Source organism: Arvicola amphibius, chromosome 4 (assembly GCF_903992535.2).
Source record: "Arvicola amphibius chromosome 4, mArvAmp1.2, whole genome shotgun sequence".
Classification (NCBI taxonomy): domain Eukaryota; kingdom Metazoa; phylum Chordata; class Mammalia; order Rodentia; family Cricetidae; genus Arvicola; species Arvicola amphibius.
The window spans coordinates 96,923,362-97,061,720 of NC_052050.1; the positions used below are offsets into that span (position 1 = coordinate 96,923,362).

General features: G+C 45.6%; 1 protein-coding gene across 2 annotated transcripts; it reads right to left on the bottom strand.

Moving 5' to 3' along the window:
* Positions 1 to 16,209: 16,209 nt before the first annotated feature.
* Positions 16,210 to 73,466, bottom strand: Usp7 (ubiquitin specific peptidase 7). 2 transcript variants are annotated; one of them, XM_038326091.1, is made up of 31 exons: positions 73,327 to 73,466; positions 49,708 to 49,812; positions 44,803 to 45,001; positions 42,983 to 43,121; positions 41,842 to 41,930; positions 40,629 to 40,737; positions 39,327 to 39,457; positions 38,753 to 38,807; positions 37,789 to 37,869; positions 37,605 to 37,695; positions 33,347 to 33,429; positions 31,386 to 31,495; positions 29,533 to 29,689; positions 28,672 to 28,816; positions 28,195 to 28,325; positions 27,862 to 27,996; positions 27,326 to 27,427; positions 27,026 to 27,131; positions 26,232 to 26,324; positions 26,080 to 26,147; positions 25,117 to 25,217; positions 24,029 to 24,182; positions 23,380 to 23,447; positions 22,854 to 22,962; positions 22,684 to 22,761; positions 21,902 to 22,002; positions 20,418 to 20,517; positions 19,047 to 19,166; positions 18,851 to 18,922; positions 18,645 to 18,735; positions 16,210 to 18,324 (listed from the first exon to the last, which is right to left on the bottom strand). In XM_038326091.1, the coding sequence occupies exons 1-31, from the start codon at positions 73,409 to 73,411 to the stop codon at positions 18,218 to 18,220; spliced, it is 3,315 nt and encodes a 1,104-aa protein (XP_038182019.1). In that variant the 5' UTR covers positions 73,412 to 73,466; the 3' UTR covers positions 16,210 to 18,217. The 2 variants fall into 2 exon arrangements, with proteins under 2 accessions (XP_038182019.1, XP_038182020.1); XM_038326092.2 differs by lacking the exon at positions 73,327 to 73,466 and adding an exon at positions 48,818 to 48,992 and having other exon boundaries at positions 49,708 to 49,806.
* Positions 73,467 to 138,359: the final 64,893 nt, after the last annotated feature.

Consider the following 138,359-nt stretch of genomic DNA (forward strand, 5'->3'; position numbering starts at 1 on the left):
AAGAAATGTCACGCTTGTGTATAGTGGTGTTCACTCACTGGTGAAGACAGATGAAGTGACATCTTGGAAGGACAATGCATGGGAGGGGGTGTTATTACATGCTGCAAATTAAGCTAGAGAGATACGGAACACATATGTTCCCTGAGGGAGACAGACAGACAGACGGACGGACGGATGGGCAGATAGATAGATATGTGGAGACTCAAACCGGGAATCTCAGCGCTTGAGAAGTTGAGGTTGGAGGCTCAAGATTAGTTCAAGTCCAGCCTTGGCTACAAAGTGAGTTCCAAATCAGCCTATGCTAGAATGAGTCCTGCTTCAAAAATATATATATATATATATATATATATATATATATATATATATATATATATATTATAATATATATCACAATACATATTATAATATATACATACATATATATCAAACAAATTTATTATATATATATAATAAAATGGAAGTTTACTATTGGGGAGAAAGGGAACAACAGGAGGATAAATAAGAGGAGACACTGGGAGGGGGGATATGGTTTAAGTACATTATATATATCATGTATTGGCCATTAGTTTGTACAGTTAACATCTGTTAATAAAAGCAAGGGCTAAGGAGATGGCTCAATGGTTAAAGCACTTGCCATGTAAGCATCAAGAAGACCAGTGTTCAAAGCCCCAGAACCCTCATCCAGTAACCCCCAGGCCCAGACTGGGAGAGGTAAGGAATCATAGCAGAAGCCAGCCCCATGTCATGAACTGGGTTTCAGCCTGCTAAGCCTCGGGGGAGAGCCGTGCTCATGCCTGGCTAGGCTCTTTGGGCCTCCTCGTTTGTTTTGTTCTCATTTATTTGTTTTATTTATTTGGTGGTTCCAAGAATGGCCCTCACAGGATCAGGTTTAAATACTTGGTCCTCAGGAGGTAGAACTGTTTAGGAAGGATTGGAAGGTGCAGGCTTATTGGAGGAGATGGATTACTGGAGGCGGGCTTTGAGGTTTCAAAAGCCCACACCATTAGTCATCTCTCTGCCTTGTGCTGTGGATCAAGATGTGAGCTCTCAACTACGATAATAGTGCCAGCCGGCCTGCCATGCTCCTCACCATGGTGGTCATCGACTCTAACCTTCTGTAACCGTGAGCCCCAAATTAAATGTTTTCTTTAAGAAGTTGCTTTGGGGACTGGAGAGATAGCTCAGTGGTTAAGAGCACTGACTGCTCTTCCAAAGGACCCAGGTTCAATTCCAAGCACCTACATGGCAGCTCACAACTATCTGTAACTCCAGTTTCAGGAGATCCAGACGCACATGCAGTCCCAGGAGATCCAGACACACATGCATGCAAAACACCAATGCACACAAAATTTTAAAAAAGAAAAAATTAGAGAGAGAGAGAGAGAGGGAGGGAGGGAGAGAGAGAGAGAGAGAGAGAGAGAGAGAGAGAGAGAGAGAGAGAGAGAGAGAGAGAAAACTCTGGGAGTTCCAAGTCAACTGATCGGGTATACAGAGTGAGTTCCAGGACAGACAGAGAAACTTGTCAAAAAAAAAAAAAGTGGCTTTGGTCAAGGTATTTTGTCATGGCAATAGAAAATATCTACGATACCATGTAAATACCAAGGTGGCATGACAGGCTGCCTGTAATTCCGGCACTCAGGAGCTAGAGGCTGGACTACCCTCACTAGTGGGTTATTGGTCCAGCTGAGAGACCTGGCATCAATGACTAAAACCCAGAGGGATTGGGGAAGACTCCCAGTGCCAGCCGTGGGTCTCAACAGGAAAATATGCACTTGCAGGTAAGCACACACATGCGAAAAGGCACACACACAGTATGAACACATGCACGTGACAACGTATCAGCCAAAAGCAAATATGAGGTCATCGCATTTTCATACCACTCCTGGCAGGAGCTATTACCAGGCCACTTTTCAGGCTCAGAAATGAAGATGCTCATCAGGGCTCCCTCAGCTGGGAGTGGCACAGCCCAGACTTTAACCACCTTTTCCCTCTAGGCCAGGCCTTGTTTGGGGAGAGAAAAGGTTAAAACAACAGGAACGAAGCATGTGGCTCACTAGTACTTAGCTAGAATGCTTGATCCATATGGCCCCTGTAGTCTCAGCACTTAGGGGGTAGATGCATCACGAGTTCAAGGTCATCCTCAGCTGCAAAGCAGGCTTGAGGCCAGCATGAACCAAAACCCGTCGAAAACCAAAACAATAAACCGCTTGAAGTCTGGGCCCTCAAGAGGAGGCCCAAAGAGCCTAGCCAGTCCTGTGCACGGCTCTCTCTTGAGGCTCTGTGTTCTGAGTGCCTAGCAAGGTGAGATCCAGTTCATGATGCTAGGCTGACTCCCTCTTGTGACTTCTTTACTTCTCTGGGGGTTTCTGGATGAGGGAAATTACCATCAAGACAATTGGGAGCCCTAGGTTGACTCGTGGCACATTGGTGCTTCCCCCTGGTGGTGAGGGGTAGAATTGTTAGGGCACTTCATCTTGTCTCCGTTCTTCTGTTCATACTTAAGACTTTCCAGTTCATACTCAGCTCATGAGACCCACAACTATGTTAGCGGGCATGAGGTCCTCAAAATCCTTGTGCTAAGGATGTGGCTCAGTCGGTAGAGAGCGGGCATAGCACTTATGAAGCCCTGGGTTAGATCCCCAGCACTGCGCACAACCGAGAGTGGTGGCACTCTCAGCACTTGGACCGGTGAAAAAGTTCAAGAGCAGGCGGTGGTGGCGCACGCCTTTAATCCCATCACTCGGGAGGTAGAGGCAGAAGGATCTCTGTGAGCTCGAGGCCAGCCTGGTCTACAAAAGTGAGTTCTAGGACAACCAGGGCTGTTACACAGAGAAACTCTGTCTCAAAAAACCAAAAAAAAAAAAAAAAAAAAAAAAAAAAAAAAAAAAAAAAAAAAAAAAAAAAAAAAAACTTTCACTTTGGAACTGGAGAGATGGCTTAGTGGTTAAGAGGAGCACTGGCTGCTCTTCCAGAGGACCTGAGTATGAGATCTGGTGTCCTCCTCTGGCCTGCAAGCATAAATAGGCAGATACTGTATACATAATAAATGAATAAATCTTTAAAAAATAGTACAAGGGCATCCTTGTCTACACAGTGAGTTTGAGGCCAGCCTGGGATAGATGAGACCCCATGGTGTCAAAAACAAGATCCTTAGAGAGGGCAGCCCCTAATTCTATTCCAAGATTCCAGTGGACACCAGCACCCTAGACCTTGGATAGCGACATCCAGGTGATTCCAGGTAGAATGGAGTGCTCTGTGATGAGGGGGCACACATATCATTCATTCATTCATTCATTCACATTCAACAATCTGCCAGTCATCCTCCACCCACTAGGTTTACATGTCCGAGTTAACAAGAGCGGAAACTAAACAGTCTCCCTGAATGTTTTTTCCCAAGACCTCACTAAAGAAAGTTTGGAGTGGCTTAACCTGGAACAGCACTCCATTTTGACCCAATTAATTATGCTATGGAGTCAAAAATGTAATTCAGCACTCAAAAGCTGAAACAGGAGTATTGCCACAAATTTGAGGGAGGCCTCACCTCCACAGCAAGACTTGATCTAAAATAAAACAAAACAAATGAAAAAGTAATATAAAATTGGCATCCTGCTTGCTCCACTTGCTGCTGCTTCTGCTGTTAGGAACTGGTTTGGTTTTCTCATTTATTTGTTTAAATTTTTAAACTTTTATTATCATAAAATACTCAAAGGCTTAGGGATGATGGCATAGCTCAGAGGGCTTGCCTGGTGTGGTGGTTGGTGTTCTCCGTGTGACAAGATCTACTTGCCTGGCGTGGTGGTTGGTGTTCTCCATGTGACAAGATCTAGAATCATCCAGTAGAAAGGTCTCTGAGCACTCCTGTGGGAAATATCTGGATTACCTTGATTGGGGTGGACAGACCTGCCCACAGTGGGTGGAATCATTTCCTGGCAGGATCCTGGACTGTAGACATAAAGAGTTAATCATCACCAGGGTGGTGGCATACACCTTTAAACCCAGCCCTCAAGAGGCAGAGGTAGGCGGATCTCTGTGAGTTTGAAGCCAGTCTGGTCCAAGACAGTCTCCAAAGCCACAGAGAAATCCTATCTCGAAAAACAAAAAACAAAACAAACAAAAAAGTTGATAATATCATTCTGCTTCTCATTGCAGATTCGATGCAGTCAGTTGCTTCTAGCAACCTTGACTTCTCCACCGTGGGGGACTGTCCCTTGTGGTGAACTGTCCCTTGAGCTAAAAAGAACCCTTTCTCCTTTAAGTTGCTTTTGTCTGTCTGTTTGTTACCACAGCAACAAAAATGAAACTAAGACACCTATGTGCACAAGACCCTGGGCTCCATTCTCAGGACCAAGCCAGCCATGGTGGTGGTGGTGCACAACCACGGTCCCAGCACTCCAGAGGTGGAGGCAGGAAGGTCAAGAGTTCAAAGTCATCTTCAAGGATAACAAGCTAGAGTCCTGTCTGACAGCACGAACTTCAAACGACCATTACTCTGTACATTAAATTTAATTTCAAATATTCAGCTGTACAGATACGGAAATAAATGTTCTCTGGGCAGCTCGTGTGCCTACCAACTCATTTCCACCTTCACCGACATCTTGCTGTACAGCTGTCTCCATGACCACCCCTCCCTCCCCATCTTTGGATGCTTAAGTCCCTAATAGCAAAAGATGGCCAACAAGGGTCAGCTATCCATGCTGGAGATGTGGCTCAGTAGGTCGAGTGCTTGCCTAGAATTACTGGGGAGAGGCTGGAGAGATGGCTCAGTGGTTAAGAGCACTGCCTGCTCTTCAAAAGGTCCTGAGTTCAATTCCCAGCAACCATATGGTGGTTTACAACCATCTGTAATGAGATCTAGCGCCCTCTTCTGGATTGCAGATATGCATGCATGCAGAACACTTTATATACAATAAATAAATAAATCTTTAAAAAAATTAATTACTGGGGAGAAGGGTTTTCCAGCTCTAATTCTGCACTTGGGAACTGAACTGGAGCAGGAAGATTGAGTTCCCGGCCAGCTTAGGCTACATAACAAGTTCAAGGCCCTGTCCCACAAAGAAAACCCATCAAGGCTGCTAATATTATATCCTACAGATGCTAGGTGAGGGCAGAGGTCTAGAGAGGCAGGCATGCCGTGGGTCCCTGGAGCTAAGTCAGCAGGAGAGGGTGACTGAACTCAGAAAAGGCACAAGCAGGTTTGCATGTATGTATGTGTGCACACTGTGACTATAAATTTCTTATTTTTGTTTTTTTGAGAGAGGGTCTCCTGTAGCCTATACTGGCCTTGAACTCACTATGCAGTTGGAGATGACCTGGGCCCTTGATTCCCCTGCCTCCACCTCTCTGGCTGGTTTATAGGTATATGCCGCCACATACAGCTTAAACGGTGCTGGGGATTAGACCCTGGCCTTTGTGCCTGGCAACTGGCAAGCGCTCTACAAACTGAGCCACTTTTCTAACCCTGTTTGTTTTTTTGTTTTGTTTTTTGTTTTGTTTTGTTTAGTTTGATTTGGTTTGGTTTTTGTTGTTTGTTTGTTTGTTTGTTTTAAGTTTTTCAAACCAGGGTTTCTCTGTAGTTTTAGAGCCTGTCCTGAAACTAGCTCTTGTAGACCAGGCTGGCCTCGAACTCACAGAGATCTGCCTGCCCCTGCCTCCCGAGTGCTGGGATTAAAGGTGTGCGCCACCACTGCTCGGCTGTTGTTGTTGGTTTGAAATAGAATTTTTTTTTCTATGTAGCCCAGGCTGGCCTGAAGCCCACTACATAGACTCAGCCCCACTTGGCCTTGAATTCAGATTTACAGCAAACTCCTGTCTCTACCTCTCAAACACTGGGCTTATAGGTATAGGTATGTATTGGTGACAATACATGGCTTCTCCCCCTTTTCCTTTTCTTTCTTCCTTTCCTCTTTCTTCTTTCTTTCTTTCTTTCTTTCTTTCTTTCTTTCTTTCTTTCTTTCTCTCTTTCTTTTTGTGACAAGGACTCAATACGTACCCCCAGAATGCCTTTGAGTTTTCTAACCTCTGCCTCGGCCTCCTAAGTGCTGGTTTCACAGGCCAGTGATACTAGGCCTGGTTCCATACTTACCTACATTCTAGTCAAAAGAACCTGATGGCGCTGGATGCTCCTATCAGTACTCAGGGTCTTAGCTGGTCTCCTGGCCCAGCTCACAAAGCTTCAACCTGCTGGAGGGAGTTAGGAAGAGTCCTTCAAGCTGAGCCATGAGCAGGCACCCCTCCTGCGGGAAGTAGAGACAAGAGCCCTTGGTCTATGCGTTAAAGACATCACAATCGCTGTGCAGGCAGCTGTAAGAGGCCTTGTCTCCCCAGTGAGGCCAAGGGACTTCTGGATCCAAGAGCCTGTCCATTCAGAACAGAACCTGGAACCCAGGAAACTGCTTGAGGGGTGTGCTTCTAAAACAGAGGATGGCGCCAAAACGGGACCGGGATCGGGACCGGGACCGGGACCGGGACCGGGATCGGGACCGGGATCGGGACCGAGATCGGGACCGGGACCGCGGCCGTGGTGAGGGACGGCCCTCAGGAGGTAGGATGCTTGGGAAGCCAGACGGGAGAGGGGGTACAAGTTGGTCTGGGGGCTGATCGGGTCTCCTCCCTAAGTCTCACTGGCCCCTACTACCCGGGTGACCTGGTAGGTTGCTGAATTAGGCCTCTAACCCCCCCCCCCCCTCCATCACACAGAATCTGCCAAGTGATACTGATGGTGCCCACATCAATACAGCCTCTGGGTGGCACCGCACACAGGCCAGGGCAGGGGCCAGCATGTGGAGCTGCCCACATGCTGAGGTGGCCTGGGAAGGTGTCTGACCCCTTTGAACACTTTTCTCATTGGAATTCCTGCCAACTCCATGTAAATGGTCAAGAGGAGCCAGGGTGTAGTGGCAACTGCCTTTAAATCCAGCACTCAGGAGGCAGAGGCAGGTGGATCTCCAGTCTACATACTGAGTTCCAAGACTTCATAGAGAGACCCTATCCCACATAAAACAAAATAAAATAAGGATCTGATTTATTCGGCTAGGCACTGGCACAGCTTGAAATAGTTTGACTTTGGTTTCTTCTCTGGAAGAAAAAAAAAAATAAAGAAAGAAAAGACAAGAAAAAAAACCCTGAAAACTACCCCAGACAGCTTCTTAGCCAACACAGCTCAGACACCTCTTGTCCCCAGAGTGGAGGTCGTAGGACCATGGTTAGCGGCTACCTGTTCTCTGCTTAGTGTCTGAGAGGAGACAATAAAGAAAGCTGAGAGAAGAGGCTACGGAAGGAGGCTGGGGTGGGGTGGGGAGCTCTGAGTGGAGAGACCCCAGAGAGCCACCTCTAGCTACTAGCTCCTTTCCTGGAAGAGGCCAGGCCCTTGGCGATCAAGCCCCAGTCCCTAGCAGGCACCTACAAGGTTGTGTATGACAGTTTAATGAGGACCTTACTGCCCATCCACATTAAGACCATGGTGGCTCACTCTGGGTGAGAGAGCTTACACCAGTAATCTCAACATTTGGGGACAAAACAAAATGAAACAAATAAAAAAACAATTAAAACTGGAAAGCTGGAGATGCCACTCAGTTGGCAGAGCGTGCCTGCTTAGCATCCAGGAAGCCCTTGGTTTGACCTTCAGTACTGCAGAAACTCCACGCGGAGGCGCAGGCCTGTGATAGGTACAGGCAGAAAGGTCAGATGTTCCCAGTGAGCCTAGGAGACACACACCTCATCTCAACTTCCTCCCTGCCACAGAAAGCATTGGAGCCTCGGATGGAACTCACATAAACTGGCTTCAGAGCCTGTGCTGAGGTTAGGTCCCTGTGTCTGACCAGAAACCTACCTCGTACTTACTTACCGAGTGACCTTTCTGAACCTGCAAGATCCGAATGATGCTTCGTTGGCGAATTGGTGAACGGGGACGTGGTGAAAGGTGTTCCCTGTTTGGCACACAGTGTGACCCTAAGCCGTGTCACACTTGAGATCTCTATGGACAAGGAGGGTAGAAGTGGAGTTAGAAGGGTCTGAGTTCAAACCCTGGCCCCTCCACCTTCTGTCTGTATATCTGTGGGCAACTCTGCTCCTGGCAGCAGGTCTTGCCACTGTGGTGGCCCCCTGGTGGCACATCTGAGCCCTGGGCCCTGGCTTCTCTTTTTCAGAATCTCGGCGTCCTAAGGAATCACCTCCTTCTTACTCTCAAGGCGGAGACACACAGGAGTTATCCCAGGCATACCCTGTGTATGCCCAAGTTCCACAAGCGAACCAGTCCAGTAAGTCTCTGTCTCTCCTCCTCATATCAGGCTCTGGCTACCAGAAGGCTGCTTACTAAGGCCAGTGCATACAGCACCTTCTCGGGTGAGCCCTCCTCCCACAGCCCAAGAGCTGAAGTTCCAAGGCTGCCTGGGCCTCACACTGCCCACATGGGGTTGGTGCAGTGGCAAGGGCTTCTGGGGCATCTTTTCTACTGTGCATTTCTTTTCTTTTGTTTGGTTTGTCGAGACAAGGTTTCTCTGTGTAGCTTTGGAGCCTGTCCTGGAACTAGCTCTGTAGATCAGGCCTGCCTCTGCCTCCCAAGTGCTGGGTTTAAAGGGGTGCACCACCACCACCACCCAGCTTACTGTGGAATTCTTGGGGATGGAGCTGACATACAGGAGATGAAATGAATACCGGCAAGCGTAAGCGCTTAGTGCGCAGATGAGGAGGATGTAGAGTCCCTAAACTGAACCAGGGCTTTGAAATTCTAAACCAGTGTCCCGAGGAATTCCCAGGCACTCAAGATTGACAGGTTAGACTGTGTAGGTCAGTCTCACCTTGCTATAACAAACCTGAGGCCATCCAAACCTGACCCCAGACGCCCCCTTCAGATCCCCAAAGCACACAGCATGTTTCTATTGCTGTCTGCACTTGTCTTACTGTCTTGTTATTATGGCGCTGGTGAAGGGGACACACTAGGCAAGCATGCTATCACTGGGGTTATATACCCAGTTCCTTCCAGAATTCTGTTTACATTTTTTTAGATTTATTTTACATGTATGAGTGTTCTGCCTGCATGTCTGTCTATACTATACGCATGCCTGGTGCACAAGAGCTAGGGAGGGGTTGGAGAGAGATGACTTAGCAGTTAAGAGGCTGCTCTTCCAGGGGACCTGGGTTCAATGCCCAGCACCCACATGGCAGATCTCATATGTCTGTAACTCCAGTTCCAGGGGTTCTGACACGCTCACACAGACATGCATGCAAGCAAAACACCAATGAACATTAAAAAAAAAAAACAGGAGCTGGCAAGCTGTGCCAAATGAGGCAGGAAAGGTGAGGTGTATGTGTGTGTGCTTATGTGCATGTATGTTCATTCTTCTCTTTCATGCACCAGCTTTAAGGGTGTTTTAACCACAGGGCCTGGAAATGAGCTAATGCAAGGAGTGAAAGACAGTGGGCTGGTCGAGTCCGACAGGCTGTGCTAGGAACTCCCCAAGCGGAAGGGGCCACGGTTCCTAGGCCCCGTCCTTACTTTGGCTGGCTGGTTTTAATTAGGACAGATCATATGGCCGACGGGCAGGTATGTGGTGGCTTTGGGTGCATAGACGAGCACGGGAAAGAAGAGTCATGACAGAAGAGGGTGCTGGAGACAGGAGGAAGAAGGTCTGATCTGACCCATCCCTCCCCAGACATGTTCACTGCCATGCCGAGGGTGACAACTTCCATGCCAATGCAGACCGTATGTCCCTACTGTGGGAAACACGTCATCACGGTGACAACCCCTGTCCCAGGCATCCTCACCTGGCTGCTATGCGGTGGCCTCTTTATATTTGGGTGAGTAGTAGGGAGGGGTGGGACTGAGATGCAGGCGGAGACAGCTAGAGTAACAGAACTTTGAACAGAGGGAGGCCCCAGACTGCGCTTGGAGAAGATGGCCCTCTGACTCCCAAGCAGAGGATGGGGATGGGGATGGGCAATGCCTGCCTACTAGGCAAGTGGCCAGACAGGCTGGCATCACCACTACTGTCAGGAAAGAGAAGGCACAGTATGGCTCTCAGCCCTGCTCTGCAGAACCACCCCCAAAGAACTGAAGCCCACCCAGAGGTGTGAGAAGGGCGCAGGGCAGCTCAGGGACCTCTGCTCAGGGGTGATGAGGGTGCATGGCAGCTCAGGGACCTCTGCTCAGGTGAGCACACTGCTTCTGAGGCTGCAGGGGCTTCCTGGGCTGCTGCTTCCTCCCCTTCTTTGTGAAGAGCCTTATGGACGTCAGTCACTCCTGTCCCGTGTGCCAGCAGGAACTTTTCCACCACCATCGCCTGAAACTTGCACTATAAACAGCAATGAAACATCAGTGTGTATGTGTGCCCCTGCACACTCATCCGTGTGTATACTCATCAGTGTGTATGTGTGCCCCTGCATGCTCAGCCAGTGGTGTGTATGTGTGCCCCTGCACACTCATCCAGCGAGTGGTGGGGGCGAGGGGAAACATCCTCCACCCTCCTCTGTTCTGTCCATGGGTGATGGATGCACCCGTGCATGCCTGGGTCCCAGCATGTGCTGGTTGATATCTTCCTAGGGAAGAGTGGAGGGCATATCCACCCATCTCCAGGTTCAGCCTCCTCTGACTACAGATGCCACACTCCACCAAGCCCTCTCTTTCCAGGCCCTTCCCATCACGTCCAGCTTCTACCTCTTTGGGAAAACCTGTTACCACACCCTCACCTACATAACCCCAACCCAATGCAGGTTCACACCTGCTCTCTCTTTCCCCAGGAACCAGTGTGGTCCATCCCTTAGTGCCATATCAAGAGAGCATTGTCCGCTCTTCCCTATCTGCTGTGGGTCTCTGTAGTCTGGATCCTCTGTGCCCCATGGGCAGCAGAGGTCCTCTGGCCACCTTCCAGAAATTTTCTTCAGTTTGCTTTGTCCTCAGTTTCATTCAAGGCTCCTTACCCCATCTCTCTAGGCCTCTGTCCTCCCCTCTGGTATCCCACAACCTTCTGCCCTAGATGCCTGAGGCATCCAGCAAAACCAGCATCTTGGGCTGGGGAGATGGCCCCATAATGAAAAGAATTTGCCTCACAAATATAAGCACCAGAGTTTAGGATGGGCAAGATGGTTCACCTGTAATTCCAGCCTCAGAAGTGACAGACAGAGGACTCCCAGAACAAGCTGGCTAGTGAGACCAGCCTTATTAGAAGGCTCTGGGTTTGAGAGACCCTGCCTAAATGATGTGGGAGTCCCCTCTGTGTGTTGTGATTATCATTAATGAATAAAAAAAACTGCCGGGTGGTGGTGGCGCACGCCTTTAATCCCAGCACTCGGGAGGCAGAGGCAGGCGGATCTCTGAGTTCAAGGCCAGCCTGGTCTACAAGAGCTAGTTCCAGGACAGGCTCTAGAAACAACAGGGAAACCCTGTCTCGAAAAACCAAAAAAAAAAAAAAAAAAAAAAAAACCAAAACCAAAAACAAAAAAAAACTGCCTTGGCCTGTTGATAGGGCAGAATTTAGGTAGGCAGGGAGGACTGGACTGAATGCTGAGAGAAAGAAGGGCAGAGTCGGAGAGATGCCATGGAGCCGCCAAAGTCAGACATGCCGAACCTTTCCTGGTGTACAGATTAATAGCAATGGGTTAAATTAACACGAGAGTTAGCCAATAAGAAGCTAGAGCTAATGGGCCAAGCAGTGATTTAATTAATACAGTTTCTGTGTGATTATTTTGGTTCTGGGTGGCCGGGACAAACAAGCGGGCCTTCCTCCTACACCTGAATAAGTCAGGTAGGTTTGAGATGATCACTCGCACCAGCCTTGTGCATACATGTGCATGTGCATACATGTGCATGACCACTCACACAGGTGCACCCACATATTATAATTGCACATACAAAAACGGGGGTGGGGACCCACAGTAGGTCTTAGGAGAGACTCCTCTCCTGTGTTTGTGGGGGAGGTACATGGGGAGGGCATGGCCACCTCCTCTCTCCCAGACACCTCAGAGGCAGCCCTTGTTCTCTGTCCTTTCCACTCACTCAAAATCTGTTCCCCTCCTCATCTCCTACTTGGCTCTGGGTCCTACTGCTCCTTCCATTCCTCACCAGCCAGCAGCCCAGGGCTAACAGAGCAAAGTAATTAACACGGATAAGAACTCACCACTTACTTGGGAGGCTGAGTCAGGAGGACTGCCAGTCTGACATAGTGAGTACCTGTCTCTTAAAAAAAAATGTTGCAATGGTGTCAACTTGACAAAATACAGAACTGTGTGGGAGGTGAGCCTTGCCATGGGGGTTACCGTTGTTATCTACTGAGGGGTGAGGGCCTGCCCTCCATGGGAGGCACCGTTCCCTGGCTGGGATCCTGGAGAAAGAGAACTGGGCTGCAGCACACATTGGTCATTCTCTGCTTCCGGATTGTGGGGTCATGTGACCAGCTCTCTCAGGCCGCTGCTGCTCCACTTCCCCACCAGAAACTGTGAGCTAAGACAAACCCGTTCTCTTCCCATCCTTCCTGTGCACAGTTCCATCGCAGCAGTGGGAAGAGAAACTGGTTTTCACCTACCCCATCCACCTGGAGTTCCCGAGGCCATCTGTGAGTTGCTTCTTGCCCTCGCTTGACTCCAGCCCTGCGCACCCTGGCACAGCCCACCGACCTGTCCTTCCAGCAGGCCTGCCTGTCTGTCTAGTCTTCATTCTCCATCCTGTCCTTTTCCCAGGCAGACTCATGAGCTTGGTCCAGTTTGACACCCTCGGGACCCTGAGGCAGGGTTATAGAAACTGGGAAGGGATGGGTCTTGGGTTGTTTCTGGAGCGGGCTCCCCAATGAGCTTTATTCCCTATAGTGCACTCCTTGCGGGGCTCAGAGTGCACAGGGGCAACGGGAAGGAAGCAGCTGTTAAAAGACCTCAAACTGCCTTGTGGATAAGACTTCTGGGCAAAACAAGGCCCACCGGGCAAGATCAGGAAGGTGGTGTAGGGCAACCCAGTACCAGAGAGTCAGTTTGTCTCTCTGCAGTCCATGCTGAGGACTGGATCAAGGGTTTCATGTCTCATCAGCAAGTGCTCTACCACTGAGCTACACCCCCAGCTCCCCTTTCACTTTGAGACAGGGATTCTTGGAATTGCCCAGGCTTTTCTTCAGCTTGCTATGTATTCTCAAGGTAGGCTGGACGTCACTATCTCCTGACTCAGCCCCTTGACTGCTGGTTTGACAGGTGTGTACCACCACACTGGAGCTCCATTTAATTTGAAAAATAAAATATTGTCCTGCCTATCATTGTTCAAATAGACATGAGGAGACTTGAGGAAGCATTTGAAGGAAAGGGGGGGGACAGGAAACAGGCACATACATAAAGGACACGGGCTGTGCTGAAGGTCCCTGTAATGTCCATGCTCACCACAAGAGGGCAGTGTTGCACCAACCGATAGCGGCAGCCGCCCAGGCCCAGGTTGTTCTGGTGACTATAAACAGATGAGGGAAGAGGTCTGTCTCCCTGTAGCCCCTGCATTAGCATGACGTGAAAAGGTGTACATGTGTGAGTAACTACACTGAGTGTAGGCTGGAGGCTTGGTGGGATGGTGGCATCTCCTGCTATTTCGGGCGGCGATTCCTGAAAGGGATACTGCTCCAGGCCAGCAGGTCTCTCTAGAGCACAGGGAGGCCCTGAACTGATGGGAGACTGGACTTCAGAAATAAACTGTATGTACCACAGCTGCAAGTCATAACTGTGTAACAGGACTGACATAGCCCACAGTACCAGTGGCTGTTTGACACATAGGCTTCTGAGACCCGGACATGGGAAGCCAAGTGAGCATGGGCTTCGGGCCTCAGGACAGAACTTGTCTTGAGAGGGAATCATCTTTACCTTGAGCTACTCAACTCCAGCCTTCTTCCTTCAGATCCCTCCCCTCCCCCACTTTGTAGGAGGTGGCAAGTGATCACAGCCTAGACCCCCCAAATCATCTCCTTCCACAAAGTGGAAGAAACCCCACTGAAAATGAAGTGTTCAGCTTCAAGTCAGTCTGTTAGGTGTCCACCACTGACTCAACACTGAGGGCTGTGCTGGTGTTCAGTGTGGCGCTGCTGAGGCCAGTGAGGACACTGTTGGAGGCTTCTGTCTTTGGCCAACCCACCCTCTGGGGCAGAGCCTGGAGATTCTCTAAGTCCAACTGCACTCAGCCTTATTGCAGAAGCAGACGGCGGGTGTGGTGTGGTCGCAGGCATGGCTCTGGTATCGGCAGTCACCAAGGATGGCTTCTGTGCCTACTCCCAGGCCACTGCTGTCAGCTCGGCCCAGAATAAGTCCACCACCCTGGGAATCTGCCGTCCAGTTAGTCTAGGGACAGTGAGCAGACACCAGGGAAGGGAGAGGTCTGGCCAGCTTTTGATATGCTCTTAGCTCTAGTCCACACCAGGGAGCTGGAAGGTTGACACTGTCCCTCAACAGAGATGAACCTCAATGCACTCTCCCAAACGACCTTAGAATGTCCAAGAGCCCAGTGTTCCTGGCTGACAGGGAAGATGGGTGAGCTAACCTCAGAAACCAAGGGGCTCCATGGAGACTCCAAAGGTATAAGCTAGGACCCTGCTACTTACCCCAACATCCAGCCAACACCACGTCTGTGACCCCCAGCAGGGACAGACTACCTCTCTCTCATACCCACAGCTTTCCCCCAGAGTTGGGGGACCCCAACTTGCAGGCCCCACTCAAAGATGAGCAGTGTACAACTACCCAAGTCCATCAACAGTAAGGCTAAAGGACGTGAAGAGACAGTCCTGACGAAGTCTGTCTACTCAGGAAACGACCTCTTCTGGGGCTGTGCTGCTCAACCCCTTGAGAACTGAGGGCCATTTCTGATGCTTCACAGCCACAGGTAGCCACAGACAAGGCCTCTACTATTCCCGGCAGCAGCGGGTTCAGGGCAGGAACAGCCTGGCAGGCCCCAGGAGGGCCCCACTCCTGGAGACAGCTCTAGTTTCTACAAAAGTACCACTTTGTCCCTGATCACCTCCTTCCCCCTTAAGAGGCTGCTAGAGCCTTTTCCTCAACCATATATGCCAGGACATCTCCCTTCTACCCAGGGTGCTGGCAAGTCCTGCAGACACCTGTGGCAAGAAAGAGCTCTACGAACCCAAACCCAACCACTTAAGAGTTGGGGTTGTGGCACTGAAGACCCACAAAGACCTGTGGCTCAAAAAAAGGCATCAACAGGGTTTTTGGTGATTGCCAACTCCAAAATCAGTGCCACAAAGCTCATCCTTGAGAAATGTCTTCACACATCTTATTCCGACGACTTCATACAGCTTGAAGGCGCTAGAGCTTCCTACACTGAGAGTGGGGGCTGGGTGCCCATACTCAGTGGACTACTGCAGCCAGGCCACTGAAGATGAGGGCCTGCATCACAAGCAGGGAGCTGACTTTGTTGGGCTGCAGGGCTCTGGGTCTGAGGGGTATCATCAGCCTCCACAGGCTCCCATCCCAGGGAGCCTTATCCCATTGTGGTACATACCAGGCTTTGTTTTACTCTTTGAGCCATCATCGTATCCCTACGCAGCCTAGACTGGTCTCACATCTGGGATCACCGCCCTCCCCATACCACCTGCAGAGACCAACCACTGCTTTGATCAATGTATCTGATCATTTTTCCTAACAAAAAAAGAGATCCTCATCTTACTCTTTGCCAGATGCACTGGTCACAAGGGCAGCTGGCTCAATGCTCTTGAAGACCTTATTAGTGTCAGAGCAGATTCCCCAAGGAGCCACAGGGAACCTGGTAACAGTTCCTTAATGCCACAAGGCTAAGAGCCAACATGCACAGATCTGCTTGCTACTGAAGACAACCCTTGTGGACAATGTACCTTCGGGGTTATGCTGTATTTTCAGATTGGGTCTCAGGTAACTCAGGCTGTCTCACAATCTGCTATACAGCCAAGAACAGCTTTGAACTCCCCATCTTCGTTTCCACTTCTTTAGTGATGGGATTCAGCTTCACGGTCCTGAGCACCACACGGCCACCATGGCTGCAAGCCCTCACCTGGGTCACACACTGGCTCCCACTGCAGGTAAGGCCTCCCCTACCTCAAAAGTCACACCACAGAACAAAGGACCCAGCATCTTCAGAGGATTAAAGGGAGCAGGCTGGAAGACAACTGTTTCATAAATTTGAAATGTCTGCTTCTTCCTTCCCCCAAATCAGGTAAATGAACTCAAGATAGATGGGAAATGAATGCGGCACACAAGAAACACTACACGAAGTTCTTTGAAAAATAGTCATTTAATATTTAAGGGGGAATAGAAATTGTGGGTACCTAAGACTGACCAGCCCCAACAAGCCCTCAAACAAGGCCGACACTGGGTGAGCAGTCCTCATTGCCTTGCCTATAACCGCCAGTAACTTCTCGTTTGTAAAAGGCCAAAGGGCACAACAGGATCAAGGCCTTCAGGGCCCCCATGATCTGCTCCCTATCCCACTGATCTGTACAACACAAGTTATTGGAAGGCACACAATTCATAGTGCAAAAGGAAATTGGAAGCCAGCGTGCAGGTGGCTCAGAACCAGGCCAGCGATACCCTCCTGTGGACAGCTCAGCCAGAGACCTCCAATCTCCGCAGTCCCAGTGAGGACTCTTGGGTTTTCCTTAGATCCTGAGGGATGAAGCCCAGGGCCTTGCATACACCAGGCAAGTACTCCACCATCAGTTACACCCCAAACTCTGGACAGGAGCTATGGAGCACAGGTTGGCTGACTGTTAGGACCAGAGGCCTGTGCCTCGATGCCTTACAAAAACTTTGTTTCTCAAGCTCAAATGTTAGAGGCCAAAACCAAACTGAAGCCAGGGGTGGTGGTTCACACCTTTGAGCCCAGCACTTGGGAGGCAGAGGCAGGTGGATCTCTGAGTTCAAGACCAGTCTGGTCTACATAGCATGTTCTAGGCCTGCAGTGCAAGACAAAAAAAACTGCCACCCAAAGGAAAAATCCAATATCTAAGAAAAATACATAGTGGTTGAACCCCTGACTCAATGCAAGGCTCCCAGGCCTGTTTCCAGGGAGAGGATACTCGTCCTCGGCTTCCACAGCACTCACTGGGTTATAATTTTTATAGAAAATTTTATTCAACATACAACATTTTCCAGCAAAAAGGCAATATACAGGAGAGTTGGTGTACACTGCTGCTACAGAAACAAACGGAAGTACTGGGGAGGGAGGGAAAAGAGGTGTGGCTTGCTGATTCTATTTGCACTCAAAACTAGACACGCAGCTGGCATTAGCTCCAACAAAAGGACGAAGAGAGGACTCAAATAAAGCTACACACAGAGTGTCCAAGTCGGCCAAGTTCACTTGCACTCACCCAACAGAAAAGACCTCCTCCCAGGGGCAAATTGTACAGGTTTCATTCATTAAATATACAATTTAATTTTCCTTTTTTTTCCTGTTTTTCTTTTATCTTTTTTACAAAGTCAACAGCTTACTAACCACTAGCGAGCATGCGCTCTTGCTAAAAGGCGCTCTCCTTTGCTGCTCATCCACTCCATCCTCACAGAAACCTAGAGTGATTCTTTCACCTGCTCAGATCATTATGTTTGCCAAGAGGCAACAGAGTAAACCTTAATTGTATGTATCTAACAATGTTCTCCATGTATAAAAAGACCCCTAGCTGTCAGGACTTAACTCAGTGTATCCACTTTGCCAATGGCTGCCGAACTGAGATGTTTATTAAAAACACCCCAAGGCAGCTGAGGAGAGGAAGCCCAGAAAGGGCCAGCAGCACACACAGTGAAGCAGAGTGCTTTGCGTAGGGTGGTTTCTCTGGTTTGCCTTTACAGATGTGCACTGATCACTCAAAGTCTAACTGAAGGAAGAGTTGGACGAGCCTACACATGGGCCTGACTAGCTCTGACTGCAGAGCTGTGCAGGACCCGGGCAGGGGCCAGGCTGTCTGCACCAACCGGACGCCTCTGCCAGGGACTCGCATCCTAGGAATCTCTTCTCCCGTGATGCTGATGGTTGCCTTGCATTGTGGTTACCATAAAATAACTCTCATTGGCATCCAAGCTTTATAAAAACACCTTCATTTTGCTCAAAAAGGGCAGTCAATAGATACAGAGAAGCCAAACTGAACAGCCTCAACAAAATAAAATTAACATCAGCAGCAAATCCTCTTGCTGGAGACTTGGGCTAGAGTGCACGTGCACCAAAGTTCTACGGCTGTTAAAAAGGGCACACACCCACGAGCTGTCCCTCGCCTTGGACACGGGAAGGAAGTCAGTTGTGGATTTTAATTGCCTTTTCAAGGTAAGTGTAGCGACTCCTCTTTGGGGCTTTGTTGAAGTGGTCGAGCCCTAGCCAAGGCCGAGGATGAGACATGTTACCTGCAAGGACAGAAAACAAACCATTAAGACCCTTGGCAACCACCAGATCCAGTCTTCACATCAGGTGGCTACTCAGTCAGCTGGAGTGCACAACACAAGCTGATGCAAATCAAATGCTAAAACAGCCCCAGGGGAACTTGAAGCAGAATCACCCACACCTCAGCCCATTGATGCACAGCAAAAGCTCTCAGCCTTGGAAATGCGGAGGCCTGAGCTGTGGGGAACTCACTCAACGCCAAGGGTGCTGCTGACTCTCAATGGCTGCACATGGTTCCAAGACCTACAGGCCAAATGAAGGCCTCTGTTGAGAAGCCTCTTACCAGGTTGTGGCTCAAAGTCCTTCAAATTCACTTCATATTCATCTTCATTGATGTACTGGTGCCGGCCCATCATGACAATTGCAAATTTAAACTGGAAAACAAAAGGTAAACTTCTCCATTATCCCTGCTGTTTTGCCAAAGAGGCTCAGCAGCCTCACTCAGCTTCAAGTGCTAGCCACTAAAGCCAGGTTCCAAAGAGCACACACCTTCTCAAACTCCTTTTCCTGGATATCCAGCAGGCTCTGAATTCGCTTCATCACTTCTCTGAAATGCTCGCCCTGGAAGACAAACAGGTGTGCTCAGGCAGAACATGCCATCACCCAGTGCACTGCTGTGTTGCCTGCCCCATCAGCTGAGATCAACAAGTACTTCAAAGGCCCAGAGTTCAGACAGGACTCTTACCTGGTGTATCCTCAGCAAAAATGGAATTCCAAAAGTCCCAAACACCTCTTTGTGGAAATGCGCCACTGTGATTAGCATCTCATTCTCCTTATCTATGTCTACCTGGTCCAAAGGTATTTCCTGGAGACACATTTTAAAACACAAAGACTTCCCTAAGTGTGGTTATTATTTAAACTCTAACCTGACTCAATGGGTAAACTCCCATTTAGATGCAGATGAACCCAGGCCTCAGGTATCCAGGTGGTGTAAGCAGGTGGCTGTATGGCGGGGGAAGGGCAGAGTGAAAGGGGCTTCTGTTAGAAGACACACTGGCAAACAAGGCCACTGTGAACATTGCAAGCTGTTCTTCTATTTAAGCTCATAAGCCTCGGGCAGTTTGTAATGTATGCTGCTGGCAGACATTCTACCAAAAGGCCACACTCAGCTAACTCAGTCAAGACAGCTCAGGTTTCTAGGAAGAAACCAAAACATTTCTAACCAGTTAGTGTAGAAACAGCAGCAGCTCTACTTCCACTATGGACCCAGAGTTTCTGCCTGGACTTGCTTTGCACCCATTATCAAGTTACACATTATCAATTGATTTGTGCGTGTATGCACACGTGCCTGCCACGGTAGGCACGTTGGGGTCAAAAGACAACCCGCAGGAGCCAGTTGTCTTTATCTACCGTGTGAGTCTAGGAGATCAAATTCAGGCCACCAAGCTGGGATGAGGGGTGGACCTTCACCAGCTGAGTCATTCTGTCTGGGCCCAAACTAATTTGTTTACTTTTATGTTTACTTTTATGTTTGTTTTACTTTTATGTTTAACTGTGTAGCTCTGATTGGCCCAGAACTTGGAATATAGATCAGTCTGGACTGTCTTTGCCTCCTGAGTACTGGAATCAAAGCTCTGAGCCAACAGTGGAGCTGGAAAGATGACTCAGTAGTTAAGAGCACTGACAGCTCTTCCAAAGGAGCTGGGTTTCATTACCAGAACCCACAGAGGTTCACAGCCACCTGTAACTCCAGCTCCAGCAGATTTAACACCACTTTTCTGGACTCTGCATGCATGAGGTACATATATGTACATGCAGGCAATAATACCAAAGGAAAAAAGTGTGTTTCACCACACCTGGCCCAAACTTATAAAGACTTCCCTCACAAGGGCACAAAAGCAGACAGCAGTACTTTGGGATGAACAGCTCTGGATAGAGGATGCTTACAATAACAAGGCAACTGTGTTCAACACCATCAAGTGCACACTGAATAGTGGCTGCATTATCTTACGCTGTGTGTATTTTTTTCATAGTGCAGCATTTTTAAAGCTGGGAATGAAATTCTCTACAGCACACAGCGGTGGCCCTGGTTCTGAGGCAGGCAGGCAGCAGCTACCTCTATTCGAAACGTCCGGCTTGTCGCGGGGGACAGACACTCCAATAGCTCATCCTCCTGATGCACACCAATGATTTTGTAGCTCACAATTTCTAGCAGCCTGAAAGAAAAATGGGGCAATGACATATTGGCACTCATGGAAAGACACAAGAAAGGGGCATGATGACATGTATGTATGCTCAGAAGAAGAAACTGAAGGAACTGAGAAGGAGTGAGCATGACCATACGCCTGGCTTAATTATGCTTTATGTATTGTACTTCTATTATTAATTTTTTATAGGAAGACTAGTCACTGAGTATAATATAAGAGGCCAGCAGGCTGAGCAGAGCACAAAGATAGGTTTCCTATCAAATCTGGTGGTCGTAAAAAAGGAAGAGCACATTGAAGGCTAGCCCAATGGCAATGTAGTGTGCTATAGAGCACTGGGTCAGATTTATACATGCCCGAGCTCTTATAAATGGAATAATCTGAGAGTTACAGATGCCTCTGAGCAGTTGGGCTTCTTTAGTGATTTATTTTTTTAAAGCCATGTGACCAGTGGAGGGGCCATCATTTAAAATCTGATCTACAGTTTGTTGTGTGTGGGGGGTGGGGTGGGGGGGGAACAAGAGGACCATCCTGGAAACATGCAGCTTTTACTAATACTTTCTGATTTAGCCAGGTTCTGCCAGGAGTGAAGGCGCACACTGGTCTACAGAGCTAATTCTAGGACAAACAGCAAAGGCTATACAGAGAAACCCTGTCTTGAAAAAACAAGTGAAATGTTTAGTGATTTAACATGACTGGTTCAATAAAGACTTTGGAAAGTAAAATAAGGAAGGAAGGAAGGAAGGAAGGAAGGAAGGAAGGAAGGAAGGAAGGAAGGAAGGAAGGAGAAAGAGAAAGAAAGAAAGCAAGCAAGAAAGAAAGCCCAAAGATAGCATTTTGGGGAACCAAAAAGCCCCAAAGTCACCTGTCTATGAGGCATCCATAAGGCAAAAAAACAGACTCATGCTCAGACTCAGAAAAGCAGAATTGGGGGGCTGGAGAGATGGCTCAGATGTTAAGACTGCTCTTCCTGAGGTCCTGCGTTCAATTCCCAGCAACCACATGGTGGCTCACAACCATCCGTAAGTAGATCTGGTGCCCTCTCTGGCGAGTAGGCATATGCAGACAGAACACTGTATATATAATAAAAATTTTTGAAAAAAAAAAAAAAAAGAAAAGCAGAATTTGGGACCTCACTTTATATCTGCAGAGGCTACACCAGAAACTTATGGGACCCCCCCCCCCCTTCACTTACGCACACGCACACTCCCCAAGCACCTTGGAACACACTGTTCCTTTGCTACCAGCACCACAGCCATTTACTGCAGTTAACAGCAGAAGGGGAGAGAGGCTTGGCCTCTCCAAACAGCAACTGCAGAAGAAAGGCTATTTGATTTCCATTCAGTTTCGGAAGAGGCTGGCTGCCCCAACCTCCTGCAGCTCCGGAGATACTTGCCTAAGTCTCCCTGATGCTTTATCACCAAGCTCCACGGCCTTTTTACATTCTTCTAACAGGTCCCGGACACAGCCATGCTTGTCTGGGTATAGTGTTATTTCCTAAGTGATGACAGAGTGTTACAAGTGCTTTAAAGTAAACAGATTTCTGCTACAACAAACCAAAGAACTCACTAGTTCAAGCTGGGAAGAGAGGTGAGCTACCACTCAAAGTCCCACCCTAGCAGCCCCAATTATGGACTCATTCATGGTAGTAGGACCACCTCCTCCAAACCGGGAAGGACTGTAGATCAGAACAGTATCTGAGAAAGCAACCCTGGGTCACCCTAAGAGCATTCCTGTTCTCAGCACAGGAATACAGAGAGCTGGTTCTCAGAAAAGGCACCAGTAACTCAGGGGTTCTAGCCTCACCAACAATACAAACAAAACAGTATTTAGGTCTCAAATCTCTCAATTCTGGTGGAGTTGGGAGGTAAAATGGCCTGGTAACCAAGCAAGTATGCTCTTCTTTGATGGACAGGCATGGGGCACAGCCTGGTTGTGAGCATATCCTGACGGGCGATGAGCTAAGCTAGGCCAAGGTTGCAGCAGCAGTGTGTGGTGGCCTGGCTCTACACCAGGGGGCCACTCCTGGCTCTCATTTCAGCTCTGCTAGCTCAGCCATGCTCTCTCACGTCCAGGCTTTAAAGGCCTCACTCCATGCCCGCACTGAAGGAGTGCTCTCATGCGCTTTAGTGCTAAAGCTGCAAGAGTAACGCCAGTGACAATCGGAGAAACACTTACCTCTTCCCTAAATTGGCTGTTTAACCATATACACTTAAAACTTCTCCTGTTCTCAAAGTCTGTGATTTTCATCTTCAGCTATTGAGAAAAAGACACGCTTGTTTAGACAGACTCCAGAGAAAACTCAAAGCTTCCCTTTATCACCTAGTCACACTGACTTGGATTCATACCTGCTGATAATAAAGTTTCTTAGGTTGTCTTGGCTTGAAGAATTGTAGAAGATCTCTTAGAGTACCTTCATAATTATGTCTAAGAGGGTTACCAGGGCCATCTCTGTAACTACAAGAAAACAGCACATAAGAAAACAATAAGCAAATTGTTTACTGGTCTACAATACACACCGAGAATAAAACACAAACAGCTGGTTGTGTACTGTCTGAAACCTTGCTTGCACCTACCTAGCCCACTTCTGTTGCCCAGACCTGAATCTCTCAGCTTGTGTGAGGACAGCATACAGCTGCACAGGACCCAAAGAAGCAGGGCGGGCCAACCATTATCAAATTTAACAGTAGAGGAGGTGGACCTTTACCACCTCAGTCATGTGGCTAAAGTATAAGTAAGGACACACGTGTATTTCAAACTAAGAAAGAAATAGATGCATGTGACCCCTACTATATAGTCAAGTGTTCCCACGATGCCTGAAACTCCGACAGCACACAAGGAAGAATTTCAGTGAGCAGAGTGAGCCTCACTTACCCTTGAGACTTGAAAAACTGCAGCAGCATGGGATCTGTGTTGAGCCTCTGTGCAACTGTCTTTGCAACCTAGGAGGCAGAGAAGAACCAGAAAGAGGTTGGCACTCTGAGGAAAGGTTGGACATGTGTTCAATAAACTCAGGGCTAGTTATTTACATTTCCACAGAATGTGATCTCCAAGGTCAACCTGAATTAAAAATTCCCCAGAAATTTATTTTACTTTGCCCATAACAAAACAGCATTCCTAAAGGTGTCCTCATGGAAGTGACCTACTTGTCTTTCCTGCTTAACTAACTGTATACAGTTATACAGTACAATGCTTACTGCTAAAAAGTAAATATAATGTGATCCGTTATATAAAAACTAGTATTTATCTCTTTAGATATATTAATCTTTACTATATTTTTTAACTCAACCAATTTTAACTTTTCAGCACTTTGAGGCTTTATGCTGTGTGGCCCAGGCTAGTCTTGAATCTGCTGTGGAGCCCAGGGAAGCGGGGAACTTGAAACCTCTGTCTGAGCCGAGTCCATACCAAGCAAGGCACTGTCTTCCTTCTTATTGAGAGCATCATACAGTTTCTTTCACAAATATATTAATGTGTCTTCTAGGAAGGATAAACAAAATGGCAAAGAGCAAATGTTCAATACCTGAAAATAATTCATCCTATTTGATAACGTAACCACAAACCCAGGGTCATTGGGGATTGTTTTATCACAGAAGATGACATCGACACGGTGGTAGAGATCTCTGAAATATTCTTTTGCAGTGGGTAATTCACTGTTATCGTTTTCAGGGTCATCCCTAGGGAGAAAAAAATGTTTGCGGACTGAATTGGGGGTAGCAAAAGGTACCGACCGCCATCTAGACACGAGCGACATCGACGGGAAGCAGTGTGACGGAAGACAGAGTGCTCTCACTGAAAGCTGGAACACGGCACAACTAAGACAAGCTGTGCCTGGAGAAGTGGCTCAGCGATTAAAAGCACTTCCAGAGGACCTGGGCTCCACCCACAACACCCATATGTGGCTTATAACAATCTGTAATTCCAGTCCCATGGGATCTTAATCCCCACTACTGGCTTCCACTGGCAGCAGACATACATTCACACACACACACACACACACACACAATCAAGAAAGGCATGTACTTATGGAGCTTTATAGTAGGCACTCAGTCCTAGCTGCTTCCCCAGTGACTGCATGACCAAACCCTCCCTACAAATAGGCTCCTTTGCAGCTCAATGCGTTCAGCCTGGGCTCTGGCTAGCATCCACACCTGCAGCTCTTGTCCGTTATCAGGTTGTTGGACATTAGTGTCCCAGGCAAACACCTGCAGGTGTGGATATAGGTAGTGAATTGCCAGAGGGGAATCTGATAAGGCCAACCTCAAGTATTTTCCTCTATAAAGGCATCCCACTTTGGTCCCTATAGACATTTGTAGGACATCAGAGAACTTGGGTTTGGGAGACAGGCTCTAACAGAGCCCTGGATAATCTCAAACTTGCTATGCAGCTCCTAGATTCTCCTGCCTCTACTTACCAAATTCTAGGATTACAGTGCTCACCACCATATCACCAAGAGAACTTTAAGGCTAATTTTCACTGCCCCTAATATCAAAACCTGTAAATAGCTACTGTCCAGGTTAAGGACCCTCGACTGCAGATCAGAGCATAGTACACATGGTTATAACACTTGATATGCATACAAAAAAGATGGAAAATATCAAAGATACATACTTCTGAAACACAATAATGTCACCATCCATCAGCTCATCAAGGGCTTTATCAAGAGATACATCGTAGTCCTGAATTCTCTCTGTTAAGTTCGGCTTAACTTCCTACAGGAAGAGACAGCAAATGGTTACATTTAAGAATGTTATGAGCAAATTTTTTGGTTGTTTATGCTTTCTCTGTATTCAAATCCATTCATCTATATGTTATGTGTTTTGATTTGAGACAGGGTCTCCTTATTTCTTTAGGTTGGCCCTGGATTCTGTGCTCATGCAACCCTCCAAACAGTCAGACTCCAAGCTCATGACCACACATCCTTATTAAAATACAAGTGGGGCCGGGCGGTGGTGGCCCACGCCTTTAATCCCAGCACTCGGGAGGCGGAGGCAGGCGGATCTCTGAGTTCAAGGCCAGCCTGGTCTACAAGAGCTAGTTCCAGGACAGGCTCTAGAAACTACAGGGAAACCCTGTCTTGAAAAACCAAAATAAATAAATAAATAAAAATAAAATAAAATACAAATGGGAAAAACAAACCTAAAAGTATCAAATGAGTACCAATCCAAAACAGGTAAAAGCGACCTATTCTTAATGTGCAACAGGTATGGTGGGATATACTTGTAATAACAGCACTTTGGGGAAGTAGAGGCAATAAGATAAGGAGGCCAAAGAAGTTATATATAAGCAAGTCTGAACCTAGCCTGGCTTACACGAGACCCTGTCTCAATAAACCACAAAAACAAAAACTGTAATTTCCAACTAACAAGGCAAGTTCTAGGACAGCCAGGGCTACAGAGAAACCCTGTCTCAACCTCCTCCCATCCCACCTCCACACACAGAGCAGAGGACCTAAATAAACTACAGACTAAGTAATAATAAATTTTCAAGGCAAGCAGAACAACCTCACCCCAAGCAGAAACAATAGAGTGTTGATTATAGAGAAATGAAGGGAAAAAAAAAAAAAGAGCAAACCTCATAGAGGATAAGGCTAGTATCCTGGATAAATCCTGCTCTGTCACACATAACTGGGAGTAAGTCACCTAGGGTGAAAAAAAATCTGTTAAATATACAGCTGTAAAGCAACTAGCAAACCCTAGTCAGAAAGAAGTGCAGGCAGGACTTACGTATTTTACAGGATATGGGTGTGTAGATATGTCCACAGTAATTCAAGCTCCGTGTTTTAGGATCATACATCTTCAAAAATAACATTACATCATCTACAAGTTGATGGACAGGCTGTTAGGATCTTAACCCCGAGTATGTCTGAGAATGCTAACAAGTAACCTTGGGGTAAGAGACTACCAATGACAATGAGAAGTCCCCTAGAAGTAACAATGACACGAGGCTTCAGGAGCTGATCCAGTGATAACAAGGGTGTGTCCCACAAATCACACCTGGGTAAACCACTACAGGAGGCAGTGAAGAAGATATCCAATGCAGTAAACTGAGACCTAGTGCTGACTAGCTGGACCAGTATTGGGGGGGGGGGGCGGGGGGCTATATCTAGCAGCTGAGTGTCCTAGTGTGCGAGGCAGCCACTTATTTAGTGGCACAGCCCTGACTAATTACTTCAGAACTCTTTCACACAGGCCGTGTGGTCCTAAGGTGAGGCATCTGATAAGTGACCCAACACATGCCTGCAACCCTGCCCTAACCTCAGACCAGAGTGATGAGCACAAGCCAGCAGCCAGGACACCACAGCATCACTGCTGTCTGCCCCCTCTTACAGGAGGATCAAGTTGAGCCAGTCTCCTGTGGCTTCCCTAGGAGCCCTCAACATGAAGGGACTGAATGAGTTAACGTGGAGGCACCAGATTTTTCTTCAAGGGAACAAAGGCTCAGACCTCTGCTGAGATGAATTGAGGACTCTAAGCCTAGCGACTGCTCTACAAGTAGCAGGCACCTCATGGGCACTTACGATCTTTATCAAACTTGGGCAATGTTGCTCCACTAGCAGCCAGCTCAGGATCAACTGTTTCCAGGAATATTGTCCAAGGGTTTTCATTATCACTCAATTCAATCATCTATTTCCAAAAGAGATGGTGATTTTAGAAGGTGGCAATGGCCTAGGTGACAGGGCGACAACTACACTCGAGCAGTGCAGAACATGTCCAGCTCTACTGGATGCAACCCACAGGGACACATGGCTGCTAACTGCAGGACAAGAGCCTCCCGCAGAGTTCCATGAGATACCCGAGGATCTACCAACAATATTTACTGTTTTATTGCCGTCAGCTTCATTATCTAACATTGCTGGTCGCTTTGTTCCATTACTCCTTGCTTGCATAGGCCATAGTCGAATTTGATCTTGTGGAAATCCCTGAAAAAAAAATTCAAAAATTTATTAAAATAAGCATGTATTTCCATCTTTATCAATTTAATGCTTTTGTGAGTAAAAGGTAAGGAAGGGGGTTTGACCCAAACTTAAACTTTTGTTCCATGGCCTGGACAATTTGTGCCTCTGGCTTCACCAGGACCACACGAGGGCTCAGTTCAGGAGCCTATTTTACCAAACCCTGGTGGTGGTAGTGGAGGAACAGTTTCTACAACCTCCTCTGAGATCTGTTACAAGGCTAGCTTTGGGGACTGAGAGAAGCAGATTCTGAGATTCAGCCTCTGTGGGCCAGGTCAGAGGAGCTCAGTTCAACATCGCCTTCATTTTCATGGAGGGCCTAGACACACTGACCACCCAAAGTAGCAAGCAGTCTCTCGTGGTATTGGTAGCCTGGAAGTGAGCAGAGGAACTATACCCACCATGGTCTGAGAGAGGCTCTGAACAAACTCTGCGAGGGACGAGTTCTTCAAAACCTTGAACACGGTGTACTTTACTTTCTCCTCATCGTACATGTCATTTCCTTGGTGGCCACAAAACTGGTCCTCTGCGACTATCTGAAGGCACACAGAGCCAAGCTTACAACCTGTGAGGCATTACCCTGAGCACACTCAAATCTCCAAAGGCCTCAACCACTTGCCTCACTGCCTACAGTGAGCCCTGCAGATAGACCATATGCCCAGAATGCTCAGAAGGGACAGCAGAGACCTACGGCATACAGTGCCCACACAGCAGTCTCCAAGCCTGAGGCTGACCTGCACTTGCATGTAGAGATGGGCTTCCTGCCGTTCCTTCCGCTTCTGGGCCTCGATCCTTTTCTCTTCTTGCAACCGTTCCACCAACTGCTGAGGGATATCATGGTCGGTGACAGCTTGTAACACTTCGCCTGCAGGACAAACAAATCTTTCACCTGGGGCTGAGTCTGCTTTCCCGCCTTATAAGAATCTCATGTTGTGTCTTCATTAATAAAATAACCTAGGAATGTGGAAAGTCTTGGGACCATGTCCACTTTGAATGCCACAATCTCACAGTAGCTTGCTTTTGGGGATAGAATGATGGAGATAGAAAGAATAAGGGGGGAGGGGTGTCTGGCCAGCAAACACTGCTAGGTGCACTGCACTTTATAGTACTGTACTGTACAAATAGAACACTGAGGCAGTGAGTGAGGGGTTCTTCGTAGAACTATACAAGTTTGCCGTAGTACAAGGATAACACAAGGCACTGGTACTCACTCAGCTTTGATTCCCTGATGTACACTAACATATAGGCATTTGTGCAGTGTCGAACAGACAGGTCATCATCGTGACCCCCATAATTGTGCTCAATAGCTTCTTCTTTAGTACACCTGGATACGACGTCATCATCAAATTTACACCACTAGAAGGAAAGCAGGAAGATTAAGAGTAGAGACACACACCTCCTACAACTCCCAGAGTGCTTCTGTCTTTCTTGTTCAGAATTTGAAACAGGCACTATGTGCTCACTGGTACTGTTTGTTAACTATTCAAATAGCCTGCTTCTGACTCTGGACCAATCCTTAGCACAGTGCCAATCCTTTGAAGAATTAAAGGCAGAGTACAATTAAATGATACATTTTAATAAATTAACTCCATAATTATGTAATAGGCTTCTGACTAAAATTATTTAATCTCCAATTCATCACTTTAAATGTTAAAGTACCTCAAAAAACAAAACAAAACAAAAAAACAACAAACCTCTATTCCAAAAACCTTTGCCACATGGCATCACACCAGGGATCCCGGAGGATGAATGTGTAAACAGGCCTAATTCAGTGAAGCCTCCCTAACCAGCCAACGAGAACCACTGTTTTCAGTATTTGTCAGTTGCATGAGACAGAGGTTCTGCGAGGTACAATTATTAACACAGAATATACCATTCACCTTTGCCTTGTTGAAAATTAGACAAGAAAACAACTTCAGTCACAAAAAAAAACCCAACCCAACCCAAACCAAACCAAACAAAAAAACCCACCAGAAAAACATTCAAAGGCTGGGAAGGAATCCAGTAATTTCATGAAGCATGAACAGAAGAGGCATGTTTTTTGAACATCAACATCCAAGGCTGACACTTACTTTGCCATCCCCTTTGGGGTTTAGGTAAACCACGTAATGTCCACCATGATTATCTCCACTGTGAACCAGGACTGCATGGAGAATATAATTTGCAGGGTCCTTGGGGTCTGTTTTTTGCAAAAATTCATCAAGTGGTAATTGTTCTGGAAACTCAAACCTATTCAAAAATATTTTAAAAAGAAACTTGATTTATATGCAAAGCATGAGATCCATTAGAACTTTATTGTAAATTCTTACAATTAACTGTCCATCTTTAATCACAAATTACGATGATTCTAAAGGCTCTTGAAAGAGCTCTTACTAGAAAAATTGTCACTTTGGAGAAAATTCGGGTAACTAACAGGCTCATATTCAAAAGCTTCACCCAGCTGTCTTAGAGCAAACTGACACTGAAGTCAGTTCTAGGGTGTGTGTAAGCCTAGGGCAACCAAGAACAAGCTAGGGAAATGTGTGTTAAAGATCCTTACCCTTCTATTATATGAACATACTGTATTTGACACAGCTCTAAATTATTGGCTTCCTAATTTGGGATTTGCTAAATCTTATCATCAATGACAAATTAACCTGTACTCAAGTCTGGAACAGCAACTCAGTTGCTAGTGCCTGCCTAGCATGTATAAGGCATTGGGTTCTATCACCAGCATGGTATAGATAAGGTATGTTGGCTAAGCTCACAAGGGTGAAGGCAAGATGATCAAAGTTTATAATTCTGGTGAGTTGATGGCCAGGCTGAATTTAAAATGTCTCAAAATTAAATACAGCCTTCAGAGACAGGAAGGAAAGCAATGCAAGGTGGAACAGAGCCCCAAGAGTGTGTGTCTCTAGTGGCCAAAGGCTGCTTAGATCCAGCCTCACTACCTTGGGACTATGGCCCTATCTGCTAAAATGTGTGATCTGGACATTCAAGAAAAATCTCACACTTTAAAACAATGGCAAGAATTCCATTAAAAAACAAAAATGAGGTGCTGGAACACAGGCAGGTAAGCACATACTCAGTTTGTGGAAATAATTCAGCTATACTCTCCCCTCAAACATGAATGACCATCATATCTGTCCTGTTCTATGTCGATGTTCAAACTAAACAGGATAAAACTGCAGACCAACTCAGATGAAGTACACAACATCACTCTCACAAAGGTTCGTGGACAAAGGCCAGGCTGACCTCACTCAAACTCACTATGCATCTAAGGATCCTGAATTTCTAATGTTGCTATCTCCATCTGCCCCATGCTGGATTATAGACATGCAACACCATGCCTGGACAAAACCCGGGGCCTTGTGTATGGTAGGCAAGTACTCTACCAATGGAACCACATTCCGACATCCTTAAATCTGTTGTCTTAAAAATATGGAAAGGAAACTGAAGTGGGGTAGACATACATCATCATCTTCAAATTCAAGCACATTCTGGAAGCTAAAACAAAACCACTAATTTAGCCGGGTGTCACATGCCTTTAATCCCAGCATTTGAGAGGCAAAGGCAAGGCAGACAGATAAAATATGAGTTTGAGGCTAGCCTGGTCTACAGAGCCAGTTCCAGGACAACCAGGGCTACAGAGAAAACCTGCCTTGAAAATACTGAAACATACATACACACACATTCAGTCAAAAAACAAAAAACACCAAAAAAGATCTACATTTGGTCAAAATCTAAGCATTAGAAAAGCTAAATACAATCTCTGTGACCAATTCAGAAAACCCTGCCCGTTGCTTTCAATGTGGCACAGTGGAGTCTGGGGTCAGGGTAGGATCACTGACAGGACAATCAACTGAAAACGAGCACCCATTAGACGACACCTCCAAGGCCCCATACATACAGCAGAGGCCACCCAAGTCCTCCCACCCTCCGTTACCTATCGTTGATCTTGATGTTTTGGTCCGTCTGAGGGTCATACATAAACCTCATCAGTTGCAGGTGTAACACTGGTGGCAAAGTTAAGAATTTCACACCTTTCTCTGCTTCCTGGAAGTTGGGAAGAAATAGTGATTTTAGTTAGTCTCACTTTGTAAACCTCAAACTTCAGTGACCTCCTACCTCTGCCTCCTTAGTTGCCACACCAGGCTTTATCCATCTTTTAGGGGTGTGTGTGTGTGTGTGTGTGTGTGTGTGTGTGTGTGTGTGTGTGTGTGTGTGTGTGTGTGTGTCAGAGTTTCACTAGGTTACTCTAGCTGCCCTGGAACTCACTACGTAGATCAGGTTGGCATGGATCTCAGAGAGTCACATGCCTCTGCCTAACAAATACTGGGACTACCCCACCACACCCAACCTTACTTGTTTCTGGCCAGGGACATAGCTCATAGTCCCACAAACCCACATCAATGAGTCCACAAAATTGTCCTCTGACCTCTAAATATGTCCCCATACACATGCCTACACATGTACATTATGTATATACACACATTAAATTAAATAAACAGTCTGAGCACTAAGGGAGCACACTGGGTAACGTCTGGTGGTAAAAGTGAGGACATCTGCATGCTTGTTTAGAGAGCCTTAAGGTCTTCTGTAATGTGTAGGTGGTTACACCCTAACCTAGATGACCAGCAGGGGTTGTTTTAAAATCCACATGCTACGTACAATATTAGCACTCAAACAATGTGGAAAATACAAAGGGACTTTAAAAAAAAAAAAAAGCCATGGAGAAGAAACTGTGGTCGTCAGAACCAGTGCAGGTCTACAGCAGGAAGGACTCCAGCCAGTCGGCCTTCTTCCCTGAGTGCTGGGGCAGAGGCTAATGCTGACAATGCTCAGCCCTGCTTCTCACCAGCAAACCTCGACTCCACCACCCGTCTTCACTTCCAAACCCTCTCCAGCTCACAGCTAGAAACCTGGAAACCCTATTTGGCAACATTCTTTGTAATATGGAAAGACTAACTAGGGCTCTCTCAAGAAAGGCCCAGGCACCTAGTCCATACCAACAAGAACAAAGAAAAGCAAAATACTGCCTCTCCACCCCTTCCCAATCAAGCGGGCACTCTGCACAATATGCTGCACAACCAGATACTAACTTCTCCTCCAAGTGGCAAAATGTCAACCACCATGCTTCTTAAGCACTTCTCAACACAACCCTTACTTTCATGTGCAGCAAAGCCTCTGACCCTGTGTCTGACCCAGCAAAGCAGTCGTAGGACCCTGAGTTACAAACTGACAGGCCTGGTAAGCATTGTGATATGCTCTGATAATAAAGTCAATGAGCTAGTGAGAGCCCAGCAATAAGCCTAAAGACAAGACCCAAGATTATCGCATGCAGCTGGCCAGCATGAGCAGCGAACAAAGCCCATCTCTCACTGCATCACGGACAGGTCACTTGTTCCATGCTCAGAGTCCCTTGGGGCCACACACTAGGAGATGCACTCCTTACTCTAAAAGCCTAAAGCTCAGAGAAGTAAAACAATAGGAGACAAACTAGGCACCCACAAATATAAAAGCTGGGTGTGGTAGTGCATGCCTTTAGTTCCAGCCGATCCACCAGGGAGACGGAGGCCTGCCTGATCTACCAAGTGAGTGCCAGGGTAGTCAGGGCTGTACAGAAGAAACTTTTATCTAGAAAAAAATGGGGGTGGGGCTAAAAATAAGAGTTCAAATGAGCAAGAAACTCATTCTGGTAAGGTCAGGGTAAGCTCTAATGAGGAACAAAAGGAGGAAATGTCAAGCCCCACAACACATTCCTATCACTCTGCTGCCTGTAAAACACTGCACCTCCTCAATCACATCCTCCCACCTGAGCAGACCGCTCAAGATAGAGCCTTTCGGCTACCAATCTCAGAAGCAGACACAGCAGTGGGGGTTGACTGAGCATAGGAGGGTGGGTACCTGCAGGCCGTGTTCCCCAGCGTCGTACTTGTTGTCACCGTCTAGTTGTTCTACAGCCACATAATCCACAAACGATTCAAATACTTTAAAAAGAAATAAAAGATAGGTCAACTATCATGATCAATAAAGCTCAAATACATAAGAGGGTCAAGCTGGGTGTAGATTATGGATATTAATGTGTTAGGGCACCCAGTAGACTTCACCATCCACTGAATACAGAGACACGGGTGATGGAGGAGTGTCTATGTGTTACTTTCATTATTAATAAAGATACTGCCTTGGCCCTTTAAGAGACAGAAAATTAGGTAGGCGGAGTAGACAGAACAGAATTGTGGGAAAAAGGAAGCAGAATTGGGGAGACGCTTCAGGCAGTCGCCATATGCAGTCGCCATGCTTCTCCTCTCTGAGATGGACGCAGGTTAAGATGTCTCCTGGTAAGGCACCCCTTGGGGTGCTATATAAATTACTAAATATGGGTTAAAGCAAGATATGAGAATCAACCAATAAGAAGGTACAGTTAACGGGCCAGGGGCCAGACAGTATTTAAAAGAATACGGTTTCCGTGTAATTATTTTGGGTAAAGCTAGCCGGGTGGCGGGACGCAGCCCCGCTCCTTCTACACAGGGGCCACTGCACCTTCAGTGATGTTCTTCAGGGCAGTGAAATGGCAGCATGAAAGGGAAACTCAAGTCCTTCATTTCAACCTTGCTGAGATACTTATTATAAAAAGCTTAAGACAGCATGGACAAGCAATGAGCCTAGAAACGGGATATAAAACTGAAGATGATGAAGACACCAAACCAGGAGGGCACAACGGACCTGCATGGGTCGGGGTGAGGTCAGCCCTGGTGCTCTGACAAGCACCTGTTCTGGTTGGATTAGACAACTACAAAAGTGACACAAATAGAAGAACAAAAATTAATTCAATTATCTCATACCACTAAACAAAGAGCACCAGGAGTAAGATAAGGACAATCAACCCGGGGAAAGGCCTTCTGTTTCAGTCAGGATGAAGTAACACAACTGGACAACAGTAAGGCCAGAAGTTACACAGGGCAACAGGTGGTGGGGGGGCAAGGATCCTGAGAGAAGGAAAGAGAAGGGGGCCATGATTAACAGTGAATGAAACGCTGCCAAGAACAGAAAAGCTAAAGGCAAAGCAATGGGAACTGCAACACCAAAGAACCAGACAGCAAGAGGCTGGAGGGAGCATAGGATGTGAACTGTCATCATAAATTCCAGCTAACAATGGGCATGGGGGAGACCACTGTACAAGGGAACAAACAAAGATCCTAACAGTGGCACAATACAAATACAAAAAATTACCAATCTAGAATCTATGTCCAGAAAAAATTCATTCAAAAATGAAATTAAAAAGTCTCATCAATGGGGCTGGAGAGATGGCTTAGAGGTTAAGAGCACTCTGACTGCTCTTCCAGAGGTCCTGAGTTCAATTCCCAGCAACCACATGGTGGCTCACAACAATCTGTACTGAGATATGGCGCCCTCCTCTGACGTGCGGGCATGCATGGAGACAGATTGTTGTATACATAATAAATAAATCTTTAAAAAAAAAAAAGTCTCATCAAGCTACACATGGTGGGGCACACTTTAATCCCAGCACTTGTGAGGTAGAGGCAGGACCAGGCCAGCCTGGTCTACACATTGAGACCCTGTCTCCAAAACTGTATCAAATGTCTAAGACGACTTTATTATCTTTTGGCAATGCTAACAAATGAACCCATTCAAAGTTAAGTGACTGGAGTAGGAACTTAATGACATCACCTTTCTGGCATGTCCAAGGCTCTGGGTCCCACCCTCACCACCACCCCCCACCCCCAAACCTAGGTGCAATGCTTAAGAGAATATCAAGAGAGTGTCAATAAGGATCTGAAAAGGAGATGGCTCTGCCAATCTTGAGGGAAACACAAACAGGAACTAAGCCTAAAGTCAATCCCACACTGGAACCGCTGAAGCAGATACTACAACAGCACAGACTAGCTTTCCACAGGCTTTAACATGAAATACACAGAATCACTTTTTATATTAGTTTTGGTTCTGTGAAAAAGCATGTACATTGATCGCTGAACTTTAAAACTTTAATAAACAATGAGTTTGAGCCTTGTCATAAATCCAAGGAAAAAACAAAAACCAAGAAACAATGGCCTGAACCTGTAGATAAGCAAAATATCTAGAAAAGAATGGTCACTAAAATGGAACACTAGGAACCGCTGCTCCTGTGAGACAGGATACACACATGATCATGACGCTGAACAAAAGTCATCAGACTGCACTAGGCTACATGGTTCCATAAACACACGCCAAACGTGGCTCGAGTTGCTAAACGGTTTCCTGTGAGTAGTGAAGGGGAGCCAGGAACTGGGCAGGCCGTGCTGGGCAGGATGGGAGGTTCTGGACAGCCCGACATAGTGTTCTGAGTTGGACAAGGTAGAAGCAGATATCCACCGAGTGTTCTGCATACTTAAGTCCCTCCCTGCATCTATCCTTTATTATAAAATATCACTGAGCTAGAGCAACAATGATAAAAGGTTTATGCACATCAAAATCCCATCAAAATCTTTCAAAGACCTCAAAAGAATGGTATTCAACTTCATATGGAAAAGCAAAAAACCCCAGGATAGCCAAAACAATCCTGTACAATAAAAGAACTTCTGGAGGAATCACAATCCCTGACTTCAAACTCTGCTACAGAGCTACAGTACTGAAAACAGCCTGTATTTGCATAAAAACAGACAGGAGGACCAATGGAACCGAATAGAAGACCCGGATAGCAATCCATACATCTTCGAACACCTGATCTTTGATAAAGAAGTAAAAAAAAATCAAATAAAAAAAAAAAAAAAGAAATCACATTTAACAAGTGGTACTGGCGTAACTGGATATTAACATGTAGAAGAATGAAAACAGACCCATTATCTATCACCATGCACAAAACTCAAGTCCAAATGGATCAAAGACCTCAACATAAAGCCAGCCACACTGAGCCTTATAGAAGAAAAAGTGAGAAGTACACTTAAATGCACTGGCACAGGGACCCACTTCCTAAATAGAACCCCAGCAGCACAGACACTGAGAGAAACAAATGGGACCTTCTGAAACCGAAAAGCTTCTGTAAAGCAAAGGACATGGTCAACAAGACAAAATGACAGCCTACAGAATGGGAAAAGATCTTCACTAACCCCACATCAGACAGAGGTCTGATCTCCAAAATTGTATACAAAGAACTCAAGAAATTAGACACCAAAAGTCACATAACCCAATAAAAAAAAATGGAGTACAGACCTAAACAGAGAACTCTCAACAGAGGAATCTACAATGGCTGAAAGACACTTAAGGAAATGTTCAACATCCTTAGTCATCATCAGAGAAATGTAAATCAAAACAACTCTGAGATTCCATCTTACACCTGTAAGAATAGCCAAAATCAAAAACACTGATGACAACTTATGCTGGAGAGGTTGGGGGTAAAGAAAACACTTCTGCATTACTGGTGGAAATACAAACTGGTACAACCTCTTTGAAAGTCAGTGTGGCGATTTCTCAGAAAATTAGGAAACAACCTTCCTCAAGACCCAGTAATACCACTTTTGGGTATATATCCAAAGGATGCTCAAACGTGCCAGAAGGACATGTGCTCAACTGTGTTCATAGCAGCTTTGTTTGTCATAGCCAGAACCTGGAGACAACCTAAATGCTCCTTGATCGAAGAATGGATAAAAAAAAATGTGGAGTACTACTACACACAATGGAGTACTACTACAGAGCAGAAAAAAATAACAGCTTGAATTTTGCAGGAAAATGGATGGAGCTAGAAAACATTTTGAGAGTCCAGCCTGGTCTACAAGAGCTAGTTCCAAGGCAGACTCCAAAGCTACAGAGAAACCCTGTCTTGAAAAAACAAACAAACAAACAAAAAACAACATTATTTTGAGTGAGGTAACCCAGACACAGAAAGACAATTATCACATGTACTCATTCATAGAGCAAAGAAAACCAGCCTACAAACAATCCCAGAGAACTTAGACAATAATGAGGACACTAAGAGAGATTTACATAGGAAGTAGAAAAAGACAAGATCTCCTGAGTAAATTGGGAGCATGGGGACCTTGGGGAAGGATAGAAGGGGAGAGGCAGGGAGGGGAGCAGAGAAAAATGTAGAGCTCAATAAATATCAATAAAAAATGGAAACAAAAAAAGCAAAAACAAAAAGTTTATGAAGTATGGAGACAAAACTTACTATTTTTCTTTCCTTTTATACTTAGCTGGATATCATAATAATCTTCTCTCCTATCAGAACGGTAATCCACTTCTTTGCACTGAATGTAAGACTGCAAAGAAACAGAAGGCAGCTTCAGCACCGGTCGTCAAAGCTCCATTTATAAATCTTTCAAGGCCATTTTTTAAAACTAATGCTCACATACCACCATTTTGCCTCTGAATAACTTTGGAATGGTGCCTTCTACACATGTGCCTTTCATCTTATTTTCCACATTATCAAGCAACTGAAAGAGAAGGTTTGGGCATTAAAAAAAAAAAACAAAGCACCATTAAACTTGACAATTTACTTGGAAATACCAAGAGTCAAAGAATTTTTAAACTATAAAAATATTACCTTTGGCATGCAGTTATCCAAAACATATAAATCTTTGTTGGTTGGATTTTGTGGCTTTTACAAAAAAAATCTACATGCAACAGTTGAGGTTAACCTCTTATACAGTCTTTGGAATGGAATGAATTAGTAGTCTGTAGTGCCTTTAGAAGCATTTTTTATATTTATTTTACCTCTGTGGAAAAACATGTAAACTGATCACTAAACTTAACTCGTTTTGGTCCACACCAAGAGTTAATGAGGTTGAGCCTGTCAACAGGATTGATTGGTTTGTCCATGGATATTTAATGAACTGATTCAATCCAGCTAGTGCTGCAAAAAAGAAAACACACCTTGCCCAGCCAATCACCTTGAACAACCATTCCACGTCTCAGTTACACGAATATGTCTTTCCTCAGTCCAGGAAGGAGAATGTACTAGTGTCTAGTGAGCTTGAGGGAGGTGGGTGCAGATTACTGACAGTAAATTCAGCTGCCTTGGCCAATGTGCTTGTCCCTTGCTTTGTGACTCCTGTGCCACTCATCTGCTCAGTTAACTAGCAAGAAACCCACTCATAGCTGTATCTGTCCAACCTTTCCCAACAAGTCACCTTCTACTGAGTAGCACGGTCCTTCCCACTGTTTAGGACTAGACCAGGCACCTGGAATCCTAGCACTCCCAGCTCTGGCCTAAGCCAATGTGAATGGTCTGATCAGCTGTGAGGCTTTTACTCATGAAGACCGCAAGCACTGTCAAATGTCCACTCTAAGACCCAACAGTTACTGCTTGGAACTTACCACTCGACAAAGCTCTTGAACGTCGTGTTGCATGAAGCTATCTAACGTTTCCCACCTTTCAAGAGAAAATGAGTTTCTATATATCAAGGGAGCCAATTAAGAAGCAATCTAGATTAGAAACTGAATTGAATCAGGCACTAGCCTCAAGTTTGGTGCTTTTTTTTAATTGATTTTTATTGAGCTCTATATTTTTCTCTGTTCTCCACCCTGCCTCTCCCCTCCCACCTTTGGTGCTTTTTTTATGTGTAAAGATTATCTTGGTGATTGATTGTCATAATTCAAAGAATTTTACCAGCAGTCAAGCAAAAAAAAAAAAGTTAACATTTTCTAAAATCTTACCTAGAAGAGGTGGTATATACAAGATAAATATACATATACACACACCCTTTGCTGAAAAGCAAAGTGGTGACATTTAAGAAAAATCTAAAACAAAGCCTACTTCCTAAAAGGGGAGACACAAATGCTGAGACAACTGTAAGCCTGCCCGAGCTGACGCGCACTTGACACGCATTACAAGCCTCCACGCTTGTCCCTCACACCGAAAGCAGAAAGGAGGTGGATTGCTGGTACACACCCGAATGACTTGGTGAGCTTCTTTGTTCCAACAGGCTTGTCGCTGTGCTGCAGCTCATAGAACACTCTCTGCAGAGCCAAGGGGACGCTTTTGGAGGAGTCATCACCCTCCGTTGGCATCATGTACACAGCCTGCAAGAAAACAGCAGTCAGCCGGGCAGTGGTGGTGCACGCCTTTAATCCCAGCAGGCAGATCTCTGTGAGTTCGAGGCCAGCCTGGTATACAAGAACTAGTTCCAGGACAGGCTTCAAAACTACAGAGATACTTTGTCTTAAAAAAAAGAAGGAAAAAAAAAAAAAACCCAACAACAACAACAACAAAAAAAACCCAGCTGCCAGCTCTATTACCATAAGGAGAAAAGTGATGTAAGGGCTCTTAGCTATGTCAAACTTTGAAAATCATCCAATTGTCTGTAGTGACAATTTAGAAAACACAAAGGAAAATGAAAAAGTCACGAATAGCTCACCAACCAGGCAAAAAAACCTCGTTCATTTTATGCCCCCCACCCCAGGACAGTACAAATTTATATTTTCCATTATTTATGAACAACAACAACAAAAAGATGATATATAGATGACACCCAAACTACCACTTCACACAAACCCATCTCAGTCACCTGCCTGGCAGAGTCCCATCCAGAAGAGCCTTTTCCCTGTAGTACTCCATACTGTCTGCATAAATTCTTCCCATCAAAAAGCACCACCCTCCATCATTAGATTCAAACTGCTCATTAGTCCATGTAAGTGTAACGTGCAGACCTACTCCTGGTAATCCCAGCTATTATGAAGCTGAGGCAGGAGGATCACAAAGGCTATAGAGTAAGTTTAAAGTCAGTCTAAGCAACTTAAGTAAGACCCTCCCCCTCCTCGGGTGAGGCCGGGTGTGGTGTCACTTTAATCCCAGCACTTTCTACACAGCCCCGGCAGGCAAAGCTCTGGCAAGCAAATCAGTTCCAGGACAGCTAGTACTATATAGAAGTCTCGCCTTCAAATAAATGGATAAGGGAGAGTGCGAGGGGGCCTGGGAATACAATTTAGATGTAGAAATATTAGTCCTAGGATCAATTCACTATTAACATTATGGTGTTTGTATTTTTAAAGCTGATGGGAGTAGTCTGCTTCAACAGCAGGTGTCCCCTGACTAGAGACTATAAAGGTAGCCTGGCAGGGCCTCCTCCCCTCCCTGTGGAGAAAGTTCAGCAGTCCAGGGAGGGGGAAGAACTCCTGCTGATTACTCTACAGGGCCTCTGACATACCTTACAGAAGAGAAGGCAGAAAGCTAGAGAGGAATAGAGTCATTTACCTTTCTTAGTTGATTTGTGAAAAACAAAGTCTGCAGCAGGCTGTTCATGTAACACGTAGCTCCCTGATTCTTTAAGCCGACATAGCCCGTATGCTTCTTTGAGTCCCACCTAAAAGATAAGTACAAGCTTGAAGGTCCACTGCACAGAACAGTTGGTTTCTAGTCAGTTAGACCCTGGCATTGAGGAGTGTCACTGCGCCATGTCATCATCTGTTTCTAGCATCCTGGTGAAGGAGCACGTTCCACACAGCATTCCTCCAGCACTACACTGTAAACGTGAGGCCTGACTTCACGTCACACATGTCTTTTCACTGACATGGCTATTTCAGCATTCGCCTGTCTGCTAACAGGACATAGCACACCTGCCATTGATAAAGATGAGCACTGACCAGACACTGAGGGTACCCTTTTACAATTATATCAAATGTGATTTCAGAGCTAGCTTATCTCACACACACATTAGAAATTCACATATATGATCATCAGCAGGACATGTTAAGGGCTGAACACCCCACCCCATCCCTGCTGCCAATTCTGGAGAAACACATATGCAGGAGGAAAACAGGAATATATATTGGAATATATATTTTGAAGTTTTAGAATGCACTTCTAAGTGCCGAGGACTTTTCCTTTCTAATAAGCTATTTTGGTGGCTACTTGGAGAAGCTGGTCTGAGTTACGCCCCAGGTATCCTGGACCCATGCGGTAATGGAGCCAGAGAAAAATCTACCGTACAAACTTCCTCTAGGCAATCTAATCTCCCTCTTCCATACTAACGAGGAACGTGAACCAACACTGTCAGTAAGGATGACATCTACAGTGCAGTCCAAGAGCCCGGCCAATGGCCCAAGTTAGAGCGTCACACGTTCCCTGATTCCCCGCGACAAGTTTTGACATCTGTACATTCTTCAAAATAAAAGAAAATCCCCATTGCAGTGGCCATTGATGTGAGGACCCGAGGCTTCTCTGCTTGTTAAGACTGTGCCCTTCCTAAGATTCCAAAACCATCTAGTCTTCCAGCTGGTTACATTCAGAAAACTCATTGGTGAGCACAAAGGAACTGCCAAACAATCTGTTAAGAGAGGATGTGAAGCAGGTAGCTAGCTATGATGTTTTGGAGGCTTACTGGCTGAGCACATCTCTTCAACATATATATACCAATATAAATTCTCACTCAATACAGTACAGCAATACCCAATAGAACAAAACTTACGCAACTCCATGGGGAGCATCCGCCTGTACGAAAACTTCAAAGGTGACTTTATCATCGTCTATAAATCCTTTCTCAGGATCAGTCACTTCCTATAAAATAAAAATATCCAACTTACATATAAGAACATATATACCTACTTTATTGAGTACTCTGCACTCAAAAAAGCACTATTTCAGAACTGAATGGAATACTTCTTTAAAGTTCCCGCACAGTTGTGCTCCAGTGTGGAAGTGGTCCATTTTGTGTTAAGCATGAACCCAGGGAGCTCTGCAGAGGTGTTCAGGGTTAAGTGCCACGGCCTGCGTGAGATACCACCCACTGGCCACCACCACTGCAGAAAGGGGCCCTACTAAGGAAGGTCTTCCCAAGAAGGTCAGGAAAACTTCAATGTGCAATTCCAAGTTCACACGTTAGTGGACAGGACAAACAGTGCAGTGCTCGACAGGTTCGTTTACTCTATCATGAGAGCCAGAGTTTGGAGCCTGGTACCACACCTCACAATTCCCATCACTCTGACAGCCTCCCCAGGCCTCTGTGGGCACCCTCACACACACACGCCCATACATTCACACAGACATAAACAGTTTTTTTCTTTAATCTTAATATCTTTAATCTTAAAAGTTAATATTTGATGCTGCCAGGTGGTGGTGGCACACACCTTTAATCCCAGTACTTGGGAGGCAGAGGCAGGCGGATGAGAGTTGAAGCCAGCCTGGGCCTACAAAGTGAGTTCCAGTACAGCCATAGCTGCCCCCACCAACCACCCACCCCCCAAAACAAAACAAAACAAAACCATCTCATGCTCAAGTGGCCAGTGAGATGACACAGTAAGGAGAAGTATTTGTCATCTAAACTTGAACTCGTGGACCTGAGTTCAATCCAAGGAACACACAGAAATTTGCCACACCATGGTATGTGTGTGCCCACTCAGTATTTGCACACACAGATAATTAAGTTTGCATATCAAACACACACAAGACAGTAAGTAAAATTTTAAAGGTTGCAACTTGAATGCCTAATGCCAGAAAGCCATATCAACTTCCAGATACCTGCTCAACTCACAAAGCAAGATTTTTGAGAAATGAAAGAACAAGACTAGCAATAACAGTTGGGACACAGACTAAAATACTCTGTCACTTACACTCCAGGCCATAAAATTAGAGAATCCCCAGTCATTCTCCTTGTGGAAGAACAAGTGACTGATTCGACGGCTGAATGATTTGTCATCGTCCCTGTAATTTATTATCTTCAACACTGCTTGTGCATGACAGGACCACGACCTATTGGAAGGGGAGGGAAGAAAATTCACCCAAGCCTTAGTTGACACATTTAACTGAGAGTCACACATTTTTAAAACATCAAAATCAGCAAACGAAAATCTACCTTGGATAGAGAAGAGGGATCTGAGGACACAGCTGCAGCGGCTAACTCAAGATTTTATTATCTGGTGACAGTGCCTCACCATGTGACTCTAGCTGGACTAGAACTCAGGGATTCTGCACCATGACGCCTGGCTTGTGATTTTATCTTTTAACATGTAAAATGTTATAACTAAGTATAAAACACAAGTTCCTAGCTTGGCAGAGGTGGTGCATGCCTTTAATCTCAGCACTTGAAAGGCAGGGACAGGTAGATCTGAGTTTGAATACAGCCTGGTCTACAAAGAACACGTTCCAAAGCTACGGGGAAACTCTGTCTCAAAAAACCAAAAATCAAAACACGAACAAGTTCCTGAACTTTTAAGTATATTTCATACAACTGTGGCTGGGCGAGGGGTAACTCAGCAGTAGTGGTTTCATGGCATATACAAAAGCCCTGTGACAGGGGACACAAGAATTAAAAAAAAAAAAAAAAAAAAGAGTTGATGAGCAAAATATGATAGCACACACACAATCTCTAGCACAGGAAGCTGAGGCAAGAGGATTACTACAAATTCAAAGGTAGCCTGGACAACAAAGCCAACAAAAGTAGATGCACCTCTGGGTTCTACCCCACAATGCACTTCTGTTCAGCAGAGCCTATGCCTGTACCTTGGGGTTCCTGCACACTTGGCCTATGGATCAGGAGAAATCAGGCCAATGGGCACGCAAGAGGGTAATACTATAACTTCCAGTTAGGCAGTCCAACCTGAGCACCAACTTACTGCCGGAGACAAGCTCAGTTGAAGGGAGAATGTACTCCATTCTCCCTTATCAATTAGGCTCCTGGTGTAAACAAAGGGACAATGTACTCCATACTCCCTACCAACCCTGTCCAGACTGTCCTGGTGTGCGTGAGTTTGACACTGACAATGCAGAATATGGGTTGAAGGGAGAGCTACAAACCTCTGAGAACAAAACAAAGAGGTCAAGTTTGAAAGACTTATAGAATATGATACCTCTCTCTCTTTCATATCAATTGAAGGACCTCCAAGATTTTTCTTTGTTTCTTAGTTACTGGAACAGGGTTTCTGCAATCCAGGCTGGCCTTGACCTGAACCTCCTGCCTCCACTTCCCAAATACAGGTATTAAAAACAATTTTTAAAAAGTTATGATCAAAACTTTCCCCCTAAAAAGGCCCAATCCATCTCTAGCGCTAACTAATTGCTGTGGCTTGTACTTTCCAAATAGGCACAGGCTATCAGGAGCAGACGGCTGTCAGGGTGACAGACACACTTAAGGCATCTATCTGCTTACAGGGAAAATGGAATGATTACTCAGTGGTTGGCAGAGTTTAAGTGGCCCCAGCCTCTCCAGGCCGCTGGGCTCTAGCACAAAGCCTAGTTTTACGTTATAGAATCAGGGCTGGCTTTAACCCAGTAGTAGGTGATTATGTAACAAGGCCCTAGGTTTCATCCCCCAGAGCAAAAGGAAAAGGGACTGCATAGAGTTACGGAGAAGCTGAAAATAAAATCGAGTAAGATGATGGAATTTGGCTTCCAGAAATCTGTGCATTTGTAGTTGCATCATTTAAACTCTTACGTGGAGTCAGATTCAGCATTGCACTGGAGAAAGAATCCTACGCTTTTTTGGTGAGGTCTGTCTGGATAAAAGCGTGGCATCACCATAATCTTCCATGGCAGATTTCGCACAAAACACGGAGGGCTAAGGACCGACTCACTCAGTCTGCTGAAGCGCTCGACAGTGAACTGAAAAGTTGCCTCGGAGCGCCAACTGGTGTCTGCAAGAAAACAGGCCATCAATCACAGAGCCAGGGCATTAAGCATAAGCGCACAAACACTGTAGTAAACTGCTCTACAATATCTCAGTCCAAGTGCTTCTGAAGCCTCTGGGGAAAATGATAGTGTCGTTTCCAATTCATGAAAAGGCTAATAAGGACAGTTTCTGCATGGCTGGACTCCTAACAGAGGAGCTCACTCACACACATCTGCCTTCCCTTGGAGAAGTTTAGGGGGTTGAACATCTACTTCAGTGTTCACTCCCAAATCTGGGCATTAAGGGGACAGAAAGAAAAAGAGGGAGGGAGGGAGGGAGGGAGGGAGGGAAGGAGGGGAGGGCTTGTATTTCTGTATATAAGCAACACTCAAGAAAAACAGGGAAGATATGAGCCTTGGACTGAGACCTGGGAGGAGGGCAGCGGAAGAGACCAGCCACTGTGCTGGGAGCACAGCACATGGAGACAGCTTTGACTTTTGTGAACATGCTGGATCCCTTATGGTAGCAATTTATGTATTAAGAAGTCAAGTTCTTCCCAACATTAGAAAAGGAATTAAAGGTTTCTGCCCTACAGTACCTCTGGTCAGGGGTTCAGTGTGTCAATCAAAAATGTATCAACTAAAATAATGGCATCATTGACGCATTACTGGCCAGAAAGTTGATGCGGCCCAGTAATGTCTGACTGTTTGCTTCCTGGGCTACAGCGAGGGAGCAGTCTTTCACAGCCCCTCTGCCAGTTGCCACTGACAAGCACCAGTGAAGCAAAACAAAAGCCACGGAAGACCAAGGGACTGCAGACTGTCTGAAGACATCACTTTCTGTGCTTGCCTCTCTGTGGAGCGAGAACAGCTCCCTGAAACCACCTCCCCCCTCCAACCAATAGAATCAGGTATTGACATCCCTGACTGCTGGGTCCCGGAGCATGACCACACTAGACTCATGAGGAGAATGTTAATGAACAGGGACACCCTGCCCCCTTATACCCCAGATTGCTGAAGGCCATCATAACAAAGCCCCACAACCCTTCCATCTCCAAACTGCAAACAAAATCAGTTTGTGGAATCATCTACTTCTAAATAGACTACCGTTGCTAGAAGTTTGCAACTACCTGGGTCTGTTCTTAAAACATGTCCATCAGTCCTCACAGAGGGTATTCTTTACAAAGGCTGTCAAGAGTCCACACTCTGCTTTCCCCACCCATTTGCACTATGCACATCCCGGCTCCCTCAGTCAGGGCAGGAGCACTAAAGCAAGAAGGGCGGCTCCAGGAAGCTGCAACGGGGTGCGGATGACTGGCCTAAGACTACTGAGTCGGGTATTCCTACACCTCCTTGAAGGGGAAGAATTCTGCCCATGACAATGCCTAAAAAAACTCAGCAGAAAGAGTTTGCCACATGCTTTAGTGGACATACAAGGTGTACCTGAGTTGCATTAATTTCCACTTTATGAGTAAGGAAACTGAGGCATAGTGACATGAAGCATGTTACAAAGTGGCAATGAATCCTCAATGTCTACCACCTATGGCAACACCAAGGACAATGATGGTCACTCTACAATAAAGCTAGCCTATTGCTGCAATTTAAACGTATAGGGTTACACTTTATAGCCAGAAAAACTGAAACATACTGTGATTTGCATTTTGTTCTTCCACCCTACACATTTAAGTAAAAACAGTGGTGAAGTTTACACTGACATGTTAGTTCTTTTGACAAGCAGCACCTGGTACTATCCATGGCCCACTTCACTAGTCTGCTTCACTGCATGCCACACCGGATTTCTGCATATACTGAAGGCACATTCTTAGAACAGGCTAAGGAAGTTGAAACTTCTTATGAATAATTTGAAGGCTGGGGTACAGTCCATTTGTAGAGCATACAGCTGACAAGGGCAAGCCTCTCGGTACTCACACCAACACACAAATGAGAATTTATACAAATGCCAAATGAAAAGCCTAAAAGAAATATGAAACCTACCTATGACACTAAAAGTCTGATTACCCATCTAAAGGGAATTTTATGAGACTGATCGACAAAGGTCTTTACCCAACAATGAATGAAGTAGTATGTGGATTCCAGATAATTTAAAAACAAAAACCCAGTCTGTGAGAGTTTAAGCATTTCGAAGTGTTTTTGTTTTTTTTGTTTTTTTTTTTTTTTGGCTTTTCATTGTTAACACAAGGGATAATCAGCATAAAGGATATAATATTGGGTCCTATATGATCATTCAAACGGAGACAGCTGGCCTGAGCCCACTGTGTCCCTTTGATAACAGCTACAGCCTTCCTTTGCTCTTCAGCACACTAGACTCCTTGATAACCCACTAGCATCAATCTTGACCCAGAAACTGGGGAGTGCCGGCTGTACTGCCTGTCCCAAAGCTCCATGCTCACTACTATCTTACTGCCCAGAGCAAATGTCAACGGATTAGACTGGGCTTCAATTCTGTAGAGAAAGCAAGACAGAACAGTTCAAGTTTTTAAAGGGACTAATTTCTCCAAAAGGTGGCTCTAAAGTGATGTTTTCTCAAACCTCTTACATATATCAGTCATTCTCAAAATGTTGTGCGTCAGTTCATCTGATGAAATGAGCTGTTCCCAGAGACCTACAATTTAATCTAAGCTCCACAGAAATCTTCAGAGCCCACACGTTTGCTCTAGAACTTCTTAGTCGTCTAAGGAAAACCATACTTAAGGGAGTAAGAATAGATAAGATGAAAAGGGACTTGGCCATCTCATCAGTCTGTTATAGCAGGACTTTAAAATGTTCTCTTCCTCACCTAAACCTGTTCTCCACAGATGTCTGAATGGCCAAGTTCCTGCCACAGTTCTTACACAGAGATTCTCTTACTAAGAAGGACTCAGCACAGGAAGTCACTCATTTGGTTACAGATTGGCCTCTTTAAACCCAGTATTCTCTAAATCACATATCCTAGTTTGATGTGCTTTTAAAAGATTTAAGTAAAGGGGTTCAAAGCCAGAGTCTGCACTAAGAAAGCCCCCTGTAGACGCCAGCTTAGGCCTGGATGGCTGAGGCATACATAATGCAGAGCTCCTCAAGGTTCTGACCCTTGCCACATGACACGTACAACTCTATCAGTATCACTTTACCTCCAGAAAAGGTCACCCTACGCTCTGCTCCAGAAGCAGAGCCCAACCCTCCTATGCCTTTGCCATGCTGTGAACAGGTTTAGGCCCTGAGCCATCCCTGAAGACAAATTCCAACTCCAAGCCAAGAGGGCTGCTCTGCTTTTTCCATCTGAGACCCCAGACTTGGGGCTTCTACTTTCTGGTCTTGGTGAAACAGCCTGGGTATTTCGTACTATGAATCCAGTACTATTTGCCCCAAAGTAAGAGAATTCTGACTCATAACCTCTTAACCATGATTTTCAACCTAGGCCACCCCAAACCCCAGGAGACACTTGGTTGTCTGTTTTGACTGCAGGTAGGAGGAAGGTAGGGTTCAGAGGGTAACTGTCCTCTTCTACTACACAGGATAACCCCATAGCCTCATCTGTGTCTCCCAGACATTCCGAGTAAGAGAGGAATTGCTTAAAACAAATTGCACTGGGAGAGCTGATGGAGAGGGCTTGCTACTGGTCTACATACAACTCAAATTGACCCCAAATGCACACCTGGCGCCTCTGCCTGGCCACCTTCCCAAATGCACTCTCTGAACCACTCCTGGCATCTATGGTGTCCAAAGTGAAATCACCAAACGCCCAATAACCAATGAGACCACACCCACACCGTTGCCCTTCATCTACAGTGGAAAGCGCACTCCACGGGGAACAAAGCAGCGGGGTGTAGCCCACGCCTCTTTACCTTCCTCAGAAATTGCCTCAGCCAGCTGCCAGGGGTAAACCGCACTGTGAGAGAACTCTCAACTGCGGCTGCAGTTTCGCATGGAGGCTGAACTTTTGGCAGGAGGTCTGAACAGCAGTCCTTCTGGTGGTGCAGCCCGTGCCTGATGGTTTCTTTCAACTGCCCCGTTACTCCCCTGGGAAGGACACAACCCTCATGAGGATTGATGGACATGCTTGTACAGAACATGGTTTCAAATTACACTGCAAGATTCCAGGGGCTGCATAAAGCAATTACTGGCTGCTCCCTTCTCAGGACTTTGACTTGCAAATGTTACATCTTTTAAGATGATATAAAGAATTCTCAAAGAAAAAAGCAATTCCCTGACATAAAATGCCCATGCATATACATACGCATATGCTTTTCCACAGGGAGGCTACAGAGAAAAGTGAGTGGAAGAAGTATAGGGCCCAGTGCTTGGCTCTCACTTCGCCTAACAGGAGTTGGGAGGTGTTCTCAATTGCAGTCGAATGATAAGACACTAAGGTGGGAATGCAGTAGAAAACCAAATCCCAATGCTGAAAAGTATCTTGCTGCAAACGAATGGGAAAGGAAAATACAATCTACCTGGCACCCTGGATGCTAACAGTGGCTGGAAACCTGTGGGGATGAGCAGATACCCATTCACTATGAACCTCTGGATTTGAACCCCCTTGCCTAGGCTGAGAAGCCACTTACCTTGAAATTTTACACAATCTTGAAACCCAAAATAAAAAAGGATCCTAATTGCCCTCAGATGTAACTTCCTGAAAACTAACTACTCTAAAGACTAAAGCACTCAAGAAAAAAAAATACAGATGGATGTGTTTCTGATAGCGCTCCACGGCTGTGAGTAAGTGAGCAGTACTTACCGTCCTCCATGTCTTCCTCTGCATTGCTGTGCCCATCACTCAGGGCTACATTCCCATTGATGACCGGGTTCTGAGTGATTCTTGGTGGGTCATCTGTATCTCCAGCTTTAAAAAAAATAAAAAATCTCATGAGTTGATCTACATAGTAAGAATAGATGTACAAGAATATATTTACATTTTTGATAATTTATAATCAATAAATTCTAATTATAATTTTAAAGTGTAAAGACTGGCCATGTCACATGATACTCTGCTCCATCTGTGATTAATGAAAGGACTATTCTGTACACATAAAATGTTTATTTGCAGTGTTTTGGATTTACCCTTATTCTGTAATGACTAATGGCTTAGATTTAAGAACCTTTACATAATTGATATGAAGTCATTTTGCAGTAAGCTTCCTACTAATTAAAGCTTAATCCTCTAGGGTAGGACTGTAGGTCTTTACAATTCTTTCCTTGCCTGCAAAATTCCTAAATCCCATACTTTACACAAAAAATAAATAAAATAAAACAAAACAAAACTTTACCCAGGAATGTAGAGATGGCTCAGAAGTCCAGAGTATTCGCTACTTTTGCAGAGAACCTGAGTTCAGTTCCCAAAACTAACATGGCAGCTCACAACTGCCTATAACTCTTAGTTCGTGGGGATACAATGTCTTTTGTAGGTACCTGTACCCACATATACACTTATAACCCTATCTATACAAACAAAATAAAACACATTTTTTTAATAAGGACCTAAACCCTACAGACTACTTTCTTCGGTTCACTAAGGAGTAGGAAAACGACAAGCTGCTTTCAGGTTTGTCATCATCTTACCTCATAAATGTTAAGACTACAGCTGGCACCACCACTGTTGGCTAACCACAGGGTTAAAGCAGCCCATGTACACCATCCCAAAACAGACTGCAGAAGCAGTTGAGGTCCACAAAGGCTGCCCCAGGTTATCCAGGAGCTTGGAATTTTCCCTAAAACACCAAATAACCCAGCAGGAAATGTACCTTACTACATGCAGGAGGCATGCTTTTCTGAACACCTAGGTAGCTGTGTACTGGACCTTCATGATCCCAAGTCTCAATGTCACTGGGATGGGCGCCCCCCCCCCCCCCCCCCCCGCAATGGTTCAGGACCACGGACAGAACTGAAGTAGGTTTTGTTTCTTTTCCTCCAATTTGGCTCTCAAACTGCAATTCTCCATTTGGAGCATGAAAACTCTCCAACTCCTGCATTAAATGATAACTCCCTGTCTCTGCATCTCAGAACTCAAAAACAAAAAAATAATAAAAAACAAGAGACAAGCATTCCCACGTATATTTAGACAAATTTAAGAGCGCCTCCAAAAAGCTCTTTCTAAAAACAAGCACTTAAAACCGGCCCTTTAATCTCTAAAATCCACAGGGGTTTATCTGGGGGTGTGAAACACTGGGAGTAAAGGAGGTCTTTTGGCTAGCTGGAGCTCACAATCACTCCTGCCTTGACCCAACTACCAGGTTACAAAGCAATGAGGTTCTGAATGACAAACAAAGGCTATGTGTGAGATACAGGGCAGGTGGTAAGATTCTTTTTCTGATTTTCAACTGAAGGCAAAAGTAATTCTGGGTAATTCAGAATTTTTCACCTACATTTATTCCCTTCATATGACAAACTACCCTTTAACTTTTATGGGGTAAACCATGACCAAGGCCTATAAGGTTTAACACCATAACTTTTCTGCATATACACAGTTTATTAAAAAAAGCCAAAACCATCTGCTTTCCATGCAAATCTCTCTGTAACTAAGCTGCAGTCGGCATGACGGCTCAGCACTGGTTAAAGTGTTTGCCACATGAGCCTCACAGTCTGAGTTCCGAGCTCCAAGATACACACAGGCAAACCCACTCAAGGTCTCCACTTCACCTGTCCTCTCAGCCCCCACAAAACAAAATGGAAATTTGGCATGGCGGTATATTCTTTTAATCTCAGCAAGTGGATCTCTGAGGTCAGCCAGAGCTATATATAATGCTGGGAGAGTTGTGTGCTGGACTGGGCAGAGTGTGTCAGTCACTTCCTTCACAAATTCTCAAGTGTGGGAGGACCTATTCCTATTAATTCTGTTCATCTGGAGCCTCAGAAGCTTTAGGGATAGTGGCCAGTCAAGTTTGGAGGTATCAGATCCTAAAGAAATTCTCTTCAATTACACCTGGCAGTATGTCTGGCGCTATTACAAATGCCTTTGAGCATGATTTGTGTTAAAATGCCAAACCATTCTCAAAACATCCTTCTAAGCAATCATTCAACATTAGTAGCTGAGAATGACAAAGGTTCTGCCTTTATTAGTTCCACTGAAATCCAAGTAAGAATCAAGTAAATTCAGACTGCAACTGTTTTGTGTTTTGCTGGGATCAAGGCTGATGTTTGTTTAGGTAAGTTGTACTAGAAAGAGTGCTTTTCCAGCAAAAGTTATGTTGATTATAAAAACTGAGTTCACAAGGTGGTGGTGGTGCACGCCTTTAATCCCAACACTGGGGAATCAAAGACAGGCAAATCTCTGAGTTCAAGGCCAGCCTGGTCTACAGAGTTAGTTACAGAATACGCTCCAAAGCTACAAAGAAATCTTGTTTCAAAAAAACAAAAAGAAGGAGCTATGGCCCCACACTCTCACATCTTCTACATTGTCGGAATAAAGTAAACCCGTGCCACCCAGCTTTTCAGCAGAGTTAACGGCAATGGTCTGACTGAGGAGAGGCATTTGTTCCACCAATAATGAAAGCAGGTGATCTACAGTTGACAGCTCTAAGAGGAAAACCAAGTAGAACCCTTCAGTTGAAACATTCTCTAGAGTTAACAGCCAAACTCTCACACCCAAATTAAGCCACCACACAGGTACTGAGCTGATGTTTGATTGCTATAAAATGTCACAAGGTCACAAGGATGAGTGCCAGAAATTCAACCATGAGAAGCTCCCAAACAACTGCCTGGGCAGCTCAAGTTTCTCAAAGGACAGAATACCAAGTTTGTAATGTTCTTCAAAATAAAAATAAAATAAAATAAAATAAAATAAATAAATAAAATAAATAAGCTCATCTGCAAAGCATTTAAACCTTAAGATGCAGTAGATTCCTAGGCCAGAGTAAGGACTGCACCAGAAGGCGTCCCTTTATTGTCAAAGGCACACTGGAAGAACTGGTTTATGGCTTCATAAAAGTGGTTTGGCTCCTGGGCTTTCTGTCCTACTGGGGGAGGGAGAAGCGTGAGAGTAGTCATTCATGTGTGTATAATGTAAAAGCCAGAAGTAGACACTGGTTCTCCTATCAGTCACTGTCCACTTTGTATTTTCTGAGACAGGGACATGACTCTCACCTATTCCACTAGCTGGCCAATGAGCCTGTAGGATCCACCTGCCCCACCTCACCCCTGCCCCAATTCATAGCCCTAAGCACTGGGATTACAGAGGTCCTCATGCTTGCTCAGCAAACAATTTACCTGCTGAGCTCTCTCCCCAGCCCCAGGTGGGAATTCTGTGTAATTTAGTTTGGCCAAACAGAACCCCAGTATTAACTTTCTGACGCATAGCCATCTCAAATAATAAAGACTCATCTAGAGCCAATAATGACAATGTGCAATGGCTGCAGTGGCTAGTTAAAAAAAAGATGTCCCTGGGGCTGCGAGTGTTGCTCAGTAATCGAGCACTAGCCTAGCATGAGCGAAGGACTAGTTCAACTCTGAGCACTCCGTCCCATCAACCTCTAAAAACCCAATCTTTAGATGCGCAGCATCTGTAGAAAATAAAGCAATCATTCTAATGTACGGATCACTCAGATAAGGGTATCAGTTTTCATTATTATGAGTATCACAGGTATGATTTTATGTGTTTGGATGAAAAGGAAAAAAAAAACTTTTTAAAACCATCACAGCTGCTTGGTCTAACCTTCCTCCTCCTCCCTGAGGACACCTGTGCTTCCTCCCATCGACCTCCATTTGTGATGTCATAACAGGACTACCCAAGAACACTTGCCAACTGCAATGGAAATTGGTAGCACTAATTTCATCACCTCAGTCTCAACCCTGGACAAGAGAGAAGAAAGCATCTCTCGCTGTAACCCCACTCCGGACTCAACTTGTGCTTACAACCTACTAATAACCACCCAATAGTATAAAGCAGAATACAGGGGCCAATTCTTGGGGTTTGGGCATATCATAGAACACCTTAGAGCTGGGCATCTTCATCCCCATCTCCAATCAGGTCCAACCCCAACTCCAAGAGTTGTTAATAATTATTATTATTATTAATTATTATTATTATAATTAATAATTATAATTATTATTAATTATTAATAATCAACAACATGGTTCCTTCTTCCTCTCAACCCACTTTAAACTCAATTCAGAATATTACTTAATACAGAGACTATATGTAAAAAAGGAGTTGGGACAGAGCTGAGTGTTAGAGCCCTTGCCTAGAACATTCATGAGGCCTATGTTCAATCTCCAGTACCACAAAAGGGAGAAGGAAGGTAGAAGGGTGGGGGGACAGAAATAAAAGAGGAAGGGAAGGGAAAAGGGAGAGAGGGTACAGATCTATTGTTCTGTGTATATATATATATATAAAATCTTAGACTGATACTAATTAAATCGACAACCCCAAATCATTTGAGGAGTAACTGAGCTATGCAGGTACTGGTCTGAAAGTCTTGAATCACCTTCTTGCCCAAGCCTGTAGTTCCCAGCCATGTCTCATGGCTCTGTAGCCCAGCAGTCGGAGGACTGGAGAGGGAAGGTTCTGTTGTCCACAGCAGAGTGAATGCATAGAATCTCCAGGAGCTGGACACCTCAACATTCTTTTTTTTTTTTAAAGCATCCCTCAAAATTCCTGTTTTTAGGACAAGAAGCCCTCAAATCTAAGGAGCAAGGCAAGGACTGATAGAAAAGTTTACCACCATGTGTCATACAGGGTATGTCTTTAGATCTCAAACAACTAAAGATTAAGGGTTAAGAGGGTTTTTAATATATAAATTTTATTAGCTTTACACTGTGTGGAACTCCAGGATATAAGCAGGTCACATCTGGCAGCAAGGCTACACCCACTGACACTGTGTTAGGATCCCCGAAACAAAGTTTCCCACAACAAGTACACAACAAGGGAGCAGGAGCTGGGTGGGAATACAAACAGCAGGGGATGTCTCAGAAGTGTGTCAAGTCCCAAGTGAATGTGTGTTGACGTGAGAGCCCTATCAAGGACGATCACAGCTTCAGGCTCATGGGAACAAATGGCAAGCCCCACACATACACACACGTAGTGAGGCTCAGATGGCAATGTGTGGTCCATGTGTGGATGTCATACATAGTCTATGCAGACAAATGTCTAAAACACCTCACTTACAGCCTGAAGATTGCTCCCTTACCAAGATTAGCTAAACCAGCCTCCTTGAGGCATTCAGCTTGCCTATATCCTGCCTCTCTGTATACAACAAACAGTATGTAACTCGCTGGGCTTCTGGGTCCGCGCGTTATCTTTCCCTCCTCCCTCACCACTCCATTCAGGCTGTCCCCAGCTGTACTGGATATGGTGGTGGGAGAGCACGTGTCTGGACTGGAGCAGGGCAGTAAAATTCACAAGCATTTCACTAGTCAAGATCATGGTGATGGCACTAGGAAGCAGAACAAACCAAACTCCAACTGAGACAGAGGCTGTGACTGAGCAGGCAAACACTAGCCTAGTATGAGCAAGGTTGAACTATTATGTCTCAGGCCTGTAAGTTCTGAGTAACAATCACCAACCTCCAGCCCTTGTTTACTGAATTTGTGGGCTGATGAAAGTCACTCCTGGACTAGTGAGGGGCGATGTCACAATTCTAATCAACAGGATAATAAGAAAAGGCTAATGAAGTGCTCTAAACAGGTATAAGTGCTTTTAAAATTGTGTACTGGGGCTCAGTTGGTAGAGTGCTTACCAAGTATACATGGAGGCCTGGGTTCCATAACAGGAATCACATAACATGGTGTTGGGTGGTGGCCGGGGGGGCGGCGGGCCGGCACAGACCAAGGAAGATGAGGGACCCTTAGGCCAGCCTGGACTATGAGATTTCCATCTCAAAAATAAACAATAGGAGAGACTATGTACTCTTCCTGGCTCTTCTTACTACAAACAGCAAAACTAGGTCCTGTTCTATCTGGTCCAGAAATAATCCCACACAATTCTCAGGATTTACGTCTACTATAGACGATGTGGTCTCGTGTCTACTCCAGAGAAAGCAGAGTCCTTTAAAACACACACACACACACACACACACACACACACACACACTTGTTATGTATGTACTCCCTTCCCCCAGTCAGGATAGACGACCCTAGGACTAGAACTACAGGAAGCTGGCTGTGACTGAAGGACACAATAGAAGCAGCAGGCAAATTCAGGTCCTCTGGAGAAGGAACAAACCTCCATCAACTCCATCCTGTATGTTGTCCTTTTACAACCACAACCCGGCACCACAATCCCTGGCAACCACAATGTTCTTCAATTTTAGGCCGGGCAAGGGAGTGCAGAACTTTAATCCCAGCACTCAGGAGGCAGAGGTAGGAGGATGACTGAGTTCAAGACCAGCCTGATGTACCTAGTGAGTTAGTTCCAGGACAGCCAGAGCTACATAGTGAGAGTTCTTTGTCGTTTCAAACAAGATTGCATAAGTGCTACATATGGTATGTAACAATGTTTTTTTTTTACTGCCACACCAGGTGAAATGGGGAGCACTGTGTGCCCATTCATCAGATCTGTGGAAGTTTTTATAAATAAAGCTTTCGATAACATTTCAGATCTACTGTTTATTTTGGGATTTTGAAAGATGAATTCTTAGAAGTCAATATTAAGTTAGCAAGGCAACCAATGCTAACTGAAAGGGATGTTCAATGCTAAGGTCAACAGCTGCTGCGGACCAGGTGCCCTCCAATAGCTACTGCAGACCAGGTGCCCTCCAATAGCAGCTGCTGGACCAGGTGCCCTCCAATAGCAGCTGTCCTCCAAGCTTTCTCAATGTTTGGTGAAATGAGCACTTTGTTTGATTGTTTTCGGTTTTTTGCGACAGGGTTTCTCTATGTATCTCTGGCTGTCCTGGAACTCACTACATAGATCAGGCTGTCCTCAAACTCAGAGATCCGCCTGCCTCTGCTTCCGAGTGCTGAGATGAAAGGCGTGCGCCACCACTGCCTAGCATGTACTTTTTCTTAAGGAAGAAACATTCTCACACCACACAGGTGAGTCACAGCTATCAGACATAGATGCAGACAAGGACTCATTCTGAGGACAAGGGTATCGGCTTTTCTGGGTTGTATGTTTATAGTATTTGTTTTGTTTTTTGGCCACTTGAAATGATACAGCGCACAGCCTGGTCGTGTGCTTTAGTCCTGTAGCACTCTAATGTTTCAATGCCAGTGAGTCTTTCTGGCTTCCAGAATCAGCTAGCCCTTTTCTAGTGGCACAACCGACCACACTGATATCTAGGACCAGAGCTAAAACCAAATGGCTTCAATAGCGACCACAGGATCAACCCTCCAGCACAAAAGTGACAAACGGCAATGGAGAACTCTGGGTTTAAAGTTATAGGACCCGGATTTAGCATATACTATCCAAATGCAAAGATCATGGGGAGATCACAAAACAGCAGCGGAGGAGTGCAAACCCTGGTGAGAATATTCCACAACAGGTGGATGGAGTAAACCACAAAAGGAACAAGAACAAGGGCGGTGCAAAAAAGCAACACAACATGGTGACGCAAAAGGCAGAAGGTTAACAGGACCACAACCATGGCAGCCTTAGTTGTCAAGCTGACAACTAAGGTGAACTCAGTCCTCTGGTGGGCAGACCACTATAGACCTGACAGAGGAACCAACAGGCGAGAATGAGTGTTTGGACTGTTGTTTATCTTAGCCATCATAGGCAAGAGGATCCCTTCCAAGCTACTAGTTCTACAAAAGTCTTGATGAAGGGCTGGAGAGTGGACTCAGAAGTTAAGAGCACTAACTGCTCTTTTTTAGGTCCTGAGTTCAATTACCAGCAACCACATGGTGGCTTACAGATATCTATTAGGAGATTTGAAGCCTTTTTCTGGCATCCAAGCCACACAGGCAGAACACTGTATACATAATAAAGATTTACTTTTTAAAAAATGTTGATGAAAATTGACTAGCTTGCTTCTCCCTCTGTCAAGGTGAATCTCTATTTGATATAGACCCCAGTCAGATGAATTCCTTTGATCATCTCACTGGCAGTAAGACTGTCTCTACTGATCTCATGAAGCTAAACTGGTCCTCCTGGGGCTTTTGCACTGGGTATGTAGCTCCAGTCAGCTGTCCGATAAAGCAGGAACCCCGCTTCAGGGGCCAGTGCCCACACAGGTTTAAAGGCAGTGGAGCCTGAGAGCTAGAAATATACCCCATTTTACAGAACAGATCTAAGGTCTAAAAGAAACCTGATTTACATTAGTTACATGAAAATGAAGCCCCAAGGAAAGACACATGCAATTTGTATTCCTTAAATAAAATTGGGGCTTTCAGTTTAGATTTATCATGTAAAAATATGTTCCCTGGAGATCCTTCCAAACTCTAGTCTAAACGCTGCAATGGAAACTGAGGTGTATAAAATACTAAGGAGCTGACTGGTGACTACATCTGCACTGCTTTCTCATTCATAAGTATTCACTTCCAAAACAAACAAACAAAAAAATCTGCTCAATTGTGGTATGTAATCAACTGCTATGGGGAAAAAAATCATAGCATGCACAGCAAACAGAGACACAGGAGCTTGACATCACCTGTGGCAAGCAGTAGTCAAAAAAACAGTTTGCAGAGAAACCTAAGCTGATCTTGCAAAGACAGGGGGATAGAATGAAGAACCAAGTTTCACCCTTGGCTCCCCACTCTGGGCGTTTTCAGTGAGTTCACAGCGCAGCACTAAAAGCACAACTAAAATATTAGCTGAAGCAAGACCCAGCTTGGGCAGCCTTTACAAACCGAATGAGGGACAGGGGCTCAGCTGACATCCAGAGCTACCTGTAGCCTAGGTCTATTGACACCTTAGAAACAGCAACCTCCTTCCTTCAGAAGCGTTTCTTCAAAGTCACTCACATAGTGGTGGTCAGAGTAAAATGGATATACATGAAACCTCCCCGAAAAGGACCTATAATCTGGATGCTCATGAGGCAGAGGCAGAAAGGTAATGATTCCAGACAATCATGAACTACACAGAGAACCCTGACTCCAACACTCCTTTAACCCCAGCACTCTATAGACAGAGGCAAGCAGGTTCTCTTTGAGTTCGAGGCCAGCCTGGTCTACAAATCACCAGGGCTTTTATATATATAAACCCATCTCAAAAAACCAAAGCAAATAAAAATAAAAAAAAAAATGTTTCAAGTTATTTGGCTAAGACTCTAACAGGAAATCTAAATTCATTTTTTTGACACTTTCATCACAGCACAGGGTGCCTGTCCCATCTTTAGCCACACAAATAGAACACCATGCCAGGTTACTCTCCTTAGAGACCCACCCAGCATCCTGTCTTTCACTTAAGGGCTGAAAATCTAGTGCCCAGAGGTACTGTGAAAATTTTACAGCAAAAGCCCGATTTTATTGTAAAATCAAAGGCTATTTTGGATAGCAACGACTGAACATACAGAGCAATGGTGAACACATCACTGGCTGTCCACAGAACACATGAATACTGGCCATTTTTTAATAGCTTACTATTTTTATTTTATATGCAAGCGTATTTTGCCTGCATGTATATCTGTGTGAGGATATTGGGTCCCGTAGAACTGAAGTTACAGTTTTGAGCTGCCTTGTGGATGTCTGAAATTGAACTCGGGTCCTCTGGAAGAGCAGCCAGTGCTCTTAACCACTGAGTCATGCCATCTCTCCATCCTGAACACTGGTCATTCTTGAGGTCAAATCACTATCACTGAGGAAAACTTAAGTGCTCACAAATAGGAAGACTCAACATGGCAAACATGGCCTCCCAAATTAGATTTAAGCAGTGAAGGACAACAGAGACTACACATTCTGTGAACAATGAATGCTGGGGCTCCTGTAATCTCAGCATGTGGGACGGAGGCAAGAGAGCAGTCATCCTTCAACAGGGAAGCTGTAGGCTGACCTATGCTATGTGAGAGGCAGAAAAAAAAAGAGCTGAAGAAAACATTCAGCAGCTAAGTGCTTGCTATGCAGGCACTAGATATCTAAGAATCTAGGCTGTCTCTAATCCCAGTTTTCACATGGGGGAGGAGACAACGTTCACTAGCGTTTCGTAGCTTTGAGCCTCCATGAAAACATGCAAGAGCAGGTTCAAGGAGATGATGCCTCAACAGAAGAGACAGGATTATATAGGCCCATATAATAGCACATAAACCCACAAAGTAATTCAAAAGTACACTTGAAAGAAAAAAAAAATCACTTTGCAACACAAACCCTGTCAAATTGGTTGGTGACGATTTCTACAGCTACAAGAAGTTGATTCTAATAGTCACATACAGAAAGCAGTAAAAACAGATAAGCAAAACTCCTTCACCCATTGCCAGGGTAACTGAGCAGCTGCAATAAGCAAGATGCATTGTTGACAAAGGGGGACCCTCTGTCTTGGAGAACATCAAGAACAGAAGGGAATCCAGATGCAGTCGGGACCACTGGACTCTGACAAAGGCTCAACAACAAAGCACAGTGATGCATACCTGTGATCCAAATAGGTAAGATTCTGTTTGCAATTAGGTGATGGACGGACAGATGGACAGAGACACTCAGCAAACAGAACTAAAAAAGAACAATCTAATGAATGATAAAGAACAAGTGTCCTGTAGGTAGGTAAAGAAGATGGCTCAGTGGGCAAAGCCCTTATACACAAAGTATAACTACCTCAGTTCAGATCCACAAAACCGTGTGATGTTAGCTAAGCTCAGGAGCCCACCTGTAATTATGGTACTCCAGAGTGATGAGAAGATACAAGTAATACCCCAGACTTCCCAGCCCAGCTTGCCTGAAGTAAGCAAGGTGGCTGGAATAGAGACCACTTCTGAGTGTGGTGCTGCACACTTTAATCCCAGCACTAGGGAGACGTGGTAGTGAATTCCAGAAGAGTCATAGGTAAACCCTGTCTGAAAAATGGGACAGGGGTGGAAACAGGACACCAACTCCCTATTATCATCTCCACATGTGCTGTGAATACACTTTTTCTTTGGACCACACAATGTTAATTTTCTAACATTTACTCATTTATTGTGTTTGGGGTGGAGGTACGGGTGGTTAGGCATGGGGGTAGAGATCAGAGAAAATCTGCAGAAATTACTCTCTCCTGGCGGCAGGTAAGATAGCTCAGGTTAAGAGCACTGACTGTTCTTCCAGAGGTTCTGAGTTCAATTCCCAGCAACTACATGGTGGCTCAGAACCACCTATGATGGGATCTGATGCCCTCTTCTGGTATGTAGGGCAAAATGCAGACAGAACACTATAAACAATAAACTTTAAAAAAAAAAAAAATATTCTCTTCTTCCACCATGTGGGTCCTGAAGATCAAACTCAGAATCTTGTTTGGTGGCTGTTATCAAGCCAGCCCCATAATAATGTTTTTTATAATTTTTTGAGGTAATGTCTTACTATATTGGCTAACATAGGCTAGCCTGGTCAAGAACTTGCTATACAGACCAAGATATTGTCGAAAGCAGAGGTTTTCAAGATTTACTTTGTATTTTATGTGTATGGGTGTTTTGCCTGAATACATGTGTGTGCACCTCATGAGTGCATGGTGGCCAGGAGGAGAAATCCCCTGGAACTGGAGTTACAGATGTTTATGAGTTGTCATGTAGGTTCTAGACCCAAACCCAGGTCTTCTAGAAGAAGAGCAAGTGTTCTTAACCACTTAACCATCTCTCTCCAGCCCCAGCAATAAGTTTTTAAAAATATAACTAGGAATTTTTCCAATGGAGTTCACTCTCAGGAGTTCTTTCTCACATTTCCTCTGTTCACTCCCCCCAATCTCTCTCTCTCTCTCTCTCTCTCTCTCTCTCTCTCTCTCTCTCTCTCTCTCTCTCAAAAACACACACACACACACACACACACACACACACAGGCAGAAGTGTAGGCCAAATCTCACAGCACAAGAGACAGAAATATTCAGATCTCTGCGAGTTCCAGATCAGCCTGATCTATATAGTGATTTGCAGGTTAGCAAAGGGCTATGAAGTGGAACTGTCTCCAAAGAAAGAAAATGACAACAGAGAAATGAGAATGCATGGTTAAATAACGGTGCAAATCCACAGATCTATTCTCTACTCAAAGAACTAAGCACCACACAGTGCGGACACGATGCTAAGAAAAACCGACAAGAAGTCAAACTCCACGGCCCCATTTACTTGGAATGTTCAGCACACTGATGGACAGAATCCAATTGATGGACACTGAGGGCTAGGTGCATTGAGCAAGTGCTGAATGCAGTGTTTTCTGGAGATGAACGACACCCTAAAATTATGCTGCTATACCGGGTTGGGCAGTGGTGGTGCACATCCTTAATCCCAGCACTCAGGAGGCAGAGCTAGGAGGATCAAATCTCTGTGAGTTCCAGGACAGCCAAGGTTACACAAGAGAAACACAGTTTTAAAAGGGAGGGGTGTTGGGGGGCCCATTCAGTAAACTGTTTGCTATGTAGGTATGAGCAACTACACGAATGGGCATTGTGGCATGTGCCTACAATCCTAAAATTGAAGACACAGAGACAGTATAATCCCTGGGGGTCCTGGCCAGCCAGTCTGGCTGGACCTGGGCTCGAGTTTAAGATTCTGCACCAAAAATGGAAGTGGGGGAAGTGTGACAGAGACACCTGATGCCTTGCTCTAAACACACACACATCCACAAACACATGTACACAGACAGAGAAGCTGGTTTTTCTGAAATACTGATCACAACACATGTCCTTCAACAAAGAATATGTCCATATACAACTACATTGATTCAGAATGGTTTCCTTTGGGGATGATTTATTTCCAATCAAAATCATATTCAAACACGTTTCTGATTACCAAAGAGTGATCAGGCCATGGAAATGGCTCACTGGCTAAAGCATCCACAAGAGAAAACTGACTTGTGAAACTTGTTCTTTGACCGCCACATGTGTCATGGTGCACACATCACACAGACAATAATGATAAAAAGTGATCTATCAGTTTTGCGCTGTGCTTGGTATCTTTTGTTATCAGTAATCAAATTCCACCTGCTTCACCACAAGGATGGCCAGGGCCAATTTGGCATGAGCTAAATATTCAAGGTATGAGGTAAGCCATACAAAGTCAGTCAGTACAAGAAAGTCTCACTGCAGTTTACCATTTTGGGGGTAATGAGGTAAGAAACCCAAGCAAAAGCCAAAGGGGCGTTTAAATGTAAGGCTATACTGACTACACATATATGGCCAATGGTGTCTTGTGCCCAGCAATGAAAGGCAAATGGTCTAAATAACAGCCCCGCATCGTCTCCTGTGTTAACTGAGGGTCGTTCTTTTACTTTCTCATTCCTGGGTTTTGTTATTTGTTTGGTACATGCGTGTGTCCATGCAGAGGTGAACATACAGATATGCACACATACAAGTGGAGGCCAGAGGTCAATATTTTCTTTTATCATTATCCATTTTATTTGTATTTTTATTCTGTATGTGCAAAGACATGAAGAGGGCAACTTTAGAGTTTGTTCTCTTCATCCTCCTTAACAAGTTTTGTGATCAATCCAAGCCAACAAAATTGGAAAGCAAGTGCCTTTTGCCTTCTGGGCTAGTCTCACTGTCCCGATTTCTTTATTTTATTTATTTATTTATTTATTTATTTATTTTTGGGATAGGATTTGAATCTCTTGCTGAACCCAGAGCTTGCCAAGAACTAATTGGCCTGGGAGTGCCTACCTATGTCTACGTCTACCTCCCCTGTACTGGGATCACAGGTGTACACACATCTACAGTGAGCTTTTCAACTGGGTACTGGGGGTGTGAACACAGATCCTCACTGCTTTGGGGACAAAAAGTGATGGAGTCCATCTCCCCAAACCCTCAGCCCCAATTTCTGTGTGATGCTTCACATGGGGAAAAAAGTACCTAATTTTCAGAGCTGTATGAGTGACTTCGCATCCTGACCTACCACTGGTAGTATCCTGACTGTCCACGACACTGTGCTCAGTAAGCCTCAGAGACCATTTTAAGTCTCCAGGCATTGTATCCACTCAACATCCATGTACTGCTGCTGAGCCAACTAAGAACTTGCTAGTCTCCTTTCTGATGAACTAACTGCCCAAACTCCTAGGTCAGAAGGAAGTGGATCTCCCTACAGTCACTGTGTGGCCGGCCCATGTTCCACATGTGTGCCTGCTTGCCTGCTTTTTCCAGCTTCCTAGAGCCACCTACACAGGGATATCTCTAAAGCTAGCAGAGTTGGTCACATTTCTTCCATCATCTACAGAAGAAGTTTTGCCACATTGACAAGCTCACTCACTGGCTCTGTGGATTAAAATAGGAACATCTTTGGGGCTAGAGAGATAGCACAACAGTTAAGAGCACTGGGACTTCTTTGAGGATGGAAACATCTTGCTTATTATGAACTCTGAGCCCTAATGAGAGACTGGGAAATATGAATGCCTCCCACCTCTAGTCACATTAGCCCTTCTTTTAGAGTCACCTGTGACATCTCTATTTCCCAAGTACCCATCCACACTCCACCAGACAATGCTGGAGTCCTCGCCCACCAAACATGCCTGGGGCGGGGGGGGGGGGGTGTCCTTCCTTCTGAGGCTATCAAAAAGAGAGAACGTGACCCAACCCAGCAGTTAGCACTGTGCCTGCCACCTATAATCACTTCCTCTACACATGTACTTTCTGTATTAATTATCTGAGGCAGTGTCTCTCTACATCCTGGAACTCACTATGAAGACCAGACAGGCCTGGAGTTCACAGATCTGCCTGCATCTGCCTCCCAAGTGCTGGGATTAAAGGCTGCACCACCATGCCCAACCCCATTTCTGTATTTTTCCCAATTTGCTCACCCAGAATAAATACTAAAGTGTAATCTTAAATTTGCTTAACTTGTTAATAAACTAAAACTTATTTCTATGACCATTTTATTTACTGGCTGCATTGTGTTCTAGACAGTATTATCCACGGTAATGGCAAATAAACAAATCTTGACCCTTCACATTCTGATACACCCTGTTCTACAAGATTCGGGAGAGAACCATTTATCCATGGAATCCCACTGCTTTCATTCATTTTGTTTTTCTGGAATACAATGTATCTTTCCCAACATTCACTGTGTGTGACTTCAATGTCATCAGAAACATCTAAGCAAGAAACCAAACTCACCAAGCTGATTGTTTTGAAACTGGGCAATGGAGCTGTGTTAATAGTGTGTTCTGTATCTGCATTCTCCATTACTTTGACACACAGGTTGCCAACAGTTGGAAATCTCTAACTTCGATCACCGTAAGGACAGTGTACATAGCTGCCAGGTGTGTGGTTAGATTCTCATTCCCTTTGTCACCATATAAAATTGCAAACTGGGCGCTGAGGTGAATGTTTGTCCCAGATAAGTACCACAGGTTCAAGGCTTGCTTGGTCTACACAGCAAGACCTGGTTTCAAAATTTAAAATGTAAATAAAGCCAAGTTTGTTTTCATCATTAGCAGCAACAAGAGGTGTAGAGCCAGCTAAAACCACTGCAATCCCCACTTTTCTATCTACAAAAGGGCATTTTCAAGGTCAGCAACTAAACTTATTTCCCTTTATTTTTTTAAGAACAAGGGAGAAACTCCACCCACCTAAGATGGCTGTGCAACTGCGTTGAGACTGGTGTGGTGGTACAACCCTGTCATCTCAGCACTGAAGGCTCAAGCGGGAGGCTACTTCTCCAGCCACTCTAACATGCTTCCCCAACATGACGCACACACAAAATAAAAATGTTAAAACACTGAATCAAGGCCAGCAAGGCAGCTCAATGGGTAAAGGCAGGTGCCACATACAAGCCTGGCATCCCAAGTTCCACCCACGTGAACATGGGAAGAGAACCAATTCCATATATTTGTTCCCTGACATCACATGGGTGCCACGGTAAGCATACACACATACTAGTTTTCGAAAATACAAAAAGCATAAATACAAGCATAGTGGCTTTAATCCCATAAGGCAGAAAGAAACAGGTGGGTCGGTCTGTCTCTGTCTCTCTCTCTCTGTGTGTGTGTGTGTGTGTGTGTGTGAGAGAGAGAGAGAGAGAGAGAGAGAGAGAGAGAGAGAGAGAGAGAGAGAGAGAGAGGAGAGAGAGAGAGAGAGGAGAGAGTTTTAGGCCCATGTGGTCCACACAGGGAAGTTTCATAGACTACAGTGAAACTATGCCTAGGTAGGCAGTGCTGGCGCACGCCTTTAAGCCCAGGCAGAGGCAGGTGGATCTCTGTGGGTTCAAGACCAGCCTGGTCTGCAGAGTTCCAGGACTGACTCCATAGCTACTGAAAAACCCTGTCTCAAAAAAACCAACCAAACAGGAAACTATGCCTAGACAGATAGGTAAGTAGGTCGATAGCAGCAGCTACACACACACGGGGGGTGGGGGGGGGAAGAGAGTGGAGGAGAGAGAGAGAGAGAGAGAGAGAGAGAGAGAGAGAGAGAGAGAGAGAGAGAGCGAGAACAATATGGACTTAGGAATTGTTTCCACTACCTCAGTTGGCTTTATGAAACAAGATTCCACTGTGAACTTTTGTGACCCAACAACTAGACTTAAGGACTTTCATAGGAGACCCCCATACTCTAGAGGGCTGCTTGCCTAAGCTGGCAAACACATGCCAAGTGCTACATATTGTTTTAAAACAGAAATTGCTGGGATCGTTTTAGGCCCATGTGGTCCACACAGGGAAGTTTCATAGACTACAGTGAAACTATGCCTAGGTAGGCAGTGCTGGCGCACGCCTTTAAGCCCAGGCAGAGGCAGGTGGATCTCTGTGGGTTCAAGACCAGCCTGGTCTGCAGAGTTCCAGGACTGACTCCATAGCTACTGAAAAACCCTGTCTCAAAAAAACCAACCAAACAGGAAACTATGCCTAGACAGATAGGTAAGTAGGTCGATAGCAGCAGCTACACACACACGGGGGGTGGGGGGGGGAAGAGAGTGGAGGAGAGAGAGAGAGAGAGAGAGAGAGAGAGAGAGAGAGAGAGAGAACGAGAACAATATGGACTTAGGAATTGTTTCCACTACCTCAGTTGGCTTTATGAAACAAGATTCCACTGTGAACTTTTGTGACCCAACAACTAGACTTAAGGACTTTCATAGGAGACCCCCATACTCTAGAGGGCTGCTTGCCTAAGCTGGCAAACACATGCCAAGTGCTACATATTGTTTTAAAACAGAAATTGCTGGGATCGATTAAGAGTCTTCAAATGTTCCCCAAAGTGATACTGATGAAACATACTTGCAACCCAGGCAGTGGCCCACAGCCAGTTTCTGGGGGCTGTAGGTTTGCTCAGCCTACAGTACCATCACTGTTTTCAGTGATGCCCACTCAACTGTTTCTGAAGGTACCATGGGAATGTGGCAGAAGGGTCAGCTCACTATCCAAACACCTGTGGCTACATCTGAGGTGTATTATTATAGGAGAAGAAAGCCACCCTATAGAATTCATTCAGTACTCAAGAAGCAATGTGCCAGTTCATCAAAAACAGACCTTCCCAACCGTCCCAGGTAAAGTATTCTGGGATTGACACCTAATATAATGCTCTGTCTTCCAGCACAGGATGTCAGGGAACCTCAGCCACTGGTATGAGATCAAAACCAAGGAAGGACCCAGGTTTTACTATCTGCAGAAGTGTCTCTCACAGAACTGTCTTGCTTCCCACAAGGATCCTCCTTGATCTTTTACTTCTCATCACCCAAAAGAATTGAGACAAGAACATCACACAGGCTGGTTCCCAGGTTTCAAAAACCAGTGAATTTGAAGCACCTGTTAATTAGACAGCATAAGCTGTTGACAAGACACCTGGGTGTCTATCAACAACTGTGACTCAGCAGTGATCTCCACCCTTGGTGCGCTGATCTAAGGATCTATTCAAACTCAGAAAAGGCCCAGCTGAGACCAAGGCACAGTTTTGGCAAGAGCTCACCTTGGCTTCAGCTACGCACTGGCCTTTGAGTACACGTACTCTTATCTCTCAAGCCAGGGCTTCTCTGAGACACCCATCCCTCTTCCCATCCCATTCGGGTAGCTGCTAGTCTTGCTGAGTGTCCATCACCTTGTTCCAGCCCCAGGGCAATGTACTGACTGTCTTAACTTAGAAACTCTGTAGTAACTCTGTAGTAAGCCTTCAGGCCCCAACCTTCTGCACACAGGTCTGCTTATCTTCAACAATTTCAACTCCCCTGACTTCGGTTAACCAAGAAATGCATCATTTCTAGAAAAATGGTAGGACTGCCCAGCCCCTGCATTGACACTTGAAAACTTTCTGCCAACTTTCTGAAGTCCAAATTAGTTCAGAACAAGTACTTTATGAAGCAGTGACATTCAACACTTGCCACTGGAAAGAAATGCCCTGTTACAACCTTGGGCTCTTCCCCTGCTTGGAGAATTAGCAGCAACATCCAGGTAAGTATTACTCTTCTAAAAACAACTGGAAACAGTAACTAAACTTAGGAGGCACTCAACAGCAGTCTTCATTAGACATTATGATGGTCTAGAAAAGCCCTGGTGGACCACACCAACAGTGGCAGGAAAAAGGCTTGTTTTTTCTCTATGTATGTTCCAATAAAAGGCTTTAAGTGGAATCAGCAGCTAGCTATCACAGCATTATTGCTTACGGCTCCAGCTCCCTCTTTCACAAGACCAGTGGCCAGCCCCCCCACTTTCTGCACTACTGTCTAGCCTGAGTTCCTTGAAAACTGTAGTTCCTGTCCATATCCCATAACCCAAAGGAATGTGAGGTCATTTTTCAAGCAAACAACACAATAGTGCACAAATGGTTAATGAAGGCAGTAACAAAAGGTCCCTGTGGCTCCTTTACAAGGATGTGACAGAGATGACCTGCAAAGCTTTTAGGAACAATGACGTCTAAATGGCTTGCTTGGTGTTATATGGGAGACCAAGTGGAAATCTCAATATGTAGCCCATGACTGCCTAAAACTTGTGGTTCTTCTGCCTCTGCCTCCTAAGTGCTAGGTAGGATTACAAGAGCCACCTGCCCAGCGCTGATTTATGTTATTGGCTACTTTCCTGGAGTATCTATGTTTTCTTCCTTCTCATAGAGCAGGGCAAACAATCCCATAGGTAGCCAGTTTTTGCAATAACAGACCAGAAAGAGAGCTCCTATAAAAGTCCCAACAAGGACCAATTTAAGATGCTCACTGGGCTGGGTGGTGTTGGTGTGCGCCTTTAATACCAGCACTCGGGAGACAAAGACAGGCAGATCTCTGTGAGTTCGAGGCCAGCCTGGTCTACTGAGTGAGTTTCATGACAGCCAGGGTCACAACACAAAAAAATTCCTGTCTTGAAAATGAAAAAAACTGATTGAAAAATCTGATAACAGTATGTGGGACCTACAAAAAACTTAAGCCTACCTCCTAAGCCTGGAGGCCTGATGACCTATCTTCCTACTGCCACCGCCACCACCCAAAACTTAATCACTAGGACTAACACAAAAGTCAATCGTGCACATCTGTAATCCCAGGAGGCAGCCACAAATGATCAGGATATTCAAACCTAGCCTGTGCTACAATTAGACCCTGACTCCTAGCAATGAAAAAGACACATAAATGGCCAAACTGCTGGAGCTTCAAAACTCCAAAACAAATGTCCCCAGACACGACATCTGCTCAGCTCCTGTCATTCTTTCAGTTTTCTCCTAATTTTTTACCATTAACTCTATATCCCTGTTATGGGCTATCAAAACCAGGAATTAACTAGTCAAGGAGTCACACTCCATAAGAATGGGACTGATCCATCCAGGGGTTCAGGAATAACACTGATTAAACTGATATTGGGTCATCAACGTCCCCCATTCTGCCAAGATATAATCACAAGCAGGCATTTCTGCATACTTTGCCTGTGGTGTTCTCACCCCCGCTGCAAAAGTCTGCCCACATAGCTACATTCAGTGCACATATGTGCCTCTAGCTTGTGCCTGTCCGTGGCATGACTGGTGACATGACTGGTTTCAGCACAACCTTGATATATATGGATGACCTTTTTCCTAGGATTCAGAAACTTGAGGCATCGATAGCTTAAGCACAAATTCTCAATAAAACCCTAATCAATTCTGCCATGGTACTTCCCAACTGTGAACTAATTCAGATGAAAGAACAGTAAAAGCAGCAAGGGAAGGATTCACGTTCTTTCCTGCTATGCTGTTATCCTTGGACTGAGGAGGAGACACTAACCAACAGGCAGGCAGGCTGAGAAGACTGGAGCACACAGGCTGAAGGGAGCAGCTCTCGACACGCAAGCCTGACTACCTGGCATCAAAGGGACAGGCTCTGGCTGCAGCCAATTTCACCTCTACTGTTAAGTTCCACCTGGAGATGGCTCAGCAGATAAGAGCTGCACTGGCAGGACCTGGGTTCAAATTCCAGCACCCACACAACAACTCACAACTGTCTCTAACTCCAGTCCCAGAGGGTCTGGCACCCTCACACAAACATACATGCAGGCAAAACACCATGTACATAAAATAAAAAGAAATGAAACTTTAAAACCTACATAAGGAAGATATCAACCTCACTGGATCAGTCCACTGGCATACCCTTCTGCAAGGAACCTTACTTTAGGTATAAAGTTGCATATCCAGTCTATGATGGTGGGCACTGTGCAAGAACTCACCTTCTTACAAACATGAAAGGCATGTTCAAGGCAAAAAAAAAAAAAAAAAGATGCCTTGAAGCTCCATCTATGCATACAGATGTGAAAGGGGCCCTCCACTACCAAAGCCCTCAGGGTCAGCTCAAGATTTGCTCCCGAGGCCGGGCAGCGGTGGCGCACGCCTTTAATCCCAGCACTCGGGAGGCAGAGGCAGGCGGATCTCTGTGAGTTCGAGACCAGCCTGGTCTACAAGAGCTAGTTCCAGGACAGGCTCCAAAGCTACAGAGAAACCCTGTCTCGAAAAAAAAAAAAAAAAAAAAAAAAAAAAAAAGATTTGCTCCCGACAAGAATCTACTGACCATTCACTCGACTCAGATTTTACATTCTGAAAACAGTACCAGTGGGGCATAACTGCCACCCCAGGGAACAGCACATTCTCCCAATAGCTAGCTACTAGGAGGCATAGGCAAATCCTCAGAAATGCTTTTGTCCCCTCAACAGGAAAAATTGTCAATCTTATATGTAAGGCACCTCTTCAGATTATGGGCCTTATTAGCCACTGCAAACTAGATAGTAAATAAACTGTCAAATAAATCCATCCCTAGTCAGATCTACTAGGTAGGGGGGCCTAGCTCCTCCCAGCACGAAACAGGACAAGCTGCTTTTCCGGCCTGTGGTTACAACACAAGTAAACTGTCCCTCATTCTCTTTCCCTATACTTTCCTCACCACTCATAATAGGACATTTTAAAAATAACCAATTCTCTAGCGGATGTGCAAGCACTGTGCAGAGGTCAGTGAAAAACAAACCTAACTCCAACAGGGTAAGGCAGGAGGACAGCAAACCAGCCCTGACCTGATAGGAGGGGAAAATAAAACAGCCAACAGAACCAGTCTCCCAGCCTCCCTTTCCACTAAAAGCACCCTGTCCCAGAGGGCAGACAGGATGATCGTCACAAAGCCTCCCTTCCCAAGCTGGTCAGAACCCTGATACCCTCCAGCTTCTGGCTCTACAGATTCCAGGCCAGGACTGGTGCAAGTCATTAACTAGCTCAGTTCCACTATTTGGGATTTTGGAAGTATTCTACTCTTCCGGATCCTAACTGACAACAGTTGGCACAGCATTCTATTTAAGGAAAGGGAAAACTAAAACAGATTGCCTAAAACACACACACACACAACCTGTGGGCACCCACACACACATACCACACACTACTAGCTTACATGATCACAGCCCTACTAAGACTGCATTTTTAGAGAATTAGAGCCTTAATGGTAGAATTGAAAGCCACAGAATCCATTAACCACTAAACTGTGTTAACTCACAAATGCAAACTTTGATAGGAAAAGAAAGCTTCATGAGAAAAATCTTGGAAGAACAAAGTCCAGACTGTAGAGTGAAAACTTGTGACAATCTTCCTTCACCCTAGTCTCTTAGCAAAGTCGCTGAAACTTTTCCACGTAGTCTGTGTCTGAAATCCGGTGTCCAGCAATGTCCAATTTTATTATCACCATTTAACAAAAACGGTTATGCCCACAATACCAGATTTTATTCCATCTGACACTATTTGAAATGGAAACAAGTGTAAATACTTTCGATGTCCATGAAACAACGTAAAAGGAATGAGTTCAATCAGCCATTGATAAGACTCACTAAAAGGGCCTTTTCCATCTTCAGCACGGTCACGCAATTGTTTAATGGACACCCACTAACCAGCATCAGGAGTCATGGGTCTGTATTCTCATCCCGAAGAATCAGCACTCCACAGAATATTGTTTTACCCTAACTTCCTTAGAAACTCCATTTATGAAACCCACCATCTCTTGCTCAAAATAAAAAAGAACAAGCCACTTAATGGTCCACTCGAGTGCCCCTCACTGGGATTCCTGCCTGCCTGACCCCTTACGGCATTAAGGCAAATAAAACTGTTGACTTTGTCCAAAGTACCAATTTTAAAAAAAAGTGCTAGCCAATGACCACAACCCAGCGTGAGGTAGGGAACTGAGACCCTTGCCTTGACTGTGCTTTACATCAAACCCTGAAGGCCAAGCTCCTCTCATCTGCAAACCGTATTACAAAATCCAGTACCAAGATAAACTCCTGCCGCTCGGGTAGACAGACGACTTAGTTACCTCCAGAGTCTGTTGGAAGCAGCCATGTGCGACGGAACTTTCACAATTGCCAGCACACACTAAGCAGGATGTGCACGGCACCACCTACAGCCAGGTACCCAAACTCCTCCACAAGCAGAGGTAACTTATAAACTCGGCGGCCCTCAGTGCGCACTCCGAGTGAGTCCAAAGGCTGAGGCCAGCTGCGCGCCTTGCAGGTGTCTCCGCAATTAAGCGAGACGCAGGGCAGCGCAGTTCAGGTTATTTGGAGACTCTCCGGGGCCGCGCTCCGAAGCAGGTGCAGGTGAACCTGGCGCACCCGCCTCCCCCCCACCCCAGAGCTCAGAGGCCGGGGAGCTGGCCCAACCAGCCAGGTTAGAGCCACACACCCCGGAAAGGGGACGGTCCCCGGGGCCCGCCTCCCGACCTGGGTGCCCGGAGCCAGCACACCTCAGTCCTAATTTACGACCCCAGCGCTTTGTGCCCAGCAGGCCGGGCGCTGCACAATGCGCTTAACTCGGGGTCCGGGCCACCCCCTGCCGAGCCGCATGACTGTGCAGCCCGGCCGGGCAAGGAGCGCCCGCCCGGCTCGGGTCGAGCGGGAGCCCGATCTGGTTAAAGATGGCGAGGCCCTCGCGTGGCTCCCGAGGCCACCCTGGCCACGATGAAAGCGCCAGCCCCGCCGCCGGCCTCACCTTCCATCTCCATGTCCTCGGGCTCACTCAGCTGCTGCTCGCCCGCTTTCTGCTGCTGCTGCTGCTGCTGCTGTTGGTGGTTCATGTCGGCCGCGGCCTGGGCCTCGCCTGCGGCCGGAGGCCCGGGCTGCGGGCCCGGCAGGCGGGCGGCTGCGAGCCGAGGCGGCGGCGGCGGCGGCGGCGGCGGGGGCGGCCTCCTCCTCCTCCTCCCGCGCGTCGTCGGCGGCGGCCCCGGGGCGGCCCGCGGCGGGCGGCGGCGGCGGCGGCGGCAGGGAGACGCGCACGTACTTGCTCGCGATTCGCCCAATCTCGGCGCCGAGGAGGGCGTGCGGCCGGCGGCCGGGGCCGGGGCGGCCTCCTCGCTCGCTGCGGCCGCCGCTGCCGCCGCCGCCGCCGCAGGGCCCGCCTCCCGCCGCCGGGGCCGGGGCTGCGGGGGCCGCGGGCCGGCCGGGGGCGGAGGGCGGCCGGGCGGGGGCCGCGGAGTCAGCCCCGCCTCGGGCCGGGCGCGGAAGACTGGAGGCCCGGCGGGCCGCGGCGAGCCTGCGGGCCCGGGTGCCGGCTGCGGCGGCGGCTGCTGAGGCTGCGCGGGCGGGCTACGGGCCGGCCGCGCTCGGGGCGCTGTGGCCTCCGCCTCCTCGGCGTCGTCGTCGGGGCTCCGGCAGCGGATGCGGCGCCCGGCGACTCGGCTCGGCTCGGCTCGCTCTCAAAATGGCGGCGGCGTGAAATGTCACATCCGCATGGGGGGCGAGAACGGGGCGAGCGAGACGAGGGCGGGCGGCGGGCGGAGCGGGAGGCGGAGCGGGAGGCGGAGCAGGGAGCGGCCCGCCCGCCGCCGCCGAGGAGCGTCCGCCCTCCGCTGCGCTGCGGCTCCGCGCGCCGCGCGGCTGGTCCGCCCAGCTGGAGCCGGGCGCCCCGGTCTCCCAGACGGCCCGAGGGAAGCGTCCCCGTGGCAACCGGGCCCGACCCAGAACCTAAGGCTCGCCACCTTTTTACCGCCCTTAGCTGGTCCCTCGTTTCTCCCTCGGGCGAATACGTGGGAAAACTTAACTTTTTTGCACCCCAAAACCAATAAGGCGAAGTCTAGTTCTTCGGATCTCGCCTACTCCATCGTTCATTTATTTCCTTGTTAGCCTCCCAGGTTTGCCACGATCGTCCACTCAGAAAGGCTTCTCTCTCCTTTTGTCATTTTGAAACCGAGTCTCGGGTACTCCAGGCTGGCCTGGAACTTGCTATTTAGTACCTGAAAATGGTCTTGAACTCCTGATCATCCTGCTTCTACCCCTAAGGCTTCAGGAGTCAAATGTTACAAAACGACCTTTTAAGTACTAGAGATCTGAAGAAGAGACAATTTGATTTATTTAAGGCTGAAGTCCCAACTGACTTGGTATTCAGGTATGGTGGCTTTTTAAAAAATAGATTTTAAAAAGAAAAATCTTGCTAGGTGTGGTGGTGTACGCCTTTAATTCCAGATCTTGAGAAACAGTGGCAGGAGAATCTCCGTGAGTTGGAGGCAAAGGCAGTTCCAAGCCAGCCAGGACTACATAAAGACCCTGTCTGAAACAAAAACATCTCTCAGGCTTGAAGGTTTCCCATTAAGGAACTTCCGACGGCAAGATCACTTAAGTAACACCTGACTCACCAGGAATCAGTCCCTTCCCTGGTCGCCCTAAGTTGGAAGTGGAGGGAACTAATCACTCCAAATTCTCACAAATACTATTGCGCAACTTGCACTGGAAAAAAAAAAAAAAGAAGAAGGAGGGGAGGAACTTTTCTGGAAGTTTGTGACTTGCAAGAAAATGCCCAGTCCGACCAGGAAAAAAGTGCAATAACATGCTACCCTGATTCCTCTGCTGAATTCAAAACCTAAGCAGAAGCCAGCAAAATGGCTGAGTGGGCAAAGGTGCTTGTCACCAAGTCCTGTGACCTGAATTCCATCTCCAGCACTCACAGAATAGAACTGAATGTTGTCCTCTGAATTCTACTCTCTTGCCATGACACAGGTGGGTGTGCCGGCAAAAGCACACACTTAAAGATGTAAATTGAAAAAAGAAAAAAGAATGAAAACAAGGTCGATAATAAAAGATGTGGTTCTGTTTGAATACTCCTTATCTAAGGTGCTTGGGACCAGAAGTGTTTCTCATTTCAGTTTGGGGAATTTTTGACTGTACCTAAGCTATCTTTGAGATGAAACCCAAGCCAAGATAAAATTCATCTATTTATATTTCTGACACACCTTATAACAGTCACAACTTGAAGATAATTTTATACGGTATTTTGTATTTTGACTGCAACCCCACAAGAGATCAGGTATAAAATTTCCCACTCCTTAGAAGGCACAGAGGGTAAAGGCTATTGCCACAAAGCCTGACCAATCAGATCCTTAAGCCCCAGGTGGCAGGAGCTAAATAAGTGACTCAAGAAAGTTGTTCTCTGACTCACACTTATGTGCCATAGCACATGCAGGCACAAATGCATGAACACACACAATTAAGTTCCACTTCTGGCATCATGTTGGTGTTCAGAAAATTCTAGATTCTGTAACGTTTTAGACATAGAATTCTCTTACTAAAGATAGTTAACCTGTATATAAGTACACATGGTGAAATACTGTGTAGCACTGCAAAAGAATGGAATACATGCTACCAATAAAAGGGATGGCTCATGAGCCAAGGAGACAGATCAAAGGCTACATACTAGATGATTCTAGCTCCATCAAAATCCTTTACAGGCAAATCGCTCCCAAGGAAAAGAGAAAACAGACAGATTATTTGGTGGCCAGAGATTGGAGATCGGAGGATGAATGGCGTAAGGTCAGTGAAATGAACACATTCTCAAATTAAATCATTGTCATAGTCAACTATCTACACCAGAAACCATTTCACTGTATACTTTGTACTTACTATGTGTACATGAGTGTGCCTGTGCATGCTGTGTGCATGCTCCACCTGGGAAGGTTAGGAGAGGGCATCAGTGCCTGTGGAGCCATTAGAAGCCAGCCAGTGTGGGTGCAAGGAACTGAACTCAGGTCCTCTGTAAGAGCAGCAGGTGCTCTTTACCACTGAGCCATCTCTCCAGCCCTACCTATACATTTTAGCCTTTTTAAAAATTGCTTCAAGACTATGATTTAACCCTTTAAGAGCCTTTTGTCTTGTTAGCCTCTATAAGTCAGTGTTTTCTTTCTCTCTTGTATAGTGTGACTGTGTGTGTTTGTGTGTGTGTTCGTTCACATGTGTGGGCATGCATGTGCAAGTTCAAATGCACATGTACATGCAGAGGGAGGCCTTCAATTGACTTCATAAGTCTTCCTCATTTACATTACACTCTTTTCATTTAACCCAGAGCTTAGCAGTTCAGTTAGTCTAGAGAGCCAGCCCAACTAGGCAGCTTACTCTGGAGCTCCCTTTCCTCCTCCCCTGCGCTGGATCACAGGCTGTGCACTTGAAACGGGGAAACTGTATGGCACATGAATTATTGCATCAACAAGCCTACTACACTTCCTCCACATGGTAACATTCCTAGAGAACTGTAGAGATGGTTCATCTCTCTCTTAACCCAGAAAACATACATCATACAAATCAAGAGGGTCAAATCCTCCTATCCATTTCATGAACACACAGGAAACTGCCCAAGCCATCAAGAGCATCCGAAATGCCACCAAGTATCAGAAAGATGTCACTTTCAAGAAGCCCTGTGTGCCCTTCCGGGAAAATGATGGTGGAGTTGGTAGATGTGCCCTGCCCACAGCAGGGCTGGACACAGGGCAGTAGCCTAAAAGGTGCAGAATTTTTGTTGCACATGTTTAAAACTGCAGAGAGTAATGCCAAACATAAGGGTTTAGATGTAGATTCGCTTGTTGTTGAACATAATTTGGGTGAAGAAAGCACCCCAAATGCACCATTGAGTTTACAGAGCTCATGACCAGAATTACCCACACACTGTCACGCTGAGATGATCCATGCTGAGGTACCCAACCGGCATCTAGTTAGAAGCAACATTAGTTCATCAAGAATCTGGGTAAAGCCGGGCGGTGGTGGCGCACGCCTTTAATCCCAGCACTCGGGAGGCAGAGGCAGGCAGATCTCTGTGAGTTTGAGACCAGCCTGGTCTACAAGAGCTAGTTCCAGGACAGGCTCCAAAGCCACAGAGAAACCCTGTCTCGAAAAACCAAAATCTGGGTAAAAACCGGGCAGTGGTGGTGCACACCTTTAATCCCAGCACTTGGGAGGCAGAAGCAGGCGGATCTCAGTGAGTTCAAGGTCAGCCTGGTCTACAAAGCCAGTTGCAGGACAACCAGGACTGCTGCACAGAGAAACCTTGTCTCAAAAAACAAAAGGCACTCATTGTTGACCCAGGTCCCATTCCTACAACCCACTCAGGAGAAAACCAACTCCGGCAGGTAGGTCTCTGACCTCCACTGGCCTGCCGATCACCCCCAAGCCTCCCCACCACACATGCACATACACAAAAGTAAAAAAGAGAATCTGGACGGAAGACATGCCAGGGTTGTGTAAGCTTGAAAGTTATAGGTCTGGAGGCCACAATGGCTGGTAGACACAGGTCCAGGCTACTGAAGATTCCCATAGAACTTCTCTTGCCCCTCACTGACCATCTGCTCACTCCCTGGGTTACCTTTCTTACAGTTACATTGTTTGCTATTGTACTACTATACTCCTTGGCCCCGCGTGGTATTATACAATAGAACTGGGGATGGGGGCAGATTTAAACTCCAAAAGCACTGTTAGTTCTGTGATTTAACCTATATAGCAGGACTAGGGTGCAGCTCGATAGTAGAGCACTTGCTTGACTTGGGTGAGGCCCTGGGTTCAAGCCCAGCAGTGCAATTATAAATTACATAGCAGAAGGATTTGGGTTACTGTCATTAAAGTTAATAAATTGGCTTCAAGGAGGGTTAGTCAGTCTCACCCAGCTGTATGCAACCCTGTGAGCTACAAAACGACTGGTCTGCTAGAGCGCACCCCAGCGTATGGGAGTGACGCAAAGGTGGTGGGTGTCATCGACGGTCTGCTAGAGTGCACCCTGATGCAAGAATGAGAAGGTGGTGATAAAGGACACAGTAAAACTGCCCCCAACTGAATTTTATCTTTATACCCATAGATTAGCATGCTGCTCAGAGAAGCTAATTTTATCAGTAGATGGTGATTGATAACAGAAATCTGCAACTGGTCAGCAGAGAACAAGAACCTGAATGTTCAGCCGGGCGGTGGTGGCGCACGCCTTTAATCCCAGCACTCGGGATGCAGAGGCAGGCGGATCTCTGTGAGTTCGAGGCCAGCCTGGTCTACAAGAGCTAGTTCCAGGACAGGCTCTAAAACTACAGGGAAACCCTGTCTCGAAAAACCAAAAAAAAAAAAAAAGAACCTGAATGTTCAGCTCTAAAGGACACATCTTTAGCACACCCTTCCCTCAAAGCAGAGACATGGCTGAAGGAGACAGACGGGAAGAGCCAGAGGAGCAGATGCCTGTGTAAAATAGTATCATGTTTGATATGACAGGGCTCACCCCACACATGAACTCACAGCAGCTGGAACGGCGTGCACACCATCTAGTCCCCCCATGGGAAGTCCAGCATGGGAAGAAGGACCTTATGAAGTCCTAGCCTAGCTTTGAGTAGCTATTGGCAATGATCGTTATCTGGGGAGGGAGGGTGGGCCAGTTTTCTGCAAAGGTGTGAGCCAGAAAGGCTGCCTATGCGCCAAGATAGCCCCATACCTCACGAACATATAGACATGGGTAGCATTAAATGGACTGGTTATGTTTAAAATAAGTAAGTATGAAATTGGGGAGGGAAAGTTCATGGGTGCTAAGAAGGTATGGGGAGGTAGACAGTCAGAACACATTCTATGCATGTGTGAAATTCTCAAAAAATACTGAATAATGACTTTTAAAAAATAAAAGGAAGGCTAAACCAGAATAAACATTCCCCCCCCACACACGCTTTAATCCCACTCCTGAGGCAGGTGGATTGCTATGAGTTCAAGGGCAGTTCTACAGTGAGACCATTGCCAAAAATAAACTACACACACAAAAGGTTAATCTAGTTAGGTCTGTCCTAATTGTATTGGCCTTTAAGCAGATCCCTAGGACTGGGTGTGTAACTCAGTTGAACTGCGCAGCATGTCTCTACATTGAATCCCCACCCCCTGCAGAAGGAGGAGAAAACAGAGACTTCAGGCCTGAATCCTGTAAAAATCCCGAGAAGGCCTTCCACATGAGCACCCAGTCCTGGGCTTCGGCTTCGTGAAGCCCTTTAAAGGGAGAAAGCGCTGGAGCCCGCTTAACATTCTGATTTCAGAACTAGAGCATAGTGGGTCCTTTAAGAGGCTGGATTTATAATAACTTATTATGCAAGAGAACTGTTTGGGGCTGGAGCAATGGTTCAGGATTAATGGCACCTGCTACCTGGTCTCATGATCTGAGTTTGAACCCGGTGACCTATCTACATGGTAGAAAAGACAGACCAGACCCCCCCTTCCCCACAGTTGTCCTTTGGCCTCTGTGCCCACCCTGTAGCACACATGTGCACATACACATACACGATACCAAAAACAATAAGAAAAAAGTAATTTTTGAAAATCACATGAGTTGGACAAGCCAGCATTCAGGTGGCAGAGGCAGGAGGATCTCTGTGAGTTCAAGGTTAGCCTGGTCTACAGAACGTGGGACAGCTAAGACTATATAAAGAAACTCTGTCTCAATAAGCAATATAAATAAATAAATAAATAAATAAATAAATAAAGCACTGACTGCTCTTCAGGTGACCCAGGTTTGATTCCCAACACCCACATGGCAGCTTGTAACTGTCTATAATCCTGACACCCTATTCTGTCCTCCCCAGAGACTGCACATGCATGTGGCGAACAGATAAACATGCAAGCAGACATCTACACACTAACAACTTTTCAAATCTCACTCCTACCCCATATACACACGAGTACCTTGAGGGAAGAAGCTTGACCACAGCTGTCCTTGGCCCCAGCACACGGCAGAAGGCTCAACGAAGATCTAAATTATTTCCGTAAAGCTAGTGTTTACTGTTGGCTGGAAGCGAGGTGCTCCCAGAGACACAATGGTGAGAACCCAGGTGCCTGCAGCCCAGGCAGGCCTCTCATACCACAACACTTCCTTGCTTCTTCTGGTCGGGTCCGTTCATTCCCCTCAGATGTTGGCAGCAGGTGCAGCTCTATTTCCAGGCCACCCCAGCTTCTAGAAAAGCAGTGCTATGAGCAGGGGCTAAAGCTCTGTGAGTTCAGAGCTCCTGACATGAGCGGGGAATATACTTAGGGTAGTGAACTGCTTGTGCAACATGCCAAAGTCATGAGTTCACATCCCAGCTCTGCAGAAACCGGGTGTGGTATGGTGTGGCACAGAACCTGGAAGGTGGTTCTGGCATGGTAGCTCAAGTCTGTGATACCGTCACTTGGTGGCAAAGGCCAGCCTGTGCCTCACAGTGAGACCCTGTCTGAAAAAGGAAAAAAAAAAAAAAGAAGAAGAAAAAAAAAAAAAAAAATGAAAAGGGAAAAAAAAAAGGCGGGGTAGTGGTGGTGCACGCCTTTAATCCCAGCATTCATGAGGGAGAAGTAGACAGATCTCTGTGAGTTTGAGACCAGCCTGGTCTATAAGAGCCAGTTCCAAAGAAGGAAATACCAATACCACTAAAGATCCAAGCCCAGACTCAAACGACTCTGGAACACACTTCTGGCCTGGTGTTCTGTTGGTTAGCTAGAATTCTAAGTGCATTACATGCGAAGCCCATTTGTGTACTAAAGGGCTATGTGGAAGAACTATGGTCTTGGAGCGTTAATGCTAAGATGTCTTCAAAGATCTGGGAAAGCTCTGAAGAGAGGACTAGGGTACCATTCTTGATCACTGTTAATTTTTTAAAAATTTATAACCTTTACCCTGGCTCGATAACTGTGGCGTAAAGAGGCAGAATGCCGGGGAGATAGGAACCTTGAGAGAAGCTGACTTGTCATTAGAGCCACTAAGTGCAGGGAGGGGCGACCCTATCATTAAGATGTGGGCAAAACACATTTGCTGTTCCTGGGCTGGTGCCATGACTCGGCATAAACATCGGGTTGGGGTTTCTTCTCCAGAACCAAAACATTTACCTGCTTGGAAGCCATGTTGATAAGAGGTGTCAGAGTAGAATTGGGACTGACAGGACTTGTTTCTTTTATACTCTGTTTTTGTTTTTCTAGACAAGGTTTCTTTGTGTAGTCCTGGAACTCTGTGTACAAGCCTAACCTCGAACTCACGGAGATCCACTTGCCTGAGGCCATCACTGCCTAGGGCTTGTTTCTTTTACCAACACAAATAACTAAATTCTCCAGGCAAGACCTAATCCCACAAGATTAAGGCTGAGGGTTGTTTCAGGAGTGGTATGGCCAAGGTCAAGCCTTTTGATGTAAACTCCACAGAGGGAGCTGAAAAAGAAGAGGAGGGAAGTTCCCCATCCCCACCTCCCTAGGTCTTGCCAAGCCTTGCCTTGCCTGGAAATCACTATGTAGGAAGCTGGCCTCTGCTTCCTAAATGGTGGTGACCCAAACTCAAGGTTCTGGTCAGGGCAGTGGGGAGGGAGGACAGTTTGTATCTGAAATGGTAAAAGTTGAAAGACTTCCAAGTTCAGGTGTCAGAGGCAGCCTTGCTCCTCAGCTCAAGCTTTCGCTCTCTCTGTGTAGACTTAATGCCAGCTAGGTCCTATAAGCAAAGGAAAATGGCAAGCCTGCCAAGTAAGTCGATGCATGCAATACTTCCCAGCTCTTGGGAGCTGGAGGCAAGAAGAACTAGAGTTCAGAGCCAATTTGAATTTGAGGTCACTCTAGATAGTGTGAGACCCAGTCTCAAAACAGAAACAGTCTGCAGTTCTGTAATCCTGGTGTGATGCTGGGGTTGGGGCTGCTGAGGGGAGAGGATGAGGACAGCCCGGGCTATAGGAGGAAGAGTCCGGGCTATGGGACGACAGTCCAGGCTATGGGAGGACAGCCTGGGCTATGGGAGGGCAGCCTGGGCTATAGAACTACATTCCGGGCTATGGGATGACAGCCAGGGAATACAGCGCAGCGGTAGAATGTATGTTTATCCCACGAGTTCCTGGGTTCATCAGCACCAGACTCTAAATGAAACCCACATGGGAAAGCCAGGTGGCACGAACCTTTAATGCCCATCATTCAGGAGGCAGAGGCAGGTAGATCTCTTGTGACTGCCAACCCGTTATAGGTGGTAAAATGGAGTAAAAACCTGTGACTAACATTCATTCAGGCTGTTTGGGGATGCACAACACCAAATGACAGATGACTAGCCAGGTGTGTGGAGAGGCAAGGTTGTTATGCATTTCCTTTTCCATTTAACTCTTTCTGAAATGTTCTGTAGTGCTACAGATAGAAGCCAGGGCCTTATTCATGCCAGGGACAAGAGTTTCATGAAAAAAGAGCCATCCTTAACCTTAGAGTTTTATATTTTTTTAAAAGCAGCTCACAAAACAAACAGTTCAGTACAATAATCCCACTGAAACAAATTTGAGCAAAGATGCCAGTAATAATGGGTAGTCAGAATGTGAGTGGCCAGTCTCACCTTCTACCTCCTCCCTCCCCATCTCATCCCTATTCTGGGAAGCTATAAGGTTGTTATGGTTGTGGGGGGCAGAAATATAGATGTTGGCTTTTACTTTTATGAAAAGTAGCAAAACTAGAGACATCTAGCTTCCCTGGTAGTTTAACAAATTTTATCCTTCTATATTTAACTTGAAAGACTCACTGAACAAGAAAAGCACCAAAACTTTGTATGTGGTACGTACGTGTAACCCTAGTACTTGCGAGGCAGAGGTAGAGCTCATTCAAGGCCATCCCGGTCTGTATAGTTCCAGGCCTGCCAGGACTACACAGAGAGATGGCTACAGAGAAACCCTGGCCCCAAAAGATGTTTAAATTTAATATGAAGTGTACGGGGTGTTTGCCTACATGTGTATGTATATGCCTACCACATGCGTACAATACCCACGCAGGCCAGAAGACAGTGTTGGATACCCTGGAACTCCAGCTATAGACAGTCAGCATGAGTTGGCCACGTAAGTTATGTGTTCAGTGGTCAATTGTTTACATGGCTGCCAAAGAGTGTCTGATCTCTTGGAGCAGGTTTGACTGGGGGTTGTGAGCCACCTGATGTGGATGCTAGGAACTTCAATCCTCTAGCCCGAAAACAGCTGATTTTTAGGGAGGTTTGCTTTTTAGCCATGATAGGGTTAGAACCCAGGACCTAGACAAGTATTCGTCCATTAAGTTATACACCTTGTAAAGTAGATAACCCTTTCAAAACAGGTGGGTGACATACCCTTTACCGAGCACCAGGAGAAACTATGGCAGGAGGAGAGTGCTATAAATCAAATATGGGGGGCTGGAGAGATGGATAGGTGGTGAGAAGCACCGGCTGCTCTTCCAGAAGACCCGGGTTCAATTCCCAGCGCACCATATGGTGGTTGACTACTGTCTGTAGTACCCCAACCCCAAGGGCACTGCACGCAAGTGGTTCAGAAGTGCGTGCAAGGAAAACATCCATATATACAAAATAAAAGCAAATAGACCCCCCCCCACACACACACATACACAAAGTTTCTGTTATAGCCCTGCTAGCTGTCCTGACTAGCTCAGTAGCCAGGCTGGCCTTGAACTCAGAGATCCATCGGCCTCTGCCTCCAGAGTGCTGGGATTAAAGGCATGCACCACCACCCAACTTGCAATTATCTTTGAAAACAACAGGGGCCTGGAGATGTGTCAGTGGTAGAATTCCTGCCCACCGAGCTCTAGGCCCTTGTTAAATTTTCTATAATGAGTAAAAAAGAGCACACACAAGGAGATGCACTGGACACACTGGTCTCACATGCAGTCTATGTCTCTGGCTAAAAATCAAATGTCTTCTTAATGTAACCTTCGTTCTATTACATGTACTTAATGTGTTTGTGTAGGCATGCATACACTGTGGAGGTCAGAGGACAATTATACAGAAGTCTGTCTCCTTTCACCGGTGTGTGTGTGTGTGTGTGTGTGTGTGTGTGTAGGGGTGGGTGTCCCAGGGATCAAACTCAGGTCGTCAAGCAGCTTGGAACCTTTACTCATTCAGTTTAGGCCTGACAGTTAAAATGTGTGTGTTTGGGACAAACAAACAAAAACAAGGGAAAAAAAAAAACTTGAATATTTTTGGAGCAACAAAAAAGCAAAGGAAATTTAGCTTTTGGGGTTTTTTGAGTTCAAATGCTGGGGAAGGAACCTCGGCTTTCTACAGACACTCTAGGCTGTCCTGGTCGTGGGAAAACCAAGATTTTTGTTTTGCTCTGTGATTGCTTTGTGATGCTGCGGTTGGAACCCAGGACCTTTCTCATGCTAAACAACCCTCAGGTAGGAGACTCTCCAGGACCTTTAAAACTTCTTTGGTTGGGCAGGTGTTTTGCCTTGGAGGCAGAAGCAGGATTTTGCAGCTGCTGACTGACAGGAAGGAAGGTAGAAAAGGAAAAGCAGAGAAAGTGTGCTGCAGCTCCACCCATGATTGCAGGCATTCAGGGGCCTGAGGCAGGAGAACCACTCTAAAGGGAAGGCCAGCCTCCAGCTATAGTCAAACATTTGCCTCAAGCAGAGAGAGATCATACAACATAGATAAATTACTGAGATGTGGGATGGCTGATACTCTCTCTATATCTTCCTTTAGTCTTGCAGAGATTTCCAAGTTGTCACCTAGAAAAATTCGCTCTTATGAACTATGCAATCAAGTTTAAAAAAAAAAAAAAAAAAAGAGAAGAGGGCTGGAAAGATGGCTCAGAGATTAAGGATGCTGACTGTTCTTCCAGAGGTCCTGAGTTCAATTCCCAGCAACCATGTGGTGGCTCACAACCACCTATAATGAGACCGGGTGCCCTCTTCTGTCCTACAGGCAGGATACTGTATGAATAAATAAATAAATCTTAAAAAAAGGAGGGGGATGATACCCCAATTCCAAGGGCACTGCTTGCATGTGGTATTGACATGCCTGCAAGTAAAACATTCATAGGTAGGAAGTTTTAAAACAGCAACCGGACCCTGAAGGTACGGCTGTACCCAGAAGTTCAGCTTTTGTGCTCGGCCATCTCACAGCTCTCCTGGGTCACATGTAACCCATTCCCCTTGGTTGGACACTCCTGTCTGTGACTACTGTTCAAGAACCCACTTAAAAGGGAAGAGAAACAACACCACAAAGCTGTTCTTTGACCTCCACATATGCAGCATGGCAATTGGTTTTAATAGTTTGTTTATTTTCACTTTATGTGCACTGTATTTGCTTGCATGGATGTGTGTGCGAGGGGTGTCAGGTCCCCTGGAGGCAGAGTTACAGGCAGTTGTGAGTCACCATGTGGGGTGCTGGGAATTGAACCCAGGATCTCTGGAAGAACAGCTAGTGCTCTTAACTGCTGAGCCATCTCTCCAGCCTCTGTGGCAATAATTTTTAAAAGTTATTATTATTAATTGGGGGGAGTGGTTTGAGACAGGGTTTCACTGTGTAGCCCTGGCTGTCCTGAAACTCACTCTATAGATCAGGCTGACCTCAAACTCAGAGATCTACCTGCCTCTGCCTCCTGAGTGCTGGGATTAAGGCTGTGAGTCACCATAAAACACACAGAATATTTTGAAATAGGATTATACTATGTAGCTCAGGCTGCCTTCAATCACACAGCAATTCTCATGCCCCAGCCATGAATATTGTCAGATTAAAATTTCAGATTAAAGATCTGGACAGTTATGGTAATTTATACCTGTAATCCCAGTATGAGGAAGGCCCAGGCAGGAGGATTCCTGTGAGTTAGAGACCTGCCTGAGTGACATAGTGCGTTCCAGGCCAATCTGATCTACAGTGTGGAGACCTTACTTCTAAATAAAGGAGTAGATTTGAATAATGTACCTCAGCCTGACATATGCAAGCTCTAGGACTCCACAGACCCAAGTGTTGATTCCTAAGAATGGCTCCTCAGCCAGAACTGTCCCATCTGTACCCACAACAGAGACAACATTGCCTGAAGGGAGACAGCAGATTCACTTGTAACTTCTCCTACTCTTAGTCCAGCCCTCTTTCCAGTACTGTACTCCAACCCCACAGACCATTCTGGGGCCACGGTAGTTAACAAAGGATAAAAACAAAACCAGTAAAGGCGTCTCAACCTGTGGGGAGGTGGTAGCCCACACCTTTAATCCCAGCACTCGGGAGGGAGACAGAGACAGGCAGATCTCTGTGTGTTTGAGACCAGCCTGGTCTATAGAATTAGTGCCAGGACAGGCTCCAGAGTTACAGAGAAACTATCTCAAAAAAAAAAAAAGAAAAAAAGAAAGAAACAAACAAACAAAAAGCATCTCAACCCGAGGGTTTTTAGGTGGGAAACCAAATATGTCTAAACCTATAGCCCACCAGTATTGCCTATTTTGATTCAGAAGTCAGTTAATAGCTCAAGGACTGAAATGAAGCTGAGGAGGAAAAGCACCGAGAAATCTTGCAGAGGCAGTAGCAAGTGTGTTGTTGGGTTTATTGTTTGTTTTGCTTTGAGACTGAGTACAGCCTTGCAAGAGTCGTCCGCCTCTGAGGAGACTAAAGGTGTGTGCTATCCCACCTGCTTTACTGAGACTGGATTTCACAGAGCCTCGCCTGGCCTGAACTTTCTGAGTAACCTTGAACTTCAGTTCAAACTCAACTGGTGTGAGGCGGATAGAACACCAGGCCTAGCTACAGGATCAGAGTTACTGACGAATATAACACCAGGCCTGGCTACAGGATCAACTTTGTTTTCATTTTTTGTTTCTCTGTGTAGCCCTGGCTGTCCTGAAACTCACTTTGCACTTTGCCACTGAGTTCATTTTTTTTTGTTTGTTTTTTTGAGGCAGGGTTTCTCAATAACTATGGAGCCATCCTGGAACTCACTCTGTAGACCCCAGGCTGGTCTAGACTCAGAGGTCTGCCTGCCTCTGCCCTCCCGAGTGCTGGGATTAGAGGCGTGTGCCACCACCGCCCAGCCGGAGTCCAGTTTCTAATGTTGAATTTAAATAATTTCATTTGGTCCCCATCTTTGGATATAAAAGACATTTATTTGGGGCCCATGTATGAGAACATTACTAAAATGGCTACTTCAACAGTACTCAAAATAAATAGATCTATTCCTACTCTGGAAAAGACTTGGGTTACGAAGATTACAGAGTAAAAACCAGTGAGGCTTGAGGCCAGTGTCAGTTAGAGTTCCAAGCCAGTCAGGATTAGCCAGCTCAGACGACGTAACAATGGAAATCCTACCTCCAAAGAACAACAACAAGACATCATCAAAGTGATTAGGGAAAATATCAAGATTAGACATGACCCCTCTGACTTGGATTCATCAACCTTGAGGCCTTGAAGTCCTCTTACTAGAATTGACCACAGGGCACCCTGCACTGATGCCTATCCTACCTTACCCTCAGCCCACAATTGCTCAAAATTCCCATCCCATTCTCAGTAGCTGAAATGACTGACAGCAAAACCAACTCAGCGAACAGCACAAAGACAGAACAACAATTCCAACTCAAAATGGTCATTTGCAGATGACATGCTTATGAACTAAAAACCCTCAGGAGAGAAAAACAAGTCAGAAACAATTCCGTAAAGTAGCCATTGGTAAACACTTGCAAGCTTTAGGAACCAGCATAAAAATGGAGAAATAGCCAGGCGGGTGGTGACACAGGCCTTTAATCCAGCACTTGGGAAGCAGGGCAAGTGAATCTCTGTGGAGTTCAAGGCCAACCTGGTCTACAGAGCGAGTCCAAGACAACCAGGGATACAGAGAAACCCTGTCTTGAAAAAAAACAAACAAACAAAAAAAAAAAGAACAAAAGAAAGAAGGAAGGAAGAAGAAAAAGGAAGCATTTAGCCAGGCGTGGGTAGCATGTACCTTTTATCTTCAGCACTCGGGAGGCAGAGGCAGGTGGATTTCTATGAGTTTTAAGTCCAGCCTTGTCTACAAGAGCTAGTTTCAGGACATACTCTAAATCTCCAGAGAAACCCTGTCTTGAAAAACAACAGGCAGAGGCAGGCGGATCTCTGTGAGTTCGAGGCCAGTCTGGTCTACAAGAGCTAGCTCCAGGACAGGCTCCAGAGCTACAGAGAGACCCTGTCTCAGAAACAAAAAAAGAAAGAAAGATCACACCTCTTAATCCAACACTCAGGAGACACAGACAGGCAGATCTCTGTGAGTTATAGGCCAGTCATGTTCCATGACATTAGGGCTACATAGTGAAACTCTGTCTCTATAAAGAACATATGTTTAATCCTGACACTGTAGTCTCAGAAATCTGGGACCCTAGAACGTCAGAGACCCACGTAGGAAAAATCAGGGGACACCCCCCCACACAGCACACACAAAAAAAAAATTCCTACCTTGTCGTTTGCGGCCTTCATTCCAGGGACAGGTGTCCAGTAGAAACTTGGTTATTAAGCTGGTGCTGGGGGACATGGTGGGGGAACATACCCCAGGCACCTGAGGAGAACGGGGGGCTGACTTAGCGCTGGGGAGGAAAGGGTCCCTGCCCCTGCCCCGAGCAGATTTCCCTCCGGTGGGATGGCTTTGACCGTGGAGTGGACGTCCCCATCAGTTTGGCTCCTGGAGTTGCTCAGGCCAGTGTGCTCTAGCAAAGAGAAGAAAGCAGCCTCAGATCTATGATGCCTGGTCCCTCCAGATGACTTTATACTTCACCACCCCCCCGATTCCCCACCCATCAATCCCACCCAGCGGATCTAAAAGCTGGATCTGGAATCCCTACTCATTTGCATAACTTCAAGACTTCCTCTAAGAAGGTCCAAAGAAAGGCTAGACTAGATTGATTTCCCCGGTCCCCACCTTTTCCAAAGTAGAGCACAGGAAACCCTCTTGTATTCAAGACACACTCGTTTGTGCGTGGTGGCTTCAGAGGTTGACATTGGGGCGACTTAAGGCCAGCTTGGGCTACAGAGTGAGATATTGTCTCAAAGAGGGGAGGGCTGGTAAGATAGAGGCCCAGCAAGTAAGGCAGTTGGTACCAAGCCTGTCAACCTGAGTTCAGTAACCCACAGCCCACACGGTGAAGCAAAGAACTAAGTCCCACAAATTGTCTCCAACTCCCACTAGTGTGGTACGACAGGCAATGCACACACAAACATATATACATACAATAAAAATCAATGCTGAAAATTAAGACAGAAGGATGGTGCAAGATGATGGCCCACACCTAGCAACCCAGGAGGAGGCAAGTCAGAAGGAGCAGATGCTCAGTATCCGTGTCAGCCACCCGGGAGATGGAGGGCAGCAGGAATACATGAGACACTGTCATAGAAAAACCAGCCCAAGCAAACAAGAGCTCCAGATACTGCCCATGACATGTTAATGAATTGACTAAAGAAATACGGTAGTGATGACCAATAAGTATACACGTGAATGTAGAAGGTCTGTGAATAGTATCATTTAAATACTGCAAAATATGGAAGGGCCATAGTGTGGTACACAACCATTAATCCCAGAATTTAGGAGGCAGAGGCAGGTGGTTCTCTGCGACTTTGAGGTCAGCCAGATCTATATATAGCAGCGTCAGGCCAATGAGGTCTACCCAATGAGACCCAGTCTCAAAACAAAAATGGAAAAGGAACGGCAGAGAAGGAGGTGTGGCTCAACTGCAGGTGGAGCCAGGTTCATCCTCGGCAGGGCAGAAGAACAGTCGATGTAAATTTTGTCCTGTGCATCTTTAAGTGCAGATTTATCCCTCCTGTATGTTGCTGGGGGCAGGTGAGATCCACCTGGCTTTCTGTTATTTTAATTTTATACAGTATCACTGTGTAATCCTGCTGGCTTGGAACTCATAGCCTTTGTTTCTGAGTGCTGAGATTAAGAGGTATACTATAGTTGGGCACGGTGGCACATGCCTTTAATTCCAACACTTGGGAGGCAGAGGCAGGTGGGTCTGAGTTTAGAGGTCCGCCTGGGCTACAGAAAGAGTTCCAGAACAGACAGTATTACACAGAAAACACCCTGTCGTGAAATAAAGATGTGTCCTACTACATCCTGCTTCAGATCCGGTTTTGATGGTCTCTTTACTATGTTAACAGTGATTTCATGGCTAGGTTGCATTATAGAAAGACTTTGATACAGTTAAAATGAAGTTGCATAATTGCATCTTGAAAAATCCACATATTTAGCCGGGCAGTGGTGGGCAACACACCTTTAAAATCCAACACTCTAGAGGCAGAGGTAGGCGGATCTCTGTGAGTTCGAGGCCAACCTGATCTACAAGAGCTAGTTTCAGGATAGGCTCCAAAGCTACAGAGAAACCTTGTCTTGAAAAAACAAACAAACAAACAAACAAACAAACAAAAAAAACCAAACAAAACCCCAGATACTTTATAATGCCAGTGCTACTCCACAGTTTTTTATTCTTCTAAATTTTATTTTTAATAAAAAATGTTTACTGAATTTTACTTTATGAGCATTAAATGGCATTTTGGCCCTACATGTAATGCCTGTGGTGAGGGTGTCAGATTCCTGGAACTGGAGTTACAACACAGTTTGTGAGCTCCCATGTGGGTGCTGGGAATTGAACAAAGGTCCTCCAGAAGAACAGCCAGTGCTCTGCTGCTCTGTTTCTCTTTGGAAGAGGTGGCTGCTGCCTCTTCTCCTCTCCCCCCACCTCTGTTTCTCTCCCTCTCTCCCCTTCTTCCCTTCCCTTCATTTCCATAACCCACTAAATAAACTATACCCACTTTCTCTGCAAAAAAAAAGAACAGCCAATGTTCTTAACCGTTGAGCCATCTCTCCACCCCCTCAATTAATTTTTTGTTATTTTAAATCATGTGTATATGTGTGAGTCTATGTGTCTTCTGTAATGCACATGAATGCTGGTGTCCTCAGAAACCTGAAGAGGGCATCAGATACGCTGGAGCCAGAATTACAGTGACCTTCCCTACGTGGGTGTTGTGAACTGAACTCACCTCTACAAGAGCAACATTTGCTCCTATTTTATATTTATGTATGTATGTATGTATGTATGTATGTATTTATTTATTTTAGCATTTGCTCATAACTACTGAGCCATCTCTACAGTTTCCCTGGGGTGATTTATTAATACTTTCTTTTATCCAAATTCTCCTTAATTTACGATTGAGGATTTTGTTTGTTTGTTTTGTTTTTTTTTTTTTTTTGAGACATGGTTTCTCTGTAGCTTTAGAGCCTATCCTGGAACTAGCTCTTGTAGACCAGGCTGGCCTCGAACTCACAGAGATCCGCCTGTCTCTGCCTCCCAAGTGCTGGGATTAAAGGCGTGAGCCACCACCGCCCAGCGGATTTTTTTTTTTAACCCTAAAAAATACCTCATAAACTGGTAATATAGTTAGCTGTAAAGGCACAAAATATACCCAAGTTCTATAGTTAGTACTTAACTGAAACAGTATTAATAAAAATTCAGAGAGAGAAATTGGGGTTCAACCTGAAGATCTGCCAAGCAAAACAGCCAGCCACTGGCTCTTACCTCGACTTCAGTCTGAAATGGCGATCCTGCCTCCAGGAATCTCAGAATGAGACTGTGTCTGAGAGCTGTTTCCTCCCATTTTATAATCTTCTCTAATTCTGTGATAAAGGCCTCCATCACTGGTATTAAAGGCATGCACTGCCCAGTTTCTATGGCAACTAATTTGGCTACTGGGATTAAAGGGATGTGTTACCATTGCCTGGCTGTAAGACTAACCAGTGTGACTGTTTTACCCTCCCGATTCCCAGGCAAGCTTTATTTATTAAAATACAACAGAAATGCCACTACACTTAACCTAGTCTGCCTTTGCTGTTCTGGAAACCCATCAGCCTACAGTAGGGCAAAATCACTTACTGCTTGAAACTCAGTGATAGGAAGGAACACTTGAGTAACATGCAGGAGGCCTTGGGTTTAACTAGTCCTGCAGAATTAACTAATTAAATGTCCTGCCTAGTTAGGGTTACTATTGCTATGATTAAACACGGTAACCAGAAGCAAGTTGGGGGAGGAAAAGAGTTTATTTGTCTTACACTTCTATATCGTTAGTCTATTACTGAAGGGAGTCAGGACAGGGACTCAAACAGAGCTGGAACATGAAGGCAGGAGTTGATACAGAGGCCACGGGGCCTCTGCTTACCAAATTGCTCTTTCTGGCTCGCTCAGCCTGCTTTCTTATAGCATCCGGGACTACCAGCTCAGGGGTGATATCTTCCACCATGGGCTGGGCCCTCCTCCTCCGGTCACTAAGAAAATGCTCTGCAGCCTTGCCTACAACGCCATCTTACAGAGGCATTTTCTCAATAGACATTTCCTCCTCTCAGGTAACTACAGTTTGTATCAAGTGACATAAAACTAGGCTAGCACCATAACTGAATGAATGAATGAATAAATAAATAAATAAATTCACAAAGTGTTGAAGGCTCATATGCATATGATCTCATATGTATCTAGATAAAGAAAGGCTGACCTCACCTTATCTAGATGGGGGAGATAAAGGCAAAGACCACTGGCTTGAGAGTAAGGACAGCTGAGGGCTTAGCCCTAGGCACTATACCCACCTACAGAAACATTAGAAGCCAGGGAGGAGGGAAGTGCCCAAGTGTGAGGAGCGAGGCTGGGAAATAGAATTCTCTGAGCACAACACAGCCATGGTGAAACAGCGCCCTGAAAACATTCATAGCCGTGGGGGCGGGGTCTGTGGGCTCCCCGCTATTGCCCAGCACCTTCAGAGTAGCCATGGAAAAGATCAAAATCCAGGATACAGGTGCTGGAGAGAAGGCTCAGCAGTTACATGCCTACCTGTTCTTCCAGAGGACTTAGGTTCAACTCCCAGCATCCACATGGCACATCACAACCATCTCTAACTCCATTTCCAGGAGCCATGCCCTCCTCTGGCCTCCATGGGCCAGATACACACAAGGTACACAGGCTTATATGGAGGCAAAACACCCATATGCATTAAAAAATAAAATAAGCCGGGTGGTGGTGGCACACGCCTTTAATCCCAGCACTCAAGAGGCAGAGGCAGGTGGATCTCTGTGAGTTCAAGGTCAGCCTGGTCTACAAAGTGAGTTCCAGGACAGACTTCAAAAAGTTAGAGAAACCCTGTCTCAAAAAAACAAACAACATAGCTGGGCAGAGATGGCGCACGCCTTTAATCCCAGCACTCGGGAGGCAGAGGCAGGCGGATCTCTGAGTTCGAGGCCAACCTGGTCTACAAGAGCTAGTTCCAAGACAGGCTCTAGAAACTACAGGGAAACCCTGTCTTGAAAAACCAAAAAAAAAAAACCCAAACAATAACAAGAATAATAATACATATATAATAAAAGAAAATCAAAATCCAGGATGCAATACTTGAGAGCAGAACTCTATAACAGGTTTTGGGCTAGCCAGAGCTACATAGAAACAAACAATCCAGGATTCAAAGTGTGGCTCCTATTGAATGTTTATTGCTTTACAGAACAATAAGTTAAAGAAAAATAGGCTGGGCATAGTGGTAGAATATGTGTTCACTAAGCTCAAGGATCTAGTTCCCAGAATTGAAAACGTGAAAAGCCTTTAGTTATCACCCATCAAATGTGTAGTCAGGCCAGTTGTCTACCGCGTGTGCCTCAAACCCTCTGCACTCCACAGCAGCTGTTTGTGTGCTTTCATGTAGTCCAGGTTGGGCTCCAGTTCACTATATAACTCTAGTTGGCCTAGAACTCCTGAGTCTCCTGCCTGCACCACGAAGTTCTGTGATTCTAGACCTTCACTGCCATTCTCGGCTTAGAATGTTTTTCTTCTCTCCTCCCATTGATCTGCCAACCTCTTCCTTCTCTAGGTCTTTGGGTTGAGCCTAGGGTTTTATTTAGGGCAAGGTCTCTACTGAGTTATTCCCCAAATCCCCTTAAGAATATTTTTATGGGCCTGGAGAGATGGCTCAGCGGTTAAGAACACTGACTGCTCTTCCAGAGGTCCTGAGTTCAATTCCCAGCAACCACCTGGTGGCTCACAACCATCTACAGTGGGATCTGATGCCCTCTTCTGTCATAAAGGTGTACGTGCATATAGAGCACTAATATACATAAAAAATAAATAAATCTTACAAAAAGAATATTTTCATAGTTTGGTAGATATGACCCAGCAGCCTAGCCTGCTCAAAGCCCTGAGTTCAATCTCAACATAAACAGGATGTGGTGCTACCCATTCTAGTGCTTTGTTTTTCCTTTATGCATATCTGTGTACGTCTGAGTGACATGTGAATCACATGCATCCAGGAGCTCGTGGAGGCCAGAAGAGGTGTCAGATGCCTGGAACTAGAGTTATAGGAGATTATGAGTCACTATGTGAGTGCTGGAAACCAAACTTGTTTCGTTTGCTTTGTTTTCTTTTTCGTGACAGGGTCTCTCTATGTCAGCAGTTCTCAAACTGTGGGTCTCAGCCCCTTTGGGAGTCTAATGACCCTTTCACAGGGGTTGACTAAGACCATTGGAAAACACAGATATTTATATTACGATTCATAATAGTATCAACATTACAGCTATGAAGTAGCAACAAACACAATTTTGTCGTTGGGGTCATCACAACATGAAGAACTGTGCTAAAGGGTCACAGCCTTAGGAAGGTTGAGAACCACTGACTTCTCCTAGTTGTCTGGAACTCACTCTGTTGGAGATCCACCTGCCTCTGCCTCTTGAGTGCTGGGATTAAAGGCGTCTGCATCTGCCACCACACCTGGTCAATTCCTTTTTTTGTTTGTTTGTTTTCTGTTGCTGTTGTTTTTGCTTTGCTTTTTTGAGAGAGGGTTTCTCTGTGTAGCCTTGGCTGTCTTGGAGCACAAACTGTAGACCAGGCTGGCCTTGAATTCACTGAGGTCCACCTTCCTCTGCCTCCTGGGTGCACGCTGGGGTTAAATCACCAGTGTCCAACTTTTTTTTTTCAAAGATTTATTTTATTTTTACTTATATGTATGTGGGTGGGGTGTCTTGGAGGCCAGAGGCACTGGAACTCCGTGGAGCTGGAGTCCCAGGCTGTAGTGAGGTATCTGATGTGGGTGCTAAGACCTGAACTTAGCCATGAGAGCAGTAGCCATTTTTAACTGCTGAGCCATCTTCTCTCCAGGCCTTTGAGTTAATTTTTTTGTTTTGTTTTCTTGAGACAGGGTTTCTCTATGTGACTTTGGAGCCTGTTCTGCAATTCACTCTGTAGACCAAGCTTGAACTCACAGAGATCCTCCTGCCTCTGCCTACTGAGTGCTAGGATTAAAGACAGGTGCCACCACCGACCAGCAACTGTGAGTTGATTCTTAGTATAAGTTGTGAATAAGGGGGCAGGGCTGTCGAAGTGGCTCACTTGATAGATAGCATGCCTAACATGCACAAAGTTCAGGTTCAAGCCTAACAGCACAGAAACTGGGTGTGGCGGTGTATATCTGGAATCTCCAGTGCACAGGGGCTAGAGACAGGAGCATCAGAATGGGGGTCACTCAGCTGTGGAGCGAGTTTGATGCCATGACAGCCTGGGCTATGTGAAACCCTGCCTCTAAATGAATAAATAAATAAAACGACTGAGTACACAGTCACCATGCACATTGCATTAGCAAACAATTAACCTTTAGTCCTAAACAACTTATTAAAAACAGATCAAAGTGGGACTGGAAGGATGGCTCAGCAGTTAAGAGAGTATTCCGCTTCCAGAGTGCCCACATCAGGAGGCTTACAACTTCCTGGGACCCCAACTCCAGAGTATCTGATGCCTCTGACCTGCTCAGGCACCCATACACACACTTGGAAAGCAGAGGCAGGAGGATCTCTTGGAGTTTGAGGACAACCTGGTTTATGTAGCAAGTTCCAGGCCCACCTGGGCTGCAGAGTAAGGCCTGATATCAAAATCAAAGATAAAAACAAAGCAATTGACAACTGAACAAGCAATCCCCAGCCACCTAAAGGTGAGCTGGTCTCAGTTCATAACCCCCCAAAAGGTGAGCTGGTCTCAGTTCATAACCCTTCAGAAGGTGAGTTGGTCTCTGTTCATAACCCCCCCAAAAGGTGAGCTGGTCTCATTTTGTACCTCCACCTCAAAAGGTAAGCTGGTTTCAGTTCATACACAGTTTAGGATCTAAGCAAAGCCTCCCCTGGCTCTCACGTCCTCCCTCCTCCCTCTTCCTGCATATCTCTCGCTCCCACACATCTTTGAGGACATGACATTTAAGCTGAGCCTTGAAGCCAAATGAAGAAGGAGGGAGGACTCAGAGACAGAAGCCTGAAGGCGAGAGGAAAGCAGCGGCCAGGGGGGCATCAGCCACGAGGGCAGCTTCAGCTCTGTTGTAGCAGCCACTGGCATGCACGAGGCCCCCCGGTTCTACTCACAACCCCAGAAAGACAAAAAGGAAGATACAGACCCACAGACCTGGAAGGTGGTGCTAGTTGCATCTTTGACAACTAGGATGAGCCCCCTAGGTCAGTGTGATCATATATCTTCAGCTGCTGAATGGGGGTGGATTACCTGACATTATATGTTACTGTGACAAACTACCAAACTTTCAGGGTTCTCCACCACTGTGGGGAGGCCATCACAGCCCGAGTGTAAAGGAATTGGCCATATCATACTCGGCCATAAAGCAGATATGAACTGTGGTGTTCAGCCCCCACCTCTCTCTCTGTCTCCTGAGATAGTATTTTCTGTACCTAGGCAAGCTTCCATCTCACTATGTAGCTAAGGCTGGCTTTGAACTCCTGATTATTCCCCCATTTCTCAAGTCCTGGGATTACAGGTGTGGCACCATGATGAACCATTTTATTCCGCTGAGTCTGGTTCGTCAGCCCAAGTATGGTGTTGTGTTTCCCCTTTGGTCTTTTCTAAAATGCACTCGGACACACCCAGGGTATTTTGTAATGCCTGAAAGTTGATCGATTATCAGTGTGTGGGGATTTTGGTTCTTGTTTTGTTTCGTTTTTCTAGACTGGGTTTCTCTCTGTGGCCTTGGCTGTCCTGGAACTCGCTCGCTCTATAAACCAGGCTGGCTTCAAACTCACGGAGATCTGCCTGCTTCTGCCTCTCAAATACTGGGATTAAAGGTGTGTGCCACCATGGTCATCTTGAGGTGTGTGTGTGTGTGTGTGTGTGTGTGTGTAACTTTTTAGATGGAATTTCATGTAATCCAAGCTAGCCTCAGACTCACTGTGTAGCTGAGGATGACCTCGACTCTTGGTCCTCCTGCCTTAGTCTCCCAAGGGCTAGACTTTCAAGTTCACTGGGATTGGGATTAGGGTTCTAACCACCTGCTGCACACTCAGGCTACCTTCAGGTACAGCTTGCTGGTTCCATGTACATGGGCCTAAAGTACCAGAGCTTTGAAAGCTGAGGTAGGAAGACCAAGAGATTGAGGCCAGGCTATATAGTGAGACTTTGTCTGACAAGAAAAAACAAAAAAAATAAAAAAAACGAATGTAATCTTAGCACTTGGAAAGTTGAGACGTTGAATCAGGACTTCCAAGCTTCCCTAGGCTAAGTATCAAGTTCAGGACTAACCTGGGCTACACAAGACTCTATCTCAAGTAGAAGAAAAAAATAGGTGGATGTTGCGGGGGCGGGGGGGGGTGGCGGCTATCAGTGAGATAAAAATGATCCCTGGGAAATTTTTCTCATGCAGGTTTCCCAGTACCATCTCGGCAGGCTCCATTAGTCCCTTCCCTCCGCAGCCTCTCTCTGGGACGGGTTCTTACACCACCCTTTGAGAAACCCTACAAATACAGCATGGTTTAATCAATTTATTTATAGATATGGTCTCATGTAACCCAAGCTGGCCTCCAACTCACTGTGTAGTTGAGAAAGACCGTGAACTTTTGAAGCTTCTGCCTCCACGTCTACCATGAGGCCCATCTTATTTAGTGCAGGGGATAGAAAGAAGGGTTTTGTGTGTGCTAGGCAAGTACTCTTTTTCTAACTGAATTCCATCCCCAGCCACCCCACTCTCCTTTATTCTTAGACAGAGTCTTGTTATACTCGTAGCCTGGCTGGCCTTGAACCTATCACCCGCCTCCTTTGGGGGACTCCTGAACGCTGGGAATGTTGTGGAAGACACGGGGCCGTCTATGCCCCACCCCCCCAAGTGAGCTCATTCCTACTCAGCAGAAGCTTAAAATAGAGGAAGCCTATTCCTCCAGCCCAAGCTTTCCTGGGCTAATAGGGTGGGCGCGCTTGCCAAACACCTGGGGACTTTGCCCAGCTCTTTCAGGTGCTGCTGCTAGTGGCTCTGGGTGTCGCTGGAGGAAGAGATGCACCGCGTGTTTGCTCCCTGTAGTTGATGGATGAAGATATGAGAATGTGCTACTTCCACCCCCCACTGCAGCTATTCTAGGAAAGTGGTTCTGGCAGCAGGGAGTCGCTTCCACTGGGAGATGGCTCTGAGGATGCGTTAAGAAACAAAACAAAACAAAACCCAAAAAAACAACAATCCCTTCAATGAGCCCTAAAAGCGCCCTGGTAAGGCGGTTTGACTCCGTGTGAACCTATACTGTGGGTGTGGAGATTTCCCCTGCTCTGTAGCGTCCGTCCCTCGGAAAAGGAGGGGGGTGTTATCTGTTTCAGGCCCATGACTTCATGATCCTGATCCACCAGCTTCTTGGGCAGTACATAACCACAATCCCAGCATGCAGGAAACTGAGGTAGGCTCTTGGAAAGTTTAAAGACAACCTGGGCTACATACCAAATGTCTCAGACAAAAAGAAAGGAAGGAAGAAAAGAAAAAGGGAGAGGAATGTGAGCAGTTGGTTGTGCTTGTCTACAAGCGAGAAGCCTTGGCTTTGGTTCTAGACCAGCTTGGGGAACAGTCTCAAAAGCCCCAGAGAGGGGCCCAGTGCCCAAGCTTCCCTCCTCCCCTTGCAGGTCCCCCCATTTGCTGCCTTAGGAACATCCTGTTACCTGTTTTTGGCGCCTGGCTTGTTTCTGGATGTAATTGCGGATCAAGTTCAACTCTGACACCTGAGTATACAGGACTAGGGCCTCTCTGTCGAGTGTCTGTCCGCTGCCAATGCTTAAGGGGACCCACGCCGTATCCCTGTTAATTGCACAGAGAAGGAAAAACCAGTTCTCTGGGCACTCGTAAATTCCCTCTTTGGAAACTAATTTAACTGAAACAGGATTGGTTCAGCCCATCAGCATGTGAGCACCCTGAGAGCAGGTGTGAGGCTTGGTCATAATGCTCTCAGGTCTTGATGGTTGAAGCTGCTTGATGACCCACCAACTCAGTGCAGCGGGCCCCTGGATTCTCTACCTTGCATCTTCCCTACAAAGTCTCATGATGTAGCCCTGGTTTTTCTGGAACTTGCTCTGTAGACCAGGCTGGCCTTGGACTTGTGTCTACCTTTCTGTTTTCTTCAGTTTCCCCCAGGGCTGGGCTATAGGTGTATACCAGGCTTCCACTCTGTATTTTTTTTTTCTTTTTGTTTTGTTTTTTGAGATAGGGTTTCCAGGCTGTCCTGGAACTCAATCTGTAGACCAGGCTGGACTTGAACTCAGATCTACCTGCCTCTGCCTCCCAAGTTCTGAGATGAAAGGCATGCACCATCACCTGGCTGAACATTTTTATTTTAATAATTTATTAATATTTATTTTATCTGTATGCAACTATGTGTACCTTATGTGTGCCTGGCAAGAAAAGGATGTTGGATCGCTTGGAACTGGATACAGGTAACTGTGATACAGCGTCGCTGTGTGGGCACTGATAACCAAACCTGGCTTCTCTGGAAGAGCAGCAAGTGTCTTAGCCAGTGAAACATTTCTCCAAGCCATAGATTTATTTATTTTAATGATTTATTTATTTATTTTTATTCCATTGCATTGGTGTTTTTGCATCATATATGTCTGTGAGGGTGTCGGATCCCCTGGAAGTGGTGTTTCAGACAGCTGTGAGCTGCCATGTGGGTGCTGGGAATTGAACCCGGGTCCCCTCAAAGAGCAGCCAGTGCTCTTAACCACTGAGCCATCTGTCTAGCCCCTATATAGATTTTTTTTTTAAGGACACTAAATTCTTTCTTTTGAGACAGGGTTTTACCATGTAGACCTGGCAGCCTCAGACTCCCAGAGCTCTGCCTGCCTCTGCCTCCGGAGTGCTGGGGTTAAAGGTGTGCGCCCTTATGCCAGCCTTGGATTCATTTTTTGTATGTGTCTGTGGGTGCTGGTTCCACAGCATGCACATTACATCAGAAGCTGGCTTGTGAGAGTCAGTTCTGTCTTCCTACCATGTGGACTCTGAAGAGTGAACTCAAGTCCCCTTGGCTTGGCAGCAAGCAAGTGCGCAGCCTGTATCTCCTGCGCTATCTCACCACCTCCCCAGGGGCAGGCAGATTTTGAGAGATCCAGGTCGGGGGAGATGACGGTGGTTAAGAGCCCATGAGCACACAATTCATTTTCTACCCCCCAAGATGGACTGCTCACAACTGGCTGTAAACAGGGATCAGCAGGTACCTGCACTCTCATGCAGATACTGCCCCCAATGCACACAAATAGTTAAAAGTAATAAAAACAAATTAAAAATGTAAAGAATGACTCTAGCATTCAAGGCAGGCGTGGAGGTGTCTGCCTATAACACCAGCACACCAGAGGCAGAGGCAGGTGAATGGCTACATGGTGAGACCCTGTCTCAAAAGACGGTTCCATTTCCTTCCTGTAATTGGTTCAGAGACCAAGCTAAATTAATCAGCTTTAGGCATTCTGGATAGGCTGAGTTCTCAATATAATCAAGGAGTGATGTTTCGATTGGCTCAGTTACATCTAAGGAAGGGATTTTATTTCGCAGTCAGAGGAGAACCCTATTATTCATCTGATATGAGCTGAAACAATGTGGAGTCAGTTTCCCTGAAAGGACAGGGCAACCAGGAAAAACCCGTAAGTCCCACAGAGGAAACTGCTCATAGTGATACCCACCTTTAACCCCAGCGTTTAGGAGGCAGAGACGGGTGAATCTTTGAGTCTGAGCCCAGCCTGGTCTGCACAATGAGTTCTGGGCTAGCCAAGGCTATATAATGAGATTCTGTCTCAAACAAAACAAAACCAAACAAACTAACCAAAAACAAAGAAAATACCAAAAACAAATGAGAAACCTTGGATCGATCAACAGTGAGGGAGTGGCCACGCAGGTCATTTTTGTCTTCTTTCCTTTTTTGTTTGTTTGTTTCTAAGATAAGTTTTCTCTGTAACAGCCCTGGCTGTCTTGGAACTCACTCTGTAGACCAGACTGGTTTCAGAACTCACTGAGATCCTCCTGCCTTTGTCTCCTGAGTGCTGGGATTAAAGGTGTGAGCTACCACTGCCAGACTCTGTCAGTCATTTCTGAGGACAGCCTTATTACTTCTCTGACATATTTTCTTTGCCCCTATTTTCTCTCTCTCTCTTCTTTTTCTTTTCCTCCCTTTCTTTCTTTCTTTCTTTCTTTCTTTCTTTCTTTCTTTCTTTCTTTCTTTCTTTCTTTTCTTTCTTTCTTTTTCTTCTTTCTTTCTTTCTTTGTTTTCTTTTTTTTTTTTTGACACAAAGTCTTTGTAGCCAAGGCTAACCTGGAACTTGGAACTCCTGGAATTATGTAGATCAGGCTGGCCTCCAGCACTCAGTGATGCCCCTGCCTCAGGCTCCTGAGTGCTGGAATGTCCAGTGTGCACCGCCACACACAGTACACCCAGCTGAGTCCAGTTCTGTTTCCTACAGCCCCAAACTTTCAGGCGACACATGTGTTCCCCTCAACTCACACTTGAGAAGCTGACTCCAAGAACTTATGTAATATAAATGACTCACCAAGCCAGTAAGTGGCAGAGCAGAGTCTGTTTGGCTTCTATGCTAATACGCTTCCTAATCACAGCAGCTTGAGGATCTATGCCCCACCGTCATTCCTGCAAAGTGAATAATCAGTCAATAATAATAATGACTGCAGTAATTATACTAGCTGCAACCAGGTCTGCTGTGTCTGACTCTGATTGGCCAGTGTTTCTTCCCTTTAAAAATATTTTATTTATATTATTATTAGAATTATTTGTGTGTGTGCGTGCGTGCGTGCATGTGTGCGTGTGTGTGTGTGTGTGTGTGTGTGTGTGTGTGTGTGCCAAGCTGCTTGTGTCAAGGTCAGAGGGTAAATTTCCTAAGTTGACGTCACCTTTATTTCAACTCCAGGGATTGAACTCAGGTCATTACCAAGTACTTAGCCCACTGAACTATTCCTCTGGCCCTTCTCTCCCTCCCCTTCTTCCTCTTTCTTTCCTTCCTTTTATTTTTAAAAGATTAATCTTATTTTTAGTTCTGATTATATATGTGGGGTGGGGTGGAGGGGAGTAGGTGCACCTGTGAATGCAGATGCCTTTGTGATCCAGAACTGGGAGTCAGATCCCTGGAGCTGCAGTCACAGGTGCTTAGGAGCCTCTTGGTGTGGGTTCTGGGAACTGAACTTAGGTCCTTTGGAAAAAGAGTAAGTGCTTTTAACTGCTGTGCCATTTCTCCAGTCCTTCCTTCTTACTTCTTTTCTATTGTTTTTTGTTTTTTTTTTTTCTTTTTTTTTTTCTTTTTCTTTTTTTTTTTTTTTTTTGGTTTTTCAAGACAGGGTTTCTCTGTGGCTTTGGAGCCTGTCCTGGAATTAGCTCTTGTAGACCAGGCTGGTCTCGAACTCACAGAGATCCGCCTGCCTCTGCCTCCCGAGTGCTGGGATTAAAGGCATGTGTCACCACCGCCCGGCTTGTTTGTTTGTTTTCTAAACTTTTTTTAAATTTATTTTTATGTGAATTGGTGCTTTGCCTGCATGCATGTCTGTGTGAGGGTGTCAGATCTTAGGAGTTACAGACAGCAGTGAGCTGCCATGTGGGTGCTGGGAATTGAACCCAGGTCTTCTGGAAAAGCAGTCGGTGCTCTTAACCTCTGAGCCATCTCTCCAGCCCCTCTGGCATGTTTTGTTGTGACAGACCTTGCTTAGTTGACTAGGCTGGCCTGAAGTTACTATATAGCCCAGGTTGGCCTCAGCCTCCAGAGTCCAGGGATATTTACTAACATCCGCTCTTTAATAGTTAATGTTATCCCTAATTACCAAAAGGGGAAACCAAGGCACAACAGATAAAAGCAACTTGTCTGAGATCCCTTGGCCAATAAGACTACAGTTGTAAAAGCCCCTATTCTGTACGGAAATAGAAGTGCAGGCAGCAGCTCACCTAGTGTGCTACTATTTTGCATAACCAGCCACCTCCTGTAGGTCTTTGAGATTCCTTCCCTGGGTGTGGTGGCACACACCTGTAATACTAGCTGGGGAGAAAGAAGGATCTTTGAGTTCCAACCCAGCCTGGGCTACTGAGTTACTGAGTGAGGCCCTACGTTTAAACAAACAAACAAACAAAAAAGCAAATAGACCTTTGACTCTGGACCTTGGTGCATAGCAAGGAGGGAAAAAATGGTGGCTATTGTTTCTCTGTGTCCGTATCTGTTCATTTTTTGGTTTCCTTCCCTTGGCTAAATTTTCTAGTTTGCTTTTCTATCTGCACTGCCACCCACTTCCGTATGCTAAGACTTTAAAATGAATTACATTCTGGGCGCATTTGCCTCTCTCCCTTCTTCCCTCTGCTGTCTGAAGCTCAGGAAACCCAGCTGGAAGCAAACAAGCTTACCTTTAATTTTTTAAAGCTACATTTTGCTTGCTTGCTTGTTTGTTTGTTGTTTTATCTATTTATTTTGTGTGCCTGTGAGTCCATATTGGATGACCCTGGAGTTCAGAGGACAGTTTCTGGGAGCTGGTTCTCTTCCTCCACGTGGGTATTGAGCACATGTCATTGTGTTTGAGAACAAAGCACCTTCACTTGTTTTATTGTTTCATTTTGTTTTTTTTTTTTTTTTTTAAACAAGGTTTCTCTGTGTAACAACCTTAGCTGTCCAGGAACTTGACCTGTAGACAAGGCAGGCTAGCCTTAAACTCACAAAGATCTGCCTGCCTCCGTCTATGGAGTGCTGGAATTAAAGGTGTGCACCACCACGCCCAGCAAATATGCTTTCCTTATGGAGATATCGTGCTAGTTCATCAAAGACTTACCTTATATTTGTTTCTTCTTGTCATTTATTCCTTTGTTTGAATCATGGTCTTTTCTAGCCCAGGCTGGCCTCAAACTCACTATTCACTATGTACCTTAGAATAACATTAAACTTCTGACCGCCTGTCTCCATCTTCCATTATCCATAGTGCTAGAATACAGGCAGGGGCCACACAACCTGGCTATTGATTGTGCTTGTGTGTGCATGTGCTTGAGCACTGCTAAGGTGTGCATTGTGGAACTCAGAGGACAACCCGAGAAGGCCGGGCCTCGGTTGCCGGTGCACACCTTTAATCCCAGCACTCGGGAGGCAGAGGCACGGCGGCGGATCTCGAGGAGGTATTGTCTCTTCTTCTGCCATGTAGATCCTGGGGAGAGAACTCTGTCACCAGGCTTGGGAGGGGGTGCTTTTATCCTGCTGCAAGCCCTCCTGTATTTTTGAGGCAAGGTATTACTGAATCATGAAGTCATTTTTGAACTTTTTGATTTGCTTGCCAAGATCTGGGATTACACGGTCTGCGACACAGCATAAGTTGTGTGGTGCTGGGGAGAGGAGCCCACTGACTGTGTTCAAGATGATTACACTGAAGCTTGAGAACAGAGGGTTAGGATGCAGGTAGATGGGAGCTGGATCCTAGGCCAGGTCTGCAAGTCCTTGGGATTTACAGGGTTATTACTGCCCAATCAGGCTCGCCACATCTTTCTCTGGGAGGCCCTGTCTGTGTCAGCCACTGCCTGTTTTGCTTTTTTTCTTCTTTCTTTTTTTTTTTTTTGAGACAGGGTTTCTCTATGTAGCCCTTACTGTATACTGGAACTCGCTCTGTAGAACAGGCTGGCCTCGAACTCAGAATTCTGTCTGCCTCCGCAGTGCTGGGATAAAGGCATGCGCAGCCACTACCATTCATTCAGCTGCTTTAAGCAAACTCAGAGCTCTCCTTTCCCTCTTCCTCCGTTCACTCTTGTGACTCATTGGAAAAGCAAGATTGCTTACAGTAAATGGAAACCAAACCAGTTCAGGAAGTCCTGCTTGATGCATTACAGTGTTATTCTAGCCTGTAATGGACCTACTTTTCGGGCTTCCAGATAAAGTCAGGCTGTCTGGAGAAGGACACGGAGGGTCTCAAGCCACATTTTGGGGTCAAGGCTAGAGAATGCAGAATCCAGGGTGCTCTTCTGGTCCCCCTGGGACTTTGTGCATGCACGAAGACAACTGGCTGGCTTAGAGGTCATGAGGTGCTGGGACGTGGGGGCAGTTACTTGAAGACCTGGGTTCCCCAATGTTCAAAGAGGCTTTCACTGTTGTATTTCCGAAAGCTCAGAGCTCTGGCACCAACTCCTGGAGTTAACCTAGAACTCAGCCTCAGTTCACGGTCCGTGTGCCCTCTAGTGGTCACTTGGAGAAAGCAGTAGCTCAGGGGAGATGGGGGAAGCAAAGTCTCTTCTACTTGGACATTACCAGGTAAAAATAGAGAGCTGAGGGGAGGATGGAAAGCTCTGATCGGACACCTCATTCCAAGATAATATGCTCTGGAATGAAACACTTGTGTTTCTGCCAGGAGCAGTGGCGAGCATTTAGTCTCAACTACCTGAGAAAACTGAAGAGGATCACTTGAGTCCAGAAGTTTGGAACCACGAAGTTTTAAGCAATATAGCAGGACCTGACTCAGGCACAACTCCACCATAACGATTTTAATAAAGGGAGAGTGGAACCCAGAATAATGGCAAACACCTTTAATCCCAGCATTCGGGAGATAGAGGCGTGAGAATCTCTGTGAGTTCAGGCTAGCCTGGTCTCACATAGAGAGCTCAGGACAGCCAGAGCTACACAGTAAGATCCTGTCTCTAGAAAACAAAACAAAAGAAGAAAAAAAGAAAAAGAAATAAAGAAAAACGGGGTTCTGGGGCTTTGAAGAGGTGGCTCACGATTAAGAGCACTAGCTGCTCTTACAGAGGTTCCTGAGTTCAATTCCCTAGTACCTGCAGGTGGCTCACAACCATCTATAATGAGATCTGGCGCCCTATATTCTGGCAAGTAGGTTGTACATGCGGACGTCCTGAACATCTATAATAAATAAGCCTTAAGAACGCCTCAAAAAAAAAAGAAAGAGATGGAGAGATGAGACCCTGAGACGAGCTGACGCCTATTCAGAGTAGATTCCCGTTGAGGAGGAACTGAGAGAGACTTGTCAGACGGAGATCCGAAGCCGAGGAAGTCGGAGACGAGAGACTAGAGAGAGAGAGAAAGAAGCTAAGGAACACAAAACGACAAGAAGCAAAACAAAACAAGCTCCTGGCCTTTGTTGGTGGTGCCGCCTTCTAATCCCACCAATGGTGGGGGGTGGGCACAGAAGCAGGTGGATCTCTGGAGTTCAAGGCCAACCTGGGCTACACGAGCTAATTCCAGGGACAAGGCTCCAAAGCTACAGAGAAACCCTGTCTCAAAAAAAACAAAACAAACGGGGCTGGAGAGATGGCTCTCAGCGGTTAAGAGCATTTGCCTGCTCTTCCAAAGGTCCTGAGTTCAATCCCTGGCAACCACATGGTGGCTCACAACCATCTGTAATGAGGTCTGGCGCCCCTCTTTGGCCTGCAGACATACAGACAGAATATTGTATACATAATAAATAAATAATAATATTTAAAAAAACAAACAAACAAAGGGGGGGGCTCTGGAGAGATGATAACTCAGGGCTAAGAGCACTTGCTATTGCTAGCTGGGTGGTGGTGGTGGCGCTCAGGAGGCGAGGTAGGTGGATTTCTGTGTTCAAAGTCAGCCTGATCTATAGAATGCTGATCTATAGAATGAGTTCCAGGACAATCAGTGCTTACACAGAGAAGCCCTGTCTAGAAAAGAAATGAGAAAGACGACAGACAGAAAAACTAACGAAGCACTAGCTCTTGGTCCTCTCCTTGCAGAGGACCCTGGTTCAGTTCCAGCCCCACATGGTTCAAACCCCCTGCAACTCATTTCCTGGGGATCCAACTTGCTCTGGTCTTTTGGTAACTCCGTGCATCCACACGGTGCATATAACATACATGCAGGCAAACACCCATGCATACAAAAAAGAAAATAAGCCCAATCTTTCTTAGAGAATTAGTTTTTCATTTTATTTATGTATGTGTTTGCACGAATATTATTATGCATGCCACATTCATACAGGTCCCGAGAAGGCCAGAGGATTCTTTGGAACTAGAGACATGAGCCACCTGATGTGGGTGCTTGGGAACCAAACCCCAGATGAGAAAAAAGCAACAGGTATGCTTAATCACCAAAGCCATCTCTCTGGCCTCAAATAAATAAACCATAAAGAGAAAGAACGAAAACAAGCACCTGACCTTTTCAAACAAATGCGCTCTCTCCATGTTAGTGGTAACGGAATCTTCTCTGGGCATGCTGCACCTCGTTGGAGATAGGCTACTTTTGTCCAGGCATGAAGCTTCAGCTACAGTCCTTGTTGACATCTTTGGGTCTCAGCTGTGAGTTGGGAGGCTGACAACCCAGCAGAGATGGCCCTTGTGAGATGTATCAAAATCCAAAGCTGGAATCTTTTCCAGCTCACAGAGAGCCACGTGTTCATTGTGTTCCAACTCATACTTCCTTGAGACCACCAAGGGCAGATGGGACTGTCCTTTTGGATGGGAACCACTACTAGTTGCCTCCAAGGGATGGAGACCCAATTCCATCACACACCTCTCTGTCTAAGGAAGCTTTAGGAGCCTGTCCTGGAACTTGCTCTGTAGACTAGGCTGGCCCTGGAACTCCCAGAGATCCACCTGCTTCTGCCTCCTAAGTGCTGGGACTAAAAGCATGTGTCACCACTTGCCGCCCAGTGGGTGCTAGGATTCTTTTTTTTTTTTTTTAAGGAGTGAACCAATGTCTCTTTAGAATGTATACATTCTTTTATTTATTTTTATTTGATGTGCATTGGTGTTTTCCATGGTTTTGGGTCACCTGGAACTGCAATTACAGACAGCTGTGAGCCTCCATGTGGGTGCTGGGAATTGAACTCGGGTCCTCTGGAAGAGCAGTCAATGCTCTTAACCATTGAGCCATTTCTCTAGCCCCAGTGCTAGGATTCTTTAACTAATTAATTTGTGTATTTTAAAACTAGGGATGGCCGGGCAGTGGTGGTGCACACCTTTAATCCCAGCACTCGGGAGGCAGAGGCAGGCGGATCTCTGTGAGTTCGAGACCAGCCTGGTCTACAAGAGCTAGTTCCAGGACAGGTTCTAAAGCTGCAGAGAAACCCTGTCTCGAAAAAAAAATAAAAAATAAAAAATAAAACTAGGGATGAAGCCTAGAGCCTCGCACATGCCAGACAAGCAACCTGCTTGATTGAGCCACAGCCCTAGCCCTCCTTTTTCCCTCTTATTTTGAGAAAGGTCCCTCACTAAGTTGTCTAGACCAACCTTCAACTTGTTCTGTAGCCAAGGCAGGCTGTGGATTCCCAAACCTCATGCCTCAGCCCTGACAGTAGCTGAGACCATAGACCTGCACCTGCAGGCCCGGACTAGGTGCCTACATTCTAAACATACTCTTTCTTCTTCTTCTTTTTTTCTTTTTTAGTGACTGGAGAGACAGTCATGGGTGCTGGGAACCAAACACTTATATTTTGGGTTATAAGCCTAGCCGTCTCTCCGACCCTAAGCAAACTCTTTGGAGATACCATATTGGAACTACTGACAGGGAGGGGTCTTGGGATCTTGTGTCAAGAGCGAAAGTGGATCATTTGTTCGAGATGGTCTGCATGAAACCCACGGTGAAGCTTCTGCTGCTGTGACTGTGGGTGTTGTTAGCTCCACTCCACTACTGACCTTTATTCCCAGGGCCTAGAGCATCCGAGGCAAGTACTCCTCCACTGAGCTACTTCCTCTGCCCCATCACTAGGTCTTTTAACATCCACAGGCCCTCTCAGGAAGGAGGGTAGCAAAGACTATTTATTTATTTAGAGACAGAATCACTTGTAGCCCAGACTGGCTTTGAATTTGTTATGTAACCAAAGGCAACCTTGAATGTCAGGTCCTTCTTCCTATACCTCCTCAGTGCTAGAATCACAGCTTAATAAGTCTCTTTAAAGCCGGGCGGTGGTGGTACACTCCTTTAATCCCAGCACTTGGGAGGCAGAGGTAGGCGGATCTCTGTGAGTTCGAGGCCAGCCTGGTCTACAAGAGCTAGTTCCAGGACAGGCCCCAAACCCTGTCTTGAAAACCAAAAAAAAAAAAAGTCTCTTTAAAATAGTGTGGTCTCAGTCAGACAGTGGTGGCACTCGTCTTTGGTCTCAGCACTAGGGAGGCAGAGGCAGGTGGATCTCTGTGAGTTCGAAGCCAGCCTGGTCTACCCCATGAGTTCCAGGACAGCCAAAGGCTATATAGAAACACTGTCTTGAAAACCCAAAGGAAATATAAATCGTGTGGTTGTGCAATCTCTTTCTTTCTCCCCTCTCTGGTATTGGGAAATTGAACCACGGACCTCATACATGATGGCACCGTACCACTTGAGCTACATATCCCAACCCTAGTATTTTCTACCCCCACCCCAAGAGCCATTTCTAACCTAAGGACAATCCTGTCCAGAAGCCGCCTCTCTCCTGCTCGGCCATTTCCAGATACAACCAATACTAGGCTGTGGCATATGGAATCACTAATATACAGCTATTTTTCAATCAGTTACATACAGTTCAGCATAAATCTCAGTAATTCTCATTGTTACTTACCTCCACAGAGGCAATCACAGAGGTTCCTTTCTGAAATATGATGACCCAAAGTATACCAAATACACAAGAAAAAAAAAGGTTCACTTCAAACCATTTAAAAGGAAGGTAGGAGGGATGGTAAGCCTGCTCAGCAGATAAAGGTCCCTTCCATACAAGCCTGAAGATCTGAGTTCAATCCTCAAAACCCACTCAAGGTAGCCAGAGAGAATTGATAGACCTCTACACACACAAAGAGCATATGTACCCTTCCTCCACTCCACACTAATAATAAATATAATTTTTTCAAATATTTATTTATTATGTATACAATTTTCTGTCTGTGTGTATGCCTGCAGGCCAGAAGAGGGCAGCAGACCCCATTACAGATGGCTGTGAGCCACCATGTGGTTGCTGGGAATTGAACTCAGGACCTTTGGAACAGCAGGCAAATATAAATATATTTTTTTTAAACAGGAAAAGGGGCTGGAGAGATGACTTTTTTTGTTTGGTTTTTCCAGACAGGGTTTCTCTGTGTATCGTGTATCCTTAGCTGTCCTGGCACTCACTCTGTATACCAGGCTGGTCTCGAACTCACAGAGATTCACCTGCTTATGCCTCCTGCGTGCTGGGATTAAAGGCGTGCGCCAGCACTACCCATCTAGATGGCTCATCTCTTAAGACCACAAGCTCTTCCACACATATGATGGCTCAGCTATGGTCCTTTTTTTTTTTTTTGGTTTTTCGAGACAGGGTTTCCCTGTAGTTTATAGAGCCTGTCCTGGAACTAGCTTAAAGGCATGCGCCACCACCTCCCGGCTCAGCTATGGTCCTTAACTCCAGTTCAAAATGATCTGCTTCCTTCTGGCCTCTTCTGGCAAAAGGCACGCACATGCGCACTGTGCCGGCAAAACATACACACTTAGGACCTGCCCCCTCCCCCTCAGGGTTTTCTCTGTAACAGCCCTTGCTGTCCTGGAACTCCCTCTGCAGACTAGGTTCGCTTCCACCCACAGAAATCCACCTACCTCTGCCTACCAAGTGCTGGGATTAAAGGCGTGCACTACCACTGCCCAGCTCATTTAAGATCTTTTGAAAAGATAAAGTTATAAAGGAAGATAAGATGAGCAATCTTGGCGTCAAAGCGGCCTGCATTTGAATGTGGTCAGTTGTTCCTGGACCTGGCAAGACGTCGGAAATGAGAGGATGTTAGCGCCTCACAGCTGTCAGATAGACCACACACGCTCAAAAAGGTAGCCAGAGTCAGGCAACCAGACGTCAGGAAGCCTCAGGAAGAAAGCAGGCCAGCACTCCTTAACCTCAGCTCCCAGGAAATCATCTTGTTTTTAGACTTGGAGGAATTCACAGTGGTTTTGAATTTCAGCAGAAGACTGTCACAGCCAAAGGCAATTATTACATCAAAGAGACAATTTAATGCCCTTTTACAAGCCACTAATTTGATGTCGGGATGGCAGTCCCATGATGGTGCCAGCACACCCAGCTGGGAGAGAAAAAATAAAACTAAAATAATAACTTTCCAAGGTGGATTTGTTTTTGATTTTATTTGTATGGGAGTTTTGCCTGTATGCGTGTCTGTGCAACATACCAGCGTGTCTGGTGCTAGAGGAGGTCAGAAGTCATCGGATGCCCTGGAATAGGGGTCACCAACAGTTCTGAGCCCCACATGGGTGCTGGAAATTGAACCTAGGTCCTCTGCAGACAGCAAGTGCTCATAACCACTGAGCTTTATTCTGTATGTCCTACTTTCCTTACACCTCCTTGCCTGGCTGACTGGCCCCTGGCAACTTTCTGGCTTCTCTTTTTCTTTCTTCCTCTTTTTCAAGCCTACATTCTTCCTCCTATTTACTCTCCCTGCCCCAGAGTTCCACCTATCCCTCCTCCTTCACTATAGACTGTTCAGATCTTCATTAGACCAATCCAGTGCCTTAGGCAGACAAGGTGAAACAAATGTAATACATCCTTACCTCGTTAAACAAGCGCAGTATAAACAAATGTAACACACCTTTATACAGTTAAAGTAATATTCTGGGGTATAAATAAATGTAGCACATCTTTAAATAGTTAAAATAATGTTCCACAACACTGTTAGACTTGGCTTAAGAGGGTGCTGGGGTGCAATCTCAAGTCCTCATGCTTGACTGACTTGGAACTTACTAGATAGACCAGGCTGACCCAAACTCAAAGAGATCTTTCTGCTTCTGTCTCTAAGAGTGCCTGGGTTAGGGTGGGAAAAAAGATGACCAAACAGAGCAGCCTGTGTAGGAGAGAAACGGAACTAGAAAGGCTGAGGACAGCTTTGGGAGCGCAGTCACTGTGCTCAAAGGAGCCCAATAAAGCCAGTCCTTGATGGAGGAGGGTCATCTGTCTATGTATTACTTTCATTGGTTAATAAAGAAACTGCCTTGGTCCTTTAATAGAAAATTAGGCAGGCGGAGTAGACAGAAGAGAATTGTGGGAGAAAGAAAGCAGAGTGAGGCAGACACCTCAGGCAGACGCCATGCCTCTCCTCTCTGAAACAGACGCAGGCTAAGATCCTTCCTGGTAAGCCACCACCTCGTTGTGCTACACAGATTACTAAATATGGGTCAAAGCAAGATATGAGAATTAGCTAATAAGAGGCTGAAATTAATGGGCCAGGCAGTATTTAAAAGAATACAGTTTCCATGTAATTATTTTGGGTAAAGCTAGCTGGGTGGTGGGAAGCGGCCTGCTGCCTCATTAATACAAGTCCTTGGGTTACCTGGAGGCGCAGGTCACCACCAGGCTCACCTGTCCCTTCAACATTGGCCATGCTGGTGCTGCTGCCCTGCGGGCATCCCCATCAATCTCTTGGTCATCCAGCCAGCTAGCCATGGTGCTGGGATGGCAACAGGACCTCCAGAACACTGAGCAAGTGCTTCACCAAAGAGCCACTGCCGCAGCCCACAGCTGGTTGATATTGCTAAACCTATTCTCTTCCCCATGCGTTCTTTTCCTTTGTAAGATTTTGTTAGTGACTTTCTCAATTGTGTCATTTTGTATGCACCTCAGTTTCCTGTCTCCTTTTTAAAATAAGTTATTTAACTTTATTTTATGTGCATCTGTGTGAAGGTGTCAGATCTCCTGGAACTGGAGTTACAGATAGTTGTGAGCTGCCATGTGGGTGCTGGGAATTAAACCTGGATCCTCTGGAAGAGCAGCCATTGCTCTTAACTGCTGAGCTGTCTCTCTAGCCCCGTGTTTCCTGTCTTTCTGTGGCACTGGTTCTTAAGATCTAACCTGTGCTGGTTGTGGAACACCTCTGTAATCCCAACACTCAGGAAGTAGGGACAGGGAGATCTCTACGTGATTCATGCCTGTAGTCTTAGCAGCTGGGAGCCTGAGGCAGATAGAAGATGAGGTTGGTCTATGTGTAAGCTCTAGGACAGTCAGAACTGCATAACAGGACCCCATCTCAACAAACAAAACAACCCCTTCCACCAAAGATAGTATCAAAAACAAAATCAACCAAAAACAACAAAAAGAAACCAGGGGCTGAAAAGATGGTTCATCGGTTAGAGCACTGGCTGCTCTTTCTCCAAACCATCTGTAACTCCTGTTCCTGAGGATCAGCCACCCTCTTCTGGTCTCCGTGGACATCAAGCATATACGTGGTGCCCAGATAGTCATGTAGGCAAAACACCCGTACACGTAAATTAATAACGTTTTTGTCTGTGTGTATGCCTGAAGGCCAGAAGAGGGCATCAGACCTCATTACAGATGGTTGTGAGCCACCATGTGGTGGCTAGGAATTGAATTTAGGATTTTGGAAGAGCAGGTAATGCTCTTAACCTGCTGAGCCATCTCTCCAGCCCCCAATAGTGTTCTTTAGAATAAGAAACAAAACAGAACCAACTTGAGCGAGACGGTTCCTACAACCCACTGTGAGCTTTGGCATGTGACAGATCATAGGTCAGGGCCAGACTCAGACTCCAAAGAGCTGTCATGGACCAGGCTGGCCTCAGACTCAGAGATCCTCCTGCTTCTGACTTCTGAGTGCTGGGTTCTGCACCACTGTTGCCCCAGCTTATTGTTCTTTGAGAAAAAGTCTTGTTGTTTAGTCAGGCTTACTTCAGAGACCAAATTCTGCCTCAGCCTCCTGAGATCAGGGAATATAGATGTTCTACAATGAAGCTGGAAATCTCTTTTTCTTTTCTTTTTCCATTAGTTAATTAACTCGTACGTGTGCTTGCCATGGTGAACAGGTGGAGTCAGTTCTTTCTCACCACTGTGGGTTCTAGAGTCAAATTTAGGTCATCAGACTTTGGGGAAGAGCTTTTACCCAATGAGCCATCTCCATAGCTCGAGAAACAAGAGTTTATTACTGGCCCCACCATCTTAGTAACCTCCAGTATCAGCTGGTATCGGGTGCTGGGATCGTGGGCAGCCCTGGGGCACCTGCACTCTCAGAGTCTTTGGTAGCTGCTGTTATAGTTTCTTCTTTTTTAGATTTCTTTATTTTTTATTATTTTATATGTACGAATGTTTTACCTTCATATTTGTGTGTATGCCACATGTATGCCTAGTGCTCGTGGACATCAGAAGAGGGTTTTGGAGCCCTGGGACTGGAGTTATAATTGTGAGCTTCTGAGTAGATGCTGGGAGATGAAGCCTGTCCTCCGGGGTGACTAGACAAGTGTGCTTCATCTCCTTAGGAAAGGTCTTGCCATGCAACAGCGGCTCACACCTATATTCCCAGTCCTGAGGAGACTGAGGAGGAGCCCCTTCAGCCCAAGAACTCAGAGAAGACTGGGCAGTCTGGTAAGGTTCCACAGCAATAAGTTGAGATAAAAGAAGTCCAGCACAGAGATATACTTATTCCAGTGTGTGTGTGTGTGTGTGTGTGTGTGTGTGTGTGTGTGTGTATGTGTGTGTGTTGGAGGTGGGGGAGAAAGAGGATCAGGAGTAAATACTATCCTTAGCTGCCTATTGAGTTCAAGGCTGGCCAGGGTTAGACAGTGAAACCCTGTCTCAAATAACCATTTGTGAGCCAGACATGGTCACACCTTTAATCAAGGCACTCAGGAGGCAGAGACAGGCATATCTCTGTCAGTTTAAGGCAAGCCTAGTTTACATAATGAGTTTTAGGATAGCCAGGGCTACCTAGTGAGGTCCTGTCAAAAATAAATAAATAAAAAATAAGAAATGAAAAGATAGCCAGGCATAGTAGCTCACACCTTTAGTCCCAGTACTTGGAAGGCAGAGGCAGTCAGATCTCTTTGAGGGATTGAGGACAGCCTAGTCTATATAGTAGGTTCCAGAACAGCCAGTACTATGTAAAGAGAGGCTCTGTCTCAAAAGAGAGAGAGAGAGAGAGAGAGAGAGAGAGAGAGAGAGAGAGAGAGAGAGAGAGAGAGAGAGAAGAGCTTTCGCAGTGGTGGCGCAGGCCTTTAATCCCAGCACTCAGGAGGCAGAGGCAGGAGGATCTCTGAGTTTGAGACCAGCCTGATTTACAGAGTGAGTTCTGGGACAGCCAGGGCTACACAGAGAAACCCTGTACTGAAACAAAAAAAAAAAAAACAAACAAAACCAAAATGACACCTTTTGTGTATGTCCATGTGTGCACACATGTGTGTTTGTGCATATGGAGGCCAGAAATAGACATTTATTGTTTTTCTCAATTGATTTTGACCTTATTTTTTTGAGATAGGTTCTCTCATTGAAACCTGGAGCTCTCCAAGACTTGCAGCGTGTCAAACCCCAGGGGTCCACATGTCTGTCTTGCCAGCACTAGAATTGTAAGTACACATGATCATATCAACTTCCCCTCCTCCCTCTGTCCGTCCCTCCCTCCCTCTGTTTCTCCCTCCCTCCCTCCTTCCCTCCCTCTCCTTTCTTTTTCTCCTTTCCTTCCTCCTTCCCTCCCTCCCTCCCTCCCTCCTTCTCTCCCTCCCTTCCTCTCTTTCTCCCTCCCTCTCCTTCCTTCCTCTCCTTTCCTCCTCCTTCCCTCTTTCTCCCTCCCTCTCTTCTTCCTTCCTCCCTCCCTCACTCTTTCTCTCCCTCTCCTTCCTTCCTCTCCTTCCCTTCTTCCCTCCCTCCCTCTCCTTTCTTCCTCTCCTTCACTCCTCCTTCCCTTCCTCTCTCCCTCCCTCTCCTTCCTTTCTCTCCCTCCATCTCCTTCCTTTCTCTCCCTCCCTCCTCCTTCCCTTCCTCCCTCCCTCTCTCCCTTCCTCCCTCCCTCCTTCTTCCTTCCTTCCTTCCTTCCTTCCTTCCTTCCTCCCTCCCTCCCCTCCCTCCCTTCCTTCTTCCTTTTCTTCCTTTTCTCTCATGACCAGGCTCATTATACAGCCCTGGCTGAACCAGGCTAGTCTAAAACTTATGAAGATCTATCTGCCTCTGCTTCTTGAATGTTGAAAATGTAAGCATGTGTGCCACCCTGCTCAGCCTGCAGTCCCCCCCCCCCCATCTTTTCTTCCTCCTCTTTCTTCTGTTTTTGGTAGTGTTGGGATTCAAACCCATGGCTTCTTGCCTACTAGGTAAACATTCACCACTGAAATACAATCCAGTCAAAATGCACAATTATTACTTTTGAGAGAGAGAGAGAGAGAGAGAGAGAGAGAGAGAGAGAGAGAGAGAGACTGAATTAAGTAGTTGCATTCTAATGCACACTGTTGAAAATTCCTTCTCTTGTCACACTACTGAGCATGCTTGCTCATCCACCTGCTACTTCCCAGGACTTCACAGAACTCTCTTCTGCTTATATCACATCAACGATTTGAGCTGCATTCTAGAAGCTCTGGCTTTCTCCACCATAATCCCCCAATTCAACCTTCGCCTTCCTTGTCTTGTCAGCTCCTGACAGGTTCCTTTGTGCATTAAGAGTTCATAAAGTCAAGTTCAAGGAACTAAGTAGTACCAGGGAGGCTTGAATAATCTCTCTTTGCATAATGAGCACACAAGCTACTTTTGAAATGCCAAAACGTCTTTCTCTCTGATGATTTTTATTGAGAAAAAGCACTTTGCTGAAAGCAATAGCTAAAATATTCTGGTAAGAGTGTTTCAATTTTAGCCTCCACAGTGCTGGTGCCTAACAAGGAGTGGTGGTAATGGTGGCAGACTGTGTCCCCTAGGCTGGCCTCAGTCTCTCAGTGGAGCTGAGGGAGAGCTTGAGGTCTTGGTATTCCCGCACCTCCCTCTGCCGAGCCTGTTTAATGCAGTACTGGATTGAACCTGTGGTTGTGCGCCTGCAAGGCAAATAAGATTTTACTGAATGACCTTTCAGCCCTTCCCATTTTCTGTAAACATTTACATTTTATTAATTATTCTTTGAGTGTGTGTTTAGGCATGCTCATGCCATAACATACATGCAGAGCTCAAAGGACAACTCCCAGGCTCAGTTCTGTCCTTTCGGTTTTGGTTCCAGAATCAAGCCCAGGTCATCGGGCTTGCCTAACAAGTGCTTTTACACCACCGACCATTTGGTTCGCCAATAGTAGCAATATTACAGTGAACAATAAAGAATGTGGGGCTGGAGAGATGGCTCAGAGGTTAAGAGCATTGCCTGCTCTTCCAGAGGTCCTGAGTTCAATTCCCAGCAACCACATGGTGGCTTACGACCATCTATAATGAGGTCTGGTGCCCTCTTCTGGCCTGCAGACATACACGCAGACAGAATATTGTATACATAATAAACAAACAAACAAACAAACAAATAAATAATAAAAAACAATAAAGAATGTGGTTCAATTTAAGGAAATACAGTCTAACTCAGTGAGGAAGGGTAGTGATATTTTGTGTTTTAATACATAAGGCTTGCTTGAAGATCAGAGTGCAGAGCAAAACCATTAGAGGCCAGAGGTGGCTCACACCTTTAGTCTCGGTACTTGGGAGTCCCACGCCTTTAATCCCAGTACTAGGGAGGTGGAGACAGGAAGGGATAGGGCTAGGCAGATAGAGGAATATAAAGTGGGAAGAGGCTAGAGCTCAGTGCAATCTGGAGGATTCGGAGAGACGGGACTGCCCCTTCAGTCGGAGGATTTAGTAGAGGTGAACGGTCTCTCTAGTGGCTGGCTACGCTGCTCTGATCTCTCAGCGTTCACCCCCTGATATCTGACTCCGGATTTTTTTTATTATTAAACCAGTTAGAATTCATGCTACATTTGGTGCCCAGCAATAGGGTATAAATTCACCTGTAGCTTTGTAGCCACAGAATAGGCCAAAGCTACGCATGGCTGGAGTCACCACCCCACCAGCTAGGTTTTCCTTTTTTATCTCCTGGTGGGCTTTCCCTGAACCAGCTTCTTGGGTTGCTGCCAAACTATGTAAACTGTCTTAAAGTCTAGTCAGGCTTTTACTGTTCTATGCAGCAGCAGTCAGCCTCATGGCTTCATTGTCATTGGTGGCAGATTTGGGGAGAAAAATCGGGAATTCTCAAAGGAAGGAATTAGTCAAAAGAGAGAGTTTTTTCCCACATTAAAGAAATGGGAGGCACAATTACCATAGAGAAAGTTAGGTCTCAGTATGGTTACATATGCATAATTTAAAAATGGAATAAAGGGATAATCAACTTAACCAGGGTTGACATGCTGTTAATTATCATTTTGATGATCCTTGTTGTTGTTTTGTTAATTCTTGGTTTAAAAAGTTGTCTGGAGCCGGGCAGTGGTGGCGCACGCCTTTAATCCCAGCACTCAGAAGGCAGAGGCAGGCGGATCTCTGTGAGTTCGAGACCAACCTGATCTATAAGAATTAGCTCCAGGACAGTCTCCAAAGCTACAGAGAAACCCTGTCTTAAAAAACAAACAAAAAAGGTGTTTGTTATGAATGCCAAGGTACAGACCTTAGAAAAACTTAATAAAACAGATCACAGAGATATTTAAATATAGACAGAGGAATTTTATGGAGAACCAATTTCAGCATTGCTTTATAAAGTTAGAGAAGAACAGCCTAAGGTTTTCAAACAACCAATCTTAATATATCCAGTAACTTTATAGGAATTGCCAAATGATAAAGGTTCTGCAAGAGCTGATTGGACTCCTGTGGCAATGTTAGATTTAAGGAGATTCAGGGGAGCGAGAGTCTCATGTGGCATGCATTTACCTTTTGTGAAGTAGATGTTAAACTTGTGGTCACCTAGTAACAGAAATTTTCCTGAAGAGCAGGGAGACTTGGTTGCTGCAGTCTAGGAGCCTGGACCACAATTACAATGGCCAACCTGATGGAAAGAGGAGGCTAAGACCATTGGACAATGCAGTAGAGCTAGAGCTATGGAGACTTCCCAAATCACCTTCTTGAAGAAGGAGATTATGCTAGTATAGAAAGGCAATCCCTATATGATGGGCACATCCTGGCTTTATGCCGTGCAGCAGCTTTGAATGTTTGGGAAAGGATTGGAGACATAAGAAAGGAGATTGAGTCATTTACTAAAGTCAAACAGGGCCCGAAAGAAACATTCACTAATTTCTTACAAAGATTAACATAGCAGTAAATAGAATGATATCAAAGAAGCTAGGTAAATAGTAATTGAATCTCTGGCCTTTGAAAATACTAATTCTCACACTCGGGAGGCAGAGGCAGGTGGATCTCTGTGAGTTTGAGGCCAGCCTGGTCTTACAAGAGTTAGTTCTAGGACAGGCCCCAAAGCTACAGAGAAGCCCTGTCTCAAAAAACCAAAACCAAACCAAAACAAAAACAACAACAACAACAAACCAAAACCAAAACCAAACCAAAGAAAAAAAGCTAATTCTCAATGAAAAAGGATAATTAGGGTTTTAAAGGCAAAATCGAAGCCCTTGGAGGAATGGATCCCAGTTACAACCGTATTGAATCTCATGACCATGATGTTGCTTGAATAGGCCAGGTGATTTCCAGAGGTTTGAAGAAAAACTGAAGCTTCAAATGTTTCAATTATAGCAAGCGAGGTCACCTTGAAAGAGATTGTCAACAGGGTGTTCCTAGAAACAATGTTTTTTTTATAAGCATAAGCCAAGCAGAACGCGCCACTCTTCTGGATTACGCAGAAGGTGTGGCAAAGGCAGGTATTGGAACAATGAATGTAGATCGGCAAGGAGCATTCAAGGTAACCTTTTGCTGTTGGGAAACTCCTTAAGAGACCTCTTGCAGGCCCCTATGCCAAACTTGGCTCAGTAGTTTCATGTCATCATGGAGGAAACTCCTTCCCAGTGCATTTAAGAACCTAACATCTAGCTGGGCAATGGTGGCACATGCCTTTAATCCCACTACTCAGGAGACAGAGGCAGGTGAATCTATGTGAGTTTGAATCCAGCCTGGTCTACAGAGTGAGTTCCAGGACAGCTAGGGCTGTTACACAGAGAAACCCCATCTCGAACAGCAAAACAACAACAACAAACAAACAAGAAACAAACAAACAAACAAAAAAGAACTTAATGCCTATTGTAAGAAATCATCATACTGCTCTGGATGATTGAACAGCTATAGAAGAGATTAAAGGTATGAGACACCAGCTCGGGAGGCAGAGGTAGGCAGATCTCTGTGAGTTTGGTCCAGCCTGGTCTACAAGGGCAAGTTCCAGGATAGTCTCCAAAATTACAGAGAAACCCTGTCTAGGAAACCCCGCAAAAAGAAAAAAAAAAGGTATGACCCACACCTTTAGTGGCATAGCTCTGCACTCCAATCTTCAGGTAAGTTTTATTTGTTAAACTATAAACAAAATATCACTACAGTGTTGGTTGATGATTAATCCCTTATACCCATTTTTGTTTTCAATCTCCTGATATAAAAAGACTATTAATGAGTGGGTATGTACCCTAAAGATTTAAAGTAGAGCTGACTGATTCTTTTTCATATATAAAAGTTTAGGTTTGTGATTCATTTAAGGTTCCTTATAAGATTACCTTTCAAGCTAAGTAATAAAGTAATTGGTTTTTTCTTTGTAACTCTAAAGCTCAGCCTGCCAATAAAAGACCTGACAAGAATACCTTGCTTGACCACACAGTTATTCTATAACAAGTTGCTTGGGTATGAATGTATTATGTAGGTTCTTGGGATAATTTGTTTTTCACCAGTAATATGTAAGTTGTTTAATCATGTAAAGGAGATGGGAAACATGCTGTTTTTTTAACTGTGTTTTGGTATTCATTGTAATCATTCACTTGAAAAACAGATTGTAACCACACTGTAATTTTTATATTGCCTGAAAGATTTTGCTGGGTATATAAGCTGTAAGGGAAAAAAAAACAAAGATGAGTGAGAAATATTTAAAATGGACTAGAAGGAAATCATCAAGAACGAGAAAGTTAAATGAGTTAGAAGAAAAACAACATCAAGAACGAGAATAGGAAATGACCAGGAAAATAAAGAACAGAGATAATAAAAATAAAGAAGACTAAAGAAAAGATCTGAAGGAAGCCACCAGGAGAGTGTGTGAGTGTCTTTTTTTCCCTAACCCCTCAGATATAAAAGACTAGGATACACCAATTCTTTAGAGCCCTGTGCTGTCTGGAGGCTGGTCCCTCAGGCAGCAATAGCCCAAGAGGGCCTTGAACTCACTATGTGGCCAAGGATAGCCTTGAGCTTCTTTCTCTGCCACCATGCAGTGCTGGGGATTGAACTCAGAGCACTGTATATGCTAGGCAAGTGCTCTATATGTTGAGCTCCATCCCCAGCCCTTTTTTCTTGTTGAGATAGGGTCTCATATATCACAGGTTGGCTTCAAACTTAGGTTATTACTGGAATTACAGATGTGTGCCATCCCAACCAGGTGTGTGTGTGTGTGTGTGTGTGTGTGTGTGTGTGTGTGTGTGTGTGTGTGTGTGTATCCCATCCAGGTGTGTGTGTGTATGTGTGTGTGTGTGTGTGTGTGTGTGTGTGTGTGCGCGCATGCGTGCATTGCTGGAGACGGAGACCAGTGCCTCACAATCACTAGGAAAGAGCTCTACCATAAAGCTATAGTCTCAATTCTTTTTTCTTTCATTTAAGAAAAAAAACCACAAACTTTTTGTTTTGAGGATGGATCTCACTAAATTGCCTAGGCTGGCCTTGAACTAGCTCTGTAGACCAGGCTGGCCTTAAATTCACAGAGATCCACCTGTCTCTGCCTCCAGAATTCTGGGATTTAAGATGTGCACCATTACTACCCAGCTAAAATGTATTCTTATGGAAGAGTTCACATGTGCTTTGTAAAAGAGCTTTTTTTGAAAAGGGTTTATTTTGCTTACACTTGTAAAAATTAATTTATTATGTATATATGAGTGTTCAATTTGCATGCACAACTTTATGCCGGAAGAAGACATCAGATCCTATTATAGATGCTTGTTGTGGTGATCCCGCCAGATGAAGCAGTGAACGGACGCTTAAAAGAAATCCCACACTAGCTCAGAACTGAGAGATAGATATTTATTTAGCAGTAAACTTACAAATCAGGATTCTCTGCTTGAACGATGAATGGATATCGAATCCAAACAATCAGAATGAGCAATCGGTAAAAAGGAGCAAGGGGAAGGAGAGAAAGGGGCGGACACAGGTTCTGCTTCCTGGTATATAGTATAAGAGCCTATAGTATAAGGTGGGTAATCACAAGTGGCAGGTCTTCCTACAGTAGATGCTTGTGAGCTGACAAGTGGTTGTTGCTGAGAACTGAACTCTGGAATGGGTCTCTGGAAGAGCAGCCAGTGTTCTTAACCACTGACCCATCTCTCCAGACCCTGAAAAAGAGTTTTGATATGGTCACACCTTAAGCGTTATTGTGATAATTGCTCCCAGGAAGCATTTTCCCAAAGTTGTACTGTATTTAAATATAACTAAAATAAATTGCCCAGGGCTCAGACTCCAGAAGTTTGAAACAACACTGGCTACTAATTCATATTGAACCTGATTTCCTTCTTGCTTCATGCAATGCTAGCAGTGGCATTGTAGGGACCCCCACAGGTGGACTTTCCCGGGAGTCACTGTTTGCTAAGATTCAGTCTCTTCAGGGCAAGACCTGGAGGTCAAGACCAGGCCTCTTCCACAACAGTTCTGGTAACACTCACAGACAGTGACCTCAGGTGCATCAACTACACAGGGCTTCTGAGCATTGCTGCTTTTTTTTTTTTAAGAAAGAGAAAGAACATAAAGTTATGTGGATAGAGAGGTGGGGAGGATCTGGGAGGAGTTGGGGGAGAAAAACACACGAACAAAATATATTATCTGAAAGTAAAAATAAAGCCTGCTACGCCCCCCCCCCCAAATAGTCTGTGGTGGTGGTGGTGGTGGTGGGGCAACAGAGAAGGTTCAACAGTTAAGAACACAGAATGCTCTTCCAGAAGAGTTTGGTTTCTAGTACTCTCATAGTGGCTCACAACTATCTCTAACTTCAGCTTCAGGGAATCCAACACCATTTTCGGGTCTCCAAAAACACTGCACATATGTTGAGCACAGATATACATGCTGGGAAAACACCCATAAACATAAAATTAAAATAATAAAGTGTGCAGGCAGGACACATAAAATACACAAAATTAAAAAAATCTGTGACTCTGGCTTCCAAAGATAAGTGTATATATTAGAGTATATTTATTCTAGCCTTTGTTTCTCTCTCTCCAATGTGACATTAGATATACTGTGTTGCTGGGCCCTAATGTCACCCTTGGGGGGTGAGAAGGTGCTGCGTCAATGATTACAGATGCCTGGGAGTCCAGTGAAAGGAATAGGGCAGACTCATTTATTTAACATGGGGGGGGGGGACTTATATATCCTCCCAACACCCAGAAATTCTAATCCATTGACATCACAAGGTTGGCCCTCATTGGTTAGGCATGACCAGGGCCTCTGATAGTATAGTGTCTGTTGCTAGGCTCTAATACAATTTAAAATAATATTCTACAACATTTCCCCCTATTTGTCTAAACAAAAAAGAAAGGTTTTAACTTTAATATAATAAGACTGTACACGATAAGAACAATTATCAAATAAAGATTACATTCACACTGTGATGAATCCCAGTCTATTCGTGTCTAGCAAATTAAAAGAAAATACTTCATTATCTATCCTATCTTATTGAATCTAAAGTTTTATTCCTAATTTACTATTGTAACTAAGGAAACTGCAGTTATAACTATCTAGTCTTCAACTCCATCAAAGACCCCAGAATGATAATATTATTTGAGTAAAATAAAGGTGCATTGCAAACAATTTCCAAAATCTCTAGAAATGACAGAAACATCTGACTGCCTGGAAATCACCCAAAGTTCTTTTGCAATATTGGGGCACCCATCTTCAGCCTACAGGTCCATAATATCTGGCAGACTTTTCAATGAAGCAGGAAATTTGAAAGACTGTCTTGCCTATTTTGGCAGTTTGTCTGTCACTTTCCTCTGTACCCTGCAGAATGTCTGTCAGTTTCTACATGAAGCAGGAATTTTGAAGGTCTGTCCTGCCTTTTTATGGCAAAGCTCATCAGTCTTTCTGTGTGTACTGCATGTCCAATCTTCAGAGCTCTTTGTCATCAGCCAAAGGCAAGAGCAGTTTCTTTGCCCAGTGACTAACCCTGACACAATGAAAGCAAACTCCATAAAGAGTTTCTTCAATACCCATCATCTTCTCTGAAGTAAATCAGAGCTGTCAGGATCAGATGTGTCTCATTGTCATGAAGATCTTCAAATTAACAAAACATTTTAAGCCAGGCAGTGGTGGTGCATGTCTTTAATCCCAGCACTTGGGAGGCAGAGACAAGCAGATCTCTGTGAGCTCAAGGCCAGACTGGTACTCAAAAGCTAGTTCCAACAGCTAGAGCTATTATACAAAGAAACCCTGCCTCAAAAACCAACAAAATAAAACATTTTAAATGTCATATTCTATAGGTCTTTGAAGTATTTGAGGATCATCTATCTAAACTATATCTATTTAATCTGGTAAATATACCTAACATATCTACAAATTTGATTGTTATAAGTGACTAACTACTGACCTATTTCTTGATTATCCTATATAGTTTATAATAATAGCTTTCAAAAAATAGAACTTTATCTTACATTTTTAAATGAACTACATAGGTGCAATACCTTAATCAAGAGGATAATCACATATACAATATGCGGTAACAAAAACACCCTTATATTTATATCAATCTACAAAAACCCTTTAGACAAGATTAGATACATATATACAATGTAACAAAATAACATTAAACAGAAGTAGAAATATATGTATAGTGTGTTGTAACAAAAATGACCTTAAATTCATATCAGTCCTTACAAATACAAAATATTTGAGATCAATAGTTGTCCCTTAGTTTATAATAGACTTAATAATTTACCCTATTATTTAAAGTAGATTCAAAAATCTACCCTTTCATTCTATATCCTCTCTCTTTTCTTTTCTTTATCTTTCTTTTTGGTTTTTTGAGACAGGATTTCTCTGTAGCTTTGGGGCCTGTCCTGGAACTCACTCTGTAGACCAGGCTGGCTTTGAACTCACAGAGATCCTCCTGTCTTTGCCTCCCAAGTGCTGGGATTAAAGGCATGCACCACCACCACCCAGTTGGAACTACAAATCTTTAAAAAGGTAAAGCAATTTTACCCTACAGAAAGTAATTATACCATCAGCCAGAGTGTTTCTTTTCTTGGTAATTTTTTTCCAACAGTTCTCCCTTCTTCTTTAGATGTCTATCCATCCAAAAGTCCTTGATGTCTTCAAGATGGATATTTTTATTCTTCTATAAAGACAAAAGCAAAACTTTGCCCTGACCCTAATTTGATGAGTTTTTCCTTTTGACATGTTAGATTGCTTCCTCGGTTGATGAACAATCACTTCTTCTGATCAAGAGGTCACTCCTGTTCAAATTAAATCTTTACTAACTTTGACGATATACATAACCAATATGGGGATATTGTGTTTACTTGTGGTCACCTCTATGTGCCTCACCTTTATCTGTTCTGCAACTAATTCCTTTAGGATCAACAGCTGGGGTTCAATTATAGGCCACTGTTCCACCCAGATCCTGATTCGAGAGCCATGTCAATGGAATGGGGCTAGGAGGCTCAACTGTGGTGGATTTTTTTGAGGGATAGTGGCCCTTAGAATTGGGGGTACGACACACGCATAGGATTGCAATTTGCCAAACTGTCTTTTCGTGGACCTGAAGGTTATCAAAGAAAACTCTATCATCAGTAGTTAGGACAGCTCCCATATCCTCCAGGATGTCTCTGCCCTGGAGGTTTCTTGGTACTGTAGAAACAATAGGGTGAATGGCTTCCTTGTTGCCATCCAGTCTTTCCAATGGACTGGACGGGTGGTAAGTTTTGAATCTTGTTCCCCTCCTACTCCACTGATGGGAGGGTCAGGTCTAAATTTCCAATGGGGAAAGTGAAGAGCCTTCATTTCTGTTAATATGGTGATGTCCACACTGTGTCCACCAAGCCTCTGACAGCTTATGCGTTAAGATAGATGGTCAGCATTGGGAAACATGGCAAAGTGAGCAGTGTTCAATAGATTTTGGATTACTGGCGGGGCTGAGGAGCTCCTCACCTGGAGTTTAAATGGACAGATGCTTCAGCAGGCTGTGATCTGCAATCCTTTACTGAATGAAATCCCTTGTTGCATCTGGGGCTTTGGGTCCTAGGTTTTGCATGGGGCAGTCACACCACAGAGAGCCTGGTTTGCCGCATCCCCAGCAAGATCTATCTACTTGGTGGCTCTTGGGTGTATTGTCTTTGTGCTGCCTGTCTGCAACGAGGGCATCCAGGGAAGCGGTGAGGGTAGCGATGGGACCATTATTGGAGTCAGGATCTTCTGCTGCCAGTACCCATGTGAATGTCCTCATTGCAGACCGCTGTGACTGCATTGCAGGTGGGGCCATTAAGCCCTTCTCAAACCAACTGCTTGATTAGCACTTCTCTAGTAGACAGTAGTATTAGGACTACTCTCAGCTCCACTGCCTTGCTGACATGTATGAGAAAAATCTGTAAAAAGCTCCCCTGGCTGTTGAATAAGATTGCGGAAGTAAGCTGAAGGGTCTTGCAGAGTGCATACCTTAAGAGCTTTGAAGGCCCGGTCAGAAACCTGTTGGTAGCAGGCTTGATGGCCAGTCTGTGCCCGATGGATGGGATGAACAAAGTTACCACATCCAGTGAGTATGTCAAGCATCACTTGAACGTTAATTGAGAGATTCATCTGTGCTTGAACTTCTGTTTGATTATTGTAAGCCAGTTTCCCTCTAAGAAAGGCTGCCGGCTCCAGCATTAACCAGGAAGTCTTCCACCGGCCTTTGAGGCCTGGCAGAGTGGCAGGGGTGGGGTGGGGGGGGGTGACTGCTGTAATAACTGGGGTCATACCACAGCATTCAGGGGCTGGTGGACATCATGACATTTCACTCCGAGGGTATTGCAGCAGAGGCGTAGCCTCCCACAGCGGGAGTCGAGTTGAGGGGGAGGCGGCACCTGTGGTTTTAGCTGTGGCCCCTCTCTCCCTGTCTGTCTCCTCGTCATCGGATGTTGAGAAATCAGACATGGAAGGGGTGGAGGTGAAGGAGAGGTTACCCGTTTTGTAGAGGAAGACAACAGTCAATGGGGTGGGGGAAATTGTGTAACAGAAGAAAATGTGCCTTCCTAACTGGACGGGCAGACAAACCTGACAGACAACACAAAAAAATGGAAAGGATGGGGGTCCTGACGTTTACCTGCCAAAGGGCCCCGGGGCCTTCTCACCCATTAAACACTGTGTCGGGGGCGCTGTCCAGCACCACAGGTCAGGGGAGGGAGATGACTAGAACCTGTTCTGGGCGTAACACAAAAATTACAGCCATAACGGGGGGGGGGGGTAGTAGGGGGGAGAACTCTGACCAGGCAGAAGTCCCTGTTCCGGGTGCCAAATGTTGCTGGGTCCTAAAGTCTTCCCCGGGGGAGGGGGTAAGAAGACATGACATCGGGTGGACACAGACTCCGGGAGCCCTGTGAAAGGGATAGGGCAGACTCATTTATCTAACCACAGGGGTAGGGGCGTCTTATACCCTCCAAGCACCCAGGCCTCCCGATCCACTCACATGGTATAGTGACCCCTCACTGCCTAGGCATGACCCGGCCTTCTGACAGCACCTGTTACTAGGCCCTAACACACCTTACAATAATAGTCTTCAACAATACTAGATACTTTTTTTTTATTACTGAAGTGGTAGTCTACCGTATACAGATGTTAGTAATGGGGCTGAGGAGACAGTTCTGTGGGTAAAGTGTTTGCTCTACAAGAATGAGGACCCTGATCTAGAACTTTAACCCCAGTGTGTCTGTCACCATGGCATTAAAGGGCAGAGTCAGATGCATTAGTTAGAGTTTGTTTTGTTTTGTTTTGTTTGTTTTGAGACAGGGTTTTTCTGTGTATCCCTGGCTGTCCTGGAACTCACTCTGTAGACCATGCTGGTCTCAAACTCCCAGAGATTCACCTGCCTCTACCTCCTGAGTGCAGGGGTTAAAGGCATGCGCCACCACTGCCTGCCATTAGCAAGAGTTTGTTAGCCGGTCAATAGAACTGAGACTTTGAGCTTCAGGTTCCATGAGAAATTCTGTTTCAAAAAATTGGGCAAAGGCTGGGCAAAGGCAGGCAGATCTCTGTGAGTTCGAGGCCAGCCTGGTCTACAAGAGCTAGTTCCAGGACAGGCTCTAAAACTACAGCAAAACCCTGTCTCAAAAAACCAAAAAGGGGGGAGGGGGGGGCTGGAGAGATGGCTCAGAGGTTAAGAGCACTGGCTGCTCTTCCAGAGGTCCCGTGTTCAATTCCCAGCAACCACATGGTGGCTCACAACCATCTGTAATGAGATCTGGCGTCCTCCTCTGGCATGCGGGCATACATAGAGGCAGAATGTTGTATACATAATAAATAAATAAATCTTTAAAAAAAACAAAAAAGGCAAAGAACAATAAAGATACTTGGCATGAATCTCCAGCTTTAACAAGTGAGAGAAGAGGAAAGTGCACATTCAACATACACACACACATACGCACATGAGCATGCACACACACACATTACTTATGGCAGCTGTTGTGGCACATGCCTGTAATCCCAGCATGTGAGAGTCCCTGGCAGGAGGATTCTTCCAAGTTCAAAGCAAGCCTGGACTACATAGTAAAGTTCTGTCTCAAAAAACAAAACAAAACAAAAAAAGCCGGGCAGTGGTGGCATACATCTTTAGTTCCAGCACTTGGGGAGGGAGGCAGAAGCAGGCAGATCCCTGTGAGTTCGAGGCCAGCCTGGCCTACAGAATGAGTTCCAGGACAGCTAGAGCTACACAGAGAAACCCTGTCTCAACAAACAAAACAGAACAAAATAACAATGCCTCCCCAACTAAAAATAAAAGAAAAAATGTCATCTTCTTCCCCTCTCTCTTTTCTCACTCTGTCTCTGGTGGGGCAGTCCTGAACTCTCTGTGGAGACCAGGATGACCCCAGCATCACAGACATCACTTGCTCTGCTTCCCATCACAGCAGCTCACCAGGTATCCATGTATGGTGGTTCCAATCCTCTCTCTCAGAACCTGGCAGCGTAGGAAATGCATTTGATCTCACAGGCCACTTGGCATCTGTGGTATGAAGCAGTCACACATCAGACATCCATGAATGATCACAGCTGTATTCCAGTATAAGTTTAAATTGGAATTTTAGATCATTCCACATGTCTCCTTGATTTTTCCAACCATTTAAAAAATGTCAGCCATTCCTGGCTCCCAGGCTGGACAGGCGGTAGGCCATATTTTGTCTGTAGGGTGCAGCTTCCCAACCTGGCTCTATATACAATGTTTTCCCTGGCTGCCTTAAGTTGCATTGCGTAGATGTGTCATTGCTGACTTGGATGCTATCTCTTTTGCAAGATAATTGGATTGGACTTTAGGAAACCTAGGACAAGTACCTTTGTGGTTAAGCCTTTAAGGACACATCTCTGAGCATTTCCTTAGAGAGAAATTCCTGCATGGGGAATTCTTAGTTCAAAGAGCAACCACAACTTACCATTGTGTGTGTGTATGTGTGCGTGTGCACGCTCATATGTACATTTGTGCTCCCATGTGCACAGGTATGGAGGTCAAAGGACATCTTTCTGGAATTGGTTCTTTCCTTCTACCGTGTTGATCCTGGGGATCAAACTCAGCTTGTCAGGCCTGGCAGCAAGTGCCTTTAACAGATGAGCAACCTTGCTGGATCAGCTTATGGTATTTTGATGCTGCTGTACAATCTCATGTCTAGAACAGGCACCATGAAGATAATCTGAATGAGTCTGGTCTGGTAGTACAGACTTGTGCTCTAGCTGCTAGAGAGGCTGAAGCAGGAGGATCAAAAGTTCAAGGCACGCTTTTGCAATTGAACAAGACCTTCCAATGTAAAAGTAAAATAAAGTCCAGGATCCATCCTTAGCATTGCACTAAGCCATCATGGTCGTGCCCTCTTGTCGTGCCAGCACTCAGGAGGAGGAGGCAGAAGGATCAGAAATTCAAGGCCTGTCTTAGCTATATAGCAAGTTTGAGGTTAGGAAAGATGACACTAGACCCTGCTCCCCCATACAACAACGATAATAATAAAAACAAAACAAAACAAAACAAAATGAGACTTTTTGGTTTTTAGTTTTTCAAGACAGGGTTTTTCTGGGTAGCTCTGGCTGATCCAGAACTCTCTCTGTAGACCAGGCTGGCCTCAAACTCAGAGATCTGCCTGCTTCTACCTCCCATGTGATGAATTTTTTTTCAATAAGGGCTGGGATGTAGCTCAGTGTTAGAGCACTTGCCTAGCATGAACGTGACCCGAAATTCAATTTTCAACACTTCAAAGGAAAAAAATGAAATCTGAACACGAGAAAGAGCTAGACTTCCAGAGCACTAAAGATGCAGAACCAGAACTGTTAAAACAAACGTCTTGTGGAACTGTGGCTCCCACCTCGAGCGCCCTCTAGAGTCCACTTGCGCATCAACCGTCCCTCTTTGGGTTCCAGTCATTAGGGTGGGATAAGGACAGCAGCCGGCCACGTCTTGTCTTGTTTGTTGCCCATCCCTGGGGCTCTGCTGTAGCCTAAGGATGGACAGTCCAGCAGAGATGCACCCCCGATCCACATCTCTGAGATAGATTAGAAGCCAAAAGTGGATTCCTTTCCAGTTCGTAACTAAACGCACAGAGCTGATTGCTCTTGTGTTGTGACCCATCTCCTGGACTCCTGGAGTCCAAAATGTATCTGCAGAGGGTCTATGGGCCTGTAGTCTTCCATGGAACTTCCCCATTGGCTGTCTTCAAGCGGAGGATAGTGATGGGGGTGGTAAGGGGGACTAATGTTTCAGAAACACTTGGCCGGGCGGCCGTGGCTCAACGGGGTGGGGGTGGGGGGGTCGTGGCGTACGCCTTTAATCCCAGCACTTGGGAGGCAGAGGCAGTTGGATCTCCGTGAGTTCGAGGCCAGCTTGGTCTACAGAATTAATTCTAGAACAGTCAGAAACCCTGTTTTGAAAAACAAAACAAATAAAAGCTAAGTCAAACCAAACAGCAACCTCCCCCAAGAAAAACAATTTCCAGGTCAGTGAGATGGCTCAGCAAATAATGGCAACGCGAAAATGGGTTTTTCCGCTGATGCAGGAAGCCAGATCAAGCTGAATTGAAAAAGTAAAAGAACAAGTTTATTGGGCTGGAGAGATGGCTCAGTGGTTAAGAGCATTGCCTGCTCTTCCAAAGGTCCTAAATTCAATTCCCGGCAACCACATGGTGGCTCACAACCATCTGTAATGAGGTCTGGTGCCCTCTTCTGGCCTGCAGACATACACACAGACAGAATATTGTATGCATAATAAATAAATAAATATTAAAAAAAGAACAAGTTTATTTGAGCAAAGCAACTCCAGGGTGATTTCTCTAGCCCTAGAGAAAGGGCCAGAGAAGTCACATGCCCGAACCAAAGCAGGGAGGTGAGGGATGACAAGTTCACCGCAGGCTGGGTTTGTGCCCCAGTATGGTCAAAAGCTGACTGCTTTTGGTTATTGGCAACTTTAGGGAAGGAGCTGCCACATGTGCTAAGAATGTGGAACTGAGGTTTTTGGCACCTTTGTTGGAGATTCTCTGGTGTGTGTGTGTGTGTGTGTGTGTGTGTGTGTGTGTGTGGAGGTGGAGGTGGGGGTTGAAGAGAGAAGAATGGGGCTTTCTGCATCAAGCAGGAGTGAGCTGGAGGTTTCAGTTCAACACTAGCCACTAAGGCCGGAAGGTTTGAGTTCAATTTGCTGGAGCACATGGTAGGGAAAGAGAATGGTCATCTACAAGTTGTCCTGTGACTTCTACACACAGAGTAGCATACACACCCCCTCCATAGCTAATAAATACACGTGAAAAATAAACACGTAAACAACAGTAAAATCCCTTCCCTTCGGAAAGTTTCACACTGCCTGCTCCTTTTTGCTATTGCTGGTGGCCAGACAAGATCTGCAGGCCGGGACTTAGACTCCTTCCTCGGGAAAGGATGACCTTGAACTTCTGAGTCACAGGCAAGCACCACCAAACCCAGTTTATACTGGTGTTATAGACCAATCCCAGGGTTTCAATTACTCTAGGCAAGTGTTCTACCCATTGAGCTACAATCCCAGCCCCACTTCTGCCCAAAGTCTCCTTCTCCTGTGGCTCATTCCTGGGGTTCCTCCCTGTGCATGTGCATGTGTAGGTGTGTGTATGTGTGTTATTGAGGATTAAATCCAGGGTTTAAACTTGCGTATTAGTTACTTTTTGTTCCTGTGATAAACACCAAGACCAAAAACAACTTAAATAATAGTTTGGGCTAGCATTTCCAGAGGGCTAGATCCCCTAAAGGTGAGGAAGACAACAGGGGCCAAAGTGAGTCTGCGCAATCACATCAACTACACAAAACAAGCGGAGAGAGTGAACCGGAAGTGGGGCAAGGCTGTGAAGCTCAGAGCCCACCCTACCTCCTCCATCAAGGCTCTCCGCCCTAAAAGTGACATTCCACGCAGTACCACCAGTGGGAGAACAAGGGTTCAAGTACAAGAGCTTCTGGGGTACAGTTTGCTTGGCAAGATTCCTACCTCTGAGCCACATCCCCACGCAGGGGATTATGTCCCCTCAGAAGCCTTCTGTGACTTTTACTTCAAAAGTGGTGGTGGTACATGCCTTTAATGCCCTCACTCAGTGAGTTCGAGACCAGCCTGCTACAAAGCAAGTTCCAGGACGGCCAGGGCTACAAAGAGAAACCCTGTCTCAAAAACAAACAAACAAAAGTAGACCCCGCCAGCTAGTAGCTACCACAGACTTCTCGTTTTCCTCTTAGCACATAACAGTTAGGAAGCTTTTATTTTATTTTTATCTTAGTAATCATCCATCTCCCCTTGATGTCATAAACTACATTAAGGAAAGGCCCTCTGCCCTGCTCTAGTGCAGCCTCCGGCCTCAGAGCGTAGCTTAATAAATATTAAATATGCTTGGAGTTGTAGTTGACTAATTTAATTAATGAACTCTGCATCCCAAACACACTGATGTCATGTTTCTGAAGGCTAGACATATACAAATTAGACTGTTTTCCAAACATTAATTAACGTGCTTCTGTGATTTCCCCGAGGGCTCTGGTGAAGGTGCATTCTGCATTAGGCTCCCCGACACAAATGGAGCGAAACGGTACACGCTGGGTCACTGGTGACTCAGCGTCTGGGAATAGGAGCGCTGTGTAACCTTTGCTCTGATTAGTTCGCACACAATAGCAAAGCAGCCATGACCTCAGCTATTTGGGAACTCTGGAACTGATAACCTGGACTAATTTTGCTTTAACGACAGTATTTGCTATGGCTTGACTCAACCCACACAAAGCTTTTTACTTTTTCTGGGAGTGTGTGCGTGTGTCTGCACATTTGTAAGTGTGAGTGCAATTGTGTGTAGGTACACTTGTAGATGTGTGCACCTATGTATCCAGGCCAGAGGTCAACCTCAGTGGTCTTCAGGAGCCATCCACCTTGTTTGGTTTAGATAGGCTCTCTCTTTGACTTAGAACTTGCCGGTTTGACTAGGCTAAATGGCCCAGGAACCCCAGGGAGCCACCATTCTCCACTTCTTCAGCACTGGGTTCCAGATGTGCCTCCGTACCCACAGGCTCTGGAAGCCTAGCTTGAGTTCTCAGGTTTTCCTGGCAAGCACTTTACCAACTGAGCCCTCTCTCCAGGCAAAAGGGCCAACAATCCAAGCATGACCTTGAACGCCTGACCCTGTTGTTCCCTTCCCAGGCGCTGGGATTACAGGAGCACCCGACACTCTTGTCTCCTTCTGTCTTTTCTGAGCAATCCGACATTGGTCTCCAAATACAGTCTTTGCCAATGTGGATGTTTTGTTTGCCTCAGAGCCGCATTCTGGAGCTCTCCTCAAACTTTCTTCCTCTGATGTAGGTTTGGGAACAGATGGGGGTGGAGACAGGGCCTCTTAACAAGGGTGGTTTTGTTTCTGTTTGTTTGAGGCAGGATTTCTCTGTGTAGCCCTGGCTGTACTGGAACTCACTCTGTAGACCAGGCTGGCCTCGAACTCATAAGAGATCTGCCTGGCTCTGCCTCCTGAGTGCCACAATTAAAGCCATGCAGCACCATTGCCCAGCAAGACAGGGTCTCTTATAATCTAGGGTGACTTCCAATTGGTTGTGTAGCTAAGGGTGACTTTGAACATCTGGTATGGCTGCCTCCACACCTAGATCTTGATAATGTAATTCTCTTCTTGGTTATTTTTAGAGGCCGGTTCTGTTTTCATTAGCAGTTTCTCCATGGCTGACTGACTTGTTTGCTTATTTGCTGTATATTTCTTTACTGTTAGTACTGGGGATGGAACCCAGGCTTTCCTGCATGCCAGGCACTCACTCTATTACTAAGCTGTTCATTCTTCAGACCCAGAAGGCTTTTTAAAAATTGGTTAAGTTACATTCAGCAAGATGACTCAGTGGGTAAGAGCACTTGCCAAGAGAGCTTGGTGATTTTCATTTGATCCCCACGACCTATGGTAGAAGGAGAGAACATGAAGCTGGTTTTTTTTTTTTTTTTAACTCTTTGGGAGCCCACAACCCAGCTCCCAAATAAATACATTTGAGACTTTGTAGGCCCATTTTTTTTTTTTTTTTTTTTTTTTTTTTTGGTTTTTCGAGACAGAGTTTCTCTGTGGCTTTTTTTTTTTTTTTTTTTTTTTTTTTTTTTTTTTTTTTTTTTTTTTTTTTGGAACCTGTCCTGGAACTAGCTCTTGTAGACCAGGCTGGCCTCGAACTCACAGAGATCCGTCTGTCTCTGCCTCCCGAGTGCTGGGATTAAAGGCGTGCGCCACCACCGCCCAGCCCTGTAGGCCCATATTTCTATATGGTGTGGCAGCCAGGCTCTAAAGCCATAGGCCCCACCTGAGGATAGTCACATAGCCTACCAGACAGGCCGTTGCATCCTAACAAAAGGTCAGGATGTTGTTGCTCCTTCTTTGTAATTTGGAGAATGTCTGTCAGAAATGCTAATTCAAACCTACATGACAGCTAGCATACACAGCAGACAGGTAGTTTGGATGTGACTGAAAGCCATTCACCTGGTTACCTAGGAGACAGAATGCTAATGTATTTCCCCTAACTTAAGCTTTGGTATAAAGATTGGAGAATAAATGAGAGAAATGCTTCAGGATGTGAACTCAGGACTTCATGAGGGACCACTGAGAATTTCCCTCCCGATGAAGCCATGTGAGTTGTGCCTTTATTTCTGGGCCTCCACGCCAGTCCAGAGAGATAGTTTATGTTGGGGTCTGGTCGAGAGAAATAATTGAGGGTCTGGGCCAGCACCAGACCCCGACATAATGGCACCTGCAATGTGGGGCTGATCCGCGAACCCTGACAAGACTTATAATTATTTATGAATGCCTGACCTTAGCTCGGCTTGTTCCTAGCCAGTTTTTCTAACTTAAATTATCTTGTTTCTCTCTTTTTTTAATAATTTATTTTTATTTTATTTGCGTTGGCGTTTTGCCTGCATGTATGTAGTGTGAAGGTGTCAGATCTTATAGTTACAGACAGTTTTGTGAGCTGTCATGTGGGTGCTGGGAATTGAACCCAGGTCCTCTGGAAGAGCATTCAGTGCTCCTAACCACTGAGCCATCTCTCCAGCTTCCCTATCCTGTTTCTCTTTTACTACGTTTTTCCTCTGGACTTTTCACCTTTCTTTATTCTACATGTCTTTCTTTCCTTCTTACTCTATGGCAGGCTATGTGACTGGGTGTTGGGGAAACTCCTTTAGTCAATGGCCTTTGAGATGCTGAACCACTTTGGGTATGGCCTTGGGTACTATTAAAACAGATATAAAAAACATGCTCCCACACTAGCTCTGGATGGAGTAGTCCCACAAGGGTGGTGCAGGAGAATTATCTGTATTCTGTCAATCATGTCTTAAATAAACACTGGTTGGCCAGGTAGGAAGTATAGGCGGGTCAACCAGACAGGAAGTAGAGGCAGGGCGATGAGAACAGGAGAATGCTAGAAAGGAGGAAGCCCATTCCTCCCAGTCCAGCCCAGACCACCAAAGAAGCAACATGTGAACTGTCCACTGTGAAAGGTACAGAGTCACGTGGCTAGCATAGATAAGAATAATGGGTTAATATAAGTGATAAGAGCTAATAAGAAGCCTGAGCTAATGGGACAATCAGTCTATAATCTTATGGAGACCTCTGTGTGATTTTCTCTGGGACTAATCGGCTGGGGGACCGGGCGGGACAGAAACCCCAAGAGCAGGCCCTCATGTTACACAAGGGTACTTTATTTAGAGGTAAACTCACAGATCAACAGTCCTCTGCACGAGTGGGGAACAGGAACTCAATCCAGCAGCCAAGAGAGGGTGTACACGTTTCTACCCAAGACCACGTCCGAGGTGGTCCAGCATCTCAAAGACCATTGGCTCAAGGAGTTCCCATAGCACCGGGTGTCTGGCACCTGGCATCCTCTACTCCTTCTCCTTTTCTTGATCGTCACTCTTCTCTGGAGCCTAGATTTCTCCTATTTATTCTCTCTGCCTGGCAGCCCCATCTTTTTCTCTCTTCTGCCTAGCTATTGACCGTTCAGCTCTTTATTAGACTAATTAGGTGTTCTAGGCTGGCAAAGTAACAGTTTTACAGTGTTAAACAAATGCAACATAAAAGAATGCAACACATCTTCGCATCACCGAACAAATACTCCACAGCATAAACAAATACAGCATACCTGAAACTAATATTCTGCAAGAACACACTTCTGAAAGTTGTCCTTCGCCCCCACACTTGTGTTGTGGCACACACACATCACACACACACACACACACACACACACACACACACACACACAGCACTGGCTGTTCTTCCAGGGAATCTGGGTTCAGTTCTTAGTACCTACATGGTGGGTCTCAATCATCTATAACTCCAGTTTCAGGGGATCAGATTTCCTCTTCTGGTCTCTGAAGGTACCAGGCACACAAGTGATATACAGACAAGCCTGCAGGTAAAAACGCCTATACACATATAAAATAATTAAAAATGATTTTAAGTAAAATCAATTAGTTAATTTTAGTCCACGCTAGCCTTGCCTGAGGATCAACTTGAATTCTTAATCTTCCTGCTTCCACCTTCCAAGTGCTAGGATTACAGGTGCACACATTTCACATGGCTGATATGATGCTGAAGGCGGAGCCCAAGGCTTGTGCACGCGAGTCAATCCCTCCACCAGCTAAACTCCATCTTGCAGGGTTTTTAAATAATTTCAAGTCATTTTCCTTTGATAGTCTCATTGCAATTAGACTAAAGTTTGGAGGTTTGTGCTACATGTTAAAAAAACAAAAAAGGAGCTGGGCAGTGGTGACACATATAGTTTAATCCTAGCACTTGGAAGGCAGAGCAGACAGAACTCTGTGAGTTCGAGGCCAGCCTGGTCTACACAGCGAGTTCCAGGAGAGTTAGGACTGTTACACAGTGAAACCCTATCTCAAAAAACCAAACCAAAACAGCAACAACAAAAACCCTGCAAAAACGTAAAAAGAATACAGGGTTGTGGAGACAGCTTGTTTTATTCTGAAAAGCTCAGTTTCAGGGACAGCTAGGGCAATGGGTTCTTTAAAAATACTTACAAATTATTTTAATTTATGTAAGATGTGTGTGCCTTGCACAAGCAGATGCCCACAAAGGTCCGAGAGCATGAATCCTCTGGAACTGGGAGTTAAAGGTGGTGGTGAGCCACCTGATGTGAGTGCCGGAGCTGACCCAAATCCTCTGCAAGAGCAGTAAGTGTTCTCAGTCACTGAGGTGTGCTCTAGTCCCTTGGCAGCTTTTGCAGATTTTTTTCTCCCTTCCATCCTTCTTCTT

Bases quoted from the DNA above. Each gene is read 5' to 3' on its own strand.
- Usp7 (XM_038326091.1), bottom strand. From the start codon at position 73,411: ATGAACCACCAACAGCAGCAGCAGCAGCAGCAGCAGAAAGCGGGCGAG. The intron at 39,458-40,628 runs GTAAATGACTCT...GTTTTCTTGCAG, and splicing joins TCACAAATCAACTAAGAAAG to GCTGTGTACATGATGCCAAC. The intron at 26,148-26,231 runs GTAAGTCCTGCC...TTTTCACCCTAG, and splicing joins ACCCATATCCTGTAAAATAC to GTGACTTACTCCCAGTTATG.